Here is a 144,179-nt window from a genome sequence, read left to right as displayed (position 1 = left end):
TCCCGTGTGTTGGATCACACATCTCAAGGTCTTGGAATAGAAGAGATCTTTTAAAGAGCCACGGAGGAGATCTTGGTTCTCAGATCTAAATGAATATATGTGGGAGTTATTTAAGTGGAGTTGTAATCTTTCAGTGTGTAATTTTGGAGTAAAGGAAAGTGAGAGCAGTAGAGAAGTGTATGCAGATGAATCAGTTACCAATCCATGTGAAGAGCAGGATTCTCTTTCATCCCGAAGAAGTTTCCTAGGTAATGGAATATTATAATAAAGAATAACCATCTTTCTTATTTTGTTCCCAGTATCAAAGGAGTAGAAAGATGGCAAAGGAAAGAAGACACATATGAATGAAGAGATCACAATTAGAAATGTCTGTTGAGTTCTGAATGTAACTGAATTATATTTGCTTTTTAAAAAGCTGGATAGGAAAAATTATTGTAGAGTTAAAAGCAGTCTTGTGTTAATACAGATTGTGTGTGTGTGTGCACGTGTTTAAAAATCTATTTAATTTTTTTTTAAGTTTTTATGTTAATTCCAGTTAGTTAACATACAGTGTTATATTAGTTTCAGGTGCACAATGTAGTCATTCAACATTTCCATACATCACCCGTACAGATTATACTTTGTAGCATCAGTTTAATGCTGTCTTCAAAATTAAAAAAAAAAATCAATGATTTCATTTAATTGAACAATCAACAAGAATTAGAGACTTGGAAATGACAAACAAACGAAGGAAGGAAAACATCCAGAAAACGAGATGAATTTAACGGACATGATTCACTGCAAGAGACATGACCTCATTTCTTATTAGAGGGATTTCCACTAAACCAGATTTGATGTTAAATAAATTTATTTTACAGACTTTCCTCAAAATTATACTAATTTAATATGAGGGTTTTGTGTGAGTCTGTGTGTGTGTGTGTGTGTGTGTGTGTGTGTGTGGTCATTGTTGTTTTGTGGTAGGAAAAAAAGAGATATAGTGAAAAATTTAAAACATTGTTGCAGCTTTCTCAGTGGCAACTGTTCCAGGTCCTCAACCTCACCCATCACAAAATAGGAATAAAAAAGCAGAAATCATCAGCAAAAACATTCTAGCTGTCACCAGAAATGAAACACAAATAGTTGTGTGGATGTCTGTGAGTGATACAAATTGACCTTTGATTATTTAAACTTCTAGCATTTAAATTGTTCATTTCTAGGGGCACCTGGGTGGCTTAGTCGCTTAAGTGTCCCACTTGCAAGCAGGCCATGATCTCGCAGTTTGTGAGTTCGAGCCCGGCGTCGGGCTCTGTGCTGACAGCTCAGAGTCTGGAGCCTGCTTCGGATTCTGTGTCTCCCTCTCTCGCTGCCCCTCCCCTGCTCATGCTCTGTCTCTCTGTGTCTCAAAAATAAATAAACATTTAAAAAAATAAAAAATAAATTGTTGATCTCTATAATTAAATTGATTTACTTAAAAATTATTGAATAAATGATTAACATTTAGAGATTAAGCTGAGTGAAATAAGCTGTTTATAATAAACACAAGCTGCAGGTTATATAATATAGTCTATAAGGTATGAAATGACTAGGCAACTAAGTTTGAGACTTTTCCAGCAAGTCTTTTCCTTAGGACTTTTGCTTTGGTATTCTATATATAACTATAGACCAACCTATAGAGAGTCATAATATTTACAGAACACTTGGTATGTGCCAAACACTGTTTTCACTATCTTCTTAGATGCTCATGAAAACCCTAGGGGGCGGCGACATTATTATCCCCATTTTACAGATGCAGAAGGTTAGGTAGCTTGCCCAAAGTCCGACAGTTGGGGTGCAGTGCTGGGAATCGGGCCTACAATCCTGTCTGACTCTGCTCAGAGCCGTGTGGCTATGTGTTCTCAATCGCTCACTAAGCGGACTTAGTCATTTCTGAGGATATGATTATTAACCCATTTTTGATCAGATTCTTTTCAACAGTCATGCATTTAACTATGTTAGCCCTTTCATCCATTTATATTTTAGGTAACCCTGTGGATACAAGACTGCCATCTGTGTGTGGTTTCCTGCAGAAAAGTGAAGCATGCCTAGCATCTTGAAGAGAGGCACCCCCTCCAATCTGCACCTCTGTTCTCTTTCAAACAGACACGGACACGGGCAGTAGCACATGGGAAAGTCTCTCACCCTCTGCTTTTCCGTGTTTTCTCTTTCTCTTCTTTCTTTGTCTTCTTTCAGGCGCACGGCTTCGTGGCACCCCTAAAATCCCCACTGGCCGTGCTTGCTGCGTCTAATTGGTGTCGGTCCCGGAAGAGGTGCTGGGGTTCTCAATCATCCAGTTATTGGCTGAATGCTGACAAGTCGGTTCTTCAGAAGACGGACGAGAGCGGAGGAACCAAGGATGCATGGCAGGAATTTGGGGATTCGGTAGCATAAAACCGAGAGAAAGGGCCATATCTTCAAGACTCCCCCCGCCTTTCTTCTTCAGTCTGTGCCTTTGGCTGAGAAGTGGTACATCCTTAATGAGAGTCGAGGGTAAAGGGTCTCTGCCCCTCCCGTTTTCCTTGGCCTCTTTAGGCCTGGTTCTACAGGTAGTAGCCAGTGCTGGGCCCATCTGTGGCTCTGCCAAAGACAGGGGAAAAGGGACAGTCAGCCTCAAATCAGTCCCTGTCACTGCTTGTTCACGGTGCCCGTATCAGGAGGGTTAAGAAATCAGAAATAAAATTATTCAGAAGGGGATCGTTTTCGACTCATTAATCCGTGTGATTTCTGATGCTCATTATCACTGAAAATTGAGTTGGCTAAGTCTGTTTAACTTCTGTGATTAAGGATCAGCGTTAGGATTTGAGGTTCCGGGGACTGAGAGGGATAAAAGGATTGTGTTCAGCCGTCCTCCGCCCCCACCCACCCCACAGCCAGCACCCAGCGCTCTTTGTCCTTGGCCAACAAGTGCCTCTCCATCTCCAGTAAAACACTGACAGGGAGGCTGGCAGAGCAGCCTGGGGGACGGGACAGCATCGGGCCAGCCCTATCCACTATGTCCCACTGCCATCAGTGGACATGACAGGTGCACCTGCAATCAGAGTGTTAATACCTAAGGGGCCAGTCGGGGCAGGGAAGATGGCTCCATAGACCTGACTGAAGACTGGCCTCATTAGCCAGTGGTTGTCTTTTTATTATTCTGTTTTTACAATGTCCCATAACTAAGCTCTTGCCATCTGATATTTGCCAAGGCTAAATATTTAACCATCTTACAAAAGTGTGACACTATTTTAAATCTAACAGGAAGCACCTACTCATTTGTCTTCCTAGTTCTTCTTCGCACTCGACAGGTGGCCACCCTCTCTTCCTGGGTTCCAGCACACGACCCGTTCCGGCGTGTGCCATCTTTCTTTAACCCCTCAGGCTGGGGGGGGGGGGTGATGGCTTCCCACGGCGGCTGTCCCCGGAAGCCTTACCTCGCTGATTCTTTTCACTCTGCCCACACTTCTTAAGAGTCTTTTCCAAAGTCCCAGTGAATGTGCCTTGCCTTTCCTCCTTTGATGGTGCCTGCCCCAGACAGCCATCATGGTCTGGCTCCTACCCACACCTCCAGATTCATCTGTGGCCTTTCCCTTCTGCATGTTTTTACTCTCACACAACCAACTATCCCCCCCACCCCACCCCTCCCCACACACACTTTGCCCCCGGAGTATGCTGTTCTTTCTGTCAGAAATACTCTCTCAAGACTCCCTCAGTTCCTTCCACGTGGGCTGCCTCTGTTATTGCATTTCCAAGGGCTTTGCCCTAAAACTGGAAGTTCCTTGAGGTCGGAGAGCATGTCTTATGCATCCGCACACATAGGTGTTTAGCACAGTGCCGAACACACGGGAGAACGTGATGAAAGAATGGTCAATACAAACTGAAAACGTTTCATTTCCTCCGTTGACTCTTTTTCCAGATCAGCTGTCTAGCTTTTCAAAATTTCATCAATTCAAAATTGAAGCTTCATTCATTTCAATCTTGTCAATATTTATGTAGATAAAATTATACCCTTTCATTAACATTTCCATGATAGCATGCTTTTACTACACTGTATAAACAGATATGCCCTCAAAACTTGAGTAAATTAATATTTCTAATTCAGCTGTTTACAATTTAAGGTAAGTTGATTTCTTTGTTGGTGCTGAAGGTTTTCGTGTTGTATAACAGTCATTTTTTAGGTTATGTATTTTGGAAATTCTACTTTTCTTACATCAGATTTGCCTTAAGAAAAGTAGTCCTATGTTGTCCTCTACTGCATAAGTAGATTCAACTGAGAAGTATCACTTTACTGTTTTTTGCCTGTAAACACAAAAACAACGACGATGATGTCACAGTCATATTCTTTTCAAGGCAACTGCATCGTCTGTGTGTTTTCGGGAGTTAGAGGAGGGGAAGGACCAGGTTCTCCTCTGTCCTTTCCCCGTGTTTCTCTCTAGCTGTAGCAGAGACGTTTTCTATAATTGGTTTTCCACGTTTGCCAAGAGTCTGTTTCCTCTTAACATTCAACATGTTTAACAGAAGTCTTGTAATAGTTCCAAAAATAATAAAGTTGGTCCCAGGCATAAAAATGATCCATACACAACACGTTTTGTTGTTTTCTTTCTTTCTTTTTTTTTTTTTTTTTTTGGTCATGGCTTTGGTTTGTTAAGTTCTTTTTAATAATTTTTAGTGTCAAATCACGTGGCAGTAATAAAAAGGTTTTCTTCGCAGTAATAAAGCCCACTGAAGAAATACAATCATTGGCTTGTGCAGCGGGCAAGAGTGACCTGCACAAGGAGCCACCCCCCGGAGGGCGTGGCCACGTCAATGTCGCGCACTTCTGGTTTTGATGGAAGGGGGAGGTTCCGGTGAAATTTAACTCTGTGTCCTCAGAAGGAACGGAAGCTTAATTCGAGGTACATGCCTCTGATATATTGGTAAGGCTCTTCTCAGTCTGATGAAATGTATTTCTCACATTGTCAAATGCTAACGTAAAATACGCTTTATCCCTTTTCCCGTCACTCCTAGAAGGTGGCTACGGTGTCCCAAAATAACTTTCTCTGCTTTAATAGATATTCGACAAGTGAAAAGATGTAGTTTTCCTCTAAAAGTGGTAATTTATAATTATAATAATAATAATTATTATTATAGCATCTTTTAATTTTTTTAATTTTCAATTTTATTTATTTATTTATTTATTTATTTATTTATTTTTACTTCTTTATTTTGAAAGAGACGGGGACAGTGTGAGGAGGGGAGGGGCAGAGAGAGGCGGAGGGAGAGAATCCCAAGCAGGCTCTGCACTCTCAGCACAGAGCCCGATGCCGAGCTCAAGCTCATGAAACTGCGTCATTATGACCTAAGGCGAAACTGAGAGTCAGTTGCTGAACCGACTGAGACACCCAGGCGCCCCAATTATAGCCTCTTTCAATGTTTAGGGCATCTGGACTTGGAAAGAGCTTTAAAATCCCCGAGAGAAATCAGAGGCGCTGGCAAACAGGCGGCTGTGGAGCTGGCAACAAAATCTCTTACGATTTCGTGCAAGGCCTTTTGACCGTTTCTTCATCTCAGGATGAATTCGAGTCCAAAAGATAAGACCAGGGAAATCAAAATAAATAACCCTGAGAAGGGATATCGCCCCCTGCATCACTGTTTGAGAGCGTGTCCCAGAGCCGGCAGTATTTTCCCCTGATTCACACCCGGGTCTGGGAAACCCGTTTCGTGCTTGTCCCGGGTCCCCTTCTCTCTTCTGAAGGAGCCCAGTCTTTCCCACGGGACCTGGACGGGCCGTGAGCTCAGGGTGTTCAGGGGACCAAGGGCAACCCCGATGTGAGACACCTGACTTAGAGCACCCCCAAATGAAGATAAACCGAGAGTGCCACACCTGGTGAAGTGGGAACCCCTTACGTATTCTATATTTTACCCCCTTGTGTATTAATTTTGGGATAGATTTCCAGGAAACAGAAAGATTTGGGGGGAGGTGTGCAGCTAGAAAAGTACTTCCCTCCAGGGCTGGATCAAGACGCCTAGTTCAAATTATGTTATCACCTTCGTGGTAGAAACAGGACAAAACAACAGTGTGGGGGGTGCAATAGTCATCCAGTGGGGAAGTAGCGCATTTAGAATCTGTACTCGCTTCCTAGGGCTGCCGCAAGCAAGTACCTACCACAGACTGGCCGGCTTAAAGGAGAGGACGTCCCCTGGTTCTGGAGGCCGGAAGTCTGAAACTCAGGTATGGGCAGGGCCACGCTCCCTCTGAGCCTCTGGGGACAGCCCTTCCTTGCCTCTTCCTAGCTTCTGTGGCCCCTGCTTGGCTTGAAGCTGCCCGGCCCAGTCTCCGCCTTGGGGGCCACAATGCGCTCTCCCGGGGGCCCGTCTCCTCCATGGATTAAGCTCCCTCTCCTCCAACTCCAGTACGACCTCACCTGCAACGATGTCATTTCCAGATAAGGTCACATTCCGCCAGACCTGGGGATCCTGAGATGAGGAAGAGGTGGCCTTTGGAGGAGGTCCAAGTCAGGGGGAGAGGGCAGAGGAGCAGGAGGGGGTAACAGGGTGTCTTCCAACCAGATACCCGGCTACCCCCAACTCCGATTTTGAGCGCATGGCCCTGGAACCTGGGTTTGGAACCAATCCCAGACATTCCGACACGGGCAGCCTCACCTGTAATCCACTGCCATAGGGGGCAAGACCCCAGGAGGGCTCCACCCCTCCCAGCCTGACCAGAGCAGCCCCCCCCATGTGGGCTGCGTGTGTGTGTGTGTGTGTGTGTGTGTGTGTGTGTAAGAACCTACTTGTGGGGCGCCTGGGTGGCTCAGTCGGTTGGGCGTCCAGCTTCGGCTCAGGTCATGATCTCCTGGTTCAGGGGTTCGAGGCTTGCGTCGGGCTCTGTGCTGACAGCTAGGAGCCTGGAGCCTGCTTGGGATTCTGGTGTCTCCCTCTCTCTGCCCCTCCCCTCTTCATGCTCTCTCTCTCTCTGTCTCAAAAATAAATAAACACTAAAAAAAAAATTTTTTTTTAGAGAACCTAGCTGTGGAGAAAGCAATCAGGAAGTTGTTGTTAGAGTACAGTGACAGGTGACAAAAGCCTTTAACGGTGTCATGACAGCCATTTTTACTGTTGTGAAGTCTATACACTGACCTCAAGCATTTCAGACCAGAGCTGTTCATTCATTCACCAAATATTTCAGTGCCAAGTCGTACTCCATGCTTTGGGATCTGGGGGGTTTGCTCTTAATTTGAAAGTGCCAAATTCAATAAATTTAGGAAATCAACAGAAGATTACAATTAAATTTTTTTTATTTTGCCAATTACAGACATTTTAAAAATTGCCATCCTAACGGCAAGGACTTCAATTATTTTTTTGGGGGGGGGGGACTTCAATTATTTTATTTTAAATTTGTCTTTATTTATTTCTGAATTGGTAATCCCAAAAGGTACAAAGGATGACAGGGCAAAGTAAATGTCTTTCCTACAAAGGCGACTGCTGTTACTTGAGAGAAGCCATTTTAACACCAAAAAAGTAAGAAGGACGGAATCTTGGAGGAACAGAGAGCCTTTTCCAAAAGAGAACAGGTAAGGGAAAAATACGAGTCTATATTTTTCCTTTTTTTATTCCTCCATTAATTTTTTCCAAGTATCTTCAACACTTTTTTGTTGTTTAATGAATGAAGCATCGTTCCAGGTGCGAGGCATACATCAGAGAACGAAACACTGAACAAACCGTCCCCTGCCCTCTTGAACTTAGGGGAACTGCGGGCACTGAGTCTGAAATTGGGACACAGAAGTCCAGGCAAATGAACAGGGAGAAGCCAACAGAAGCGGAAGTCCTCTGGGCACCAGGGGGGACCAAGGTGGACGTGCCTTTAGTCCCAGCCGCCTGGCCATGCCCAGGACTGGTCAGAGGCCAGGCCAGCCGGCCCGGCAGAAGGACTTCCCGTCCGGGTGTCATCGGGACTCCAGAGGCAGAGTCTGACAGTCAAATTCGGTCCAGACGTGAGCAAAAGTGCGAGAGGTGTGGGGAGGCGAAGGGGGTCTTGAGGAACAGAGAGGAGCGTGATTTTAATTTTTTGACGGGGTTTCTGTTCATGCAAAGAAACCAGCTAAATCTGTTTGCCATTTATTTGCAGGCTTCCTTCTTCATTCTTCCAGCATCCGAACACGCCTCCGAACCGAGGGGGCGCCTGAGCCGTGGTAAATGACTGGGGCTCTGCCTCTGGCTCTCCTATCAGGACATCCGGTGGGAAGCATAAACTGCAATCTGTACACTTTTTTTTTTTTTTTAAATTAATAGACTTTTCAAAGTAGTTTGAGGTGTAGATAAAAGTTTTGGTATGTGCTCTCATGCGTCCCGATTTCCCGTTACTAACATTTTTCATTGGTTGATGATTTGTTATAATCGATGAATCCATATTGATGCGTGATTATTAACTAAAGTCAACAGCTTACATAAGGCCTCGCTCTTTGTGGTGCACCTTCTGTGGGTTTTGACAAATGTATCATGACACGTATCCACACAGAAAAATCACACAGAAAAATTTCGCTGCCCTAAAAATCCCCTGTGCTCTGCCGGTTCAGTCCTCCCTCCCGCTTAACCTCCAGCGACCGCTGACCTTTTTTTTTTTTTTTTTTGTATGTGTATTTTATTTTTGAGAAAGAGAGAGAGCACGAGTGGGGTAGGGGAAGAGAGAAAGGGAGGCAGAGGATCTGAAAAAGTAGAGAGTCCAATGCAGGGCTCAAAGCCACAGTGAGATCATGACCTGAGTGGAAGTCAGATGCCCAACCGACCGAGCCACCCGGGCACCCTGACTATTGATCTCACTGTCTCCATAGTTTTTGCCTTTTCCAGAATGTCATATAGTTGGGACCATACAATATGTGGCCTTCCCGGATTGTCTTCTTTAACTCAGTGTTGCACATTTAAGGCTTCTACATGTCTTTTTGTGCTTAATAGCTCATTTCTCTCTAGGGCTATCTATTTTCCATTCTCTGGATGGACCACATTTGTGGTTCGATCCATCCATTAAAGGGCATCTTGGTTGCTTCTAAGTTTTGGTAATCGTGAACAAGGCTGCTATAGATTTTTGTGCGTAGGTTTTTATGTAAACAAATTTTCACCATTAGTGGTTTCATGGGAAACCACTAATGAGAGTTGCTATAGGATCGTATGATAAGAGTATGTTTAACGCTTATACTTTTCTCTTAAGAAACTCTTACCTTTATGTAAAATTTTGAATGCAGGAAAAAAAATGCCGCGTAACATTTTGTCTTACAATATTATGTCGCATGCAACTTATTTCTTGACAGGAGTCCGTCAGTTTGGGAATCTGTAATTCACATCACAACACAAAGCTACGACAACTTTTTAACACAACTTCTTGGGCATTTGACTTTGAAACACATAATTTGTTTTGTTTTGTTTTTCAACGTTTTTTATTTATTTTTGGGACAGAGAGAGACAGAGCATGAACGGGGGAGGGGCAGAGAGAGAGGGAGACACAGAATCGGAAACAGGCTCCAGGCTCCGAGCCATCAGGCCAGAGCCCGACGCGGGGCTCGAACTCACGGACCGCGAGATCGTGACCTGGCTGAAGTCGGACGCTTAACCGACTGCGCCACCCAGGCGCCCCCAGACTTTGTTTTTTAGAGCACTTTTAAGTTCGCAACAAATTTGACGGTCCCATACCCCTCCTCCACATTTGTTTTTTAATGCTGTCGTTTATAAAAATGTAGCTGCACGTATATTTGTTAATTAAAATGGTGATTTAAAAAAAAAAAAAACACCTACAACTTTTAAAATTCAGGAGCAACAGGAGCTCACAGAAACCGGGATAAGCCATGCACACTTGTGTAATGGAAACATCATTTCTCCTGCCTCCCACCCTCTGCCTTGGTCATCACTCAGTTCACGTGTAAACTTGGTGACATCATTTTTTCCAGGCTTTGCCAAGCGTATTTACACTGAAGTAGGATTTTCTGCTTTTGTCATTATTTTCACAAAAGATGGGATCTTACCATAAATATTGTTCTGTAGCCTAAATTTTTTTTCTTTATATTATGGATTTTTCAGCTTAGTGCATAAAAACTTTTTTTTGAAGTTTCTTTTTTTTTTAACTTTTTTTAAAATTTATTTTGAGAGAGAGAGAGCGCGCATGCACAAGCTGGGGACAGGCAGAGAGAGAGGAAGAAAGAGAGAGAATCTCAAGCAGGCTCTGCATTGTCAGCACAGAGCCCCATGTGGGGCTCGAACTCATGAACTATGAGATCATGACCTCAACTGAAATCAAGAGTCAGTCACTTAACTGACTGAGCCACTCAGATGCCCTGTATTTCTTTTTTGTTTTTTAAGTTTTTATTTATTTTTGAGAGAGAGAGAGAGAGAGAACGAGATCAAGTGTGCATATGCGGGGGAGGGGCAGAGAGAGAGAGAGAAACAGAATCCCAAGCAGGCTCCATGCTGTCAGCTCAGAGCTGGACTCAGGAGTTGATCTCACGACCCTACGAGATCATGACCTGAGCCAAAATCAAGAATTGGACACTTAACCCACAGAGCCACCCAGGTGCCCCCTTTGTGGGTTTTGTTTTTTTTTTTTAAGATTTTCTTTTTAAGTAATCTCTACGCCCAACATGAAGCTCCAATTCGCAACCCCTAGATTGAGAGTTACATGTTGTACTGACTGAGCCAGCCAGGCACCCCAAAACCTTATTTTTTAAATGGCCTGTAATGTATTCCCTAATTTATCCCTTCTCCTAGTGTGGAAATGCAAGCAATTTTGCTTTAAAAATCACGTTTAATATTCTACATATTCACCTTTATATATTTATGCTATAATTTTTGTAGGATAGAATCAGAAGAATAAAATTGTTATCATCTGGTCATTTTACACACACACACTCATATATACGATTTCCCCTTTTTAAATTCCTTCAACATTTTATGAACAAGTAGATCCTTAATCCTGGATGTTATGAAGCATTTTTATTTTTTGCCCATTGGACGGACAAAAGTGGTATCTCTTTGTTTCAACTTATATTTGACTGATCTTGACCATCTTTTCATATGCTTGGAAACTATCTGTATTTCTTCTTTTGTGAATTGTCTGTTCATACTGCTTGCCAATTTTTTCTATTAATATAATTTTCATTAATACAAATACTATATTAATGTAATATTATTATTTAAAAATTCAACCAGTATAGAAGTGTATAGAATTAAAGATAAAAATTCTCCTTCCAGAAACTAGTTATCATAGTCCAAAGTTGGGAGGTATTTCTCTACATAATTTCGTATTTCTCTACATAATTTCCTCTGTGTGTGGGATACATACATTTATAATGTGCATATGTGTGTATATATGCATATGATTGTAATATGTATATTATTCTGCATCACACTTTTTAGTTAACAATATGTTTTGCATAGAGTTATATATTAGTTTTACTAAATAATATATTATATACATATACATATATCTGATTTATATTGCCATTGTTTAGCATCCCACAATTTTTTTTCCTTTTTTTCCTTCTTATTAACTGAACAAGCATATACTGCTAACTGTCCATGAAGCACTCTTCTGGTGTTTCATAAAAATCAGGCCATTTCATCAATGATCTCATGGAGTATTACTGGTATCCCCATTTTTATCAAGGAAACTAGGTTACAGAAAGGTTAAGTACTTGCTCAAGATCGCACTGCTAGTCAGTCGCAGAATAGATTAAAATTTTACTTGAAAATTCCCACATCGATAGGCTTGAGGTGTTCCCAATTGTTTGCTCTTTCACATTGTGCTACAAGAAGCAGCCCAGGGACCCAGCAGGAAGCTTGAGGAAGGGAAGGGCGGGCAGTCAGGCCCAGGGGGCTGAGAAGCTTGGAAGGAGGCGCCAAAACGGGCCGGAGAAAGAAGGGCTAGGGCACTGCGCAGGCGGCCTGCAGAAAGAACGCGTCTGTACAGCTTTTCTGACGAAGGAGTAGACCATGGAGCCAATCTAGTGCAATTTGTCTTGAGGACAAGGTTCAAAGAAACCAACAAGAGCCAGCCCGCTGGGAAGAATACTATGTGGAAAACGTGATTATTAAGCCACAAGCAAGGACTCCAGTAGTCATTATTTTTCAATAATTTGGACGCTCCATATGAAAGAATATCACATTGTGTTATCAAGTAGCATATTAATATGATGTTACTATATTTACTTGGCAAATACCCAGTAGTTGCTGAAGGTTCACTCATATTGAATTGGATCAAATGCATACAGAGGGAATATTGGCTGTTTATTTTTGGATGACATTTTAGAGCTAAAAGAAGAGAAAGGCTATTTTTTAGGGCAAAGAATTAAGCGATGTGTAGAAGAGAAAATAAGCGGTTGAAAAGTAAAAGTAGACGAGAAATGATAAAAAATTAGTAGAAATTGCGCAATGCCTTAGATTGGTCAAATAGCAAAATGGGCAGAAATTTCCTCCCTAAATTGCGCTGAATTTGAAAATGCAGGAGTGAGATTAATTTTAGGTTTTGAAAACGAATTGAGCTCCTCAAAATTCTATTTCTAGAATGAATATCATTACCTTAAAAGTCCTTGTTAGGGGGCGCCTGGGTGGCTCAGTCGGTTAAGTGTCCAACTTCGGCTCAGGTTGTGATCTCATGGTTCATGAGTTCGAGCCCCACATGAGGCTCTCTGCTGTCAGTGAGGAGCTTACCTCCAATCCTCTCTCTGCCCCTCCCCTGCTCGTGCTCTCTGTCTCAAAAATAAATAAACATTAAAAAAAAAGTCCTTGTTGCACAGATAGACATATATTTTTCCTGGATGGGAACATTAAATATCACAACAATGTCAACTTTCCCCCAAATTAAACTATACATTAAACCCAAGTTTTAAAAATTCCAATAGAATTTTGGGTGTTCTGAGGGGTGGTGGCAACAGAAATGTAGAAATCTGTGACACAATAAAAATATCAGAAACAGGCCCGAAAATGCACAAATTTTGCCATCTGAAATTAAAGCATTTCAATGCAATGAGGGGGAAAAGGGCTTACTAAGTGACACTGAAACACAAGATTTGAGAACGGCCCATCAAGTTGCAAAAAAAAATTTTTTTAATAAAAATTTTCATTGCTGGTAATCCAGGACAGAAAACCGAACGCGATCAAGGTTTAAGTGGAATATAAAATGGTGCATTTCTGGAGGAAATTACATACATAGAATCTTTAAAAATGCCTATCCTTTATGAACAAGTACTTCTAAGAATATATTCTAAAGAGATCATTGTTTATGTGTCCAAAGATTTAGCTGTAAGAATGTTAACTGAGCCTCTCGTGTGTGTGCGTGTGTGTGTGTGTGTGTGTGTGTGAGAGAGAGAGAGAGAGAGGGAGGGAGAGAGCACGCGCGCGCGCGCGCGCGCACACACACACATATGCATGAGTGGGGGAGGGGCAGAGGGAGAGAGAGAGAGAGACAGAGACAGAGACAGAGACAGAGAGACAGAAGGGGAGAGAGAATCCCAAGCAGGCTCCGTGCCCAGCTCGGCCCGACCCAGGGCTTGATCTCACAACTGTGAGATCATGACCTGAGCTGAAATCAAGACTCGGTGGCTTAACCAACTGAGCCACCCAGGCGCCCCTTAACTGAGTTTGGGTTATTGTGCCGCAATTATTTACAGAGCTAGTCATCAGAAGGAGATGAGTAGATACATTTTAGCACATCCACACAATGAAGTACTACACGGGATTCAAAAATTAGGTAGGAAATCAGTGAGGTAACATTTAATTCACCTTGTGCCGAGTAAATGCCTAAGAACTTCACTCATGGTGTATTTCACCCCCCCACGCCACCCTACGAGGCGGGGCGATTATTACTTCCATTTTATAGATGCGGAACCCGGATGAGGGGCTCCAATCCCTGCTGGTAAGTGGCAGAGCCAACGTGTGAACTGGACAGCGAGGCCCCTGGGCTACACTCCCGATCAGGACGACTAAGGAGATTATGTGACAACGCCGGACCATTTATTGGAAAACAAGCGATGGGCACAGTGTGACTTACTTTTCATAAAAGAGCACGCATGTGTGCAAAGAAAGAAGCTGGACAGCAATACAGCAAGATGCTAAGTCGTTTTCTCTGGGTGCTAAGATTCTAGGTCATTTGAGCAGATGCTTCTGGTGCCCTGGTCCCCACCCCCAGATCATCACCTGGAGTCTTTGATCCCAGGCCACAGGTCTCCGCGCGACTCTGCCTCATGGCCTGTCTGGTGGTGTCCAGGGAAGGCTGCATTGCCAGGGAGCTGATGTCCCCAGAGCAACTCCCACCAGTGACAGAAGTCACCTTTTGCTGGGGTGCATCCTTGTCAGTTTTCGGGGGGGGGGCCTCCGTGGGAATGAGCCCCGGGGTACCCAGAGCAGTAAGACTCCCAGCACACCTTCGTTAGCTTCCTCTCCTCCTCTCCCCGTCTCATTTCTTCATGCCCTCTCTGTGCTCCTGGGAGCATTGGCCCCCGAAATTACTTGCACCCAAATCTTGTCTCAGAGTTGGCTTCATGGGGAACCACACTTGGAGAGTACTTTTAATTCTTCACCTTTTCTTTGTTTTCTTTATGTTTTCTGCAGCAAACCCTGCATTTTAACAAGCTATAAAGGAAGACTTTTTTTTTTTTTTTTTTTTTTTTTTTGTAGAAAACAAATGTGAATGGAGAGGGGCAGAGGGAGGGAGAAAGTGGGGGGGGGGGCGGGAGAGAGAGACAGAGAAAGAGAGAGAGAATCTTAAGCAGACTCCATGCACTGACAGCACGGAGCCCAACACAGGGCTCGATCCCACGACCCAGGATCATGACCTGAGCCGAAATTAAGAGTCGGACGCACAACTGAGTCACCCAGGTGCTCTGACAATTTTTTTTTAAAGGAACTTATTGGACTTCTGGGTAAACGAGGTGGATTGAACACATGCCTTTATCTCCTTCCCCCAAATCTCGATAAATACCATTAAAGGAATAAAATTTACAAACACACAAGGGAAACAAGGCAAAGGGATTGGCAGTAAGAAGTGCCAATACCACGTGGACTTGGCAGAGTGCGATGTCCATGACCGGTGAGCTGAGGTCACCACAGAAGGTGGGCTGCAGCTGTGGGGCCGGCCTCCGCATCGCCTCTCAACACTGCCCAGCCGGGGGTCCAGCCTCCACGCCTCCTCCCACGGGAGCTGGAGGTTGACCGTGGATGCGGGCACAAACGAGGCGTGAAGGCAGGACTGAGAACTCTGGGGAGTAGCTTGTGAGGTGGGGAAAGGCAGGACGAAGGGATAGTTGCTTTTATTATGAGCCTGCCATACTATTCGACTTTTTGGAAACTATGTGCATATACAATTTTAGTCATTTTTTGAATGCTCATTTATTTTTGAGAGACAGTGAGAGCACAGGGGAGGTGCAGAGAGAGAGAGAGAGAGAGAGGGAGACAGAGGATCCGAAGCAGGCTCCACACTGACAGCAGAGAGCCTGATCTGGGGCTCGAACTCACGAACCATGAGATCATGACCTGAACCGAAGTCAGGTGCTTAACTGACTGAGCCACCCAGGTGCCTTTGGGTAATTTTTAAATAAAACACTGAAAGGATGTTTTTGTTATTTAAATGTGGGAAAATCAGAGCTAGGCTGTGGACACGTACTCTTGGATAGCGAGTCTGATACACGTACACGTACATACTTATTCGTGGCGGCAGCGGCCCTGATTGTCGAAAGGTGGAAACAGGTCAAATGTCCATCAGTGACAGAAGGGGCAAGCAAAGCGTGGTAGTCCCATGCAGTGGAGTGTTAAGCCAGGAAAAAGAATGAAGTGTCGATATCCACTACGACGTGTAGGGACCTGGAAAACATGCTGAAATAAAAAAAAAAAACAGCCACAGAAGGCCACCTGTCGTATGAGGACATTTATATGCGACGTCCAGAACAGGGAGATCCATAGAGAGAGAACACAGATTCATGGTCAGCAGGGGCCGGGTGGAGGGGCTAATGGGAAGTTAACTGTGGAATAGGTCTAGGGTCTCCTTTGGGGTTTTGAAACTAGAGAGACGGGGTGGTTGTATAGACTGTGAATGTACTAAATACTACTGAAATATTCACCTTAAGATGGCTCATTTTATGTATTGTGAATGTCACTTCAGTTTAAAAGAAAGAAAGAGGGGCACCTACCTAGGAGGCTCCGTAGGTTTAAAAAAAAAAAATCGCTTTTAAGTTTATTTATTTATTTGAGAGACAGCATGAGCAGGGGAGGGGCAGGGAGAGCGGGGGAGAGAGAGAATCCCAAGCAGGCTCCGCACTGCCAGCGCAGAACCCGATGTGCGGCTCGAACTCACGAAACCAGGAGCTCACGACCTGAGCCGAAAACGAGAGTCGGACGCTTAGCCAACACTGGACGCGGTGGTCAGGCTCCCTGAAGGGAAAGAAGGAGGGACAGCTGGGAGGCTCAGTCGGTAAAGCGTGTGACTCTCGATTTCAGCTCAGGTCATGACCTCGCGGCTCATGAAATCAAGCCCCACAACCGGCTCTGCGCGGACAGCACAGAGCCTGCTTGAGATTCTCTCCCTCCCTGCCTCTGCTCCTTCCCCACTTGTGCTTGCTCTCTTTTCAAAATAAATACGTCAACTTTTTTAAAAACGCAAGCAAGCGAGCCAAAAGTATTCAGGCTGAGAAAGAAGTGGGAAGGCAAGGAGAACTAGGGAGCACAGCAGCACGGCACATGCTAATTTCCTAATTTCGTCAGGCAGACGGGCGACGTTGCCTGACAGGATGATCCCAGGCCCTCAGACCAGCCAACCCCACGGAGACATACACGTGCCGCCAAGTCATGGAGCCTCAGGTGGCGAAGGGCCCGGGTTCCAATGGGTCTTTTTTTTTTTAAGTTTATTCATTTATTTTGAGAGACTAAGAGACAGCATGTGGGGGGGGGGGCGGGGAGGGGGAGAGAGAGAATTCCAAGCAGACGCCATATCGTCAGTTCGAGGAGCCCGACACGGGCTCGAACTCGTGAACCTGAGGTCATGACCTGAGCCAAAATCAAGAGTCCGATGCCCAACCCACTGAGCCACTCAGGCGCCCCGCAGTGGGTCTCGATTAGTAAGATATTCAGAATTAGAAAGAGGATTACAGTTTTTCTCTAGATTTAGTAGACCCAGAGGAACATAAGGAACATTAAGGGACCATTCTTTAACATCTCTTTTCACCTAGCTTGTTCATGTCCTGTGGGGCATTCCCCAAATCCCAGCTTCGTCATAAACACATACTGGGCTGCTTAAAGAGCTGAGTGCTTTCTTACTCTCTAAATCCATAATCCACAGCCGCATTTGTTATGCTCTGAATTGTGTCCCCTCCTCACCTCCCAAATTCGTATGTTGAAATCCTAAACGCCAGGACAGCAAACTGTGACCTTTTCTGGAGATAGAATCTTTACAGAGGAAATCCAGTTAAATTGAGGTCATAGGGGTGGGCCCTAATCCAGTATGACTGGTGTCCTTATAAGAAGGGGAAATCTGGATACAAAGACACACATAAAGGGAAGATGATGTGAAGAGACACGGGGACAGATGGCCGTCTCCAAGCCAAGGAGGGAGGCTCAGAGCAGACTCTCCCTCACAGCCCTCAGAAGGGACCAACCCGGCTGACACCTTGGTTTCAGATTTCTAACCATCAGAACGGTGAGACAATACATTTGTTGTTTGAACCACACAGTTTTGTTTTGTTTTTTTAAGTAATCTCATCCAATGTGGGGCTCGAACTCACAACCCCAAGGTCAAGAGTCACACGCTCCACTGACAGAACCAGCCAGGGGCCCCTAAACCACCGTTTTTCATACTTTGTTATGACAACCCTAGCAAACTAACACACCATTGTATAATAGTCCTCGCTTTTCATCCCGAATATGCCCAGTCTGCATAAATACTTTCCCCGTCGTGCAGTGGCTGGTCGCATGTAAGAAACTCCCTTTTAGATTGTAAGTTTTTAATAGGACAAGTCCTAGGAAGAGAGAACTCTGTGGCCACAGCCCCCGACAGAACCGTCTATGACGACAGTCCTCAATAAGTACTTTAATAGTACTAATTGCAAAGAGGATGTTGGGATATCAGCGCTTTATCAGAATTGCCCCCTGCTTGAGGGAAAGGAACAAAATGGAGTCTGGGGCACCTTCATGGCTCAGTTGGTTGAGCGTCCAACTTCGGTTCACGATTCATGTGTTCGAGCCCCACGTCGGGCTCTGTGCCGACAGCTCAGAGCCTGGAGTCTGCTTCGGATTCTGTGTCTCCCTCTCTCTCTCTCTCTCTCTGAAAAATAAACCTTAAAAAAAATTAAAAATAAGCAAATAAAAAAGACGCACTGAAGTCTGGCTAACTTGTATGCCAGCCGCTCCCAAGTCATGCCCGGGCACATGTGACAAGACGTCGCAGGGGGCGGACTTTGTGGCCATCTCCCAAGTTCCTGTACACGTGAATTCTCCTGAGGACCGGAAAGCAGCCATTTTAGCGCAAAACTGTCGAATGTTAAGACTGCAGCGCCCTGCTCTCTGGTGACTGGCTCTCCCTCCGGCTAGGGGCCTTCACTCTGTCCTCAATGCTCGCTAGCAGCGCTCAGGTTCTCTTAAACGATTTCGGGAGCCCAACCCCCAAACGCAGCCCTCTTGGTCAGCTGCCAGCCACTGTCGTTTCTAGAACTTGGGCACTGTCCCCGCTTGGATCTCATTGTCCCACTCCTCAAATCACACCTCTACACCTTGGACACCCACTTCAATTTTAAGCTGAAGTCTGGGGTAAGTAATGATGAAAATTCTATCTTTAATGTCATATCGAGAAAGACCTATGTGTTGTATCTATGATCTTTCATGAAATCTCCATGGACGAATATCTCACATTCTGAATGGCGCCTGGATGTGTCCTGTAACAAAGGGCCACAAGCTGGGTGGCTTAAAAAAGAAACTCAGCTCTCTCACAGCTCTGGAGGCTAGACCAGCTCCAAGTCAAGATGTCAGCAGGGCTGTGCTCCCTCTGAAACCTGGACAAGAATCCTTCTTTGCCTCATCCTGGCTTCCGGTGGTTTGGTGGCAGTCTTAGGCATTCGAGGCTGAGGTTTGTGGCTGCGTGACTCCCACCTCCGCCCTCATCGTCACGCGGTCTTCTCCTCGTGTGTCTCTGTCTTCGAATGGCTACGGTCTTCTTCTAAGGACACCGGTCATACCGACTTCATCTTAACTGATTAGACCGGAAACAGTCCTATTTCCAGATAAAGACAAATTCTGAGGTGCGGAGACTTCAGCATATGCTCTGGGGGTGGGCACAATTCAACCCAGTTGAAGGGGACCAGGTAAACATCACACATTTAAGTCTTAAGGGCAGCTCATAAAGCAGCATTTTTGTTTCATGAGACAAAATCTTATTTGCAAGAAGTACAGAAAACACAGAAGCATAGTTTCAAAACTGTCAGGCAAAGTTCCACGTAACCCCCGTTCAGGTTATGAAACAGAATCGTGCTAGTAGCAGAGAACCCCTCTGTGCACCCCTCCTCCGTCAGAACCCTCCAGGCTCCACCCAGCCTCCGACACTGAATTCAGTGGTCATGTTTCCTGGTCTCCTTCAATCTGTGACCGTTTCTCATTCTTTTATCTTTCGTGACTTTGATATTTTGGAAGAGTTACTGGTCACTAATTTTGTAGAACATTCCTCAATTTGGATTTGTCTGAGGTTTCCTAACGATTGGGTTGAGGTTATGCATTTTTGGCAAGAATCTCGCAGAACTGTGCCCTTCTCAGTGCCTCCCATCAGTTGGTACACGATGTCCTCACATCTTATTGACCATTTGATGAAGGTGGCGTCAAGTTGGCCAGCCATCAAGTTAGTATTTTTCCTTTTGTGAGAAGATCTTGTGGGGATACACTGAGCCTGTGAACATAACATATCCTGTTTCTCGTCATGCTTTTGCCCACTACATTTAGCATTAAGGATTCCTATCTTTAACAGTTACTCTGTTTTAGAGGATTTTCTGTTCACATCATGCCTTCTAGCTCTAATTGGTATTCTACCATAAAGAAAAGATACCTCTTCCCCTCATTATTGATGTCTATTCCGTGGTTTATAATCCATTACTAGCACGAGTTGTTTCTTCAAATCGTTCCAGATTTGGCCATCGGAAGAATTAAATTGGCTCTGGAGTCCTTTTTCATGTTCCCCTTTCCATCCCCGTGATTTTATGAGCACTCTCTTACTTTTTTGGCATCACAGATGTTCCGAGTTTGTTTTAGAATTTCCCTCCTCCAGTCCTGGAATCAACTATTTCCCCTAGGAGAACCAGTTCCCTTTATAGGATAATGGTATTTAGAAACCAGTATCTCAATACTTGGTGTGCTCACTGCTGCGGGGTGGGGTGGGGGTGGGGGTTCTTTACTTTTAGACCCTCCTCTCAATAGACAAAACTAGGAAAGGTGTGTATCTATTCTATCTCTATTTCTCTATGCACCTGTACATATACAAACCATGAGTTCCTAACATCTCCAACTTCAATTCAACACCACAGGGTTCAGTCTAGTCTTTCCCAACTTTCATTTATATAGAGTCAAATCCTGTTTTCCAAAGTTGCTAGTTTTCTAGTTGCTAGTATGCTAGTTTTCTCTCCTATTCACAGTGTGGTACTGTCACTCATCTGTAATATAGGCAGGTTCATCCATTACTTTGTATTTCGAGTTCCCTGAACATGGTTGATCTTAATTTAATTACTTTTGGAGTATTAGAAACATTACTATGGCTCTGAGTCAAGAGCTAAACAAAAACGTTTACTGAAAGAGGCGTCACTTGTCCTGAATACCTCATTCCCAATCCTTACTTTCCACACTAAACCCACCAGTAACCAGTCTCATTAGTTTCTAGCTTATTCTCCCTCCCCCCCACCCCCCACACTTAAGTTCATTTATTTTGAGAGAGAGTGCACATGTGACCGGGCCAGGGGTAGAGAGGGAGAGAGAATCCCAGGCAGGCTCCACACTAGGAGTGCAGAGGCTGACACAGGGCTTGAACCCATGAACTGTGAGATCATGACCTGAGCCAAAATCAAGAGTTGGACGCTTAACCAACTGAGCCACCCGGGCCCCCCATGTGTATTTTCTTATATTGCCTTCTTTATTACATGACCGTAACCTGTAGACACTCTTGCACTTTGTGTTTCTCGCCTCGTAGGTCCTGGAAATGACATCAATTCATAGAGCTCTTCTCATACTTTTTTACATCTGTAGGACTCCCTTTGCATGGAAGTGTCATGGTTTATTCAATCACTGTGTTTAGACATTAAGGTCACCTCCAAGTATTTTGCAGTTACAACCAACGTTGCAGTGAGCAACTCTGTGCATATGTGCTTTTGCATTGTTGGAAGGTATCATCAGGGTATTTTCCTAGAAGTGACACTGCTGGGTCAACAAGTGCCTGCGTTTTTGGTTTTATTAGTTTATGGCCAAGTTCCTCTCCAGAAAGGCAGGACGAGTTTGCACTTCACCAGCAACATCTGAGTTTCACCAATGGAATGTGTTGTCAAATTTTTCTTAACTTCTGCCAGTCTCCAACCTCATAGGTGAGAAATGGTATCTGTTTTAATTTGAATTTCTCTACGTTTGAATTTTTTAATTATATTTTAGGGACATTTAAAAATATTTTTAAAACTTTTTTTTTTTTTTGCATTTTCTAGGATTTTAAGTTTATTTATTTTGAGAGAGACAGAGAGACAGAGAGAGACAGAGAGAGAATGCAGGGGAAGGGAAGAGAGTGACGGAGAGAGAGAATACTGTATATATGCACGGGCCCTTTGAAGTTTCCCATCGTGACTTCAACCAAGTACTATTATCTAGTAAATACCAATACAATAGGAGATGCTCTACTATGGGACTAGGTTCTATTTTCATTTGAACACCAAAGCACATGTAAATTCTTATTCCCAAGAAACACAGGTTAGGTATATCCGTTTGACTCTTTGTACAGTCAATGGTTATTTATTATAAAGCAGGGTTTTCTTTCTTTGCATTATTGTCATTTATTTATTATGTTTCATTATTTTATTATTGACTATAATCAAACCCTATGCTGTCAACCTTAGTACTGAGCTTCGATACGGTTTAACTAGCTGTGAGAGAATGAATATTTAATATGTTCCAAAGCCAGACGTAATTCATTGTTTGAATGATTAGACACATTTTGGGATCATTTACCTTCCTACCCTCTTGACTGTTAGAAGATAAATAGGGACTATTTTCCTGCTAACAGGCTATTTTAAAATTAAAAACAACCTGTGTATGAAGATCGAGTTCAGCTCCCATGCTGTTTGAATTATATTATCAAATTACATGCTACTTTTTCAAAAAGCTGCTCCCGATTCAGTTGTCTTTGATTTGGAAGACAGATAGTAACACTGCCTTTATGAAGATGAAGTCCAAAGGTAACTCTGGAATGTTACCTGTTAAGACATTGAAAGTTGTTATTTATTTTGTTAGTGACTGATTTTCTAGCTCTTAATGTATCCGTAGATGCTGCAAAAGTTGATCAAAGATCAATTAAAGACTCAATGATGGTATTAAACATTCCATGACAGGGGCCAACATCACATGCTCATGACAGGGATAAGAAAATGAGCAAAGAGTAGAAACCAGACACCGACACTGCTCTTGTCAACTGACGCGGAGGGATTCGTCGCATGTATTTCTGAAGGGCAGATGAGATTCGCAGAGAAAGTAGTAACGAATTATAGAAGTCTACTACTCACCCCTGCTGCCCAAGACTAAAGCCGACTAAGGTTGCTGCGGTAGGGGCCGTAGGAGGGCTCCGTGTTTCCTTAGGGTATGAAAACACATGTGCTCATCTGCTGTTGTTTTTACCAGGAGTTTCCCCTCTTACGCTTAGGGGACACAGCGTGGAAAAGAAACACGTTAAGCTTTTGGAAAAGTTAACAACGGCTTAAAAACAGCAGTTTCCAAAGACGCATCCCCTTCCTGGCGTAGAGCATAACAAGCCCATGTTGCCCCGACTTCTTCTACTCATCACTGAGGAGCGTGAATTGTTAAGAGCAGTACATTTGAGTTGTGCACGTTAAGGAAAGACAAGTTGATAATAACAATACTCGGGAAACTTGATTTTCTCTCACCTGTCCCTCTGGCCTCCAGGAGCTAGTGAAATCAAACCAAGATAACATTAGGTGATTTCCCGCAAGAGTGATGTCAGACCTTTGACAGACTATTGCTGAATCTTCAGGGAACACCTGCAGAGAGTTGCTGAAGTGAGGGCATTCAAAGTAGGTTCATACTTAGAACTTCTTTATTAACCCTTCTTATAGTTTGTATGCACCTTTGTGCTCACCGAGAAGTAGGAAATACTTCCTTCCATCGTCAGCAACCAAAAGAATTTCAGTATTGAAGAGGGTGATCACGTTTAAGCAAAATTTTCACAAAGGGTGTTAAACATGCTGACCCTTTAAAAGATCTGCTTTTTAAATAAGCGTAAAAGCGTGGACTACAAAAAGACATTAAAAAAGGATGTGGTCATAATAAAAAAGAACACTTTTATACATAGGATTTTATTTTGCACTGCTGTAACAATTTCATTATAGACCAAGGGAGAGAGAGAAAAAAAAAAAAAAGGATAAAAACCACCACACTGAGTAAATTACTAAAGCTTTTCTACTTTCAACAGGATTTTCCATCTGGTAGATTTATTGTCGTATCCCCTTCAAAACAGACAAGATGCTTACCATATTTTAAAGATTATAGGTTGCCACTGAAAGAAAAATTTTACACAGTCACTGTACATCAAGGTTGAAAAACTGTCCTGCATGAAAAATATACTTAGAAATCATGGGAATAAAAGCAAAAGAAAACATTATTGTGTTGAAGGAAAGATTAAAGTCCTCACAATGCGCCATCTAAATGTGGACATTCATTCTTCTTGGAGTCGCTCAGGTGTAGGGAGTTCGTGCTTCTGCCCAGTTCACTCATTATACTGTGTTTTTACCCGACAGTATTCATTAAGGCAAACAAATCCTTTTCCGAAGAGATCTTAAAGAAACTGTGGACATACAGCAAACTTTTGGCATTAAAACAGGTTAACGCACACATAGCCTTTAGTAAATGTACATTAAGCATATTTTCTTGGACTAGTGACAAGAAAGGATGAACATGCTTGTTAACAATGTCAAAAAGTTTAAAATTCAGTGTCCGAGCAATTCCTAACAATGCTTCTGTAGCTTTAAGCTCTAAACAGTATAGAATTTATGCAAATGCATTAAAGAATTCAAGCTTGGCAAATTACACCCAAGCAGGTTAAACTGTATATACAGAAAGTAAATGATAAATACAGAATTAAAGGAGTCCTGGTTTTCCTTATAGCCTTGAAAACTGACAAACTTCTTGAGGACAGTTCTGTAATATTAAACATTAGGTCACCACGGGTGTTGGGAAACCTAACCACACAAACTGATTTAAAATGCTCAAGATGACTCTGTAGTGTTTAATACAGTTCAGTTCATAGGTAAGGGCACAAGACAACATTTAACAAAAATAATCACATCAATTGACCTAGAAATCAAATGCAAATAGATATGAATACAATCTCCAAAATCTGTCTTTTTAAGTGAACATTAACCATTTATTCAAAGTTATACAAGAACTTGAAGGATTAAAGTCTCCTGTGACATAAAGCCATTTCAAACAGTTTCATGTCGCAGCTGAGCAGGAGGACAGAGTGAAAGAGGAAGTGAGTGGCCGCATTGGGGCAGCGAGACAGTAAACACGGACTCAACAGCAGCCGCCCCCGGCCTGCTGTCCTCCCTGATTGCCCGCGTGTGTGGCATTGGTAGCAGCGTGCTGAGGGCCAATTTTAATGCCGTTTGCCTGAAATAAAAGGGGAAAGGGATGAAAAAAAAAAGAAAAAAGTTAACGGGATCCAACCAGATAATATGGTTTAACTACATTTAAAGAACCCCGTGGAATTCCCAAGGACATGATTTTACCCAACAACTCAGAAAAACAATACGGATGAAGCAGATTTTCGCAACACCGGAAGGAGTGTCTCCCAGGGGCTGGGATGTTCCTTCCTTTTAAGAATAATCCTGTGGAAATGTTTCTGAAAAGAATTCCTCATCGCACCAGGTACTTAGGAGTAAACGGGAACCAGGCAGCGCTGCCCTTCAGGGCATTCTCACGACGGAGAAACTGTCTGAGAGCGGGTCTGCCGGTAATCTTTGAGAGAGAAACGCAGGCAGAGTCTGCGCGGCTCCACGATACAACGTAAGGCCTTTTCTCTGGACGGCATTTCTGTTCCGTGTTGAGTCAGCTGTACGGGCTAAGGGCATATGAGTGTTCTGTGTCATCAATAATTTCTATGATCCCCAAAGACATGGCAGCTTGCCAAGAAGCCACACACAGAGTAGTTCTTTCATTCATCAAACTCACACTTCTGTCTTAACCCGCACTCCCTCAAGTGGGTTTTACCTAAAAATACAACACTTTGAGCAAAGTAATACGGTAGCTTCAGAAATTAAGCTCTTAAGGAAACTTGACGTCACAGTAAATCTCAGATTTATAGTGCTTGGCAGTTGTTCTGCAACGGTAGTGGCCTTGGGGTTTCTGGCACTAGCTCAGTATTGACAGCAGCTGATGTGGTTTCTTTTCGCTCTTTTGACTCCTCTTTAATAAAAAGCATGCCCTATGGCTCATTGGTTTTGCCCCCTCTGGGCTGGTAGCAGCTTCTTGAGGAATCAAGGAGTCAGACTTGGCACCGGGCCAAATAAATCGCACAGCCTGTTGGCTCCTGACAGCACATTACAATCAAAGCTGCGGCAGGCACAGCAAAGCAGTCAGCTACTATATGAAACCAGGCAGAAACAGTGAGCGTGCCCTTTGAAACAGAGGCCCAGTGGCTGTTCAGTTTCTACGGCATTAGTCTCCGCACGGTGTCGTCTTTAAATTAACTCAAAATCTTCTGCCGCGTAAGCTCAGAAGATAGGATTGAGAAAACATACTCCTCCGAATTAAAAGAAATGAGAAAATCGAGTACTTTCTGGAAACCTCAGGCAAACGGTCGTCTGTTTTAGCAAAGAATATGGAGGCAAATAATGAAGAACCTCGCTCATGTACAGGCCCAGAGCCACACGTGCAGTAAAGGATTTCTAACACAAAGCTTTCCTAATTCCAACTGTAGGAGGACTAAGGGTTTTTCTCTTGGAAGCATGAAGTCTCACCACGGGAATGGCAAAGATATTTATGTAAGACTAAATAATATACTACATATTCAATAAACATTCTGAAATAAATAAGAATAAATGCATAGTGGGGATTTAGGTCAGAACGATGCCCTTCGGTAAACACTCTGGATTGTATGCTTCGAGGCTTTATATTTTATCCTAATCATATTCATCAAAACTGGCTCAAAATAATTCTACAAAAAGGACAAAAACAAAACCAAAAACAACGCTAATTGCCAATTACATATATTAGTCTCATGAAAACATACGATGCTATACAGGGAGTAATTTCCAAACTAGATATGTCCCTCTTTCATACTAGACAACAGAGAGAGCATCTTGCATTAGTAACGTAGTATGGGCATTTACACACTAGAAAAGGATTCCCCAAAGCAGATGACACCAGATGGACGTGTGGATGAAAGTAGAATTTCTCCTCTCTTTGGAGGATTTATCTTATTTTGCATTGCTTGCAATAAATGGATAGGGTTACTTATTTTAATCCATTTTCAGAAAGTGATGCTCTATTAGAACATAAACATTTACCCATTAGAAACATAACAAATTTTTGGTTAGATGATCATAGTGTGTTAACTGACGTCATAAATTCATTTTAGGAATTAAAAAGAACAGAAAATCATGAATCTATGTAACTAAAATTCAATTCTAAATTAATATTAGCCAATAACACACACACACACACACATACCTCATTATTAATGTCAAAGACTCCTTCTTGGATTTTTTCATAAATTTCTTTCGCTGTATTAATAAATGCCTGAAATATAAAGTAGAGAAACTGATTCAAATTATATAAAACCACAACAGTAAAACATTATATAAAAACTCTGTAGAATATCATGATGTTCCATACAAGAAAATCAACCAATGTAATACACCATATTAACCAACAGAATAAAAGAGAAAACCCGTATGATCACTTCAAAAGAGGCAGAAGCCGCATTTAACAAAATCTAACAACCTTTCATGATAAAAACACTCAACAGAATAGGACCACAAGGGGATTTCCTCAACCTGATAAATAGCATCTATGAAAAATTCACAGCTAACATCACAGCAAGTGGTGAAGACTGAACATTTTCCTAAAGATCAAGATCAACAACAAGGCAAGGATGTATATGAATGTTCATTATTTGTAACAACAGCCGAAAAGTGGAAACAACACAGATGTTAGTCCACTGATGAATGAAAACCAAAATGTGGTATAACCTTATAATACAGTATTACTCGGCCTTCAAAAAAAAATGAAGTACTGATTCATACTATAATGTGGATGAACCTTGAAGACATCATGCTAAGTAAAAGCAGCTACATATAAAAGACCACGCATGGTAGGATTCCATTTACTGAAATGTCCAGAACAGGTCAACCCATGGAGAGAAAAAGTAGATTCTTGGGATTAGGAGAAATGGAGAGTGACTGCTAATGCGTATGGGGTTTCTTTTGGGGTGATAAAAATGTTCTGGAATCAGACAGTAATGATGGTTATGCCACTCTGTGAATACACTAAAACCCACTGAATCGTACCCTGAAAAAGGGCATATTTTATGGTGTATGAACTATATCCCAAAAGAAAAATTCATCCCTGGGGGACGGGGAGGGGATGTGCCGCAGAAATACCATAACATGAGAAGAGCACACATGAGGAAAAGACGTCAGTGAGGATGAACTCCAAAGGCTTCCATGTTGAAACGAGTTTACTTTCAGAGGCCACTGTTCCACACAGGATCGTTTTTGTCAGGACAATGTATTACTTAACACACAGTTTATGAGGGAAAGAATCAACGGAAACTTACGATAAAGAGATAAAAAGCTGTTCAACTTTTATGCCACACTGAATAAAGTTTCACCCTTTTTCCACATAGCAACTACTAAGTTGACAAAAAAAATCAGTGTTAAAATACTAAACCAGATTAAGCCTCTAAATACCAAAACTAACCCACAAGCATTCTATACTTATATAAAATATGAAGCAGTCGGTAGAGCATGTGACTGACCCTTGATCTCGGGTTTGTGAGTTTTAGCCCCATGCTGGGGATAGAGATTACTTAAAAAAATAACTAACTATGGGGTGCCTGGGTGGCTCAGTGGGTTGAGCGTCCGACTTCGGCTCAGGTCATGATCTCACGGCTCGTGAGTTCGAGCCCCACGTCGGGCTCTGTGCTGACAGCTCAGAGCCTGGAGTCTGCTTCGGATTCTGTGTCTCCCTCTCTCTCTCTGCCCCTCCCCCATTCACGCTCTGTCTCTTTTTCTCTCTCAAAAATAAACATTAAAAAAAATAACTAAAATAAAAAATAAATATTAAGGCATTTTACATAAATATTGCCAATGCTACAGAAGGGGTTTATAAACTCACTTTCCAACCAATCCGATCTGAGAGCTCCCAGATCATAGTATTAATATTATAAACCAGGTCCTCTTCAGTGGGCAGTCTATGAAAATCCACAAAACCAGGCTATTCTCCACTAGCACTGATACAGATTTAATTCCAAATTTAAAAAGTAAACAGGTTCCTGGAGAGGAACCAATCATACCTTTCGTCTTTTCTACACTGGAAACATCTGACTGCTGAACTTGCCACCGGAGCTTTTGTTTCCTAATTAACAGGACTGATATGTTTTCACCTTTAAAGGCCTTACAGCTCCCCAGAGTAATCAATCTACTGCGGCTCAATTACTGCACCAAGAACACACCAGTCAGCGAAGGAGACGTGAGCGACTGCGGCAGGAGCGCAGAGATATGAATATGCATAAACTCTAAGTGGCTGATCGAATCATCAGAGAGGGTCATGAGAATTTGCAGCAAAATAATGAGAAGAATTAATCACTGCAGATTCACAAGGCACTCAGGAAGCGAGTGCGCTTTTCGTGTGTGTGCTGAGTTACAGCGACGTGAAGGAGACACTGGCTTCCGGCCAGCTATGAATTGATTCACGTTCTTCAAAACTGAAGTTAACCCTTATAAATAAAGGAAAACTTAACTTTATTTCCAATAACATGTCAATTATGGCGATGACCTTAGAAACCAGGCTAACTAAATATTGAAGTCAACAGATTCATAAATTCACAGGGCTGGAAATCCTTGAAGGGACACCCGCATGTGTACATCTCCCTAGAACATCAGACAGAACTGCAGGATCCCATAAACGAGTTCATACAAACAGGCATTTGTACCATGAAAGTCATTACCTGTGCCAATTTATGTAATAAATGGACTTTTTTCCTAATCTGTTGATGAATTATTTTAAAAACTGGCTCCAGAGAGATACGCTATATGAAATTTCCTAAGTCACTTCTAATTTTATTACATGAATAGTACTTAATACTTGATTAAGTAGCTTTAAGAACAATTGTACCCAATGAACTTAAGATGTCTTTTGGATCTGAAAAAACGTAGTTAATTTCATCACAATTGAAATATAACAAATGGTTATATTTTCTTTCATGATTCCCACCATCTCAATGAAATCGTCTTCAGACAATGCTACATTTACTTGCCATCCAACTCATGATTATATATTGCAAACACTGAAATATCTTCCACCCCCTCCAGGCATATATAACATATATGGTGTTATAAACATATATAAGAACACACACACGTATATATGGGTTGTTTTATCTACATGGCAGCAAAATTAATAATACTTAATATGTATTATTAAATGATTAATTAATGATTAATTTTAAAGAGTCCTCAGTTTAAAACCCAATATAATATAGACATCAGTGCACGTGTTTTAAAAGTCTACGGCTATAGACAAATTGTTGAATCCCCAAATATAATGAAATTAACCAAACACTGTTAAGGCTTATTCGCCACGAAATGAAACTTCTAAGATACGAGCCTTGGGTGTTACAGACAATAGCTGTCCCCTAAAGCTGCAAGCACGTTAAGAAGTCGGAAAGACAAGACATACCTCTTACAATAATTGGCTAGTATTTTAATTGCTCATTTTGTTCTAGTCACTAAAAAGCAGTCCCCATATGTATTTTTCAAGGCAGAGATGTAACAATGTGAAATGCCTCTAGAACACAGACAAAAATGAGGCAATGAGCAATGATTTAACTAGATACTACTACAAACCTTTACATTAAAACTCATCGTGCTTTCACAGGACAGTCTTAAACTTGAAATTCCTTCCAATTTTAACCAGTTTCACTTTTTCGATTTCCCAAGCTATACAAACAAATTCTGAGGTGGGGGCAGGGGGAAGAAAAGGGGAGCCTGTGTGAAGGCGTGTCTGGGAGTGGGAGGCGGGGATGAGCATGTGCAGTATCAGAGGCAGAGGCAATGGGGGAGCCTGCATAGGGCGGCAGCTGTGGGGGCAGCAGACTTGTGGAATCTCACAGCTCCCGATGGTGGATGGAGTATGGCGCTGTTGATGATGGCTCGTCTTTAAGGAGAGGCTGTAACCTAGGGAATCAATCTGCAATACCTATTTATTATCAGAAAAATGAAGCAAGCTGATGGCACACCTACAGAAAAGTTTTAACATTAGTGCAATACTTTCAAGGCAAGATCACCGCGGGCTTTGTGACCCATCAGTCGGAACGGTAAGCAGGAACATCAGAACGACAGTCAAATCTGAGTATTAACAAAGAGGTTGCGGAAGAAGAAGAAAACATTGGCTGAGAAACCCAGGTCAAAGGATTTTGTTATCGGCACTGTGAAACAAACACTATCTAGGCAGGTCCACAATTATGAAGCAGAAACAGATTTCCAGGTAGCCAAGTGCATTTGGTGAGCCTCTTGCTTTCCTGCCCGGGACTCACGCCAGTATCAGAGGCCCCACTCTCTCTTCATTTCACCATTAGCTCTCCCTCTCTGCCCTACTTTGATTAATTGCCACGGTCAGTCCTTCACCTTCGTTAGCCATCAATTGCCTTCCACCTCTGACACTAATCTTTCAACCGTTGGCAGCAGTTATCTAATGGTCCTAATACCCAAATTTAAGTAAATTTTCAGTGACTTCCATAGCAAACATTAAAATAAACATAACCATAAAGAACTACATATGCATTACATTCAAATAAATATTCAACACACAAGCTGATGCATAGCCTATCATTTGTCATTTCACCCTTGGGTGAAAGGGCACCTATTAAATTGTTACCTTAGACTCAGCACTTCCCTAGGTACTATGGAAGATACAGGGGAGAGGTGGATACAATTCCTACTGCTGCCAAACTAAAACAATTTAGTTGGGAGAATCTGAGCACAGGGGCTTAAATCTCTATTGAAGATGCAGGAAAAATACACCTTCCACGCTGACAGAGGGAGAACGTGTGCAGGGCGGGACTAAGGCAGGCCCAGATGCAGGCCAAGGACAACGTGCTAAGAGAGCCTTTCTTCACAGCCGACGAGACAGAATAGAGGCAAAGGGGAAAATAGAGTAATAATATGTCATTTTTCTTATGGTTTAACAGTTTTTAAAGCAAAATAGTGAAAATAAATTGTCTGCAACAGAGTAGAAGATTTTAAATTATTTCCTTATGTAACATGCTGCCATCTGGTGGCAACAAAAAAATGTCTAACATCTGCGAGGTAAGAATTCCAAATAAATCAAAGTATCTTAGTTTCGTTTAAACATCTTGAACAGGTGCACTCGGCTGGCTCAGTTGGTGGAGCACGCGACTCTTGATCTCGGGGTTGTGAGTTCAAGCCCTATGTTGGATGTAGAGATTACTTAAGAACAAAATCTTTAAAAAAAAATAAACATCTTGAATAGATGCTAGACAGTAAAGTATCCTGTGAAATCAGTGAGTCTACTTTCTTTTTGGGAACTGGGAAACACGAAGTAACTAAAATGCTGTTTAATTTTCCTCTCATTTCCTAATCAATGCCATGAACATTACAGGTGTCCATCTGACACCTGAATCTAGTGACAACCGGTATTTACTAAGTACTCACTATGGGCCAGTCAACCCGCTAAGTCGTTTGCACAAGTTTGCATTATTTCTGGAAGAAATTTACAGTATGTATAAAAATACGGAAATGCATGTATTTTCTTTCATTTGTTTCTAAGAAACTCTGTGGGATGAAGCAGTTATGCCAGGAAGGCTAGCGGAATGGCCACAAGTGGGGCTCTAGAACCAGACCGTCCAGGTTCAAGCTCCAGTGCCACCTCTTACTGGAGGTGTTGCTCTGGACCCACTGCTTCACCTCTTGTTAACATGAGGATAATAATGGTGCCTATGTCATAGAGTCTTTGGGAGGATGAACGCAGACCACTGAGAACAGTGCTTGGCGCATAGTTAAGAACTCACTTCTTGCTAGCTTTCGCCATCAGGAAGGTGTGCGGGCAATGGTGTGTGGGGACAACAGAAGAGGGTACACGTGCTGTATGTGAATGTGCCTTGACACATTGCAGACTCAAGGAAAGAAATAGTGATTGATACTCTTCAGTGAATTAAAATAAAAAGCAAACATTTAAAAAGTAAGCGAGAGGGGTGCATGAGTGGCTCAGTCGGTTAAGCGTCCCAACACTTGATTTTGGCTCAGGTCATGATCTCATGGTTTTATGGGTTTGAGCCTTGCATCAGGCTCTGTAATGACAGTGCAGAGCCTGCTTGGGACTCTCTCTCCCTTTCTCTCTGCCCCTCCTCCACTTGCTCTTGCTGTCTCTCAAAATAAACTTAGAAAATAAAGTGAGCAACATAAAATGTGTATAGTGAGTACTGAAGAATCAAATATATTGAGAGCAGACTTAAATATGCAAAGACAGGGAAGTCTTGTGAAAAGAACATTAGACTAGAATTCAAGATTAGGCAGTTTAAACACAAAACTCCTTCAAATTCTGTGACTTTAAAATGTTCTGATTCTAGAGGTGCCTGGGTGGCTCAGTTGGTTAAGCATCCGACTCTGGATTTCGGCTCAGATCATGATCTCACCGTGAGACTGAGCCTCGTGTCAGGTACTGTGCTGACAGCATGGAGTCTGCTTGGGATTCTCTCTCTCTCTCTCTCTCTCTCTCTCTCTCTGCGCCCCTCCCCCTGCTCTTTCTCTCGCTCAAAATAAATAAATGAACTTAAAAAGAATGTTCTGATTCTATTTTAGTTTCACTGAGAGAGAACTCATACATACATTATCCAATACAATGGCTTTCAAATTATATTTCATGCAGGGGCCACCTCTTGGGGTGAAGAAGGAAGTAGGGAGAGCCCTATGAACCTGCTCTTTCCTCCTCATTTTTCATGGCATATCCTCCTCTGTCTTTATTTTTTTAAGTTTATTTTGAGAGAGAGGGTATGTGTGTGTGGGCAGGGGAGGGGTAGCAGGAGAGAATCCTAAGCAGGCTCTGCACAGCTGCACAGAGCCTGATGTGGGGCTCAAACTCACTAACTGTGAGATCATGACCTGAGCCAAAATCAAGAGTCAGTCGCTTAACCGACCGAGCCACCAGGCGCCCCTCTGCTTTTTTCTTTCACGGTTTTCTGTGTTTCATTAGAAGCAAGAGGGCCACTGCTAAACCCACTGATCTACAGAAGCTCTCATTTTATAGAGGGAGGACTCTGTAAGAGTGGGCTGCAGAAGGAGAAATGACTCGCCCAAGACCACCCACAACTGCAGCAGTAGCAAGATTAGCAGGATTAACGTCCTGTCCATATTTATCTTCCTTTTATCAGGATCACTTCTTAGCTTTAACACAACTCAAGGGAATTTTCATTTATATTATGTTTCATTTTATTTTATTATTTTACTTTGAAGAAAGGCTGGCTGACAACAAGGAGACCAGTACAGTCTAAACCAATAATCCGGGTAAGAAATGAAGGCCTGCCAAATTAACAGTGGTGACAAGAATGGAAAGTAAAGATCAAACTTAATATCTACTTTGGAGAAATTAACAGGACTTGGTAAAGAACAGGGCAAGAATGGTAAGGTGTTGAAGGATGATTCCAGTTTTAGCTGAAGTGACTGACATGGACGGGTATGCTGTGAACTGAGGTAAGTAAAAAAGGAAAAAAAAAATCACATTTCAAGGAGAGAATGAAGAGTTTGTTTTAGACACATGGAATTCTAATGCTTATGTCACATACAAGTGGGAAATTCTTGGCAGTTGATCTACATAACTGTGTGCCTATGTATGAATGTGCACAATGAATGTGTGAGTGTGTAAGTGTGTGATATGCACTTATCAGCATGACTTTCTCCAGTAATGTTTAGCTACCTTGGCTTAGGAGAAAAAATGGTTATAACTTTCAAAATCAGCTTGGCTTAGATGATCCTTCAAGTTCCCTAAGGGTGATGGCCAAACAAGGGGGCGAGGAACTGCTGCTAGTCAGCAAAATCTTCTAACCAGGCGAGGAGAGTAACAAACATTTATTAAATTAAACACTCCTCAAAGGATGCTGGAAGCCTCGTAAGGTCAAGTCAAATTTCCCGTGGAAAGCTGTGTGGTAGCCTTGGCACTGAGAACAGGGTGAAGGGGAAAACTAAGCCTTCAGTTCACACCACATTCCAGCTCTACGGCAACGCCTGTTCCACCACTTAGAAGGCAGCCCAAGGCGAGTAAGATGTCCTCTCGATGCAAATTGAGTCTGTTGGTTTTCAAGTACTGGGGCAGGACACAAATACTAGCGAAGGGCTTTGAAACTGTTCATCTTTCTAGTTACACAAGTCATGTGTTTTCCCTAGACATAGAAATCCACCTATCCTATCTGTGTGGATGGCTTGGCAAGTTGCCGTAATCTGTCTGAGCGTCGTTAGCTGACTGTGCTTTCAGCTATTATCTTGGCTCTATCTTTTAGGACGTTAGCAGCTAAGCCAGGAATTTCCAGTCTTGATTTTCCAATGTTCCATTTTTTTAAAGATTTGATTTTTTACAGTTTATTTACTTAACTCATCTCTACCCCAACATGGGGCTCGAACTCATGACCCCTAGATGAAGAGTCATATGCTCTTCTGAGAAGCCAGGCAACCCTAAAGATTTTATTTTATTATTTTATTTTTTTTAATGTTTATTTGTTTTTGAGACAATGTGAGAGACAGAGTGCAAGCAGCGGAGGGGCAGACAGAGGGAGACAGAGAAGCTGAAGTGGGCTCCAGGCTCTGTGCTGACAGCGTAGAGCCTGACGCAGGGCTCGAACTCATGAACCATGAGATCATGACCTGAGCCGAAGTCGGACACTTAATCGACTGAGCCACTTAGGCGCCCCTAAAGATTTTATTTTTAAGTCATCTCTACATCCAAAGTGGGCTCAAACTTACAACCCCAAGATGAAGAGTCACAGGCTCTACTGACTGGGCCAGCTAGGCACCCTAATAGTTTAAGATATTTTAAATTACTAGACTTTTGCCTCAAAAAATTTTGATGTTTATGTACTTTTCTGATTTCCCATAAACTTTCAATTCTAAGTAAAATTGATGAGTATAGGGAAAAATAACCCATAAAATGGCTAAGAGAGTGAGAATATCTGATAAAGAGACACTGTTTAGAAAATGGAAAGTCTAACCACTATTCACACCACAATCACCAGTAGGTCTCACAGGAAATAGAATACTGTGAGTTTGGGTAATGTACAACTCTGAGAAAATTAAATTTTACTTTATTGCAAAAATACACAGAGAAAACCAGGGAAGGAATTACAGGAAAAATATATATTTATATATATATTTATATTTATATATAACTTCATATATATTTATATATAAAATTTACAAAACAATTTATACAGTTATATATAATTATATATATACACATACACAATTATATATATAATTACATATATATAATTATAATACATCACTTCTGGGGTATTGTGAAATCATCAGAAAGTTAGCATGAGTCTTTTCGGAAGGGGTATTTTTCCTAGCCTGCCATAATCTTTGCTACATTTATCCCTGGGTCTAAAAAAAATCTTTTCGAACTACAAAGACCCTAGGCAGCTACTGAAGGAAGCTCCTGATCACAGGAGGAGCCAATCTGATCATTTGGGTTTTCAAAAATCACACAGCTTTTAGAATGCTTAGGGCAAAGTAAATTTAGGACAGAATTCCACCTACATGTTAACCAGTGGGACCAAAGCATAACCTGATTAAAGACTGAAGTAAGAGAGACAAGGCTGAAGTAATGAAATAAATAGTGAATCATGCAAACATCTGTTGTCTCCCGTGCAGGGGAGACCCTGTGCTAGGCGCTGGGGATGCAGAGATGAAAAGACAGCCTGGGTTTTCAAGGAACGTGGCCAAGTGTCATGATAGAGACCTAAAGATAAATTCATGCTCAGGAGGAGACTGGAATGAGCACAGAGAAGAGAGTATACAATTTTTAAGTGTGTGTGCACGTACGTGATGGCTGGTGGGGAAGGGGGGGGGGGGGCAGGGAGGGTGTGTCATGGCATTCCAAGAGGAGGTATGAGGCTTCATTATATCCCTGAAAGAAACGGTAGGAAGAAAGGGCATTCCAAGGGCAGAGAGCACTTTCTGCGGAGGTGGGTTTAAAGAGCACCACCCAGCTGATGAGCTCGTAGTTTAATATAGAAAGCACATCGCGTGGTGTTAGCAAATAAAGGGACTTGTCTTCCAAGCTAAGGAGTTTGATTCTGAAGAGGTGGAAAACCCACCACACGCTTTTAATAAAATTGGGGAGCGACACTCAATTTTCATGTGTTGAAAGATCTCAGAGGAACCAGTGTAGAGGACTGAAAAATGTACAACCTGGAGAGAGATTTAACAGTAGAAATAACAAGACACAAGTAGAAAGCAATATACATTAACTGAATACATGACTATGAAGGGGTAGGAAAAAGGACATAGGCTACTGAAGATTCAAATATCCCTAAGGGACTGTTTAAGGTAAGAACAGAAAAGCATTTGTTAGGATAGGCAATTAGGAGGTGCAGGGTGACCTTGGCCAAGGTAGAGGAGTCGACCTGTGAACTGAGGTGTCAAAAAGAATGAGGAAACAGAGATGGAACTTACTAGAGGATGGAAGAGACCATCCAAGAACTGGGAATGACAGGTTTTGCTTTTCAAATGGTTGAAATTTGATTATGCAATTACGTGCTGAGAGCCAAGAATCACTAGAGAAAAAGGATGAAAACGTTTGAAGGAATGTCTCTGAGGAAGAGGAAAGGACACCAGTGGGCCAGGTTCTTCTGTTAGGTAACAGAGCTGAATGAACTTCATGGTCTCTACACTCCCCAAAGCCTGCCTAGGAGCAGCAGCGTGATGACGCTGGACCACCGCTTCCAAATGCAGGCTTTCAGGCCATACCCTGACCTATCAAATCGGAATCTGCATTTCAACAGGATTCCTAGGTGATCTGAGAAGCACAGCTCTAAACACAACTGATTTGGGGGGAAAAAAAAAAAAAATCCTTTCCTTTTAATTAAAACTTTTTTTTTTTTTTTTGGTAAATGTTTAGTTTTGAGAGAGAGAGAGAGAGAGAGAGTGAGAGAAGCGAGTGGGGGAGGGGCAGAGAGAGAGGGAGACAGGATCTGAAGCAGGCTCTGTGCTGACAGCAGACAGCCTGTTGCAGGGCTCGAACTCATGAACCGTGAGATCATGACCGGAACTGAAACCAAGAGTTGGATGCTTAACCACCCAGGCGCCCCTAGAATAGCTGTCTCATTCTTTTAACTCCTCATATGATCCACTTTCCCAGAAATGGGCCTTCCAAGGTTAGGCAGTAAGCTGAGAAGAAATTCCTGTCTGAGCCCAGAGCATGAGGTTCAACCCACTGTGTTAAACTGCCTCTCTCCTGGAGGATGGCATGATTAGGCGAATCCAAGTCCTTAGAAAGCAAGAAACAGAAGACACTGTACTCAGAGCAAACGTCCCTGAAATTAATTTCCTATGTGCTCCAATGCCGAGTCTGAGCCACTAAGAATCTATGGACCCCGTAAAACTAGCATATTTAGCTCTTATGTTTCATCGTGATTCCTCTTTCGCCCTAATTCTAGCTGGCTAATTCTTGCTCACATCTTGGAGACAGTATACTGCAATTTTATGAGCTGTGTCCTTTCCCACTGAGGTGTTGGCTTTCCTGCCACAGGCACTGGCACTGAGCACATATCACAAGGCAGATGCCGGAGAAATGCTTAGCTCTCCTCCTTCCCTCTTCTCAGGGCAGACACAACACCTGTTAGTCTTTTCTGACCTCGGAGAAACTAAGTACTTGTTTTCCAACATTAATTGCTGAATGAAATAAAAAGCATGCCATTCATACTTGATATCAGATATTATCAAGGAATTACTGCTATGTTTGTTAGGTATAATAATGGTATCGCGTTGTAGGTTTTTAAATCACTGCCAATGAAATATTTATAGGTAAAATATTTCTGGAATTTCTTAAAAAACAGAGGACATAATAAAACAAGATCATCAAAATGTCCAAATGGTGATAACTTCTAAAGCCTGATGACAGATATATGGGTTTACTTTTTTAAATGGTGACAACTGTTTAAATTGATTTAAAGTAGCAGTGCCATGAATCTTATTGTGAGCTGACCAAAACGCTTTAATACAGCTGATGTAGAAAAATAAACTAATGCATAAACATATACCGTCATAAAAATACTCTTTAATGATATACCTAATTGGGTTTTAAAGTGTGACACACACAAAGGTCATGAATGAACTGAGTTTGCTTTAAATATTAATATAATTCCCTCTTTGATTACTTCTGAGCAATCTTACTAAGAAAGCCTATGTATGCATAATAAAATCCCAACAGTAACTTTATTATTTGTTAGGCATAAGCTAAAACTCATAATGTTTAACATGGAAGAACCTGGTTGTTTGTATAAAAATCTGCTCTGTGCAGAAATGTGACAGAGACTCATCAAAGAGCCATATTTAACAAAAAATTAATAACTTAATAATTTGAAAAAGAAATGTGTTCTTTGTAAATTCAAAAAATATGACTTAAGCTTTTATAACTGTGTTCCATATTCTCAAATTAGTATTTTTTAATAGAACTGTGAGGCTTCTTAATCTTTAATTTTTTTTTTGTTTTAATTGCCACTATGATCTTTAAGAATAGGTTAAAGCTGTTTGTATGTGGTTATTGTGTATGTGTATTTGTATGTGTATTTTGATCAAACTTTTTGAGATAATTAGAGATTCACATGCAGATTTAAGAGATAATACAAAGAGATCTTGTGTAACCTTTCCCTGGTTTCCCCCAACGGCAGCATCTTGGAAATGTATAGTACGTTGTCATAATCGAAATGTTGCAAAGGGATACAGAACATTTCTGTTATAAGGATCCCTCATGTTGTCTTTTTACAACAATACACACTTCCCTTCCACCCTCCTTAAACTTGGCAGTGACTAATCTGCTCCCATTTCTCCAATTTTGTCATTTCAAAATCAAAATCATATAAATAGAACCATACAATATGCAACCTTTTGGGACTGACTTTATTCACTAAGCACAGTTTTCTGGAGACTCATCCAAGTGGTTGCATGTATCAATTGTCCCTCCCTTTTTACTTGTAGAGTAGTATTCCATGGTATGGATGGACGTACTGTATCGCTTTGTCTAACCATTGGTCTGTTGAAAGACATCTAGGTTGTTTCCAGTGTTTGGCTATTGTGAATAAAGATGCTATGAACATCTACGTACCAGTTTTTGGGTTAAACAGAAATCTTCATTTCTCTGGGATAAGTGCTCAGAGATACAACTGGTAGGTAGTTGAATGTTTAGGTTTATTTTAAATTTTTAAGTAATCTCTACACCCAACGTGGGCTTGAACCCACAACCCGGAGATCAAGAATCGCATGCTCCACTGACTGAGACAGCCAGGCACCCCTAGTTTTTTTTTTTAAACATTTATTTATTTTTTATTAAGTAAACTCTACCCCCCAAAATGGGGCTCAAACTCAGGACTCCTGAGATCAAGAGTTGCTTGCTCTGCTGACTGGGCCAGCCAGGCATCCCTAAATTGTTTGCAGAGTGGCCATATCATTTTACATTCCCATCAGCAATGTATGAGTGATCTAGTTTCTCCATATCCTTGTCAGCATTTGATATTGTTGCTTTTTTATTTTGGCTATTCTAATGGGTGTGTAGTGTGCTATCATGGATGTTTTAAGTTGCATTTTCCTAACAGCTAGTGATGTTGAATACCTTTTTAAGTGCTTATTTTCCATTTACATGTCCTTTGTGATGAATCTCTGGTCCCAACTTTTGCCCATTTTCTAACTGGACTTTCTTTTTTTTTTTTAACTATTGCGTTTTGAGAGTTTTTTATTCTAGATACTAGTCTTTTGTTGGATATTTGGCTTATAAGTATTTTCTCCCCGTCGGTAGACTGCCTTTTTGTTCTCTTACCACAATCATTCACAGAGCAAAAATTTTAAAGAACTTACCAATTGTTCCTTTTATGGATTATGCTTTTAGTGACAAGCATGCCTACATGCCTAGATGAAGATTTTCTCCTTGTTCCCCATAAAAGTAAGTACCTGAATGTTTTACATTTAAAAGTATGATCTCTTTTGAGTTAGTTTTTGTGTAAGATGCATTTTTTTTTTCTGTCTATGGATGTCCAATTGTTCCTAGAACACCATTTCTTGAAATGGCTATCTTCCTCTGTGAGTTGTTTCTGCACCTTTGTTAAATCAGCTGGGCATATCTGTATGGGGTCTATTTATGGATCCTCTATTCTGTCCCACTGCCGTATGTATCTGTTCCTTTACTGGTATCACATAGTGTACATTAGGGCTTGAAATCAAAGAGTGATTCCCTTATTCTTTTTCAAAATTGTTTTAGCTACTCTAGGTCATTTGCCTTTCTACCTGTATTTTAAAATGTTGTCAAATATCTACAGAAAAATCTTACTGGAATTTTGATACGAACTGGGTTAAACCTCTATGTCAATTTGTGAAGGACTGACATCTTTATTAGGTAGGATACTCCAAACAATGAACATAGTATGTCTCTCCATTTATTCAGATCTTCTTTAATTTCTTTCATCCGCATTTTGCAGTTTTGAGCACACATGTCCTGTCCTGTACATGTTATTTTTAGATTTATACTAGGTATTTCATTTTCTTTTTGTGGGATTATAGATGGTATTGTATTTTAAATTTTGGTGTTCATTGCTATACACAGAAATACAATAGATCTTTTAAAGTAAACTCTATGAGCAACATAGGGCTCAAACTTATGACCCTGAGGTCAAGAGTCACATGTTCTACTGATGAGCCAGCCAGGTACCCCAGAAATACACTATGTTTTTATATATTTGTCTCGTATCTTGTAATTTTGCTGAACTCACTTACTAACTAGCTTTTGTGTGTGTATGTAAATTCCTTGGAATTTCCTAGAGACAATCCTGTCAGCCACAAATAAAAAGTTTTACTTCTTCCTCTCTGCCTTTATTTCCCTTTCCTGCTTTATTGCACTAGCTACGATTTCCACCAATATCTTGAATAATGATGAGCACAGACATCCTTGCCTTGTTCCTGATCTACGGAGTAAAACATTCAGCCTAATGTTAGCTGTGGGTTTTTGTAGATGCTTTTTAGTAAGCTGAGAAGTCTTCAATTCCTATTTGAGTACGCATAGTATGTTGTAGTTCATTTTCATTCAAAGTTCAATGTATTTTTAAATTTCCTTTAAGACATCCCCTTGGCCCAGATTATTCAGAAGTGTGTGTTGTTCAGTTTCCAAATTTCTGGAGATTTTCTTTCCAGTTATCACTTATTGATAACCAGAGCTAACAGAATTGAAAGGAGAAATAGGCAAATCCATAATCATAATTGGAGGCTGCTATCGATTTCTAGTTTAATTCCACTGTCTAGTTTATTTCCAGTTGCTTTATTGGTTTTTGCTTCACATTATCTTGCAGCTGTATTCTTTGGTACATACACATTTAGGATTGCTAGGTCTTCCTGGCAGACTCTTCTTTTATTATTATATAACGTCCTACTCTGTCTCTGGCAATTTTCTTTGTTAAGTCTAAAGAGAGCCACACGTGCCTTCCTCTGATTAATGCTTGTGTGATCTATTTTTTCCAATCATTTTATTTTCAACTTGCCTGAATCATTATATTTGAAGTGAGTTTCTTGTAGACATCCAGATCGTTGTTCTTTAATCCTCTTTGCCAATTTCTTTTGATTTGTGTATTTAGATCATGTACATTTCATATAATTATTGCTATGTGAGGGCTTAAGTCTGTCATTTTGATTTTTTTGTTGCTGTTTTTGGTTTTCTTTTTTCTGCCTCTCTGAGGGTTAATTGAACCTTTTTTAATTTTTTTTTTTTTTCAACATTTTTTTAATTTATTTTTGGGACAGAGAGAGACAGAGCATGAACGGGGGAGGGGCAGAGAGAGAGGGAGACACAGAATCGGAAACAGGCTCCAGGCTCCGAGCCATCAGCCCAGAGCCTGACGCGGGGCTCGAACTCACGGACCGCGAGATCGTGACCTGGCTGAAGTTGGACGCTCAACCGACTGCGCCACCCAGGCGCCCCAATTGAACCTTTTTTAAAATTCCATACTGATTTATCTAGTTTTTAGTGTATCTCTTTGGAAATTTTTTAGCAGGTACTCCAGGAATTGCACTTATATGTATAAACTTTATATAGACTTTACAGATCTACACATATATATCTACACTTTATATATCTACACATATAACTTATCACAGTCTACTAGTGTCATTTGAGTGTCATAGGAACCTTACCTCCCCTGATGTCCCCTTTCTCTGCCATGGTTTATGATATTTCCTATATATATACCATTATCCATACTTTTGGTTACTGGTATTCCTTCAAAGATTCTTTTATCATTTCAGTTGTTAGATAACTTCCACTAGTCACTGTTTTTGTAGCAGATCTTGTATTAGTAAATTCTTACTTTTCTTTCATCTGATGTTTTCATTTTTCTTCATTCTTCAAAGGTATTGTTGCTAGTTCTAGAATCCTGAACACTGTTCTCTTTTAGCTCTTGAAATTGCTGTATATTTCTGACTTCCATGGTTTCTAATGAGAAATCTGCTGGCATTGAATTGGTAAGGTGTTTCTCACTGCTCTCATAATTTTTGTCTTTAGCTTTCAGAGATTTGACTATGGAAGAAGTTTGGCTTGGTGTGAATTTGTTTGGGTTTATCCTGTTTGGAGTTGGCTCGGCCTCTTGAATCTGTAGGTTTGTATCTTCTGCCACATTTGAAAAGTTTTCAGTTGTTATTTCTTTGAGTACTTTTTCAGGACCATCTTTCTTCTCTCCTTCTAGGAATCTGGTAACACAATGTTAGAATTTGGGTTATGGCTCCACAGGTCCCTGAATCACTGCTCATTTTTGTTTTCCAGTCCATTTTCTCTCTGTAGTTTAGACTGAGTGGTTTCTATTAGTCTATCATCCAATTCACTATTTCTTTCCTTTGTCCCCTTCATTCTGCTGTTGATCTCATCCACTGAACCTTTCTTTGTCAATTATTATATTTTTCAGTTCTAAAATTTCTATCTGGTCCTTTTTTTTTTACCTATATTTCTTTTTTTTAATGTTTATTATTATTATTATATTATTATTATTTGACAGGGGGAGAGAGAGAGAGAGAGAGAGAGAGAGAGAGAGAGAGAGAGAAGGAAAGGGAGGCACAGAGAGAGAGGGAGACAGAAAATTCCAAGTAGGCTTCATGCTGTCAGTGCAGAGCCCTATGCAGGGCTCAAGCTCACAACTGTGAGATCAAGACCTGAGCCGAAATCAAGAGTCAGACGCTTAACTGACTGAGCCCCCCAGGTACCCCTTACTTCTATTTCTATTGCCGAGACTATTTTTCACTTGTTTCAGGCATGCTCCTGTTTGTTAAGGCATTTTTATGATGGCTGCCTAAAAAATCTTTGTCAGATAGTTCCAACGTCTCTGTCATCTTACTATTAGTATCTATTGATTTTTTTCCCTCATTCAGTTTGAGATCTTCCTGGTTCTGAAGAGTTATTTTCTAATGAAATATGGACATTTGGGGTTCTACATTATGAGACTCTGGATCTTATTTAAACCTATACTTTTGGGGTACGTGGGTGGCTCAGTTGGTTGCGCGTCTGACTTCGGCTCAGGTCATGATCTCGCAGTTAGTGAGTCTGAGCCCTGTGTCGGGCTCTGTGCTGACAGCTCAGAGCCTGGAACCTGCTCTGGATTCTGTATCTCCCTTTCTCTCTCTACCCGCTCATGCTCTGTCACTCTCTGTCTCAAAAATAAACATTAAAAAATTTTTTTTTTAAACCTATACTTTTGCTGGCTTCCTCTGACCCCAATCCCACAGGACAATGGTGAGTGTGGGAGAACCTTATTACAGCAAGCTGATGGTGGAAGCAGCACCATTATTTTCTGTCATGTCTGGCTGTAGTAGAATGGTTATTTTCTTGCTAACAGGCTTTCCTGGACCTTTGACTAGAAGGTAGGCTTCTCTTTTTCCCCCTGCACCTGCTGGTCTTTTTGGATTGCCAGTTTTTCTAGCACCTGATCTGAAGAAAACCAAGGGAAATCACTGCTGTGTCACTTTCCTCAGATCCCAAGGTCTCTAGATGGTGTTTTCTCCACCTTCAGGTCTTCTTATAATTGTTTTACATATAATGTTCAGAGTTTTAGCTTTAGTTGGCAGGTGGAAGAGGTGAGGAAGTCCACTCCCATTTTTTCTAGATGCAGAAGCCCTTTGGTTATTGCTTTCATGGTCAATAAGTTCCTAAGTCATGTAGAGATTCAGGTTTGATTTTGCTCTTTGTGGATCACAGAATGGTCCTCCACCTTCTCAAAATACTTTATCATGAAATATTTTTAGCTATTAGGTAAAATCGCATGGATGATTGTATTATGTAATGCTTGTCTATGATCTTTTAAAATGGGATTTAAAAAGATTATTTCTTAATATCCTTGGCTTCTCAGAGACAAATTAATTTACATAATTAAAGTTCTCTCATGAGTATGGGAAATTCCTGCCCAGATTCATTCATTCATTCATTCATTTATTTATGTTTTTTATGTTTATTTTTTTGAGAGACAGAGCACAAGTGGGGGAGGGGCAGAGACAGAGGGAGACACAGAATCTGAAACAGATTAATTTACATAATTAAAGTTCTCTCATGAGTATGGGAAATTCCCGCCCAGATTGATTGATTGATTGATTGATTATTGTTCTTAATGTTTTGGTTTTTTTTTTTGAGAGAGACAGAGCACCAGTGGGGGAGGGGCAGAGACAGAGAGGGAGACACAGAATCTGAAACAGGTTCCAAGCTCTGAGCTGTCAGCACAGAGCCTGATGCAAGGCTCTAACCCACAGACCGTGAGATCATGACCTGAGCCAAAGCTGGGACGCCTAACCGACTGAGCCACGCAGGGGCCAGCGCCCCAAGATAAAATGTATGTAATTATTATTAACCACATATACAGGATTTTTGTAATAAGTGCTGCCAAACAAAACATTAATGGAATTTATTTAAGTGGTCAGCCGAATGTCAATAGTAATTTGCCTGGTTACGAATAAGAAAAATGAACAAAATCATCAGAAACAAAGCCAGAAATCTGGGAGTACTTTATAGTAGTAGATGCTCTGTCATCCCGACTTCAGAGTAGTTTTATTAACTTAAGTATCTCTACACCCCATGAGGGACTCAAACTCACAACCCCGAGATCAAGAGCTGTATGCTCTTCTCACTGAGCCAGCCAGATGCCTCATAGTATGTTAGTTTGTTTGTTTTTTTAACTAAATGTAGACAGTTCTGGCTTTAGGGCTCTCAAAATAAATAAGAAAATCAATAACAATCAATAAGGATATGTTTCAGAGGTCTTGCAATCTCCACAACACATCGGCCCTTATGGTTTCAAATAGAACACCTCTAGTAAAGGAGTACCTCTCTGAAACAGGTGCCTTTACATGTCTATTCTAAGTTGAACAAAGAGGCAGAACAAATTTCTGGATTTGCTGTGCAAAATGCAATATTACTTTTGTACGTTATCAAACTGTAATTACTGGCAACTGGTAAAGCATTAATTGGTGGTTGTAGGAAATGTAGGAAATGCATTGAGGACAGTCATAGAGCACCTCTTCAAGTAGAGATAAATAAAATCTTACCTAAGAAATAATTTTCCAGCAAAAATATCAATGCTGTTGAATAACTGTAGTCTATTTCTGGGTTCAAAAGTTAATTCAAAGAGCTCCAAGTACGTTCTTAATAAATATTTACTCACTGTTTACTACATGAAAGGCATTGTGTTAGCTCCTGTCTAGGACCTCATCTCTGCTATCCTTAGAAAAAGGAGATTTTTAAATCATTTAGTTTCTAGAGTCCCTTTTTGCAGCTGCTGCTAAGATTCTTACCCAGAAGGTGGCATTACTCTAGGCAAATTACTTATTTTCTTAGCCTCTTCCCTGCTTTTTTTTTTTTTAAAGATATTGTTTTTAAGAAATCTCTACACCAAACGTGGGGCTCAACCTCACAACCCCAAGATCAAGAGTCACATGCTCCACTGACTGAGCTTGCCAGGTGCCCCAGCCTCTTTCCTGCCTGTTATAAAACAGAATGTGGCAATACTTTTACCTTAGAGAGAATTAACTGCCTACTCATCTATGTATAGTATATAAATACCATACCAAATACAAAAAGCATGAAAGAACATGATGTGTTTAGAAAACTTGTAGCAGTTCAGGCTGATCAATGAAAATAACGGAGACACTTTAAATTTTACTAAAGATGGCAGAATTCCCATGCTTTGCATGCTACACAGTAAGAATACTTTCCCTATTTAAGAAAAAGTAGATACAAATAGCTACGAATGTTTAGTGTCTTGATACCTTTCTAAATTTCATTAGTGTTATTTTTTCCCTCTCAGGATAAATATATACAAAGATGTGTTAAAGCATTTTGGCTTAGAGAGAAGGTTCAGAATACAATTTAGGAGTCTGATTTAAGACGAATGCTGTAAGACAAGGCATTTCAAACAGAAGGAATCTTCCTACTCTATAATAAAGACTAAAAAGGTTTAGAAGAGACATCAAAAAGTGAATATGAAAGCATACAATACATTCCAATTAAGTAAAAAAGATGATGAACATTTAAATGGGCCATTTATTTACCTCTTCTACATTGGAAGCAGTTTTAGCAGAAGTTTCCATGAAGATAAGTCCATGTTCTCGTGCAAAAGCTTCACCTTCTTCTTTTTTTACTTCTCTTCTAGATTCTAAATCACTAAATATAAGGAAATAAAAGGCCACATTATTAACCAACACAGTATAAACAGAGGCAGCTGTGGAAAGTGTACCATGAGATTCAAAGTTGTGCTATTTTTTCAATTAATTTTTACCACATAACCATCAACTGCATCATTCTAGATCTTATGAAGGTCAAAACAGTTACAGCACAGTGCTCACTTTCAAAGAACAAACAATCCAACAGGAGAAAGATTCTGAGTCGGACTTCTAGAACGTTAAAAGCAAGGGAAACCTACTTGGAGCGTCTACCCAACACTCTGCTTTTGAGTATAGTGGGTTCCCAAAGAAGGCAACAGTTTTATTCAAAATAAAAATCTGAATTACACTAGTCTCATCTTTCAGTCAGACTGAGTTTCTATGAATGTGATTAAAAAACAAATCGCACAGTTTTCAGAAGCTCTAGGAAACTGCTCAATAAAATCCAAAGCACTAAGGAAACACTAACTAGATTATTAATCTCACTTGGTTTCACTCCTAATAAAATCGTTAACAGAGATATAGAGAAAGAAACGAAAGTCTAGGCCAGGAGTTTTGGGGGAAAGCACGGGATTCACTTTTATCCTACAGGAACCGTTCTGGTAAGGTGGGGGGAGAGTAGCAGTCTTTCGAGTGTGTTTTACTGTAAAAAGTTCTAAGCTTTAGTATAAAATGTTTTCTTATTACAAAAGATTTTAAGCACACAGAAAAGGACGAAGAACAGACTCCTCAGACTTCCACCTAGCCCTGACATATTAGTTTGACATTTGTATTAAATTTCTTTCCTGATGAGAAATAAAATCGAGTTACAGTTGGTTCACCTCCTGTGTGCCTGTCTGTTCCTGGTCTCATTCTTTTCCCTCTTACGTCTAAGGTAACCACTTGTCTGTATTTGGTGCTTTCACTCTCATGCGGGTCTTTTATATGCATGTTTACAGCCATACAATAAAGAGGGTTTTTTGCACATTAAAAAAAATTCAGATATAGCTATCATTCTACAACTTGTTAATTGTGGTCAACATGGTGTTTTTCAACTATCAACACAATATATGTAGATCTAGTTTCTTAATGTTTTACTGCTGTATCATAGTCCATTGAATGAATGCAACATTATTTACTTTTTAAATACTTGTGTGTGTGTGTGTGTGTGTGTGTGTGTGTGTGTGAGTGAGACAGAGAGAGAGAGAGAGAGAGAGAGAGGGAGGGAGAGAGAGAGAGAGGCAGGGGAGGGGCAGAGAGGCAGACACAGAATACAAAGCAGGCTCCAGGCTCTGAGCTGTCAGCACAGAGCCCGACGTGGGGCTCGAACTCACAAACCGTGAGATCGTGACCTGAGCCGAAGTCGGACGCCGAACCAATTGAGCCACCCAGGCGCCCCAACACAATTTGTTTTTTAATTTTCCATTTGACAAAGTAATTTCTAATTTTTCATTATTATAAACAATGCTGCGATAAAAAATTTTCACACACTTTGGTGTACATGTGCCACAACTTTTCAAAGGTAGTGTTTTTCAAACTGGGCCATGACTCAGTGAAATAGTAAGGAATAAAAGAAAATATCAGAGTGCATCACCCACTGTCTCATGGAATTTGTTTTTATGTAAGTACACACATAGTAGGGCATGATATAAAATGCATTTAAGTCAAATCAAAAAGCTCAAAAGCCATTGTACTTGAATATATACTTAGTATAAAGTTGCTTCCCAAAACAGTTGTGTAATTTATACTCTCAGCAGCAGTGTTTGAAAGTTCCCATTGTATCACAATCCTCATCAACACGTGATAAATTCACACCCCTTTAGATCTGGCCCTCCGAAGAATGTGACCGGCATCGCACATCTATGTTAATTTTCCTTTAGTTCAGCATTAGTTTTGTAAATGCCTAGTATCATCGTTATTAAATTAGAAATACAGAAATATCCAAAAAAAGGAAATCATTTCATCTGACAAATATTTATTGAATGTCTTTTATAAGCCGGGAATTTTACTAAGCGTGCTTGGGATGTACTAATGAACAAGTCAGACAAAAAAGGGCGCATTCTGGGTAGAGGACGGACTAGACTACTGAATAAAGAATATAGTGTGACCGAGTGGTCAGTGCAGAAGAGCAGAGTAAGCAGAGTGAGGAGAGCCAGGGAGAGGCGGAAGGTTACTCTAGAAAGTAGGGCAGGCATCCCCAAATCGACTTACTTCTAATTTCTTTCTTCTTAGTCCTGGTTTTCTACTCCACAGTGACCTCTGTCACACATACGCAAAGCCATGCTCCAGCTGCAACTTCGCGCCCTACTTTCCTTCACCTGTCCCTGCTGCCTGTGTCACGACCTCTTTTCCATAAACACAATTTTTAGTGACGAATTAATAATATCCATCACAATTCACTTAACCATTTTTACTCATGGATGAGGAGAGTGACACGGAATGAACTTGGTACTGTGTGAAGTGTTTTACATGGATTATCTCATTTAATTCACTTGACAGATGAGGAAACAGAGGAACAAAGAGGTGGAATAAAGCATCCAAGTTCACATTCTAGGAAGAGCTGGTAGAGTGATTCCATCCAGACTACTATTATATAAGGATTACTATTCCTGATAAAAACTGACTGGAGAACTTTTTGTCAAATATGGAAAAATACAAAGAAAAAAATTACCCATAATTTCACTTTCCACAGGTAATGAACATCTTGGTGAACATAATTCTAGATTACTCCTTTATATTATTGTCTATTTCTTCCCATTGGAATATGCTCATACCCACTGTTTTATTTTTCCTTTTTCTTCATTTCCTGTATATTGTGGATCACTTTCCCATATAATTTTGCAGTCTTTCACAGTACTATTTTTACTGAGTGCACAGTAAAGAACGTTAGTATTTTATGCAAATTTACATTACACAAACTAGAGACGAAACAAAGATGTTTCCTCTATCTAATGTTAAAGTAATTATCACTGTTTCACCTTTACAAAATTCACCAGGAACTGGATACCCTTCAAGCTGGCTGACCGGAATAAGCTGTCAATTATGTTTACAAAGTTGTTACTCAGGACATCAGTCACCACTGTTTATGTAATTGAACCTTCTGAGTGATTCTGTAACTATCACAGTTGTTACACGTTTAAAGTAATTTACAATTCATAAAATGCCATCTAAGCATTCAGTGGTGCAAGTCTCAAAAAAATACTCTTGAAAATCTGAAATGTTAGAAAGTTTGATATAGAATATTACAAAGGGAACCACAAGGATATGTCATACTACTGTTCATTTAGATGCCATGCTATGAGATATCAGTGGTAAGATGAGAACAAAAAAGGAAGGCAAACTAAGTTTACAAATATTATAGCACAGGCAACTATCCAACTATAATCTGAGGGCTTTCTGTGTGCCAAGCCCTTTCCTACATTTGGGGACAGACCACTCAGCAAAATAGACAAAAATCTAAAAACCCCTGGCCTCATGGAGCTTACATTCTAGTAGGAATAAAAAATGGGGGGAAAACACTAGCAACAGTGATGTGGAAACATGTTCCTGGAAATCAGCCTCCTCTTCTATCGTTCTTAAGGGAATATTAGCTTTGAATTACACGAAATCTTCAAGAAAATACCTTGCCCCTCAAGTACCTTTATCCCATTTTAAGCATAAGCCATATTTAAATAATACCTTATTTTGGGATAAAATTACGGTTTTCCACTCCCGCTATCTCTGATTATGTCTGCATTTGCAAATGTTACCTTAGCAAAGAGGATTAAAGACACGTACGTTTGAGAGATTGTTAAAAATAAATAAATAAATAAATAAATAAATAAATAAGTAAGTGGCAATTTGGGATGCATGATCTTTTGGGGCACCTGGCTGTATGAGTCAGTAGAGCATCTGACTCTTGATCTCAGGGTCATGCTTTCGAGCCCCACGTTGGGCATGAAGCCTGCTTAAAAAAAAAGAAAAGGAAACATAAAAGAAGGCACGACCTTTCTTTTATCACACCCTTCTTTACTTGTTTCCTCAGTTTTCCAGGCATAAAAATCCTATTGCTGTCTTTGACTTTCATTCCCAATAATCCCATTTAAATGGTTTCCATTAGTTAACTATCCTTCCTTCCTAAGGCATTCATAACCCATACCCCCTTCTTGTTGACGGCTTGTATTATAAACTTTGACTACCAAGAATTTTTCATCTTTGTAGGCTCTGCTTCCTATTTCTTGTGTAACCAGTTTAAAATGCCATAGTAGGGGCGCCTGGGTGGCTCAGTCGGTTAAGCGGCCGACTTCGGCTCAGGTCATGATCTCACGGTCCGTGAGTTCGAGCCCCGCATCAGGCTCTGTGCTGACAGCTCAGAGCCTGGAGCCTGTTTCAGATTCTGTGTCTCCCTCTCTCTGACCCTCCCCCGTTCATGCTCTGTCTCTGTCTCAAAAATAAATAAACATTAAAAAAAAAAAATTAAAATGCCATAGTAAGAAAAATCTGTGTCATCCGTCACTCTGACTAGGCCACTGCCCTTCTCAAATCCCTTCACTGGCTCCCTACTGCTTAATTCATCTAATTCAAAAATTGCCTACTCCCTGTTCCCATGTCTACCCCAATTCACCTCATCTAATGATAATTACCTCATTTATCTCTGTTCATTCCTATTCACTCTTTGCATGTCATACATTCTTCGTTCCTTTCTCCTAGTTCCTTCCTTAAAATGTCTTTCCACGGCTACTATGCTTAAATTATAAGGGCCACCCATCTCTACTCATTAGAAACACCTCTTGTATATAATATGCTTTTCCTTTTCACTTAGACTATAAGCTCCTCATGGGCAGGAACAAAATTTAAGCCATCAGTAAGTGGCCACCCACCATGTTTGAGACACAAGGAAAACACTGGTAAGATTACAAGTATGAAAATTCTCTTTATTCTCCAAAATTCTTCTCTTATTATTTCACACCTCACCACTGAATGGTAGTAAGAATAGTTCCATACTACAAATACTAAAGTTTCCCTACAAAAGCCTTAATCTTAAAAGGTTTAGTGAGATAATTTAAATGAAGAATAACCACGAAAGGCTTTGAGCAAAGGCCAAGATGATAGACACTTCTGGTCACAAAGAAGTAACGATTGGCCTTTTATAATTGAAATATCACTTAAGTAAATATTTTCTCTTGACAGCAAACCTTGATTTCTATTAAAATAACTTTTTCTAAAATGAAATCTATACAATACAATGCTATTTGCTATCTTACTGGTTTGTTTCTACAACTTTATTGTAGTATAACTGACACAGAAGAAACCACACATTTAGTATAAAATGGCGAGTTTGACAGGTTGACATGTTTACCGTGAAGCCATTCACGTCTCCTACTTTTCCTCACACCCCACTATAATCCATCCTTTCCTTCCACTTTACCCTGGGCAACTCATGATCTGTTTTCTGCATTTTCTAGTATTTTATATATGTCTTCACTACTATAATTTATATAATTACACATCTTCATTTTTGTCTGGGTTTTTTCACTCAGCATAATTATTATTATTTTTTAATGTTTATTTATTTTTGAGAGAGAGACAGAGAGAGAGAGAGAGAGAGAGGGAAACAGAGTGCGAGCAGGGGAGGGACACAGAGAAAGAGGGAGACACAGAATTTGAAGCAGCCTCCAGGCTCTGAGCTGTCAGCACAGAGCCCAACACAGGGCTCGGACTCAGGAACCGCAAGATCATGACCTGAGCCGAAGCTGGATGCTTAACCAACTGACCCCCCAGGCACCCCTCAGCATAATTATTTTGAAATTCATCCACTTTGCTGCATATATCAATGGCTCATTCTTCTTTATTGTTGAGTGGTATTCCATTGTAGGACTATATCACAATTTATCCATTCACTTATTATTGGAAATGTGGGTTGTTTCCACTTATGAGCTATCATAAACCAACCTGCTAGAGTATTTGTGTGTAATTCTTTGTGCGGCCCTATGAAAACATGTTTACATTGGGTAAATACCTAGGAACGGAATGCCTAGGTGTTTTATCGGATGCATGTTTAATTTCTAGAGAAACTACCAAACTGTTTTGCAACTGGCTGTATCATTTTACATTCCCATTTGCAATATGAGAGTTTCAGTTCCTCTACATCCTTGCCAATACTTGCTATGTTAATCTTGTTAATTTTAGCCATTGTAATGAGCGTGAAATGATTGAGGTTTTCTTTAATGTTTATTTATTTTTGAGAAAGAGCGAGAGACAGAGTGCGAGCAGGGGAGGGGAAGAGAGAGGGAGACACAGAATCTAAAGCAGGCCAAGGCTGTGAACTGTCAGCACAGGGCCCGATGTGGGGCTCAAACTCACAAACTGTGAGATCGTGACCTGAGCCGAAGTTGGACGCTTAACCGACTGAGCCACCCAGGCATCCCGTCTCCCAGATTTTTAAAAAATGCGTACTTATTTTGCGCGCAAGAGAGAACGCACATGCGTGAGCACCAGGAGGGGAGGGGCACAGAGAGGGAGAGAGAATCCCAAGTAGGATCTGCACTAACAGTGCAGAGCCCAGCATGGGGCTTGATCCCACCAACTGTGAGATCATGACCGGAGTCAAAATCAAGAGTCAGACTCAGCCACCCAGTTGCCCCCCACCTCCAGTTAATTTTTGTATATGGTGTGAGGTAAGCGTCAAGGTCCCCCCACCCCCCCGCGGCTATCCAATTACTTCAGCACCATTTGATGCTTTCCCCCACTGAACTGTCTTGGCACTTTTGTCAAAAAATTAATTGACCATGTATGTATGAATCTACTTCTGGATTTCTCACTCTCTTCCACTGGTCTATGTCAATACCAGACTAAACTGATTGTAGTACTTTTATAATAAATCTTGAAATCAGTACAGTGCAACCAGTGAACCCCCCAACTTTGGCTATTCTATGATCTTTGCATTTTCATACAAATTTTAAAATCAGCTTGCTAATTTCCACCTTCTTAAAAAGCCTAAAGAATTTTGGTTGTGGGGGGTGGGGAGCACCTGGGTGGCTCGGTCGGGTAAGTGTCCGACTTCAGCTCAGGTCATGATCTCACAGTTTGTGAGTTCGAACCCCATGTCAGGCTCTGCACTGACATCTCAGAGACTGGAGCCTACTTCGGATTCTGTATCTACCTCTCTCTCTGCTCTTCCCCTGCTCACATGCCGTCTCTCTCTCAAAGATAAATAAAGATGAAGAATTTTGACTGGGAACACAATGAATCTTTAGATCAATTTGGGAAGACCTGCCATCTTAAAAAATGAGTTTTCCTATCAATAAGTACAGTGTATCTCTCCATTTATTTAGGTTTTGGTTTTTTTGTTTGTTTTTGTGTTTGTTTTGATTAAAGGACTCTACATATAAGAAAGAAGTCATCTAATATTGGAAATTTAGGAAGACCATGGTAACTAGCTTAGAGTTGGGGGGATCAAGTAGATGTGACAAAAATACTTTCTTAAGAATTGTTTAGGGATTATTTTTTATTGAGATATAATTGATACATAATACTGTGTAAGTTTAACCTGTACGATGTGCTAGTTTGATACATTTATATGACATAGTATGATTACCACCAAGGTGTTAGCCAACACCTCCGTAATCTTAATTACCATCCCATTTTGTAGTGAGAACACCTTTGTACATATTATGCTTTTCCTCTGCATACCGGGACTATAAGGTCCTCAGAGTTGGCAACAACCAAATTTAAGCCATCAGTAAGTTGCCACCCACCAGGTTTCAGACACAAGGAAAAACACTGATAAGATAAAAGTATGAAAATTTAGAATACTAGTTTTATTTGTTGCCACTGTAATTTTCTACTAAAATTAGTGAAGCCTTTCCCACACTCTGTAAGTTTAGAGAAACTATGGCCAAAAAAGTTTTCCCGTGTACTATTATTTTAAATGTAGAACACAAAGACGTTCGCTGCAAATAATGCTGCCTCGAGATATAAAATGAAATGAGATTAAAAAAACAACATTAGGATAACATGAATGTAAAGCCTTAGAGGTAAGTTTAAAAGTACTAATGTGATATCTACTAAAGAGTATTAGAAGTGTCTCAGGGCTTTCATGAAAATACACCTGAATAATATATGTATTATATGAACTTTTAATGCACATTAAGTCATTAAAAAAAAGAAAAATATTTTTTCTTAACTCTGCACACATTGTTACTTCTACTGTGAAGTATTTAAAATAATTTGGATAACATTTAACAGTGATCTACAGTGTTTTATTTCAATTATGAATCAGATGAACTTCCTTCAGATTATTCTTTAAAGTTTACCTTCCAACCAAAACTATTTCTAATAATAATAATGACAATGATGATGATGTCCAACAAATCGTATCATCTGTATTTTAAAACTGAAAGAATCACCTTAGGATTTTCAAAATTTTGCAATTTAAGACACCAATAACTTACATTTGGACAAACGTAGAAGATAAGCACTCTAACAGTTATCACACAAACTGCTATCCACAGTCTTCATCGTTAATGCAAAAAAGCTTTAGATAAACTTTTTACCTTTTATTTCCAATAAGCATAATGACCATGTTGGAATTGGAATGCTGGCGGGCATCTTCTAACCAGGTTGTTAAGTGGTTGAATGTATCTCTCCTAAAAATAAGAGAAAATTTGACTATTTTCCAAGTGTTCTCCCTAGTAGTGTGCAATGAACAGCACACATTCCATTAAAGGTAACTACTTTTAGCCATATCCACTTACGTAATGAGAAACAAATCTCAAGTACGGTTACCTGGAAACGAAATGTAACCCCACTTTAGAAAATCCCAATGTGTAAGTAATATTACCAAATTGATTAACTTAGGTGTTTATTTACATAAGAAAATAATTTAGTTGCAGATTTCTGTAGTAAATTTAAATTCAAGACACCTCAGTTTTAAGGTCAAAGGCAAAGCCATACTCTGATAACTGGCAAGTGTATTTACTTAGAGGAAGTCTCTGCACTGACCAAATGGATGGACACATCCCACGTTCTCACCTTGTAATATCATACACTAGCAAAGCGCCTGCCGCACCTCTGTAATATGACCGTGTGATGGAACGAAAGGACTCCTGCCCTGCCTGTGAGGAAAGAGAAGGTTGAGAGTTTTCTTTAATAAACTGTCCTCTACGTTTTCTTTTCATTCATATATAGAATATGGGCTGGTAGGGAATGAGCGTGCAAAGGGAAAGAAAGTATAACTTCACCAGTCTTAGGAAAAAGTCACAAAATACTACCACTACTGCTCGAGTCAACCAGACGCACATGCCCCCCCCACCCCCCCACCCCCCCACAGCCGCCCCCAACAAGACCTCTAAACCTTTTTTGGCAATCCCTGACAACCCAATTTACTGAATGGCTTCACAATACATGAATCATTATTAGAACACAGAATGGACTCCTAGCAACTAAGCTCTGAAGACAAATTTGAAAGGAAGCAAATAACCCAGAGCCTCACATTTGAATTCAATAACCCACTCCCTGGGGCAGCTGTTGACACTAGAATAAATAAAGTCCATTGTAAATAAATGATGAATGACATCTTTACGCCCACCATCTGCTGGTGTAAAGGTTGTTGGAAGGCCAAGGATGCAGATTTTATCAGTTATATCATAAACTGCAGTGAGCTTTCAACAGTCATCAGATGGAATTCTTTGAGCAATCATTTTATTATGAAAAACAGAAAATGGTTCTGAATTTAATTTATATAATTTTTTTCTCCACACTTAATCAATTTCCTCTGTATTTGATATATAATGCTTGTCAAAAAGCAACAGGATGTAAAAGTCTTCTTTTATCCACTTGTGAAAACAGACTTCAGAGATTATGCGAAATTAGCTAATTTCTCTCTTTTCCGGGTGGCACTAAGGCTGGTGAGGGATATACGGATTGCCTCAGGGTTTAAAAGTGAGACAGGTCTTATCAAAAATACTCACACAGTTTTAATCACTTTTCTACCTTTAAGAAAGGATACGTATGTAAAGTAAGTAAACACAAAGCCAGTTTTCACAATGTTTTATATTCAAAATCTACTAACCTGAAAAATATTCATGTTTGTATTCTGAGTTCTTACCTTCCAATCTAACTACTAAATCCTTCCAACCCTCAGAATTCACACAGCTCAAGTTCTGCCTTGTTCTAACACTCAACACCGTCATTCCTTGTCTTCTTGGCCCTCCCACTATACTCGTCCCCTCCGGTGCTCCCCCGGAGACGGTGCACCCAGCGTCTAGAACCGGGTCTGGCACACAGGCATGCAGAGAAAGCCTCTCAAATGAAAGAATGAATCCTAATGTCTTAATCAAGTACACAAAATGGTCATTACTCCATTCCACCTAAATAAGAGGACACTGGTAAATCCTAACATGCTAACATTCAGTAAAAATAACTTTCCCTATGTGAAAACTAAAAATGAGACCCTCCCTTGGTAACTTGCAAACAATTCTGGCACTTTTAGAATGATGTCTTATGCTAAACTGAATACGGAGAACATAAAAGAACTGTACAAATAGCCAACTCAGTTCATATAGTTTGAGGTTAAAACATTAGATGATACTAGCTGGAAGCATGAAATTCATTAAAATTGTTTTCATGTAATTTATTGAGATGTATCTTTCCAAAGAAGTCCTTTCAAATCCAAGTTCAAAATGTAAGCACTGTGGGAATTTTTTTCAACTGCTTATTAGGGTGGGAAAACTAAGGACTACATTTTTAAGAGAGTCATTCACTATGAATTATATATACCAACACAGGAGTCTTGGTAAATAATACAAAAAAAAAAGATTTTTAGTAAAAGGGAAAACAGATTTTTAAAAAGAAGAAAAACAAATCTATACACCGTTTCCATTCTTCCCGTATTGTTTTACCAAAAACAAATGTTCCAGTATGGAATTTTGTACACGATGCATCATTTTACACTGAATCCATTCGATCTGGTTTTGCCTACCATTACAAATTAAACAGAAACTCGAGCAAATAAAAAGCCAAACATCCCCAGTGAGGACTATGAACATAACTATACATCTTAAAATCTAGATTACTTTATAATAAGCAAAGATCAGTATCAGAATAGTTCTGAATTCTTGAGACCTGACTGGTAAGAAAGACATCCTACACACTGGTCTAGTGTGTTAATGGCATTGATGGCCTTGAAATAAATCTTGCCCAGTAAAGTTTTTTTTTACTATGGCGTCCTTAACTATTCACAAAATGTTTTAACATTTAACAACTACCTGCATAAAGCTAGCCCAATGGTTAATTACCTTGAACATATTAAGGCAAAGTAATCTAGTTTTTAAAAAATACATTAAGAGGGGCACCTGGGTGGCTCAGCTGGGTAAGCATCTGACTCTTGATTTTGGCTCGGGTCATGATGTCATGGTTCGTGGGTTTGAGCCCCATATCGGGTCCTGCACCGACAGCGTGGAGCCTGCTTGGGATTTTCTCACTCCCTCTCTCTCTGCCCCTCCCCTGCTCACGTGTTCTCTCTCTCTCTCAGTAAATAAGTTAACATTAAAAAAATAAAAATAAATAATTAATATAACCTGACCAAATGATGATCAACCTATAATGTTTCACACAAAAATGAATGTCAACTTAGGAAATATAGATGTTATTTTGATCCTCTTCAATATAAGATGTTGGCCTCAAGAAATTTTAGAAGCTTGAAACTGAATAGCATTTAGCATTATTTGTAGAGGGACTCCTAATAGTAGCTGAAGGTTTTAAAAAAACAAAAAGCATTTAATGAAACTGGAAATTGGACGATTGGCTAAGTGAACAGCACCAAAAAAACCTGGTTAGAGCGGCCATAAGTTTATCAGCTCCCAATATAGCTGTTTGAGTTCTGTAAAAAATCAGCAAGATGCCCAGATATGCAAAAAAGAACCGAGCAAGCCAGCCTTGCCAGATAATGGGAGGTGCTCATTTTCGGTGATGCTTAGTACGAAACAGTCATAGGGCGTCTGTGAAAAAGAATCTTTACAGACCTTTGTTTTCCATGTGAGGATTGCTAAATCAAATAAACTTGATTCTTTAGCCCATTCATTCATTCACGTGTTAATTTTAAGTGCAGTCTCCCCGCAGTGTGGGGCGCAAACTCATGACCCCAAGATCAAGAGTTGCATGTTCTACCAACTGAACCAGCCAGGTGCCCACAGCCCATACCTTTAAAACTGACTTCGGTTGGCAGATAAATATCCCCCAAATTGGCTTCTCCATGTGCCTGTCTGTCGCTAACAATTTTTGTGGTAACCAGGCCGGGAACTTAACTCCTCCTCCTCTCTTGTTACCTCTAGAACATACAACTTTACACACATTAAGCTACCGCTCAAAAATTCCTAACCGCCCTGAATTTAAGTCTTGATCTCTTGGGAATCTGATCTGTCTCTCTAGAACTGTATCTTCTTATTCGATAAAAGTCTTGTTCATACAGCCAACTTTTCTTCCTACTGATACTCTGCCTATCTCCTGAACATTCCTGCCTTTGTGCCTGTGTAACTCTGCCTGAAGAACTGCTTTCCTCCACCTCCCCAATTTCCATTTCCTCTGAGGACCCGTTCAAGCCCCCTGATTCTCTCACAAAGCTAGGAAGCTAGTCTACCACAGCCCGTAGTTATCTAGTTCTCCTCACACACCCAAGAGCACGTCCGTGTGATCATTTGGTTCTAGTATTATTGATTATATAAAAGGTACACACTGTTCAAATGCTGGTCTTGTTTCCTCTTTAGTTCTCCTTGAGGGATAGCCTAACTCAGAACACTGAAGTATATATGGCAGGCTCTCAAATTATGTTATCTTGATTGATCCCAAAGGGCTGATAAAGTCAGAAAAATAAGATTTGTGACAATCAGTATTATAGTAATACCTCTGTTCCCTGTTAGTCATTTGTCTAACAATCCCAGCTATATAGAACCCAGCCAAGCACCAAAAAAGAAGAAAAAAAGGATTTCTAAGTAACCAAGTTAAGTTGTCCAGGCCCAGGAATGAAATCTCAGGTACTTGGCTAACAGACTCAACCTAAAAATCTAGACCTGTGATCAAGGAACTGCTCTCATTAAGGAAAAAGATTTTGAAATCTACATGCATGACCAGACTTCTGTTTTGGATGACAGTAATATTAGGAAAAATCAAAGTGATTTTTAGGCTGCCTCAGTCGCCACAGCAAGGACACAGAAAAAGTCAACCTGCACTATTTAAAGCTTTTTAAGGGAGTTTCCTACAGAAACCAAAGTAGATCATCTTGAGAAGAGAAACATGGTTGTGAATATCTATGTTACATTCTTTTAAAAAATTAAGAATATTTACTTAAAAAAAGAGAGAGGATTTCAGACTCTTTTAACACCGCCACTTAAGAGAAACTGGAGACCGCAGATGGGAGGTAAATAGGAGAGGAGAATGAACGTCTAAGGTATCTTCCTGTCCCTGTAGTTGTTCAAGAGAAGGTTGATGACAACTGCTGAAGGGGGCAAAAGCCTCCCCACTCCCGGGGTGGGTGGGATGGGAGCAGAGAGGAGGGGCAGAGGCAGGACTGTGTCCCAGTGCTTGGTTCCAGGCCCTTTGCCTGGTCCCAATGAATTCTGGTCATCCATCCTTACCGCCGCACCGAGCTATAAAAAACACCCATTGTTTTTGGTAAGAAGTTGAGTTATAAATGGACACATTTTTACAAAGGACCAAAAAATGCCTGTGAGGTGCTAAAAAGGTACTTTTTAGCATGTAGGCACATGACTTCGCACATTTACCAATAATACTAGTTCCAATGTATTGTTTGATGTACACAATATCTGTAAACTTAAAGTATTTTGAGGGACGCCGAGAAGAAACCTAGACTTAAAACATTTACGCTACAAATTTGGGGGGAGAGAATTAAATTTTTTTGGATATACCGGAAAAGGTAAATGAATAAAGAAGATGTGGGATACATATACAATGGAATACTACTTAGTGATCAAAAAGAATGAAATCTTGCCATCTGCAAGATTTAGATTCCATCCAACATGGACAGAACTAGAGTGTATTATGCTAAGTGAAATAAGTCAGAGAAAAACAGATACCATGTAATTGCACTCACATGTGGAATTTAAAAAACAAAACAGATGACCATACGAGAAGGGAAGGAAAAATAAGATAAAAACAGAGGAGGAGGCAAACCATAAGAGACTCTTAAATACAAAGAACAAACTGAGGGTTGCTGGAGGGGAGGTGGGGAGGGAGATGGGTTAAACGGGTGATGGGCATTGAGGGCACTTGTTGGGATGAGCACTGGGGGTTATATGGAAGTGATGAATCATTAAATTTTACTCCTGAACCAATACTACACTGCAGGTTAATTAACTTGAATTTAAGATAAATAAATTTAATTAAAAAAAACACTACTTTGATACATTTTCCACCTATCAGACTGCAAAAAAGGACACCCAATATTCTGGCGGCTCACTGTTGACAAGGCTGTGGGAAAACAGCACTTGCGTTGTCAGTGGACGCGCAAAGTGGAAGAATCATGGGTTAATCTCCAGCGAGACCGCCTATGCATTTATTTTGTGCCTAAACAATCCCAATTATAGGAACCTACCCCAAAGACATACTGGGTGAAATGCAAGTTAGAGGAAACAAAACAACTTCAGAAGGTCAATGGGGCTGGGGTGGGGACTGTTTTAGATTAAAAGAGTCACGATAATCAAATGCAAGGGAGATCTTGATTGAACCATGGAATTTTTTTAAGTGAAAGTACATTTTTTTTTTAAATGTTTATTCATGTTTGAGAGACAGAGAGAGACAGAGCATGAGCGAGGAAGGGGCAGAGAGAGAGGGAGACGCAGAATCCAAAGCAGACTCCAGGCTCCGAGCTGTCAGCACGGAGCCCGACGCGGGGCTCGAACTCACGAACTGCGAGATCATGACCTGAGCCGAAGTCGGGTGCTGAACCGACTGAGCCACCCAGGCGCCCCTAAGTGAAAGTACATTTTGAGAACAACAGGAAATTTGAACACTGGGAATAGGACACTTGTATAGAAGGCAATTTTAGTGTCTTCGTTAAATATCTGTGACGGGATAATGGTATCGCGTTTAGGGGGGAGCACATCCTTAGAGGATGTGTGCCGAGGTATGAAGGACGACGTCTGCAACTCTGAAATAGTTCAGAAGAGAACACGGTAAAAGGGACAAGGATGGAGGCTAGACTGCTATGAATGCATACAGTTTCACGTTTTGCACTGTGGAAACTTCTGACGTTTCGTAATATAAAAAAATAAGAAATGAGAAATCCCTAAAACTTGAAAACAAACAAACAAATGAACCTAACTATATCAAGTTGGTGGCACAACTGACTCAGATGAGAATTGTTCCAGGTTAGGTTAAAACAGTACTTTCATTTGATGCCTCCAGGGGTACATGTATGATAAGGGAAAAAGATGCAATAAAATCTTAAACTACGAAAAGAAAAGAAAAGAAAAGAAAAGAAAAGAAAAGAAAAGAAAAAGAAAGAGAAAGAAAGAAAGAAAGGAAGGAAAATGTGACAAAAAGCATAAAGAAGAGTAAGAACACAAAACAAAGTGGGTAAAAGCTGGATGAGGGCGTGAGAGCGAGAGTGGACTTCTTAACGTCCTCCTTCCATCAGTCACGGACTAAGAACTGGGTACAATTTGTTTTCTTCTTTGATTTACCCTGACAGAGACTAAGAATATCACACAGTCGACTTCTGATAAAAGAAAAAAAAAATTTGCACAGGGTCCAAGGAAAGTGCTTTAAGGGAGGGACTGTTACACTGTTACCACTGCTTCCAGCAAGCCCTCCAGGGACTATCTGCTGGCAGCTATACTTACTATTTTCAAAAAGGCAAAAAAAAAAAAAAAAAAAAAAAAAGCGAAGACGGTGGATGTGGAAATTCTGGGAGAAAACTTATTTTGTGTGAATGGAAATGGATATACAGTGGATGACAAACATCCTAAGATACTGAGTCACTGGGGAAAAAAAAAAATCACTTCTTTAAGGCTGATGAAACAAATAATAACATTTGGCATATTTTCCCCTGAAGGCTCTAGGATGGTTTTGTAAATGTTCTGAGCCAGGAATAGACACGATCCTTGCTACTAAAAATGTAGTTTCCTATCCAAATGTATAAGCACGCTGCAAAACATTAACGATAAGGAAACCATGTTCCATTCAGATATAAAACTAAGCGTGGAAAGAACCATAATGTGTGTAACAGAGCATCTATTAAAACAGTTTTGGAAGTTAGGTACGAAAGTAAGATGAAAACCTCTAAGGCAGAGATTCAAGAGGCAACTTTCAAAAGTAGTAAGTTAACAAGAACTACCTTATGACCAAGCAATTGTACTACTAGGTATTTATCCAAAGGATACAAAAATGCTGTTTCGAAGGGGCATGTGCTCCCCAATGTTTATAGCAGCACTATCGACAATAGCCAAAGCATGGAAAGAGCCCCAATGTCCATCGATGAATGGGTAAAGAAGATGTGTTTATGGGTAAAGAAGATGTGGTGTGTACACACACACACACACACACACACACACACAATGGAATGTTATTCACTGATCAAAAAGAATGAAATCTTGCCATTTGCAAAAATGTGGATGGAACTAGAGTGTATTATGCTAAGCGAAAAAGTCAGAGAAAGACAAGCATCATATGACTTCACTCCTATGTGGAATTTAAGAAACAAAACATGAACATGAGGGAAGGGAAGCAAAAATAATACAAAAATAGAGGAGACAAACCATAAATACTCTTAAATACAGTGAACAAACTGAAGGTTGCTGGCAGGGTGTTGGGTGGGGGGATGGGGTAAATAGGTAATGGGCATTAAGGAGGGCACTTGTAGGGATGAGCATTGGGTGTTACGTAAGTGATGAATCATTAAATTCTGTTCCTGAAATCATTATTACACTATATGTTAACTAACTTGGATTTAAATATATACATAAAAAAAGTAGTAAGTTTTGTGAACACTCTTTAAAATCTGAGACAGGCTACTGGTGTCTAGCACCTGCCATGCGGGAGCCCTGGAATTCTTTTCTGGGAGTCATGATGTCTTCAATGGTACCAGTCTCTCCGTTTTAGATAGAGGAAAGAAGACTATCTCTCTGCCTTTCTAGAGGAAGTATGAACAAGGTGTTGTTGTTTTTCTAATTCTCTTTCATGCTGTCCAAAATAAGCAATTATGACAGCAATTATTAACTAACCACAAGAACCTGGAGCTCAATACATAACACAACAGATTTCTTCTGACAGATCACTGAAATGTAAAATAATCAACTCATAAGCAAGGGGGGAAAAGACAGGACTAGTTAACCTACAACAGAAACAACTGGGGAATGAATGACTTGTTCAAGGTTCAAAAACTGGAGGGCAGGGAATTATTTAAGAGAATACCTCAAGGACAGAAGGACAACCGGATAAATGAGAATAAACCACAACAAGGTGCTTTGTGTCTATGTCACATAATTTTCACTATGAAATTAACCTTCCCTATGGAGCTATGTACTTTAGTAATAACGTCTCTTGAATGCATCCAATGATCCTACAGACTGTTTAGAATGAGATTCTTTACTTACTCATTCAATAAAATTTACCAAACATCAGCCAGTACACTATGAATGCAAGATACAAAGTTGAGTAGGATACAGAGGGTCCTTTCCCTCATGATTATTATGAGGCTGGTGAACAAACAACTACGATAACAACAGGAGCAGAAATATACATAAATTATGGGGAGAATCAGCTATCTCATGGGTGTCACAGAGGCTCCAGAATTCACATCTGAGCTGGTCTTAAATGGAAAACGGGGGGAACGTACTTCAAGCACAGCAAGTATTCATGCAAAGTGCAAGGTATGAAAGGCATATTTATTACAGAAGAGCAAGTAGTTTGGTTCACACAACCCTACACGGCAGGATGTGTCCTGCACGAGTTTATTAGCTAAGAAAGCAAGCTAGCTTACATAAAACCACCCACTTCTGAAAAAGAAGAATAAACTCTTTTAACACAGGAGAGAATACTTCCTTTCGGCTGGAGAGCATTAATTTTAAATCTCTAGGAGGGAAGGGCCTTTGCATATTTCATTTTTCTCTTTCCCAAGCAGTTCTGAAATCATGTCACCCAAGAGAATATAAATCAAAAAAGTTATGAGACACTACAGGCTCGGGGTGGGGGAGGGGAATGCTAAGAAACAGTAAAAGCATAAATCTTCACTTAAAAAGAAGAGATAAGAAACCACAAGAACCTGGAGTTCAATATATAACTCTGGAACAGAGCAAGATAGAGATTTAGGGGTTTCCATCTCAGGGATTTACTATGTGATGCGTAGGAAGTATCAGGAAACCTAGGTGTCACAACAGCCTGCAGCAACTGGCTGGGTCTTCTTGTGAGATATTCTCCCATCTGTGAGACCGAGTATCCTCCAAGGTTCCTTTCTTCAATAACTATTATAGTGACAGCTAAGAAACTAAGACTGAGCGACAAGAGAAAAAACGGACAGGGGAATATGATGATAAAATTCCCCATCTTTTAAATTTCATTTACTAGTTTAGAGAATTTGCTTTGTCATAACAGGTGACCTTTTGGGTTTTCTCAATTAGGGTTCTGTAAAGAATGAAGTACTAATTGCCCTACGGCAGTGGATCCCAGGACTCCCGGGAGTCCCTAACCCTTTAAGGGTCCATGAGGTTCTCCATTTCCCAACTACTTATTTGTGTGAGGTTGCATTTTCTTTTCTTTTTTTTGTCTATTTATTTCTGAGAGAGAGCGCATGCTGGGGGAGGGGGTTGGGGGGGGGGGGCGGGGACAGAGCATCCTAGTCAGGCTCTGCACTGACCGCTCTACGTGGAGTTCTAGCTCATGGACCATGACATCATACCTGAGCCGAAGTTGGACGCTTAACCGACTAACCCACCCAGGCACCCCGAGGTTATATTTTCTTCATATACTCCAACTAAACAATGCACATTAGACCTTATGCAGAAGCAGGTATGAGAATTCAAGCTGTTTTCTATTAAGCAGACAGTGAAGAGGTTTTTCAAAACGTAACAAAATGACACTCTTCTCACTAGAAAAAGAAAGTTTTTGTTTTGGAAAACCAGTCAATTCTCATAAAAATTGCTTTGTTGATCCTAACACATAAGAAGTTTATTATACTTATCTTCAAGTGAATTACTAATTGGGTATTTATAAGTTTCTCAGTTTTGTAATGTAAATATTGATAGCTATAAGGCACATAAGCAAAGGCTCTTTGGGGTCCTCATTAATTTTTAAAAGTATAAAGAAAGGGATTCTGAGACCAAAAAGTTTGAGAACCGTTACCTTAAGGTATCCATTGTATGTAACAAAGTAACTTCTCTATTATACACTTAAGTCGGGAGGAAAGAGAAAACAGTATCCTGTTGTGCGGTTTAGATCACAAACTGGTACTAAAAACTCTATGGCACAGCATGGAACAGACACTCGGTGAACATAAATGGGAGGGAGAATTAGGGCTGGGAGCAAGGCTGCTTCAAGTGGTTGGGACTAAATCAAACTTCTGTTTTTTATGTTTTAAACCAAACTTTTAAAATTAATAAGCGGTCAGATCAAGTGACTCTATCGTGTTTACATTCATATTTTATTTCGTAGGTGTACTTTAGATATGCTGCTTTATTTCCTTAAAAACAGTTTCTGGAGCATTTCCATTTAGACCACACGGCATGAGCATGTGTTCAGACACGTTCACCTACACCCAAGGCCTGTGATACACCTGTTGAAAACACTGCATAAGAAAACCTAATCTTTTCTGGCACCACATTTCATCTCATGGCTATGTGGATGCTGGTGCCTAACAAATCATAATAGGCATAAAACGACATTAAAACAAAACAAAACAGACACTGTACTTTCATAGGACAACTTTACTGAGGGCATACAATGTATTTGCTATACTTACCGTATCCCATATCTGAAGTTTTATCTGTTTTCCATCAATAGTTATCATTCGAGCACCAAACTCTACACCTGAACAGACAAAAAAATGATTTGTTACACAAACTAGTGGGACTATATTTCACATTTAAGGATTTTTTAAAAAAAGGATGTTTATTTCCAGGACATACTATCCCAGATGATACATAGATGAACTTTACCAAATATGGCCCCTACCCTGAGAAAACAAATAAACTAAGGCAGAGGTGCTAAAAGGCGTAAGTTAAAGACACAATTAAAATACTAAGATATTCAAGTCTAGTAGAGTTAGAAAACAAACTGTCGTCCTCATGTTTTCATAGGTTCCATAATATAAAAAAACTAGAAATGAGATTCAAGAACCGTAATTATTAGTAACAATATTAAAATTCCTTGAAAACTATTAATATGGTATAAAAATCATTAAAGGGATAGAGGCCCTTCAACATCATAGCTTTGGTTCCCAGCATGGGTTATCAACTAGTAAAGAACTCTCCTAATCCCACTACAGATAATCACTGTTTAAACACACTTCGAGATGTTGCTCTAAGTGAAGATACACACAGAAGTGTATGTACACTCTATACAGATGGGGGCACATAAATGCCGCTCTGCAATTTGCTTCTCAGACAATAACAAACATTACTCCGTATCACAAATCTCATTACAGATCAATCAGTCAATAAACTATGCCATTACTTTTGGTGACTGCGTGTGTGTGTGTGTGTGTGTGTGTGTGTGTGTGTGTGTACACACACTTTACTAAGTTGGTAAGCTGGTTACAAATACAGGTCATTGCCGAATTTTCACTAAGTAGCTAAAACTGAAATGAACTTTCTACATACATCTTTCAACTAAGGATTATGACTAAAGGCAGATCATATGAAATAGAATTGCAGGTCAAAGGGAGTACAACCTTTTTTTTTTTAAACATTTTTTTTAACGTTTATTTTTGAGAGACAGAGACAGAGCATGGGCAGGGGAGGGGCAGAGAGAGAGGGAGACACAGAATCTGAAGCAGGCTCCAGGCTCCGAGCTCCGAGCTGTCAGCACAGAACCCGATGTGGGGCTCGAACTCACGAACCATGAACTCTCAACCTGAGCTGAAGTCGGCCGCTTAACCGACCGTGCCACTCAGGTGATCCTAGGAGTACAAACTTTCTTAACACAAGTTAACTACTCTGGCTTTTCTCCTTCATTTATCTTTTTTTTTTTCCTCCTCCCCCCTTATCATCTTTTTTTGAAAGTACTCAGTCTGGGTGGCTCAGTTGGTTAAGCAGCCAACTCTTGATTTCGGCTAATGTCATGAATTCACGGTTTGTGGGATCAAGCCCCACGCTGTCAGTGCTTGGGATCCTCTCTCTCCCTCTCTCTCTGCCCCTCCGCCACTCACATTCTCTCTCACTCAAAATAAATTAAAAAAAAATTTTTTTTAAACATAGGAGGAAAAAAAAGGGATAATTTCAGAGCAGCAAACAGCTGTGAAGGAGACTCTGAAAGAAGTCTATCACTTCTATTACACTGAGTCGTTACTGCTTGGAGTGCGCTCCATCAGTATTTAGATCAGAGTCAGGGTGAAGGGAAGACACACATGGTCCTCAGAAACCAGATGTCAACTTGGCAGAAGAACAGCTTCTAGTTGCCCAGGGGAGGGCATAATGCCCAGTGTCAGAATTCCATTTCAGCAGCTCCTGTAACTCCCCCGACCATGACCAGGAAGATGGGACAGACGACAGGTAATTTGTTCTTTCGTGATTCGTAACTCGGTGAAGTTTTTACTCTACATCTTAACAATGATTCCATCCTGGGGGCAGAGTCAATACCAGGCAATTAATGGTACATTTCTCAGACTCAGAAATAAAGAAGAGTTAGAGAGACTCAGGAGTCATGATGCACTAGAATGAAAAATGCAAAACTGCAAAATTCTGCCACACAACCATTTTTTATACCTGCCAATCTACATATTAATTACCAGTATATACATATATAAATCTAAAAATATTCACACGTACTCTGTGCCACAGGGTGGGAGACACACAAAACAACCGCCCACCAGCTTACCATTAACATGAAAATGGGAGTAGCTGAAGGGAGAAACCAGCGGCTAAATATTATACAAGTGCTCTTTGAAGTATCCGGTATTTAAAAGGAATGTACTAATGTACAATATTCTATGTAGCTAGATATTTAACAAAGTGGAAGCTTTTTCATGAATCTATTGTTTCGTTTCTAGCCACAAACTAGAGAGAGAATGCCTACTTTTCCTTCCATCATCACAGATGGGCTTTTCACCTCAATCGAAAAATGCTGCATCACTCACTGGGATTAAAGATTTCTTCAATCTAATGCATAATGTCAAACTGGACAAAAAACAACTACAAACTAGAAACAGACCCTTGACTCGTGTTGGATGGGCAAGGCCCAGGGACTGACATCTTGGGCAGAGGGACACAGATCTGAAGAATGACTGGCATCCACTGTGTCCTGGCAGATGAGAGGCTAAGGACACCTGTGCTGCGGGACTGCTGCTATGGTTCCCGCTTCCTGACTCCGAAGATGCTTCATTCCTGCCCATTCCCAAGTGTGAGTCTTTACTCTCCTGAGGGTTCCACGTAAAATTCCAGGAATTCTAACATATCCCCTTTTGCTTTACCTGGCCACACTTGGGTTTTGGTACATTTATCTCTTTAGTCAAAGTAAGCAAAGAAGGGTTGTTGAAGCTTGAAGTCTTTTAAACAAAGATTTTGCCTGTAAAAATATATCCAATTTTATTATTTATTTATTTATTTATTTATTAAGTTTTATTTATTTTTGAGGGAGAGACAGACACACACACACACACACACACACACACACACACACAGCGTGAGTCAGGGAGGGGCAGAGAGAAAGGGATACACAGAATCCGAAGCAGGTTCCAGACTCTGAGCTGTCAGCACAGAGCCCTATGTGGGGCTTGAACTCACAGACCAAGAAGAGATCATGACCTGAGCCGAAGTTGGATGCTTAACCGACTGAGCCACTCAGGCACCCCAAAATATATCCAATTTTAAAGATGTTAAATGAAAATCGTATCATATGAAAATCAGGATTTGTTTCTAAAGCAGGGAAATGTCATAATAAAATTGATGTTTTAATACTATTTATCAATAGGGTCAGGATACAGAATTTAAAAACAAGAGGTAAAGAACTAACTAGTTCTTAACAAGACTACTGTATTATCCAGGAATGAGATAAAGAATGACGGCAGGAAGAAAAATACATCTTTTTTAAAATTTTATTTTAGAGACAGAGTGAGTGTGCAAGTGAGGGAGAGGGGAAGAGGGAAAGAGAGAACCTTAAGCAGGCTCCATGCTCAGTGCAAAATCTGATGAGGGGCTCGATCCCATGACCCTGGGATCATGACCTGAGCTGAAATCAAGAGTCGGATGCTCAACTGACTGAGCCACCCTGGAGCCCCTTTTTTATTTTTTTTATTTTCTGAAAAATACACATCTTAAAGGAAAAACTGACAAGCACTGATTACTGAAAAACTGTGATTTGTTTTCCTATCAAATGAAACAAAAACAGAATCTGATTTCAGTTTCAGAACTGTAACTCCTTCTCATTTACCTACTTGTAACTGGGCTCAATGTAGTCTGTGTGGCAAAAGAAAATACTGAAACTTAAGTGCACTATAAGACTCAGTAACAAAAACTGAAAACCTTATTTCTCTTCTGGGTTATTAAAAATTTTCAATCTTTTTTCGTAAGTGTATATGGGTGTGTGTGTGTGTGTGTGTGTGTATTTATATATATGCTTAAGAACTCAATTTAGACACACTTTCCTATCTTTTTTTCAAGGGATAAACCATCATCCCCTATGCCCTTGAGGTTCTCTTCTCAGATGCATTTTCAATTAACAGCCAATCTGGCTGCCAGAGAGATGGTCTGTGGAGCCAAATGCAAGAAGGCCTCATTTACCTGATGTTGTTAGGGAGCGATGCTTATTTTTTCAGTTATGTTATTCACTTGCAACCTTCCAAAACAAAATAGTCTGAATGTAAATAGATACTTTTTAACTGCCTCTAGATCATTATCATCCTTGCGTAGTAAGAAATGTGAAGCCTTGCAAAAAGAAAAGAAAAGAAAAGGAAAGAAAAGAAAAGAAGAGAAAAGAAAAAAAGAAAAGAATGTGAAGCCTTGCAGGGTAACCATTTATTGAGCATTCAAAGATCGATGTCTACTAATTGTGGGACTGTGTGCAAAATGTTAAATCTCTTCTGCGTCAGTTTCCTTATCTGTAAAATGATATTAATAAAACCCATCTCATAAGATTTTTTTCAAGATTAAAGGGTTACTACACACAAAACAAGAGCCGGGCTTGGCATACAGTAAGTACTCAGTATGTGTGAGCTATAATTATTATTCCCTACTCTACACCAAAATTTCTATACCACCACTCACATAACTAATGATGCCAAGCCGTTTGAGAAAGGGCGACTTGTCAGAGCCAAGTGACCATGGGGCTGTCACAGCAGAGAGCAGAGCCACAACAGTAGAACACAGGGACCTGTGCTGGGACCTAGACATTGTGGAGGTTCAAAACAGAGACTTGTGGGAAGAAAGCTTTATGTCCCTAGTTCTAGAAACAAGGGAAAAACTAGATTATTGAAGAGTAACTTCCTTAACTTTCCATGAAAAAATGAATAGCACCTTTAAGGTAAACCACTAGAAGTTTCCAATTGCAGAGAAAAAGATCATCATGCCCTCAACTTGTAAGTCATTTCAGAGATTTTGGTCATAAATTACACAAACAAAACAAAAAGGTGCAAATATTAGACAAGGAAAAATTTATGACTTACAGATAGGCCAGTCTGGGCCAGTCTACCCAGAGCATGCAAAATAATTAATTTCACAAAAGTAATGGTGAAAAAAAACACAAACCTATCCACAATAGTAACAAAATAAACTTAAAAAAAAAGCACAAGGCCTATAAGAAGAAAATTATAAAACTTTACTGAAGAGCATTTAAAAAGTTGGGGGGAAACGGGGCACCTGGGTGGCTTGGCTCAGTCAGTTAAGTGTCTGACTCTTGGTTTTGGTTCAGGTAACAAAACCCACGGTTTCATGGGTTCGAACCCTGAGAGTCAGGCTCTGCGCGCTCTGCGCACTGGTCATGAGGAGCCTGCTTGGGAGTCTCTCTCTCCCGCTCCCTCTGCCCTTTCCCCTCTTGTGCTCTGTTTCTTTCAAAATAAATAAACTTAAAAAAAAAATAAAAACAATGATCAAGAAAACTTCAAAAAGGAAAAATGTCAATCACATATTAATTATACTACAAAGTTACTATAAATATCAGTAGTATATTTTCTCATGAAATAGAGAAAAACAGAAACAAAACAAAAACCCAAAACATAAATGGAATAGATTTGAGAGTCCTCAAACAGACTTGCTTACCTATGGAGACTTAGCATATGACAAAGGTGATGGTTCAAGCAGGAAAGAAAGATGGATTATTTAATTAATGGGTGTGGGGCTACACGTTATATATGGATTAAAGAAAATCACATACGTGGCCATACACCAGACAGGGTATGAATTTACAGTAGTAGAAAAGTACTTAAGGCAACAGGAAGTAATTTTTGTACTGGGCAGCCTTCCTTAGTGAGGCCTGGAAGCCAAAAAGAAAAAACCATCAACAGATTTGACAAAAAAAAAAAACCACAACAACAAACCAGTAATAGAAGGGGCAAAGATAAAAACAGGTAATTCAAAGAGAAAAGACACAGAAGTGGATCTTAAACCTATGAAAAACGCTCAGCCTCACTAAAAATTAGAGAGCAGGAAAGTAAAATAATCACTATTCTCTGCCCATTTCACGAAGAGCAAAAACACGACTAAGCCACAGCGGAGGGAAGGCCCAGGAGAAACGGGCACTTCAGTAGCCACCGGTGGAGGGAATGCACATCAGAACAGCTTTGTGTGTGTTTGTGAATACATTTAAAACCCTAAAAGGCTACAAACACATCAGTGGTTGCTGGAGGGCCAAAGGAAAATTATATAGGGAATTTAACTTTCTCTGGAGTTTTCTACAATGTTTTCTTAATAAGCGCACCCTGTCAAGGAAATACATTTTACTATTCCAGTAACATAGACTCTGAGATCTAAACTCGATGTTCACAGAGTGCTTTTAAGCTATCTCCCTAGTTCTTGGCAATGTTATCTCAGAAAAGTGAACCCCAATTAAATGAGGGGTATTTGTAACTGATCTGTGGGAAGCCTGACACAAGAAATGATGCTTCAATTCTACAACCTTTACCCCCAAAGGACACTTTCACTCCTCAGTCATTTCTTATAGGACAGCTGCTTTAAGGATGTGGGGGAGTTAGGCAGGAAGGTGGCACAACATATGCCTAGCCTCTACATCACTGTTTGTTGAACTGTCCATTAATAGATAGTGAAATAAATGTAGTGGGCATCAGTGGGCTATAACTAGAATTATTTCTACACAATATAATTGAACAGCATTAATCAAATGTATGCATCAAGCACTGTAATGTGAAATGTTTTTGAAACTTTCTCCCCAGAGAGATAGTATATTAATTTAGAAAACATTTACAGAGTCTTTTTATGTACCAGGCACTGGAGATACAGCAATGAACAAAACTGATAACAGTGCTGTCACGAACTTTACTTTTATCCTGGTGGGAGACAACATTCACTTATAATCACCTGTATAAAAAGTTAAGGAGAAAAATAAATCTAGGCAAGAGGATGGGTATGCGGGGGGGGGGGGGGGGGGGGGGGGCCTATGTGTGTCCACGTGCACTTGTAAAGGCCTAGGAGGGAAAAAATCAGGAGCTATTTGGAACACATTAAGTCTGAGATGCCTAACAGACATCTAAGAAAGGAGATGTTGAGTAAGCAGCTGGATATGTGCACGTGGGGAGAAGAGAGCCTCGTTGGAGTGAGTTCCAAAAAGAAGGAGGGGAAGAGAAAAACCAGAGACAGAAATTACGAACAGTCCTATCTGAGGACTTTTGCCAAAAGGAAACAGAAGGATTGAAAGCTGGAAGAGATAACAGTCATGAAAAATGACAATCAAATGGGGAAAAATGAGTGACATTCGGGAAAAAAAGAACTGCTGAAGCAGTGTTCTTGAGCGGGCCTTGGCTAGCAACTTGGAGTTCATCCACAATAGCGAGGAGAGGGCTGAGTTCATGGGCACAGCGCAGGTAGGTGGGTCTGTGTGGTGATGGAAACCTGTGAAAATGCTCCTGTTTGCCTCTGAAATTTTCTGAAATAGAGACCAAGGCTATCACATGAGAATGAAGACAGGAAAGGTGGTGCCTGATTACAGAGCAAGAAGGTGTAACACAGTTGTATAGCGAAGTGGAGAATGAATGGATTGGAAGCAAAGTGTAACTGTCAAGTGGTTAGAAGTTAGTGTCCAAGAAACTAATAAGACTAGTTAGCCAGGATCTGTGTTTTTCAACCAGCAGGATGGAGTAGATAGTTAGAGTTGACCTATGGGTTAGCCACAAAAGTGTGACGAAGCAAGAGAGGGGGCAGGAGTTGAGTGCGCACGCCGGGGTGATGAAAACGACAATTATAATGGTTAGAATTAAAGCTGGGCAAGGAGGAAAGCAGGACCACAAGAGGGGTGAGAGTACAAAGACAGCAGGACCAACGGATTATAGAACTGATGGGACAAATAAATCATTAGTGTTAGCAACTAGAGGGCGTGAGTTGGAAGGATGGGAGGACAACCAACCAGATGCATGACACTGAGATTCTGGAAGTGGTTCCAGGTACCGGTAATGACCAGGTCCTGGGTGTGACTATGGGAGTGAGTAGCTGAAGTAGAGAGGAAGCAAGGACGGAGAGGCCAGGATGTGTGTGGGGGTGCACTCGCCATGTACGGACAGGTCAACTGGTTTACAAAACTGGTAAAAACCACTGCTCCAATGCTTCTCAAGCTTTTCACATGAGTCACTGGGAGATCCTGTTCAAATGCAGAATTTGACTCAGTAGACTCTTTAACAAGCTCCCAGAGAATAAAGATGCTGCTGGTCCAGTATAACAGCACTTAAATACACCCAACGTTCTACTCTGGACCTTCAGTGTAATTATATCCGCGAAGCTATCTGTAAATTGCCTCTTTGATTACTATTGTTAACAATTCTCACTGAGATAGTCAAAGGGTAATGAGGAGTATTTTACGGACTCATCCTTGTCTTTTATTTCCTCTGTTCCATCATTTAATACTTGGTCATGACCTGACCTTAGCGTTCTCACCTTCTTCTATTCATCAGGCAAAGTATGCAGCAGAATCAAGATACTGTCTTACTCACATCTATTGCAGCAAACATTCCAATGTTCCTTGAAAACAAATACATGCTAATGACCAGAAAAATAAACTGTCCGGATGGGTGTGGTAAGGTAGAGCAGTCAGAGTGGAACCAGAAAAACAGAAACCATATTTAAATATTTAAAACAGAGGCAATTTAATGTAGGGAGTTAGTTACAGGAAAGAAAAAGCTGAGAAGCTCAAAGAAGGGATGGTGAAGAAGCGGAGAGACTGGCACCAGCCAGAAAGTGCTGCCATCTCTAGGCTGGGGGGACACAGAGAGAAACCAGGGTTAGCAGAGCTCAGGAGACAGACCATCAGCGGGCGTGTCACCACCAGGGGTGGGGCTGGAGTCTTACGAGGACGAGACAGAAAAGGAGTCCCTTGGCTTCCCTTGTGCTTTTAGCTTCCTACCTCCTGGAGGGAAGCCACTGGTACAGCTGCCTGAGTTGCAGTTTTCCAAACAGCTCCCTTTGGTCCAACCCCTTCTCTCTCCACAAGTATAGCCCATGCCGCTTTCTGAAAGTAGGCTCAGGCCCAGCCTCTCCATCAGATGTGCCATAACACCTTAGAAATTTCTATGAAAGCTTCAATGAGGAAAGGAAGACACTTTTGTTTAATTTCCTACGCTAAAAACCACTGTGTGGTTAGTTGTGTCAGGACTGAATCAGGCTTAAGACACCGCTACCGAGGTTCAGACTTACTGGGCAAAGAGAAGATCGTACACAAAACTGAGCTCACCGAAGTTAACCACGAAATGGGGACCAGCATGAAACAACAGTACCTGTCTCACCCTTCATTACTGTATATACTTAAAATGGAATTAAATGAAATCAATTAAAATGGAATCGGAGTATTCTGACAGGATAGCCACCTGGGAAAAGATTTCAAGGTATCTACAAAATACATGTGGCTTGATTGAAAACTATTAATTTATCTAATAATTTGATTAACAAACTCTGTTTGATTTGGTATTTTAAAAATACACAGGACATGAGACTCAACTTGCTTAATGGTGATCTAATGATACCTGTGAAAAATAAGCAGTCACTGGCTGAGAAGATACACCAACCTATTAGTTGTAAAATCTAAGTAGATTTCAGTCTAACAGTTACCGGTAACAGTCTCATTTACTCTTTGCAACTTAGGACACTAAAACTGCCTCCTGGCAGTTTTTCTCGATTAATAATTACTATATAAGTAAACCGAGAGCATGTATCATGCTGCCAGGCACTGTTCCAATGTTTCACATTTATTAACTCATTTACTGCCCACAGTAACTTTGTAAGATTGGTACCACTCTTATTCTCATTTTACAGATAAAAGAATCTGCGGCATGGAGTGGTAAGGTGGATTACCCAGCTAGTTAGTGGCACAGCCTTGATTTGAACTCTGGCAAGCTGGTCCAGTCTCTGCTCTTACCCCTGTGCTCTCTTGTTTTGCAATCATTTGCTTCATCATTAAATACAATCAAAATCTTAAATACGTCTTCTTGCTGTTTTCTGACCATTTTTATAAAGTTGGATGATATTACTTTCACTATACTTGTATTTTTTTTGAGTGATGAAACTAACCTCTGTACAGCAACAAATCTAGTGTCACTGATTCTTTCTGACTCGTCACTAATAGAATGGATCCTCTCTAGCACATTCCATTTCCACTACCCAAAAATTTTTAATGTTTCTCATTTCTTGTAGAACACTTACCGATAGTAAGGTCATGCACTGGCTGAAACCTCTTGTCTGTAAACTGTAGCAATAAGCATGATTTACCAACACCTGAAAGTTAAAAAAAAAAAAAAATCATGAGACAAAACTCACAGAAATTAAGAAACGCTTTACAAAAGCACACAGAAAAGAGGCAGCCAGGGTTTCTGGTGCTCTGTGAACAATCTATCAGAATTTCTCGGTGTTATAATTTCTTGGGAAATTACGGGATTGATGATTTATTTGAGAGAGAGAGAGAGCGAGAGAGAGAGAAATATCTTAAGCAGGCTCCATGCAGTGTGGAGCCACGTCAGGCTTGATTCCAGAACCCTGGGATCATGAGTTGAGAAGCTTAACCACCCAGGCCACCCAGGCGCCCAGGGATTGATGATTTAGGTGGAAGGTGTTAATCAATCCCAAACACCTTCTCATCCTTTGTTATTCATTTGATATTCTAATCTGAAAGGTAAGTGGCAGGAACTCCTTCCTACAAGACACCTAGCTGGTCCCCCTAGTAGCCTCTTTCTACCACAGTACTCGAGCCATTAAGGGTTCCTGCACTTTGTTTTTCCTGTCGCAGTGAAAATATGTAAAAACAAGGTAATCTCTTTTCGTAGTTTATCTTACTTACCTACGAACAAACTAGCAGTTAAGTGCTGGGATCTACTTCGGTCTATTTTCTGGCTAATTCATTTCAGGATCGACTAATCTGAATTGTGTCCCTTCAGGGGCACCTGGGTGGCTCAGTCGGTTGAGCGTCCGACTTTGGCTCAGGTCATGATCTCACAGCTCATGGGTTCGAGCCCCGCGTCAGGCTCTGTGCTGACCGCTTGCTCAGAGCCTGGAGCCTGCTTCGGATTCTGTGTCTCCTTCTCTCTCTGCCCCTCCCCGGCTCACGCTTTGTCTCACTGTTTCTCGAAAATAAATAAATGTAAAAAAAAAAAATTGAATTGGTCCCTTCCCTCTACTACCAAATTTCACTTCACTAAGGTCATCAATAACTTCCTCAGCCCTAAATTAAAGACAAATTATCTGTATTCATCCTACCTGTCCTACGAGAACTGGTTTACTGAACACCACACCATTTTCCTACTCATTTTCAGGCCCTTTTCTTCATATATGCCTCCGACTGCTTCCTTGAGAGCACCCTGCACTTGGTTCACCCTTTCACTCAAAAGGCTCTACTGGATGCTAACTGTGCTCTGCACTTGGGACTTGAAGACACAATCCTGCGGAATGCTTCCTTCGAGTACGGGTAGAGAAAATAAACAGAATGAATGCCAAATGATCTATATGCACTGCAATTTACAATTATAAATATTGCCTTTTGAAAGAAGAGAGTACTGTGAGGAAGAGTAAGAAGATACTTAATCTAGACTGAAGGGCTGGAGAAGGTCTTTCTGGAGAAGTGACACTTGAACCAAGATGTTCAATGTCTTCTAGATCATAAACTCAACGCAAGAAGGATGATGAATATCTTGCTGTCTTATGCCAGAGATAAGGCCATTAAACGATTCTGGTGAACAACTGGCCCTAGCGTCACATGTCACAAAGATTGTCAAAATGCCCAATAAACAAATCAAAGAAATTTGTGTGTGTGTGTATGGTTATGTTTTGGGAAATACTTTATTTGTTCAATGTTTTTGGAATGTTTTAACCACAAATAAACTGGAATTTCAAAACATCTGACCTGAGTTTTCTTCTCTTTTCTTTGATCTATGATTTCTTTTTTTACATTACAAAAGGTGTAAAGCCAAACTCATTTTAGCAGATTTCTAGCTTCTTTGAAAAGCCTTTCAGGTCTGCGACAGAAAGGAAAATTATTATTTTTTAGGTGTCAAAGTACAAAATAAGTGAACATTCGCGATATGAATCTTCAGGGTTATTATTATTTTTTAAGATTCAGAAAAAAAAAATTAAGTACAATCTATACCCCAACATGGGACTCGAACTCATGACCTCAAGATAGTCACATGCTCTACTGACTGGGCCAGCCAGGCACCCTGAGGGGACTTCTTTGTTTTTTAAAAATATTTTTCAGGGCAGTTCTTTCGTTTCACAGCAAAACTGAGCAGAAAGGACAGCCAGTTCCCGTATATTCCCTGCCCCACAGGAGCACAGCCTCTTCCACCATCACCATCTGCACCAGAACTGGAACTCTGACTACAATCCATGAACCCGCAATGACACGTCGTCATCGCTCAAAGTCCATGGTTTACGTTAGGGTTCGCTGTGGCGTTTGCCTATTCTATGGGTTTTGACCAACGTATAATGTGTTCCCCGTCATGGTATCATACGGAAGAGTGTCACTGACCTAAAAATTCCCTATGCTCTCAGTCCCTCTCTCACCCCTAACCCCTGGCAAGTGCTGATCTTTTTACTGTCTCCACAATTTTGCCTTTTTCAGAATGCCATATAGCTAGAATCAGCCTTTTCAGACTGGCTTCTCTCACTCGGTAATATGCATTTAAGATTCTTGTGTCTTTTCTTCATTTCTGTTTTTTAATAGCCCACATTTTCCCATACAGAAAAAATACGTAATTAATTAAACATCACAGATTTTATTACTGGGAGACCTCAAGAATCACCTAACAGTCTGGTAAGCATGTAAGTGTTACAAGAGCCTGAAAACCGTTTCTTACCGCACAACGGGAGGTACTGTTTTAGTACCACTAACACCACTTACTCTGACCAGGTGCAACTTACGGGTAGAATAAGGCTTGCTCTTTGGTTCTTCATTTAAAGACTCTGTACTTTCTTCAGGTAACCACAGTACTTTTCAAGTTAAGAGGGTTTTGGTAATTTGCATACTCTGCAGGACATCCTTTATTTAATATTTGTCCTCTTTATGATATAAAATTGGCAAAAAGCTCCAGCGTTTCTTTCACCAATTTTCCAGTCTCTCTTAATCCTTGATATTCAGAAAGTTCTTTAAAACCATCCTCCCTATCCTTTCAGCTGTCTGTCAGTCTAAATGTCAGATCCCCATTCATCAATGGCAAAAACGTGCTCCGACATTTTTACATACTTGATGAAATTCTATATATTTTGTGCAATCTGTAACTGATTGATCTTTCATTTTCATGGAAAATAATAGTCAAATATGTTGATTTTCCTGGAGGGATACACTTACAAAAAATAACTGAGGAATAGTTTAAGTGGCCAATGAATATTTTCATGTTATTATAACTGTATTATCAAGAACTTTGAAATATTTAAAAATTATGATTCCCAACAACAGATAAACTTGTACAGAGCCTCCCTCATGCCAGATATTGTTCTAAGCAATTTCCATATGTCAGCTCATTTAATGCTAACAGCATAGCATAGGGGTTAGATTTCTGACTCCAAAGCCACACCACACTCCTTGGGTTCCAATCCCAGCCTCGCTAATCACTATCAACAGAACCTCAAGTGAGTTACCTTCTCAGTGCCTCACTTTCCTAATGTGTAAAAAGGAGGAGAATAATAGTACCTATCTCATATGTTTATCAGAAGTATTAAATGAGTTCATGCATTAAGTGCTTACCACAGTGTCAGACACATAGTAAAATTCAAAAAAGAACTCAACAAATGTTTGTTACCATTACTACTACCACTATCATTTATTACTCTCTGTATACTTTAAGCTCCCTAAAAGCATGAGGCACCTTTTATTCATTTTCAGTTTGACCACATGTACTTCCAACGATTTTCCAAAATTCAACCTTGCTAGAAATACTTGGATACGTACTATGTTCTGAGGTTAAGCAACTGGAATGTATCAGTCAACACTAAGATAAAGGCCCTGACCTTCTGGAGAAGAGATCATGAACAAACTTTTTTATTCTTTTAAGTGTGTGTGTGCACATTTGCGCGTATGTGTGTATAGTAGGGGAAGAGGGGAGTGTGACGGACGGACAGACGGATGGATGAAGACGTGGTAATGCAGAGTGTTACTTGGTATGGTACAGAGAAAAAGCAGAGCAGGGGCGGCTGGGCGGCTCAGTCGGTTAAGCCTCCGACTTCAGCTCAGGTCATGATCTCGCGGTTTGTGAGTTCGAGCCCTGCGTCGGGCTCTGTGCTCACAGCCCGGAGCCTAGAGCCTGCTTCGGATTCTGTGTCTCCTGTCTCTCCATCTCTCGATAATAAATAAACGTTTAAAAAAAAAAAGGGGGGGGGGGAAAGCAAAGATACGCAATGCTGGGGGGAAGGAAAAAGAGTGTGGTGTTTAAATGAGGTGGCTGCTCACTGAGAAGGTGAGGTTTAAGTAACAACTTGAGGAGAGGAGGAAGCAGGCAGGTGGATTACTGAGAGAAGAACACTTTAGGCTAAGGAAACGGCTAGAGGAAACGCTGTCCGTGGGATGTGTGGGAGAAACTGCGATGAGGCCAAATATGGCTGCAGCTCAGAAGGCAGGGGAGAGTCCTGTCCCTAAGAGCAGAGGTTGCAGGCATCATAGGGGCCTGGTCACACAGACCCCACAGGACTTTTAACATTTACTCGTGATAAAATGGCCGACTCACTGGAGGGTCTTGAGCAAAGGAGTGACGGAATTGGAAGTAAATTCTAAAATAATCGTTCTGGCCGCTGCAGTGAGAATAACCTGCGAGCACAAGCAGACGAGAGCAGAAGCAGAGAGACTGGTTAAGGCGGCTTTCCTCAGTCAGGCAAGGAATGGTGTCTTGGACCAGGGCAGCAGCAATGAGGGGTCTGAAGTGACTGAATTCTATCCTCGGTTTGAAGTAGAGCCAGGATAATCTGTTGGTCGTGTGGATGTGGGTTTTGAGAGAAGGAGAAAAGCAGGAAGCACAGCTCCAATGTTTCTGCCTGATCAATGGGAGAATCCGTGAGATGGGGAAAATTCTCAGGAGAGCAGGAAAGATCATCAATTCCAGTCCAGTTATCTCGAGTTGGGGTGAACAGGCAATAGAATATAGGAGTTTGGCATGTAAGTTTAGACTACAGGGAAGATGTTGAGGTCGGAGATATAAATTAGAACTGTCAGCATAAGATGGTATTTATTTTTTTTATTATTTATTTATTTTTTTAAATGTTTATTTATTATTGAGAGACAGAGAGGCACAGAGTGTGAGCAGGGGAGGGGACAGAGAGAGGGAGAAACACAGAATCCAAAGCAGGCTCCAGGCTCTGAGCTATAAGCACAGAACCTGACGCGGGGCTCGAACTCACAAACCGTGAGATCATGACCTGAGCCGAAGTCGGTCGCCCAACCAACTGAACCACCCAGGCGCCCCTTTAAGATGGTATTTAAAGCCACAGAAAGAGAGGGACCAGCAAAAAGACACGCTGTTTTATAAAAGCATGTTTGTTTTGTAACAGAATTAAACAGAAACCAAGCAAACGTAAAAGCGGCCCCTCCAAATCCAACTACTACTGGTTTTCATTCTATACCTGGAACCTGAGAGGCCTTCCTGCGTCCTCTTCTCTGCCTCTCCATGCAGACAGACTCCCACGGCTGGTTTCTTGCCACCACAGATGCCTTCTCTGGCCATTCTAGGTGAAGTAGCTTCCATTCCCAATCGCTCTCTATCCATTAGAGGTTTTTGATCTTTACCAAAAAATCCCCAAATCCATATTGGGCCCCACCCCCAGAGGTTCGGACTGAGCTGTCAGCATCATGCAGTGGTTACAAGCACTACGTGGGTGGCCTTGGATGAACCTCTAACCTCTGTGGTGTTTTTGCCATGTAGAAGCTTTGTAGTTTCAGTGTCCTGCTTGTTTACTTTTGCTTTTGCTGCCTTTGCTTTTGGTGTCAGATCCAAAAGTCATCTCCAAGACCAGTGCCAAGGAGCTTATGGCGTATGTTTTCTTCTAGAAGTGTTATGGTTTCAGGACATTCAAGTCCTTAATCCGCTTGAGTTAATTTTTGTGTGTGATGTGAGACAGTGGTCCAGTTTCATGCTTTTGTATGTCGCTGTCCAGTTTTCCTAACATCTTTTATTAAAGCGACTGCCCTTTCCCCACTGTATATTCTTGGCTCTTTTGTCATAAATGAGTTGACCATACATGTGTGGTTTATTTCTGGGCTCTCTATTCTGTTCTATGGACCCTCGTGTCTGTTTTTATGCCAAGACTCCACTGTTTTGATTACTACGGCTTTGTAATATAGTTTGAAATCAGACAGCATGATGCCTCCAGCCTTGTTCTTTCTGAAGACTGCTTTCGCTACTCACTCTTTGATTAATACAAATTAGTGTACTTAATGCCACTGTCAGAGTTCCTACCATGAAGTCACCTTAACTTTTTCTTTTACTTTGGGTCCAAGTCACCATCATCAGTAGGACAGTATTGTGGTGAGGACTGAGTACCTAAGTCCCACATGAATGCCAAATAAATACAAGCAATACACATTAAACTGCATTCCTAAAGCCTCACCCTAGAGATTCTGATTCAGGAATTCTTTGGATGGACCCCAAAGTCAAGTTAATAAGCCCCCTAGCGAGTTTTAGGTCATGTGTCCTCCACAAGAAACAATGGCCCTAGTGCCAGGTGTTCTACTGAGATTTATTTTCTTAGTCGTCAATTGACCTCACCAATTTCAAGATAATTTTAAAAAATTGATAATGGCTCTGTTTTTAAAATCATACGGCACACAGTTTATTTTAAAATAAAAATTAAAAAATTTAAGGGGCGCCTGGGTGGCTCAGTCAGTTGAGTGTCTGACTTCGACTCAGGTCATGATCTCAGAGTTTGTGAGTTCGAGCCCCACATCAGGCTCACTGCTGTCAGTGAGAATTCAGATCCTCTGTCCCCTTCTCTCTTTGCTCCTCCCCTGCTGGTGCACTCTCTCTCTCTCTCTCTCTCAAAAATAAACATTTAAATTTTTTTTTAACTTAAAATTAAAAAAAGTAAAACTTGAAAAGTACCAGAACCAATTCCTAACCACTTTTGTCCAACTATCATTCTGAAATCATGGTTGCCTATTTATATCTATTACACTTGTAGATGTAACAAAATTTAACAAAAGTTCCATGAATGAAGGACCTATCTCATGACTAAAAGTAACTCACTGAAGAACTATGTATTTTATTTTTCTGATTTTGAGTCTGCTCTTTTTTTCTTTTTGAGGAGTCTGGCTAAAGGTTTATCAATTTTGTTGATGTTCTTAAAATTTATTCATTTATTTTGAGAGACAGAGAGACAGAGAGAGAGAGAGAGAGAGAGAGAGAGAGAGAAAGAAAGAATGCGAGTGGGGAAGGGCAGAGAGAGAGGGACAGAGAATCCCAAGCCAGGCTTCGAGCTGACAGCAAGGAGCCTGAAGCAGGGCTCAAACCCATGAACCATGAGATCATGACCTGAACTGAAATCAAGTGTTTGAACGCTTAATTGACTGAGCCCCACAGGCGAACCCCAATTTTGTTGACCTTTTCAAACAACCAGCTTCTACTTTCACTGATCTTTTTTTTTCTTTTAGAGAACTGTACGTTTTAAAGTCATACCAAAAAACTGACAGACCTCTGACACAGATCATTCAGAGATGTGGTGAACCGGCTGAAATATTCGTAGCTTCTTTTGCAAACAGAAAACTGTATTCTTCTCTGCACAACATTCCAAATTGAGAAACATGAAAAAACAATAAAGTCTGCTCTTTTTAAACAGAAAACTAATAAACTCAGCATGGTATATTAGAAAGAACACAAGCTCTACAGTTGAAACACCAGTGTTCAAATCGTCTGTATCATTTTATAACCTGTGACCTTGGACAAATTAGATAGAGAAACTGAGCTCCATTTCCACATCTGTAAAATGGGAAAAAGAAAATAAAAATATAGTATTCCTACTTCAAAAGCATACCATAAAGCTTAAATGTGGAAACTTCAAATTTTGCAAATTCACAAGTTAATAAAAATGTTAAGCTGAGAATTCTTTCAGATGAATACGGCTGAGGAGCAAATCTCCAACCAAATCTACCTGATCTCGAGTTCAAAATTTTAAAAACATATTTTCTACAATGAAGTGAAGAAAACATCCATAACCTCTAACTTTCTTTCAAGTAAAATGAATTCAGAGTCACTCTTATGCTACCGGTTTTCCACACACTGTCCCCGCCTCACAACTAAGACAGCAATCCTCTCGACCACTTCCATTAGGTACTGATCCGGCCCCTTATTGTAACAGGCTGAAGAGTGGCCCCCAAAGAGAGATGTCCAAGGGCCAACCCCTAGAACCTGTGAATGTGACCTTGTTTAGGAAAAGGATCTCTGCGGATGTAATCGGGGATTCTGAGATCATGTCAGCCTGGATTTGGGCTGGGGCCTGAACCCAATGACAAGTGTGCTTACAAGAGAAAGGCAGGGGGAGGCAAACATACACACACAGGTGACAGGCTATGTGAAGACGGAGACAGGGACCGGAGCTGCGCTGTCACAAGCCAAAGGACACCCGGAGCCACCGGGAGCTACAGGAGACACGGGCGAAGTTTCCCTGGAGCCTTCAGAGGCACAGCGGCCCTGAAGATACCTGGACTCTGCACTTCCGGCCCCCAGAACTGTAAGCGAGTTTTGTTGTTTGAGGTCCGAAGGCAAGTTCGGGGGCATTAGGTACGGCAGCCCTAGGAAAGCAACCCGCTTCTCCGGAGTCATCGTTCTTTCCTCTCCTCCTCCTGGGACTTTTGTGTTGTTAGTCTTCCAGGTGTGTTGACTCCACCTGTAATAATGTCTACCGTAATCAGTGAAGTGCCTCAAACACCAGAAATCGTAAGAGCAGTTAAGGGAAGGGGAAAAAAGGGCCTACAGAGCACTTAGGTCACAAATCTATCAGTGAAGGCTAGGAGGAAAGGTGAGAGATGGCCACTCAAAAAATATTTACGGAGTACTTATATTCCAGGCACTGGTAAAAATAAATGAATACAAACAGAGAAATTAGACAAAGTTTCCAAGAGGATGTAGCTTTCAAAACACAGGGTATCTTTCCCCTGAAAATGGGAGGTACAGAAACAAGTAGGCTGACGACAAGGCTGAAAGAGTTGCTGAAGAATCAATCAAGTGAAAAGGAAATAGGAAGTTGTGGGGATACAGCCCTCTTTCCCCTGGAGCAAATCATCTGCCACTACTTCTGTACCTCTGGTTTACAATATTAGAGTACTTCGAGTACTTTAAACACTTCTGGGATGCGACCAAAACCATGAATATGAGTAGAGCAGATCATGTCAGTATTTCTCACACATCCGGCCATCTGCACATATTTATTTAGCATACTTTAAGTGTTCTTTCCCCAAATACTCAGTGATTTTTTTCCATTTAGCTAATGGTTACTTATCTTTACAACTTAACTCAAGTGCCTTAACCCCTAGGGAGCTTCCGTAATACTTAATAACTTCCCTTCACAAAGTGAGTTAGGTATTCTTCGGATTTTAAAGTATGGAGACTTTCTGGCCGTGTGTATAAAATAATCAATGTAATTGTCTGGTTTCAGAAGAAAAAACTAGATGCTCTGTTGTAAATGCTGGAAAAGAAGAACACTAATGGCCTTCTGTGATGATCTCACTCACCTTGGGCATGGCATGGACTCTAGGAAACCACATCTGGACCTGAGCTCAAGACCAAGAGGTGAAGAAGTCAGGCCTCACGGAGGGCAAAACTCATTTTAAAAAACAGGCTTAGGAAGAGCACCAACCCTACTCCTTACTCAGCTACTCTTTGCTGAGGACCAACGACGGACACCTAACAGTGAGTAGAGAAGCCTTAACTTGATAGCTTACCCCTTACTCTGCATTCTTTATGAAACCTCTTTGCTTTTGACCTCTCCCATTGTATCGATTTTTTTCTCCCCCTTAGTTTTCACCTAATGTCCTTTTCTGACTCAGGATCTCATCAAGGACACCATGTTAACATTTGGCGATGATGTTTCCTTAGGCTCTTCTTGGCTATGACGGTTTCTCACACTTTCCTGTTTTTTGACCCTGACAATTTTTAGCAGGACTGGTTAGGGTGCCGTAGAATGTCCCTCAACTGGAATCTGTCTGACTTTTCCCCCCATGACTGACTCAAGTTACTGATGTTTGGGAGGAAGACCACAGAGATAAGAGTAGTTTCTCACCTCTACAAAGGTACCTACTATCATAACAAGGGTACATACCATCAACATGACTGATTATTCCTGATCACCTGCCTGAGGTAGTCTGACAGGTTTCTCCACTGTGAAGTAACTCTGTTTCCTTCTCTTTCCATTCTATACTCTTTGGAAGGACATCACTACGCTTAGACCACCCCTTGGGGAGTGGATCTTACCAAAACTGTAACTACTGATCTGTTTCTCTTTGTATGTTGTCATCTTTCACCACCACGTCTCACTGCTCCTAGCCAATCTTCTGCCCTTTCATGATGCTTTAACATTACCATTGTATTTATTACTTTTACATTCAAAAAATAAATTAAAAAAGAGCCTGTATCTGACATACTCTTCTGAAATAGAAAAGTACCTGAAAATTACCTTCATCTTTAATTTTTGCTTCTTTTTTTAAGTTTATTTATTTTTGAGAGAGACAGTATGAGTGGGGGAGGGGCAGAGAAAGAGGGAGAGATAATCCCAAGCAGGCTCTGCACTGCTAATGCAGAGCCCGATGTGGGGCTTGAGCTCACAAAACCGTGAGACCTGAGCCAAAACCAAGAAACAGACAGACGCTTAACCAACTGAGCCAACCAGGCACCCCTTTAATTTTTCACTCCATGCAACATTCTTTCCTAAATCCTGTTAATTACAACTCTCATCAGTAACTACTTCATTTTCACTATCACTGCCTTAGATAAGGCCTTCATTACCCCCTACCTGGACCACCATAATAATCATCTAACTATACTCCAGCTTCCTAATCTGTCCTATGTATGACTGCACCAGGGATGAATGAGAAAAGAAGGAAGGAAGGGATTACATTTAACATCCAGTATGTCTCTGCCACTGTACTACAATATGAATATATACACGTGTGTGTATTTAGTATCTTTCTTTAACTAAATTTTTTTATTGTTTATTTACTTTTGAGAGAGAGACAGAGACAGAGACAGAGTGTGGGTGGGGGAGGGCAGAGAGAGAGGGAAACACAGAATTTGAAGCAGGCTCCAGGCTCTGAACTGTCAACACAGAGCCCGATGTGTGGCTCAAACTCACAGACCATGAGATCATTACCTGAGCCAAAGTGGGACACCTAACCGACTGAGCCGGCCAGGCTCCCCTTTAGTTTCTAATGTAATCATAATTCTAGTCTGGTATTCTTTTCTTTTAAAAACTTCCACCTATTCTACTGTCTACAGAATAAAGTTCAAATTCAACCATACTCTATCACGATTTAGGTCCAACATGTGTAATGAATTTATCTTTCCGAAAATCTTATTTCCAGTAACTATCTGACATGGGACTATACTACAGTTAAAATGGATGGTTTAGGGGCAGCTGGGTAGCTCAATCGGTTAAGCATCTGACTTTGGCTCAGGTCATGATCTCATGGTTCAAGAGTTCAAGCCCCTCCCACATGGGGCTCTGTGCTGTCAGCTTGGAGCCTGCTTCAGACCCTGTATCTCCCTCTCTCTCTGCCCCTCCCCTGATCGCACTATGTCTCTCTCTCAAAAATAAATACACATTAAAAAATAAAAAATAATAAACCGGATGGTTTATACTGAAGAACATATAAGGCGTGGCACTTAACAGATGTACAATAAAGGACCACTAACTTGGTTTTTTCCTATTTGTACATTCTGATTATTTACCATTTCTACTTGTCTAAATAAACCCTACCCACTTTTCAAGAACCAGCTTGAACACTATCCTTTTTTTTTCTTTTCTTTCAATGCTCAATTTTTTTTTCCTGAAATGCCATCTTACTCTGAGGTTTCCAAGAAGAACCGGCATTCTGGATTCTGGAACTTCTTTATGAAAATTCCAAGCTTTTCCCAGTACTCCGTCAGAGCCCTTGTCACATTCTATCATCACTGCTAGACTATAGACTCCTTAAGGGCCAGGACATACCTAATTCACTTTTAAATCCTTCACAGTAGAATCTGGTCCCGTGCTTTACATTTGGAAACTTTTACTATAATAATAGCCTTTTGCATTTCAAAGTACACCACCAGTTTAAGAGAGAACAAATGTACCGGACTAGATCTGGATCCTGTGCAGGACCCTGGGAGGAAAAGCTGTTTCAGGTCTCCAGGCCCTGTTTGCTCGTCTGTATAATGGCAACCATACCACTTACCTTATCCGTCAGGTTATTTTGAGGAATGGAAGAGAGAGCACACAGATCACAAGTCTGTGCTTCTTTTCCCTTCCCCAGCACTGAAAGGCAGGTTGACACTTTATCCCATGCTGAGGCATAGTACTCTACATAATGCTTTAGTAAGCACTTATCCCCTTACACTTTTATTATTAATTTACACATCTACTTTCCTCCCTCAGGAAGAAATTCACCGCTTTGTGTTTTGAAAACCACCTTGCACTGTGGCCCGGCCTAGAAGACAGACGCTTGCTTAGTGCATGTGGCATTCATGTACTGCCTGCTCACTGAAAAGGTCACACGGTGAGACTAGCCTTTTCTATGTAATGACAAACTCTAGTAGTCTACATTAAAACAACAACAACAACGATTTCTCAGAAAATAATTTACTAATAATAAATAAAAGCTTTTTACTCGACACTGGATTTTTCAGGGAAGAGATGCTAGAGAATGAAAACCTTACTGTGCCGAATTAGAATCCCCTCTCTGATTATCATCTGCCAACCTCAGTGTAATTTTCTTTTGAAAAGTTCAGCTTTTTAGTGTGTACACAAGTTATCAATCAAGCGCCTCCTAACTCCAAACCTTCACTGCCTGCTGGAGAGACCAGAACATCTCTCCCTTGCCAGCTGGCGTGACAGCAAGTGTCGTCGGCAGAAGGCAGCACTCCGTAGCTCTCCTAGGCCAACCTTCCCTAGTGTTCCTTCAGGCTGCTTTCCCTGACGGTCCCAGCACAGCTCCTCCCCATGGAATGCTTCCCAACAGCACACGGACTGATGGCACCTTTCTAATCCATCATGGCCCGTGGGTGAAATTCTCTGCCACCCAGTGGGCCTCGGCCATGCCCCTCCAAAGAGGTCTGGACTCCAGATTGGCTCCTTCCTTCCACGCTCGGAGGATGTGCCTCTGTCTGCTGCGACTGTATTCATCGGAGATCTCTTTACCTCGTAGCCAACTCCCTGTTACTCTAATCCCACGGTATAGTTAATGATTCTTTACATCAGACTTTCCCTGCTCAAATTCCTATGCGGTCTCAGTCTCCTAGTTGGAGTATGACTGATCCAACCAGTATGGTTAACAGAACCTTCATTAAGACAAACCAAATTTAATCCGGTGAAGTTGAGGGTTTCTGAATATAAACCAAGTTTAGATTTTCTTAGGAAAGGCCTAGTTTGTCTTTTTTAGGGAGAATGCAAAAAAAAAAAAAATACAAAACCAGATGCAATTTAAATTTTAAAAAACTGTAAAACAAATTGGAGCATCTGCTAATTTCCATGGGGAACAAATAAAACATTAAATCTAATAGCAAGTAAGACAGCATAATGTGGTAAAAATGGCATACCTTTCTTTTCTTCCAACTCATGGGACCGTCCCCCACTCATTTTAATGGTGGAAAATGGCTAGAGTGTTTGAGAAGAATCAGAATGAAGAAAACTGAAGTATAACTACCTCTCAGAATCTTAAGAGTGTCACAATTTGCCAGAATCCTAGAGGTCCTCTGTGCTCTGTTTTGTAAACAGCAGGCTATAGCCAGTTAGGTCATGAAATCAATTTAGTGGATCACAACGAGCATAAAAAAAAGAACTAGAAAAGAGCAAATATTAGACCGTATGTACTGTACAAGGGTAAGTACTGTTTGGAAACATCTGTTTTAAAGGGATGTATGCATTGGGGTATCTGGGTGGCTCAGTCAGTTAAGCATCCGACTCTTGACATCAGCTTGGGTCATGATTGTGAGATTGAGCCCGTGTTGGCTCCCACTGGGTGTAGAGCCTGCTTTAGGATTCTCTCTCTCCCTCTCCCTCTGCCCCTCCCGTGCACACACACACACACGTGTGCTCTTATTCTTTTTTTTTTTTTTTTTTTTAAGAGAGACAGATGCACTTACACGTACATCTGAACCCTGGGTTGCAATCAAATATGTACCTATTACTGTGACTTACAAAAACAAACACCTATGCAAATAAATAAATACAATTTAGGTCTCACGAGTCATCTACCAGGTGATGATTCTATTACAGAAACCTCTTTGTAAAAAGATTTTTCCATTAAATGAAATTAGGATGACCCCATCCCTGCTTTGCCAGGGGAAGGCTCAGTTGTTTTCCTGACAAATTCTGAATCCATTTGGATGATAAATTATACGGTTTCTCTAAAGCAGGGATTCTCAACGTATGGTCCTCAGACCAGAAGCTTCAGCTATTACTCGGAAACTTGTTGGAATGCAAACGATCAGCCCCACCCCAGCCTTCCAGAATCAGAACCTGTGAGGCAGAGCCCCGCAATCTATGTCTTACCAAACTGTCCCAGTGATGCTGATGTGCACTGAAGTCTGAGAACCGCTGCCCTAGATATAACCAACTAAAATACTGCTTTCAGTGTCTAATTGTCTTCAGTTTAGTTTTCCAGCGATAACTAATCTGCAGCCCCTACGTGGTCGGTTTAACTGAAAATGCTGGAGATGTTTCCCCACGGTACAGGTAAAGTTCAAAACATGGTTAGCCTGCTTTCCACTTAGCAGCTTTGGTAATTACCCAGCTTAGAACAACTGGGCTCCCGCTACCTGTCAAATACCCAACGGACCCACTTCAATGCAGACACCCTTCCTTCTGATTTTAATGCATCTATGGGCTTCTGTACTCAAGATATGCTCATATGCTTCTGCCTTGTTTAAAATATCTGCATGGTTTTTGACAGTCTGAAAGTGAAAACAGGCTCCCTCCTCACACACAATCTTATTTGATCATAACAGTAAGCCTATGAAGTCAGTCAGGGAAGAAATGATAACCTCATTTTGAAGATGAAGAAACTGAGGTTTAAGTGATATGCCTCAAGTAAGAGGCAGAATTGAAACTCCAAATCGGGTTTTCTGATTCGAAATCGTATTTTTCCACTATGCCATCCAACCTCCTCATTTTGTTCTTCTCAGATACCTCACAACCGATACCCTTCCTAACTAAAAATAATGTTATCTCACTTTCCGGGTATTATTAGTAGTAATACTAAGTGGAAGAAGACAATATTCTATAACTAAGTGACTCTGACAGGGCAGAAATTTAGTGAAGAAGGTTTTAAAAAAATGAATACTATCTCCTTGACACTGACTTGACCCCAACAATGTTTCCGTTAATATATCAGGTATATTACACTTTAATCTGACTATTTTCCTAATCCTTTCATGAGCAAAGATTCCAAATAAGAACTGCAGCATCTCAAGAACACATTTCAATGAAGCAGCTTGCAGAGAACATTTTTCCATGATGTTACGGAAGAAGATGTTTAGGGATATAAATATACACTATAATTATTACTCAATAAATTTACTGTCTGTGGTCTCTAAATAGCACGCTCTGATACAAATGAGATCAAAGTTCAAGGCTCTAAGCAAAAAAACAAACAAAACAAAACCTATTTCATGCGGTTTCTACATTATATTGGCAAGAGCCCACGAAGTACATGGTAACAGTAACTAAATCAAACTGCTACATTCCTAAACATAGACTAGGCACCAGTCAACACAGACAATGCTGAGATTAGCCTGCTGAATTTAAGTATACAAAATATTTATCAAGCTCAAAATTAGATATTCTAAGTCCGTATTTTTAGTGAAAAGTGATTTGGCAGTATCTATCAAAATACAAATATAAATCCTAGTCAGCCACAAATTTTACTTCTTACAAAAACCCACAATTGTGTTATGCTGTGTATTAACAATATTCAGCAACAGGTGTAAGTGAACATTTATTTCTGGCAACCCAGCATCAGAGTACCTTTCTTTGAACTCCCCAGTAGCCAGGGCACAGACATGTGACCCAGACTCAGCCGGTCAGATGCTCTTGTCCAGAATCTGGACTCGAAGGCGGGCTCCAATAGCAGACACTATAAAGAGAGAATCTGTGGTGCCTACAGTGGAGAGGAGATATACGCTGACACATATCCAGCATCTTCTTTAGCAACCTATACTGGAAGCAGGAATTTGGCTATGTTTTGCCTTCCTTGGTTTTGCCATTTTCAAGCTTCATTCTATTGCTCTCCTATCAATTCTATGAACATTCAATCTTTCTAATAAAATCTTCTGCTTAAATCAACCATGGTAGGTTTCTGCTGTTTGCAGGAAAAACAGAATGAGGAACTGAGTAAATCATGGTTCAGCTATGCAAGTGTTTAGAAAGAATGAGACAGATTTACATGTGATGATATGTTAAGACACCTAAGACGTATCAACAAGAAAAAAAAAATAAAGGTGTAGAACAGTACTAATTGTACAATCCTATTGGTAAAATAGGGACACATATACACACGCAAGCTTACAGATGTACAGAAAATTTCTGCACAGATACACAAAACCATTGTTTACCATTGTTTACCATACTTACATAAGGCAGTATTTAATTTTCATTTTTCATCATGAACATTTATCACTTCCACCATTAAAATACATGCATAAGTGTTTCAAAGGATCTACTTTAGCATCAAACACTATATAAGCAATACTTTTACCAGCCTCATTTAAGATCTCCATACTGATGCGGCTTTTAAATAACTAGCAAAACTTCTTGCGTAACCAAAAATAGTTACATTAAATGTTGGTCTGTGGAGAAAATTACAGGAGAGCCTGTGAGTAAAATAATGTGCTGTGAAAAAGATTTAATTTCCTTTTTTAACTCCTAAAAGCCACAAAAGAATACTAACCAGTAGTACTTTTTAATCAGACTTACTTATAGCTAAGCCTGAAAATTCACATACTCCTGCTCAAATCCAACATGGTCTTTCCCCCTTTTTTTTTCTTTAATTTTAGAGAGAGAGAGACAGAGAGAGAGAGAGAGCGAGCACATGTGCTCAGGGGGCAGAGGGAGAGAGAATCTTAAGCAGGCTCCTTGCTCAGCGTGGAGTCTGACATGGGGCTCAATTCCATGACCCTGGGATCGTGACCTGAGTCAAAAATCCAAGAACCAGATGCTCAACTAACTGAGCCACCCAGGTGCCCCAGTTTTTTCACTTCTTTCTTTTTTAGTATTTATTTATTTTCGGAAGAGTGCAAGTGGGGGAGGGGCAGAGAGGGGAACAGAGGATCCAAAGCAGGCTCTGTGCTGACAAGCTGACAGCAGCAGTGAGCCCTATGTGGGGCTTGATCTCAAGAACCGTGAGTAGGAAGCTCAACTGACTGAGCCACCCGGCTGTCCCAGTGTTTTCACTTCTAAGGTAAATTCTCCAAGAAAGGAAATTTGAAGCCAGAAAGAATGGAGGAAAAAAGGCCAAGAAAGAAAAGAAGATTAGAAGTTGGAAAGGGATCACTAATTACTGTCAGAAATCTGAGTTAAGGGTAAAAATTTATCCCATATACTTGCCGCTGTCAGCGCAGAGCCGGCTTCAGATCATCTGTCCCGCTCTCTCTCTCTGCCTGTCCCCCCACTCACATTCTCTCAAAAATAAACATTAAAAAAAAGTCTCATCCCACTTAGAGATGGGGAAGGAGGGTTCTTTGAAGCTATCCAGAGGATAAACTAGCTCTTTATTAAAGTCTGCCACACAATGCTCTTCACAGTATGGCCCCAGATTCCTTTAGTTTTAAGCCCCCACAAAATCCCGACAAAACCCCTATCCTGCCACACTCTGTACAACCTTCCTGGCAAAGTAAAAGCCTGAGGAGCTCAGCTCAATTCTCTGTTTTCCACATAAACAAATATGAAGTAGGGGCAAAGGCACAGATTCTACAGGACTGTTAGGTGGGGGGGATTACTGAAATAAATGAGATCATGTCTGCTGGTATCATACCTGATATATCATTTGTAAAACAAAGTCAACAGGAACCTAGGATTACTGTGAGTACATGGAAAGCCATTACACAGCACTCGGCATACAGCTGGTGCTCAATAAATGTTTGCTGGAAGTCTGAGTCTGTTACGAGCCATTCATTCCAGTTAGAATGAATCCTCTCCATGTTCCGTCAGTACTCTGTACCTATTGCTATGCCACTGTCTTGTAATTATTATGGCAAACTGGTTCCCCTGTAGGGTGGAATAGTTTTGTTCATTCTTCTAATTCCAGCACAAGAACTGCCTAAACAGTATCTTAAATTTCTTTAACAACAAAAACAAATCGAATTCTCTACTCTGCATAAATTCCATCTTCCAAGCCTTAATACGTGTTAATCAAACCTCTGTTTGAACAACTCCAGTAACAAACCGACTCACGACTTAACAAACTCTTTCCATTTCTTGTTTTGTTTTGTTTTATTTTATTTTAAAAAATGTTTTAGTAATCCCTACACCTAATGTGGGGCATGAATTCATGACCCCGAGATCAAGAGTCACATGTCCTTCCAGCTGAGCCAGCCAAGCATCCCACTCTTTTCCATTTCATAGGGAGTCCAAATCTATCTCTTTTACTAATGGTCCTCGGGGCACATGGGTGGCTCAGTCAAACATTCGACTGTTGATTTTGGCTCAGGTCATGATCTCACAGTTCATGAGTTCCAGCCCCACACTGGGCTCTGCGCTGACAGTGCAGAGCCTGCTTGGGATTCTCTGTCTCTCCCTTGCTGCCTGCCTCTCCCCTACTCACGTGCACACTCTTTCTCTCAAAATAAGTAAATACTTAAACAAAAAAAACTAACTGTCCTGGTTCTGCCCATGAAAAGCCAAAAAGGATAGGTTTAAGTCGCTCTTATTTGACAGTCACTCAAGTATTTAAAAGTCATTATTATATTCTCCTTTAAGTCTTCTCTTTTTTTTGGTTAAAATGTTTCTGTTATTTCGGTGGGCAGGGGGATAAAAGAAATGTTTCTGTTATTTCAGTTGTTCCTACAACGTCATGGTTGATACAGCCATCATACTACCCTGATTAGCCTCCCGAGCATACACTTCAGTGTGTAGACATCCCCCTGAAACAAGTTTCCATAACTGAATTGTAGTTGAGTTCTGACAGAATTATTACCTGCCTTGTCTGTATATTATACCTAGCATCACATTTATTCCTTTGTTGGCTTTATTACTCACCTGAGTCATACTGAACCAAGTCATATAAAACATGAAGTGTTTAGACATGTGCTATTTACCAGCTGACTTCCATCTTGTATTTGCATGGTTGTTTTTAAAATAAATATAAGGCTTTACCTTCATTAATTTCCGTTTTGCTAAATTTAGCCAATCATTTGGCCTGTCAAGGTCATTTTGGATTCTGTCTGGTATAATCCACACATTAGCTCTTTCAACCAAATTGGATCTTATCCAAGTTGTTACTAATGTGAAATGTAAAAACAAAAGCCAGGACTGAATGCGGCAGCGTGCTCCCTGCAAGGGCAGCCCTTTATGGATACAGTTATTCAACCAGTTAAAAACCCACATAGCTGTGGAACCGGTAGAATTTCTTCACCTTATACCAAAGGTTATATTGAACAAGCATAACAAATACCTTTACTTAAAGAACAGGTGAATCAATTCACCATGTATACAGTTATTATTGCTTTAACTTATAATAACTCATTTCCCTACTTATTAATTTTTATATCAAGTTACGTAAAGCTTTGCGCATAAGTGATTTTGGAAATGTGTACTTTTCCTTTGACCTTCGAAATGGTTAAAACTGAACTAATGATACTTTGCCCAAGAAGATAAAAAGATATTCTTTGATCGACAGATTCACTTATAGCGAAGACTTCTGAAGATCTAAAAAAAACTGCCCGAAGGGGTTCAAAATCAAGATAACCCATTCAAGAGGTATCTCAGGTACCAAGAGTGAGTGTAAAAGAAATTGGGGTGGAAGATAACCATAGACCTTAATATCTCTTTCCTGAACCGAGGTGAAAAAGAGCACCTCCTACCTGATATTGTTTCAATCTCAAGTGGCCTGTGAGGCTACCGGACACGGGAAAGGACTTTCCTTTATGGAATCCAAAGAAAATTTCAGGATCAAAGAACTGCCATTTTGCAGATTAACATGTGATCCTGTTTCCCTCAACTCAAGTAATTACAGTTTGAAATAACCACAACGAATAGCTTTTTCTATAGCCAAGACCTCCTCCACTAATTTAATTTTACGACGCTCAACAGATTCGAAAAATTACCTCTAGGGGTGCCTGGCTGGCTCATTTGGAGGAGTGCACGACCCTTGATCTCGGGGTTGGGGTGTAGAGATTACTTAAATAAATAAAACTTAAAAAAAAAAAAGGAAGAAGAAAAATTATTTGTAAGGATTACTATTAATAAAGTACTTTGCAGCTTACAAGATACCTGCAGACATTTCTTACTTCAAACACAAAAATCCTGTGGGATAGATATTAGCCAGGCATCCCTACTGTCTTTTTCTAGATGAGAAAACTGAAGTGGAAGAGGTCTGAACTTCACCAAGGTAACAAGTAAGCAGAGGAGCCCCCGCACTACTCAAGATATCGTAATTACAAATACTAGGCTCTTGGAAAGTTTTCAAGAGTGCTGCCTAAGCTAAAATAACCAGAGAGGACTTAGAATAACAGTACAATTAACTCTTGAACATGGGTTTGAATTGTGCGAGTCCACTCATACGTGGATGTTTTTCAATAAATACAGTATAGCACTGTAAATGTATTCTCTTTATAGTTTTCTTACTAACATTTTTACTTTAGCTTCCTTTATCATAAGAATATAGTGTATAATACATGTAACATACAAAAACGTGTTAACTGGCTGTTTACATTATTGGTGAGGCTTCTGGTCAACAGTACGCTATTTGTAGTTAAGTTTCTGGGGAATCAAAAGTTACCTGTGGATTTGACAGTGGGGGTTGGGGGGTGCCCCTAATCTTTATGTCACTCAAGGGTCAACTGTACTGGCCTCCTAGATGCATAGTAATTATTGCTAAAGGTCGACGAATGCTGAAGGAGGAGCTATTCATCAACATTAATAACACTGGGGGGCCTGGGGGCAGCAGAACAAGCGCGAATCCGCCACTTACACTGACATATAAACTAAATAAATGAAAGGAAACAAACTACTGCCACGTGAATTTCAAAGACAGCTATAAAGTTTGAAAAAAACAAAAACCAAAACCTACAGCATTGGTGAACAAGCCTATAGGGTGCGCTCGGCAGGTACTATTCTCATTTTACAAACAGGAAACTCAGGAATTTTAATTAATTGTTCATTTGCACAAATAGGAGTTAGTGGTAGGTATGCTCTTTCCATTAGACTCTTTCTACGTTGTCGTATAAGGAATAGGTGACACTATACATGCTTGGAAAATGTGACCACAGTATTGCTTCCTATGTGGGACACCCTGGGACATGGCAGGACACAGTGCCGGCCTTATCCAAAAGCCCGTGGCAAATGGGCATGCCTGTGATCTACGCCTTGATCCCTGCCCATGTGACTGAACAACGGTGAGGCCTCATAGTATAAATTAATTCAAATTCCATCAATGATTAAATTCTCCTAGTAAAAGCTTCTCAGAATTTTTTAAAATAATATAGCAATGGGTTTTATAAAAAACACAGGCCTTAAAAAAAAAGACAACTTAGTAGGGCTGAAAGAACAAAAATGAGAGTTAACTATCCTGGAGAATGATTTAGATTTGCAGGTAAATCAGAAGATGTGCACGCCTTGCACCCACAATTCCACCATAAGGTAAATCTCCAGAACGTCAGCATATGTGTTCAAGGAGGCAGGCACAAAAATAATCCACACAGTGTACTGTCTTTTATAACACCACAAACAAGCCGGCCTAAAATTTCCTTAAGGGAAAAGAATGAGAAAATTGTGGTATAGTCAAACAACAGAATATATTTAAAATTAAATCAATAGAATATAATTAAAATTAAACTAATCTAACAATTAATACTAACAAAACAGAGCAAAATACGTTAATACAGACAAGTCTCAAAATAATGCTGAACAAAAACATTTGAGAGCAAGTACACTAAAATTCCATTAACATAAAGTTGAAAAAATACATAAACTATTGTGCACTGTTTACAAATGCATATACACATATGTAATAATCATTTGGAAACCTTTTTAGAAATCATACACACTAAATTCAAGAGAGTGGTTATATCTAGGTACAAAGGGAGGTGCAGGATATACAAGGGGCTTCAACTGTATCTGTAATATTTATTTCCTAAACAAAATAAAATAACAACAAAATAACCCTGATTCCAAAGAAAAAAGGAAAAATGATGAAAAAGTACATACTAGGCAAATATGAATGAAAAAATATTCAAAATATCAAACACTTGCGTACCGAAAATTACACTACCAAATAAACAGTATGTAAACAAAACAAAACAAAACAAACACCCCACAGCACGTAAAAAAGTAGAGGGTAACTTAATGACCAAGAATAACTAACTCTTCAGCGAGATGTAAAGACCTGAGCCATATACACCTTACAAATTAGCGGTGAAATTTGCTGGGGGGGGGGGGGGGGAGGGAATCAATCTAACAGAACATTAAAAAAAAAAAAAAATCCATTCTCATACTAGATGTTAACATCTACCTCAAGACTCAAGAAACTATTAAGAATATACAAACAGCAAGTCTGATCTAATGAACACGTATGGAACCCTGAACCCACAACATACACAATACACTTTTCAAGCACACACAGAATATGCATACACACTGACCAAGTACCTGGCTACAAAATTGGCCTCAAAAACTGAAAAATCAACGCACATAGTCTACACGCTGTTACCTATATGAAATAAAGTCAGAAATTGATAATAAAAAGATTGTCGGGGTGCCTGGGTGGCTCAGTCGGCTAAGCGTCTGACTCTTGATTTCAGCTCAGGTCACGGTCCTACAAATCATAAGATCGGATCCAGTTGGGCTCTGCGCCGACAGCATGGACGGAGCCTGCTTGGGATTCTCTCTCTGCCCCTCCCCTGCTCATGTACACTCACTCTCCCTCTCAAAATAAATAAACTTAAAAAAAATAATAATCTATTTTTAAAAAGCCAAAAACCAAAAAACACACATCCCTAATTATCTCAAGGATTGAAAGAGAAGCCATGAGAGGAAAACATTTCTGAGTGACCTGTTCTCTAAGACTTGTTTACAGTTTTTCTTAGATTCCTATGGGCACTCCTTAAATTATTATCAAAACTTCTTTTCTGGAGCTAGTTGGAGAAGGTCTCTGTTCCTTATAATCAAACAGGTCCTCCCAGAACAAAACTCTATAGAGTCTTTCTAAGTCATTACTGGACTTGAATGGTCATGTAGACTAGACTAAGCAAAGCTGCTAAAAACACAGGTATCTGGAATAAAATAGATCTGGATAAACAATTTTGGATCTTGTTAAAACAATGCTGACAAAGTAAGGAACTTTCCGTAAGAAAATGTCTGTACACATGCAAACAAATATACTAAGCGCAAGAAAACACCAACACAAGTTAGGAAAGAAACAATTCAAGTCAACTCCTCGAAGTTATCAGCTGGCCACGAACTAGCAAGCTAAGCCGGGATCTGGGGGAGAAAAAGACCAACATATTAGGGCACACGGAAGACAAAACAATTGTTTTTGCTATGCCAGCATTACTCAAACGCTACACAGCACTGCCAAGTTTGTGATACTTTTTCAATGCACATGGGGAAATTATGGTAACATTCAGAGAGCAGAATAAAAAGATGAGATAGTAACTATTTCTTATTCAAGTCAGTATTATATATATTATTTATTCATTCCATTTTCTAGATGAGGACACCAAGGTAGATTAAGGATGTAGCCCAAGCTCATACAGCTGGTAAGGAGCACAGACGGGATTTTATTCTTGTTTTATATAGGATTTTATGGTTGTTTTACCTTTTCTCCCTGTTTTGTATGAGCGGAGGTGGCATCTGGTTTAGTAAAGGGGACCGAGGGACTATGTCCTCCCACAGCAACTCAATAAACCCAGAAGTTGGTAAGCCAACAAAAGAAGTCTGATAGAGGTCATTTGTGGGAATCAAGAAATACACATGATATGAAAGAGCACAGACTCTGGAGTCAGGAAGACCTGGGTTCAAATTCCAAATTCCAGCTTAGTCAGTTACTAGCTGTGTGATATGACAATTAGTTTCCCTTTCCTCACCTGTAAAATGGAGCGTTCATCATGGATATTACTGCTCAGATTCAATGAGTTATGTTAGAAAAAGTCTCATATGTGTAAATATACTGATTGTATATTTACATTCTTCCCATCACACTGTGGTCTTTTAAAGAGGAATCAGAGGAACAATGCCTTTCAAGACCCGCTATCAGAAATAAATCAACATGTGTATATCTACTTTTATAAAAAGTAATGCATACTATCATTAACATAAATGAGAAGGGTTCTCTCTGCACTGCTTAGTACGTGCCCACTTCAAAAGGTGTATACAAAGTCAAGTATTAATGTTGCTTTTGACTTCAATTTAATTTTCTCCTTAGCCCTCTATGGTAGGCAGAATAAGGCCACTCCCCACACATAAAGAAATGTACACCCTAATCCCTAGAAACTGAGAGTGAATATGTTACTCTAGTGGCAAAGGGCACTTTGCAGATGTGATTAAAATTACAGACTTTGAGATGAGATTATCCTGGATTATCCAGACGGATCCAATCTAACCACACAAGATTTTACAGGCAGAGAACCTTCACGGGCTTCGGTCAGAGCAGAGAGATGGGATGACCCAGGAAGAGTCAGAAAGATGCAACCCTGGAAGGAGGAGGCCTGCTGTTGCTGGGCTTGAAGACGGAGGAGGGGGGTGGGGGGAGGGGCCCAGGAATGTGGGTAGGTGGTGGGCTCTAGAAGCTGGGAGCGGCCGTCAGACAGCCAGCAAGAGTATGGAGATCTCAGGCCCACAGCTGCAAGAAAGGATACTCCACCAACAACCCGAAGGAGCAAGACCCTCAAGAAGGGAACCCAGCCCTGCTGAAACCTTGATGTCAACCTGGCGAGAAACATGTCAAGACTTCCGACCTATGCTGACACGCACGTGAACTTCTGCAGAACTTTAGAAGTGGAAGATAAATTTGTGTTCTCTGAGCTGCTTTAATGTGTGGTGGTTTGTTATGGTAGCAACACAAAACTAATGTCCCTTCTCTCTCCCATTTGAATAAAACCACCCCAAATTTTAATATAAATGCCCTTAAATCCTTTTTGAAACCAAAATAAATGGTCCAAGGCATGTAGCCAACCCAGTAGAGGCTACCTAGCACACATTCATGACGTTCTGTGCCAGGCACTGTCTTGTGCCTGCAGCATGCATCCATCAATATTCATTTTCTTCCTTACTTCCTCAGATTTGACTGGAAACACAGTAACTGTCAGCTATACCTGAAAACAGGAACGCTTGGGAGAGCAAACTGGGAGGAACTTAAAGAGCTACACCGCAATTACGAAGACTAAAAACTTCTAAGAGGTGGAGGCATGGGAAGAAATACATAAATAACTTGCCCCAAACGATGCAGCTCAGTTTTTTTCATTTACAAAATGGTAACCTCCTGTATTCCTGACAGAATAGAAAATGAAAAGCTTTTGATATCATATACAAACTATAAAGAGTGTGAAGAATTGCTCATGAGAATCTACTTCATAGTGCGGTGAAGAATTCCATATAAATTCAGCCTGGATATACCTTAGGGATTAACTTAAAATTCCAGAAAGCAAAAAATCTGATAATAAAAAAAGAGAATAAATTCTACAAAAACAGACACAAAAGGCTCATGACAGACTTGCAGAGAAATGTCACAGTACTACCACTAAAAAATAGCCCTTTTAAAAAATATAGACGTATAGATGTCTGCGAATGCCAGCTGGTGCAGCCACTCTGGAAAACAGTATGGAGGTTCCTCAAAAAACTAAAACTAGAACTACCCTACGACCCAGCAACTGCACTACTATGTATTTATCCAAGGGATCCAAGTGTGCTGTTTCGAAGGGACACATGCACCCCCATGTTTATAGCAGCACTATCAACAATAGCCAAAGTAAGGAAACAGCCCAGATGCCCATCGATGGATGAATGGATAAAGAAGATGTGGTGTGTATACACACACACACACACACACACACACACACACACAATGGAGTATTACTTGGCAATCAAAAATGAAATCTTGCCATTTGCAACTACGTGGATGGAACTGGAGGGTATTATGCTAAGTGAAATTAGAGAAAGACAAATATGACTTCACTCCTATGAGGACTTTAAGAGACAAAACAGATTAACATAAGGGAAGGGAAACAAAAATAATATAAAAACAGGGAGGGGGACAAAACAGAAGAGACTCATAAATATGGAGACCAAACAGAGGTTTAAGGGAGGGGTTGTGGGAGGGAGGATGGGATAAATGGGTATGGGGCACTAAGGAATCTAATTCCTGAAATCATTGTTGCACTATATGCTAACTAATTTGGATGTAAATTAAAAAAAATAAAAAATAAAATGAAAATAAATAAATAAAAAAACATGTAGATATCCAGGGGCACCTGGGTGGCTCAGTCGGTTGCATGTCCATCCAACTCTTGATTTCAGGTCAGGTCGTGGGATCCAGGGTCGTGGAATCGAGCCACACGTTGGGCTCTACGCTGATCTCTCTCCCTCTGCCCCCCCCACTCGTGCTCTCTAACAAATAAATGTATGTATGTATGTATGTCTGGGACTCACTGCAGATCTTCTAAAACGGCATGTCCAAGGATAAGACCCAAGTTGTTTGAGTTGAGAAATACTGCAGGAATTAAAACGGGAGTGACCACATGTGGATGATAGCAGAGGGAATCCAGCATCTTTCTGTCAGGTGTCTTTTATTTCCAAGTGAAGAGTAGCTGGCATGTATTGTAAAACGTGCAAATAAACAAAGCTGATGAAATCAAATGGGAAAGTTTCATGGAGAAAGTTAGAAAGGGGGACAAGAGAGGTCAGTCTGTGGCTGCATCTTTTGTAGCAAAGGACACAGCCTCACGGACCAGGATGAGCAGAGAATAACGAAATGGAGCAAGCACAGCTGGGCCAGAGTGAGAAAAACAGCTGAGCTGGCAAAGTAAGGATCTGCTCAAAAAACCAGCAAAATTACTGGCTACTGCAAGAGGCAGCGAACCGGCAAGATGAAACGAGGGAGAGGGAGCCGTGGGGCAGATAAAGGAGAAAATTAATTTCATGTTGGAGCCAGGGGCAGGAACAGAATCAGAACGAAGGGGACAAGAGCACTGAGGAAGAAGAGAGGGGCATTATTTGAGATGAGGCGGTGACAGGTTCACCAGGCGAGGACACCAGGACTATGGCCTTTATGGTTCAATAAAAAGTCTCAGGAGCAACATAAAAGTTAGGGGAAGCAAGCAGCAAACAAACCAATTAGGAGAGAAAAGGAAAGGGCTCGTCAAAAATCTTGAAAGACCACAAATAACATGTATAAAACAACAATTTAAGTAGACCAGAATACACTGTCTAATTTCTCGATGATGTTGAAAGGTATGTTTCAGACATGTTTCAGCTTTCTCATTTAATAAAACTAACACAGCTAAAAACAGGCAAAACTAAACAATACAGAGATCCACAAGCTACACAACTATGAAGAAAGGCAAGGAAGGTAATGAAAGCCTGGGAATAGAAACAGTGGGTGATGACGATCTGTATTTCTTTAGCATGGGTGTATAATTTATTACTGTTCCTTAAAGCTATTAAACTGTGAGGGTGCCGGGCGTCGGTTAAGCATCCAACTCTTGACTGCGGCTCAGGTCATGACCTCACGGTTGTGAGATTGAGCCCCGCGTCGGGCTCCACGCTGGGTGTGGAGCCTGCTTAAGATTCTCTCTCTCTTTACCTCTGTCCCTCTCCGGCTCATGCACACTCTCTCTCTCTCATAATACCTACTGCGGTGATCACTGTGCGATATACACATAAGCAAAATCATTATGTTCTACACCTAAAACTAATACAATGTTGTAGGTCAATTGTATCTCAATTTAAAAAATACATTCAGATGACATTGATAATGTGCAACCAGGCTGCTCTTATTTACTTTCTTATATAGCACCTGTCCTTAAAAAGATTTTAAGGAAAAACAAAAAAAGCACATGGGAGTGGGGAGCAGGGGGAACAAACGATGAAGGAAGAGTGCAGGGGAAGAGTATGACGCAACAGGGAGCAATGGGGTTTGTTAACAATCTTAGAAGAACGGATGAGTAAGAAGGGGTCAGGTGGAAAAGCTGTGACCTTTCTTTTCATCTTTTTGGGGGTACGGGGAGGTATTTGAGATAGAACACAACTGGGTTTGTGCTTTGTGTGCCTAGTTGAGTGGCACGGAAGAGGTGGGTTAGTGATGAGGTTAAAAAGGTAGGCAGCTGCCAGCATTTTAGGAGCAACAATCAAAGCTTTATTATAATTTTTTTCTTTTTCCACATTTGGTAATTATCTGATTATGCTATCAGGCCAGGCTTGTTAAAACCCAATTTCCACCTTATACCTAGATTTAAATGACACATTTTCCTAAATGACTTTTCAGGAACAAGAAGACACTGCCAATGAAAAATTTTAAAGCTCTATTTTAACTGCGTTTGGCCACAGAGTAAGAAAACAATTTCAACAGTATCATCATGACGTAAAAAGTTTTAAGAAAATCTCTTCTATGAAAAGGGACTTCTGAAAGACAAAATGTGCATGGTACTTTCACATTCGTCCTCATTTTATCTCATTACCGAGAGAAGGAAAGGCTAAAAATGACCATTTATCACAAACTAGGGAAAGTGAAAAACAGGAAAAGTAGCGATTTCCTTCATTCTAAGATATGTATTTTTCAGACTACAACTTATATAAAAATCAGGATAAATATCACACTACTGATTTAACATCATCTTTTTTGTGGGAAGGGCCACATTAAATGTATTTTATAACTATGCATATAGTTTGAATTAAGGAAACATAGTAAAGGATTTCGGCCAAAGTCAATTAAAAAGGGGGCAAAGTCGGGCAAAAAAAAAAAAACACCCTGCAGTCAAGTTACTAATGTGTATTAACATGAACCTAGCGGCCTGTCTGGCTATTCTTTCCCTAATTTAACGAAATGTACAGGGCCTTCCTTCCACTAGGCTCTTCCTGAAATGCAAAGCTATACTTAAACATCTTCTCTGCCCTCTAGAAGTACATAATCAAATACAGATGACTACAGAAGCATCTATGAAACAGTCTGGCATTAATATCAGAAAAATATGAAGTGTGACACATCCAGATAAGGAGCAGAAGTCATTGCCAGCCAGGATACCAGAAAAAACCTGAGACATCAAAAGAGCTTAATATATGTGAAAGCATTATGGGAGACCTGGGTTAGACTTTGAAGGACTGATAGAATTTCCACAGAGAAGGCACTCCAAGCAGAGGGAGCAGTAGGAACCAGGAAAGAGCACAGAAATCATCCGCCGGGCCTCACTGGCAGAAGGTAAGAATAGTGGGAAAGAAGGCTAGCAAAGTAAAGGGAGGCTAAAATGTGGAGTTCCTGGAAGGTCAACTAAAGAATGTGAGCAGACAACAGTCTCCCCTAACAGCCAGGTTTCAGGAATATTAACCTGACAGTAAACTGCGGAGACTGGAGTGGGGAGAAAGTACTGCTGCATAGTCCAGAGTCAAGTATTCGGGGCCTGAAGTCGGTGAGGACGATAGCCAAAGTCAAGAAAGGAATGTCTTCCCTTTAAACCGCCTGCGGTTGTTTTTGAATGAGGGCAATTCCAAGAGCACAGAGCACCAGCTTGCTAATCTGCGCAGCTCCACGACTCCCGGCACAACACCCCACGCACAGTAGATGCTCAATAAACAAGCTGAAGGAAGGCAACCTGCAAAGGCTAATTTGCTAACATGCTAAATGTCCATAATCACTCTTCTTTCTACTTTTCGCATTCATATAGTTACTTCCTCTCCAACTTGGGTTTACAGCCTAAATAAAAATATTCCAATAGGTGTTGGACCCAATTACTTCTCCTTCAAAATACGCGACAGCTTTTTAAAAGTATGTAAACTCGCTACTGAGCATTTGCAAAACACTGCTCTACCCAGGACTTTACACAGAAAACCATCCAGACTCCATAAAGACACATATCAAAAGATCTTGCTAAAAAGGAGTATTTATAGCAGCAAGTTTTTTCTTTTAGGCCACAATCAACATGCTTCTTGTCTAAGTGAATTTGCTACATCACTAGTGCAACCACAAACTGCTGCTTACATTTCCAAAGTTGTGCAAAGGGCCCAAAGTTGTGCAAGAGTCCTCACTGAAATCAGACTCTGGTATATAAATAGTTATAACACCTGAACAAGCCTTGGTTTTATTATTAGATTCAAAGTAACGCCAAAATCACAAGTATTAAAAAATATGTTACGAGTTTGTCTGTGAAATATACTCGGAGGTTATTTCAAGTGAAAATAGCTGAATTTCTTTCTGCTTCAAATGTACATCAGGTCATCTGAAAATTGGCAGTCGTGACCCTGCCCCTGATATACCCAAGAAATCAGTGTCCCTGACACACACAGGCACACGCACGCAAGCACACACCCAGAGCACTGAACGGCCTTGCATCACTATCAGATAACCCCAGTTTACACGTGGCAAAAGTCGACAGAACTTTCACGCTTTAATGACCTCGAAAGGGATTCCCCAGCCGCCCAGGTAATGGAACGTGACTTACTCTGACTTGGGATTTGAGAGTGTTAAAAAAAAACCAAATTTAAAAAAAATGTTCTGTTCTCTCTTTCTCAGCTGGCTGTCCCACAGCACGAGCAGTTTGCCCAGCCCCTGACAGATGTATGTAGGCTGAAGAAGGTGGGACCGATCAGGAAACCCAAGACCCTCCTCCCATCACCTCCTCTGCCTCCCTTTTTCTCTCCCGAGGGCGGCGAAGAGGCCCAAGGTGAGGGGCGGCCAAAGAGTGCAATCATCTAAGTCAGGCCCTGGCGGCCCTCGGCTGGACCGTTCCCAGATCTTGAGTCGCAAACGGCTGCCGAGGCCCCCGGCTGCAGGGCAGCCCGGGGCGGGGGCCGCGGCCCGGGCCTGGCCAGGCCGCGGCCGCTCGCAGTGCCCACGTCACCAGCTCCAGCACTGCGGAAATGGAGCGGCGCGGCCGGGAGGGAGGCGCCGGGCGGCGTTGGCGCCCGCGCCGCTGCCAGACGCCGTTTACCCCTGAGCCCGGGCCCGGAGGCCGCCGACACCCGCCCGGCCGCGCCCCAGGCCCTCACCTGTGTCGCCGATGATGATGTACTTGAAGAGATAGGCGTACGCCATGGCCGCGGCCGCTCGGTGCCAGGGCACACGGCTCCTCCTCCTGCTACTGCTCCTCCTCCTCCTCCGCGCCCCTCACCCCGGCGCCGCTCGGCCTCGAAACGCCAGGCCCCGCCCGCCGCAGCCGTCACCGTCAGCCGCCGGGAGTGAGGGGCCGAGAGGAAGCCGGACAAACTGACACTCGCAGAGCCGATTGAGACAGCACCCGACCGAGCTCCCTCGAACAATAACAGCCGCCGCGGCGCCTCCGCCCCGCCTCCGCGTCGACCCGGAAGTGCTGCGGCCGCCGGCGCCGCCGGAGGAAAGAGGAGGAGCCCCGCACGCCGGGCGCGCCCCGCCGGCCGGAGCCCCGCCCAGCCAGAGCCCCGCCCCGCCCCGCCGGAGCCCCGCCCAGCGCCGAGCCGGCCGCGCCCGTCCTCCCGTTCCGCCCCGAGCCGGGGGAGGCCGGGCGCCGGTCGTTCAGGCACGTTTGAGCGGGCGACCCCGGCGGCCGGGAGACCCAGGGGGAGGGGAGGGAAGTGGAAGGTTCGGTTCCGTCGCCGCGACGCGCATGGGCGCCGCGTCCTTCCGCCCTGCGGTGGGGGCGCGGGGCACGTTGTGGGAAGGCGGAGGTCGCGTTCCGTGCCGGGCCCGGCTTTGGGCCTGTGGAAAGGTGTTTTGAGAACGCGGGAGCCGCCGGGGTGGGTGCAAGGGCGACGGTATTTCCGTCTGGGGGTCGGGGGCCTGACGGTGAAAGTGGAATTTTTTGTAAATTAGAGAATGTGAAGAAAATTATGGTATGCCCCTATGGTGGAATATTACAGCTCTTAGAACAAAGCCTGACAAGCAAAAACACGGCACAGAAATCGGTGTATACATGTATGTTTATATTCTGCGTAGTATTTATATAGAAGATAGTCAGTGTAACGATTATATGCTAAATATGTCCGTATATTTATAAATTGTATTTTATTGTTTTATAGATGACGCGTATATTTCTACCATTGTGTGAAAGAAAATAAAAAGGCAAGAAAACACTGAAATACCCGTATGTGGGTAGTCACACCGGGAGGAAACACAACTGGTTCCAAGGGGAGGACGGATGGGAATGGAGGAAAGAGTTACTTTTCTCTGCATTTTTCATGTGCAGTGTGAACTTTCTTGCAGTGTTCTGAATTACCTATTGAAAAAATAGGTTTTTTAAGAAGTGTATTTTGAGAGAGAGCGTGCACGAATGGGAGAGGGACAGAGAGAGAATCCCCAGCGGATTCCACACTTGTCAGCGCAGAGCCAGATGCTGGGCTTGAGATCATGACCTGAGCTGAAATCAAGAGTGGGACACTTAGCTGTCTGAGCCGCCCTGCCACCCCGAAAAAATACATTTAAAGGAAAAAGCGAAGGAGCTTTTTTGCTCGTTCCACTAACCTTTATTGAGTCCGTGTTCTGTTTCTGTATTGCTAGGCATCGTAACTGAAGGCAGACCCTGTTCTAAAGGAGCACAGTTTTGGAAGAAGAGGAAGAGTCAGGGTAGGTTGCCTAGAGAACTTGACGTTTGAATCGGGAACATGAATAATGAGTAAGAGCTTGCCAAAAGGACAAAAGTTTGGGAATGGGAACTGAAGGCACAAAGGAGCACAGCGTGCAAAGTTCGTGGCTCTGTTGAAAGAATTTAAAGTTGTGCCCGGAAGCTCGTTCACTAACCCATATCCTCTGATGTTGGCAGTGGAAGGACAGTCGTCGCGGGGGGAAAGTCCCTGGGATTTAGTGGTCCTGGTTCTCCCTTTGGGGATCTCTCACTATGTAATTCTACTAACCCCTTCATGCTGAGCCGGCTGTGGCTGGTTGCTTACAAATACCTGGTTTTGGGGCGCCTGGGTGGCGCAGTCGGTTAAGCGTCCGACTTCAGCTCAGGTCACGATCTCGCGGTCCGTGAGTTCGAGCCCCGCGTCGGGCTCTGGGCTGATGGCTCGGAGCCTGGAGCCTGTTTCCGATTCTGTGTCTCCCTCTCTCTCTGCCCCTCCCCCGTTCATGCTCTGTCTCTCTCTGTCTGTCCCAAAAATAAATAAAAAACGTTGAAAAAAAAAATTAAAAAAAAAAAACAAATACCTGGTTTGAATGGCCTCATCAAGTATGAACTCCCAGATTGTTTTTGGAGTATTTGGAGGGGATTTAACTGAAGTTTCAGGGACAGCACCCAAGAATTTGACACGATGCACACCTGGGTGGCTCGGCAGGTTGAGCATCCAACTTTGGCTCGAGTCAGGATTGATCTCACATTCGTGAGTGTGAATCCCACATCGTGCTCTGATGTCAATGCAGAGCCCACTTCAGATCCTCTGTCCCCTTCTGTCTCTGCCCCTGCCCTGTTCACACTCTCTCAGAAATGAATAGACATTAGAAAAAAATTTTGACATGAAAAGTTACCCGGCATTGCATAAACTGGTTCACACTCATTTTTACTTTAGGAAAGGGGAGGTCCCTGCCCGAGGCCTCCAGGTTCCAGAGGCCGTTTTGTCCTTCCCATCTGAGTGCCTTCACTCAGGTCTTTCATGGGTGGTGGACATCTAGAATGTCTCCTCCTTCCGGGAGAGACTCAGTTGCTTTCTACTCTCGGAGGCGTGGCCTTTAGAAACAGCCTCAACAGGAAAGCTCTGTCAGGGTGACACAAAAGCTGAGCATCCTTACGAGTCCGAAGCATTCCCATACTGTTAGAGGAGGGGAGTTGCTGGAGAAGTCACTGGGGCCAGGTCACGCAGGGTCTCGTAGCCATGTGAGTATGCATGTGGTGCTTTACCAGATGGACACAGGGGAAACAGGAGAAAGAAGATCAGAGTTGAGTGTGTAAAGAAATCAGAGAAGTGAAGGTACAGCTATAGAGGCGGTGCAGTGTAAAACAAAACACAAACTTAGGAAGCCTGGCCTGTGACGCTGCCATAACTTGTGAAAAATCATTTGGCCTCTTAGAGCTCCCTTCCCCACTTGTGCTCTGTCTCTGTCACTCTCAAAGATAAATAAACATTTGAGGGGCGCCTGGGTGGCTCAGTCGGTTAAGCGGCCGACTTCGGCTCAGGTCACGATCTCGCGGTCCGTGAGTTCGAGCCCCGCGTCGGGCTCTGTGCTGACAGCTCGGAGCCTGGAGCCTGCTTCCGATTCTGTGTCTCCCTCTCTCTCTGACCCTCCCCCGTTCATGCTCTGTCTCTCCCTGTCTCAAAAATAAATAAAACGTTAAAAAAAATGTTTTTTTAGAATAAAAAAAAGATAAACATTTGAAAAAATTATAAATAAATACATACATACATAAAAAGTGAAGGAGTTAAGTGTTAAAGGGCTATTCCAAAGTCTGAAGTCCAATTTTATGTCTATCCAACCTCCAGGTCTGAAGCTACCTGTAAAGCCTCAGTAATCCTTCTCTCATGACAACGTCAGGGCCACATGAATCAATGCATATTGTTCTTGCACAGGACTGACGTGCATTACTCCACTGCTAAGATGCACAGAAGTAATGATCACTTGCTACCTAGCAGTATGATCTAATGCAAAGAGCAAAGACTCGATTTTCAAGTCTTTCTTTGGGCCTCATTTTCCTTATCTGGAATATGTAGATAATAGTTGCCTCACAAAGTCAATTTAGGATCGAATAAGATGTTCTATGTGAACATATTTTATAAATTATGAAAAATATATACTTAACACATAACTCTTAGTATTGCATAAGTATTTAAAATTACTGTGAGGGACTAAAGGCGTAGTCAATTTATAACTTCATATTTTAAAAGTCACTTCCATTCCATGCTCTATTTTATGTCTCTACCTTTATTTTTTTCCCCACATGTAATTCATCATGTTTTGTTGTATTTTCTCATATGCCTATATGCTATCTTAAATCCTCTTTGAAACGATACAGAGTATAAGTAAAAATAATAGAAACTTCATATGAAACATTTTATTTAGCCTCCAAAATCCGAAAACATTTTTCAAGAAAATTCCTCAGGCAGAATGATATAAATAAACCTCTTTCTCCCTAAGTAGTGGTATACTTCCTGGGATTTTCCATTCAGTTTGATTATCAGCTATTTCGCTCCTTTGAGAATGAATTCTGATAACATCATCTCTCAGTCGTGCATCATATATGGTCTGAAGATCAAAACCATGAAATTTAAAGATTGTTAAACCACATTTTCTAAGGTCTCCTCATTGAAGTTCTCCATGACGTTTTTTTTTTTATAACAGTTTTTTTTAACGTTTATTTTTTGAGAGACAGAGCATGAGCAGGGGGAGGGGAAGAGAGAGAGAGAGGGAGTCACAGAATCTGAAGCAGGCTCCAGGCCCTGAGCTGTCAGCACACGGCCCGAGGCGGGGCTCGAACTCACGAACTCTGAGATCATGACCTGAGCCGAAGTCGGACGCTTAACCGACTGAGCCATCCGGGCACCCCAACATGACATTTTAAAATACAGTGTTAAATCGGAATTTCGCATTTACCATTCCCAACCACACTTTTCTTGTGTTTAAATTTTCTCTGGTTTTGATTGCTCTCAGACTGTGGAAGGGGGGGGAGCTGTGAAGTAGTTTGGATGGGAGAGGGGTGGTTAGAAATACTGTAATCCACAGGTTCTTTAGTTTCCATGGCCCCTTAGCTAGTCCTTGATTGCACTCAGAGGCTCTGTGATCCTCAACAAATTGTATGCAAAATGTTGTATGTATTTGCATATGTGTAATTTCATGAGAGAGATTCTTGCACAGGTCCATGACCCAGAAATAATTAAGAACTACTGTGAAATATTTTCTTTCAGCCATTTTTAAATGCCATGATGGAACTAATTTTCCAGCAAATGCTTAATATTTATTAAGTATTACTGAGCTTAATAAGCTCAGTGGCAGTGTTGGAAAAAGAAAGAAGTAGGTTCAAATCCTGATTTTACTATTTATCAGTTGATAAATTGATAGATAAATTACTAACCGCTCTAAGCCTTAGCTGAGATGACACAAAGTGTCTAGCACAATGTCACGTTCATAGTAGACATTAAATAAGCACATTATTTCCCCTTTCCTTTCATCCTCTCCCAGTCTCTCACCTCTAACCTCTCACTAAGGATGGTTAGGAGTTACATGAGCCCAAAGTAGATTAGTCCCCTTGCGCGAAGCCATGGATAGCTTTGCCCTACAAAGCCTACAGGAGAGGTAATGTATCATTTTAGAGGACAGAATTTTGTTCTGGGAAATGAGAGTACGTTTTTACAGAGGGAGAGCCATTTAAGTTGGGCCTTAAAGGGCATCATCATCTTTCATAGTGATTGCTGTACCTGAGTCATTTCAGATACTCCAACAGCCCTCTCCTTTGTACTTTGCTCCCTTTATCCACCTCATCTGCCATTTATATCCTAGTTGGGGGCGGACTTAATATTCCCTGTTTCATTTTCTATTTGTGGCCTCTTCGTGACCACTTGTCAAAGCCAGAAATGACTATTTTCTCTCTTCCACTCCATTCTGCTCATCTTTCAAAAGCTTAATTGAAGAGTACACATTTAATGATCACAAATTAATATCCCCAGTCAATGCGTGTGTAGGTGTTTGAAGAAACTTTCTTTTATGTGTAGGCTATTCTTTTTTCCAGTGGACTGATCATTTGTAATAGGAAGGACGTAATAAGTGCACAGACAAGAGGAACAGTGAATATTGGAATAATAATAAGCTTATGTTATAAAATAGTAGCTTAAAAAGTATAACTACATAGAATAATTTAATAATTAATCTTTAAAAAACTTTAAACTGAGTTAAAACCCAGGGTAGTGTTCTTAATTAACTACTTTTCTAAGTCCTTTACATCTGCCTCATGCTTTCAGCAGAGAAAGTGGTGTAGAGACAGCCCAATGTTGAATTCCAGGAGGCCTCTGTCTTCTCTGCCACTAACTGGCTGATTTTGAGAAAATTCTCTTCAAACTTTTTGTCATCTGTTCAACAGAGATAATAATTCTGGTCGCTTACATAATGAACTTGCAGAGAGGTAGATGCAAGAACACTCTGAAAAGCATGTCATTACCAGGAGTAAGTATATATGCCAAATTGCAGGTGAATGATTTTTTGCAAATGTATATAAGCATAATAAAACACCACCTCCTACAGAGCCATATACCATCAGCAGTGTGTTATTACCTGCAATGTTAGTTTTTTGGTCAGCAGAGACTAGAGCATGAAATTGCTTCAAACCCTTCTCTCCATTTGTCTCTAATGTGTTCCAGGTCCCGGGTTAATTGGTAGGTGTTCCTTGTTTTGGAAAAGTTGGGTTTGGAATGGGAACAGGGACGCATGAAGAGTTTGGCTCACATTGGCTGAAGACAGAACCGCTCCCTGTCCCGTGAGTGCTTCCATTTCTTTTCATCTTGCTCCCTAAAGGTCTTCAAATTTTGAAAAAGAGAAATCCATTTTCTCTCCATTGTTGAAGAAATGATAAGCTAGCTGTGTCCCAGTGGGAGATGTGGACACAGAAAACCTTCTGTCACTGATGTCTTTTGAGTGAGAAGGGATCTTAAAAATTAAGTGGTGCAGGGAATTATGAGATCACATTTCAACCCTCTGCTGTCTCCCCCTCCCACCTGTGTAATTTTTATCTCTGCTTCTCACAATCTCACTATTAGAAATTTCAACATATGGACAGAGGAAAATGATCACCACAGAATCATATTTCACTTGTAATCTAGAGAAAACAGAAGTGTATTTCCCCAAAGTAATTTTTAAAAACAAAAGGGGGCACCTGGGTAACTCGCTTGGTTAAGTGTCCAACTTCAGCTCAGGTCATGATCTCGCAGTTCGTGGGTTTGAGCCCCGGGTCAGTCTCTGTGCTGACAGCTCAGAGCCTGGAACCTGCTTCAGATTCTGTGTCTCCCTCTCTTTCTGCCCCTCCCCTGTGCACACTCTGTCTCTCTCTCTCAAAATAGATTAAAAAAAAAAAAAAAAACATTAAAAAAGAGAAAAAAATAAAAAAGTTATTATGGGTCACCTGGCTGGCTCAGTTGGAAGAGTGTGTGACTCTTCATCTCGGGGTCATGAGTTTGAGCCCCACATTGGTCTAGAGATGACTTAAATAAATAAAATTTAAAAAATAAAATAAAAGTTATTAAAAGAATAAATATGTTCTTCAAAATTTAGATTATACCTAAAGGCTCATATTAAAAAACTTGCAAGGCTATGGGGCGCTTGAGTGGCTGAGGCAGGTAAGTGGCTGACTCTTAGTTTCAGCTCACATCATCATCTCACAAATGGAATCGAGCCCCACATCAGGCTCTGCGCTAATAATGCGGAACCTGCTGGACTTCTGTCTCTCTCCCTCTCTCCTGGCCCCTCCCCCCATCTTTCTCAAATCAATCAGTCAATCGATAAACTTAAAAATCTGCAAGGCTAATAATTTAGGTTTGTGCCAAGAATTACTGCTGCACTTCTGCTCTTTTAAATTCTCAACTTGGGGAATCTAGGGATCGATTCTCAAGAACGTCTTCAAATAAACATAATGAGAAAGTACAGTACAACCTTAAAACAGCAATAAACATTTATTGTCGTACAATTTTTGTGCATTAGAAGTCTAGGAGCAGCTTAGCTGGGTGGTTCTGGCCTGGGCTCTCACATGGGGTTGCAGTTCATCTTTCAGTCAAGGCTGCGGTCCTCCGAAGGCTTGGCGGGCTGGAGCTCCACTTCCAAGATGGCTCCAGCACTGTTGGCTGTTGGCAGAAGCCCTAGTTCTACACCACATGGACCTTTCCACAGGACTGCTCGAGTATCCTCCACATGGCGGCTGATCACAAGCCCAGAACCCTAATGTCTCCCATGACCCAGCCTCAGAAGTTGTATACCATCAACTTTCACTTCTGGTATATTTTTTTGGTCCCGTGGACGCACTGTGATAAAATGTAGGAAAGGACTACCCAGGGCGTTCACACCAGAGGCAGGGGTCACTGAGGGTTATCTTAGAAGTCATCCTAGAAGCATCACAACCTGAAGAAATCAAGAAGTGAAAACAGGAATCTAATAAATGTCTCACTATCTGAAATCAGATACTTTGGGGTCAAATTAGGTCCATTTAACCTATCTGCAATAAAATTTTACTCTGAATGGATGCGTCGATGAAGTTTATTCTGGTTTTGGCACTTCTAAAAACATGTTATATATTTGCTTATTTATTTATTTATTTATTTATTTATTTATTTATTTATTTATTTTAAGTAGGCTTCGTGCCCTGGGTGGAGCCCAATGCGGGGCTTGAACTCATGACCCTGAGACCAAGACCTGAGCTGAGATCAAGAGTCAGACACCCAACTGACTGACCCACCCGGGCGCCCCCTAAAAATATTTTATTTATTTATTTGTTTATGTATTTATTTTTTAATGTCTATTTTTGAGAGCGGGAGAGCACTTGTGCAAGCATGCACGGGGGAGGGGCAGAGAGAGAGGGGAACAGAGGATCCGAATCAGGCTTCTTGTGGACAGCAGAGAGCCCAATGCAGGACTCAAACTCGCGAACCAAACCATGAGATCACCCCCTGAGCCAAAGTCAAATGCTTAACACACCCCTAAAAATATTTTAGATAAAGGACCTGAAAAATAATAATTTTACAATTCGAAAAGGTAGAGAAAACATATTTTTCAGTTTTTAAAAATTATATTTCAAAGCAACTGTTTTGAGGACAGAATACAATGACAAAGTAGCTCCCAAGTAGGGTTTTATTTTTAAAGTTGCTGTTGCTTCTATCCCAAGTCCTTAAGGATTCATGCGTTTCAACAGAATAAGCAAATTATCTCCATCTTCTCATTAACTTCTTTGAATAATTTTATGGGAACTCAGTAATTTTTCTACCTACAAGAAGTCTTGTATCCAAATATTACAGCAGTTGATTATGCATTTTAAGTTTCAGGTTGGAAAAAATCTAGAGTAAGCATGTGTAGAGGAAACCTTTAGTTAAACAAGTTTAAGGTACAAATAGAACTTGACTATCATCTTATTCCCTAAAAGTAGGCTTTTCTGATACCAGAGGTTAGTAATCTTCATTAGAAGAACTGCATCAGTCTGGCATCTTATCTTGAAGTCTTCATTACTAGACAGCAGAGAACATTTTTTTTTTTACCCTTAGTAAATGGGTAGTATTTAAATTTTCTTGATACAAATTACACAAAAGTGTCTGCTAGAAAGGCAGATTACTTGGCACTGATACACTGTGCTTTGTGTTACTTTTTCCTTTTGAAAAACCGATTACAGACAGAGAACTCTCTTTGGAACTAGAGGGCTCCTCTCTTTGAAACAACTGAATGCAGTTCTGTAAGGTCACGCTTTCATTTCACCCCAGAAGACATTCAATCCAAACACGAAATATGAGATTTCTCATCTGAACTCAGAGATAAGCCATTTTGCTTCTTTATAGAAATACAGACTAATTACTAACTGAACCTCCCAAACTGAATTACTTACCTTTTCTTTCTTGGAACCAAGCAGACATGAAGAAGTAAATGTATATAACATATTCTATTAGGAGTGACCCAGGATACAGGAAATAGAAACTGGACTCAGTGTACAGACAACCCTCAGTTAACATTTATTCACTTAAAATTTTGAAGTCACCAAGTCGCTAAAGTAAACAACTAATGATTAATTTTAATACAAGAAAGAATTATTTGAGACCTGCCATTTACATGCCAGGAACTAAGGATACAGAAAGAGGAAGAGATTTATTTTGACCCTAATAAAGCTTAAGTTCAGGGTCCCTCGCTTGCATGAAACCCTTCCAAGGTGAATATGTTCACGTGGATAAGTTTCTCTTTGGGAGGTAAAATTTGCGAAAGTAAGACATTTAAATTTTTTTTACGTTTATTTATTTTTGAGACAGAAAGAGAGCATGAACAGGGGAGGGTCAGAGAGAGGGAGACACAGAATCTGAAACAGGCTCCAGGGTCTGAGCTGTCAGCACAGAGCCTGACGCGGGGCTTGAACTCACGGACCGCGAGATCATGACCTGAGCCGAAGTCGGCCGCTTAACCGACTGAGCCACCCAGGCGCCCCTTAAATTTTTTTTAATGTTTATTTACTTTTGAGGGAGAGAGAGACAGAGTGTGAGCAGCAGAGGGGCAGAGAGAGAAACACAGAATCAGAAGCAGGCTCCAGGCTCCGAGCTGTCAGCACAGAGCCCGACGCCGGCTCAAACTCACAAGCTGTGAGATCATGACCCAAGCTGAAGTCAGATGTTCAACCGACTGAGCCACCCAGGCGCCCCAAGACATTTACACCTTAATCAGTAAATTTTGTTTTCGTACTCATTTCAGACCTCCTATTTATCACATTTGCCCTTGTGTTGGGAGATACTACAGTATCCACAATTATTATTTTTGGGGTACTGATGAAGGGAGAGTTGAATTGAGACACATTTGGCCTCAGAGGGTACATTTATTCAATCACTTGTGTGTATAGTTGAATTACTGCAAGTTGTCCATTGTAGAAACGGCTTCCAGGAATACTGTAATCCCTAGTGTGCTGATTCATACCACATCACATGGTGTAGAGGCCATGTCTTAATATAAGCAAGTCCTACTGGATTAGTGTTCTATTATGGAGTAACAAATAACACATAGTAGCAATTCTGCCCCGCAGAACTGTAACCCATCTGCATGGTGGTGATGTGTTCTCCACTCAAGGTCTCAAAAGGCTAAAACCAAGATGTCAGCTTAGTTGCATTCTCTTGTGGGGTCCTTTTCCAAGCTTACATGATATGGCAGAATTAAGTTTCTTGCTGTTGTATGATTGACATCCCTATTTCCTTGCTGGCTGTTATCCAGGCACTGCTCTCAGCAACTAGAGGCTGCCTGTATCCATGGCTGACTCCATCTTAAAAGCCAACAATCAACAATCTGTTTTTCATTTTTAATATCTCATGCTTTGAATCTCTTTGTCAGGAAGGCAAAGTCCTTTTAAGGACTCAACTGGTTAGGTCTTGCCCACCCAGGATATTGTCCTCTCTTGAAGTCAACTTACTTGGGACATTAATTACATCTGTAAAATCCTTTCACTGCAGCATCTAATTTACTTTATTTTCCTTATATTTTAATTTTTTAAAAAATTTACATCCAAATTAGTTAACATATAGCGCAACAATGATTTCAGGAGTAGATTCCTTAATGCCCCTTACCCATTTAGCCCATCCCCCCCTCCCACAACACCACCAGTAACCCTCAGTTTGTTCTCCATATTTATGAGTCTCTTTTGTTTTGTCCCCCTCCCTTTTTTTATATTATTTTTGCTTCCCTTCCCTTATGTTCATCTGTTTTGTTTCTTAAAGTTCTCATATGAGTGAAGTCATATGATATTTGTCTTTCTCTGACTAATTTCACTTAGCATAATACCCTCCAGTTCCATCCACGTAGTTGCAAATGGCAAGATTTCATTTGTTTTGATTGCTGAGTAATAAATACTCCATTGTGTATGTGTGTGTGTGTGTGTGTGTGTGTGTGTGTGTATATATATATATATATATATATATATATATATATATATATCACTTCTTCTTTATCCATTCATCCATCGATGGACATTTGGGCTCTTTCCATACTTTGGCTATTGTTGATAGTGCTGCTCTAAACATGGGGGTGCATGTGTCCCTTCGAAACAGCACACCTGAATCCCATGGATAAATGCCCAGTAGTGCAATTGCTGGGTCGTAAGGTAGTTCTATTTTTAGTTTTTTGAGGAACCTCCATACTGTTTTCCAGAGTGGCTGCACCAGCTTGCATTCCCACCAACAATGCAAAAGAGATCCTCTTTCTCCTCATCCTCGCCAACATCTGTTGTTGCCCGAGTTGTTAATATTAGCCATCCTGACAGGTGTAAGGTGGTATCTCATTGTGGTTTTGCTTTGTATTTCCCTGCTGATGAGTGAAGTTGAGCATTTTTTCATGTGTTTGTTGGCCATCTGGATGTCTTCTTTGGAGAAGTGTCTATTCATGTCTTTTGCCCATTTCTTCACTGGATTATTTGTTTTGATTGGACAACTGGAAGAAAGTTTGTGTATAGAAGGGAGTGGAAGGATTGGGGGACATCTTGGATTTCTGCCTACCACACTTACTATGCCCAGCACTGGACATATGAGGGTTAGTGGAAGGTGTGCCTCCTATAAAGTTTTTCAAAACAGAAAATATATCTTCAAAGACTTGGAAGAAAAATTCAAGCCTAAATAAAATGAAAATTTATTCAAAAAGCTTATGCAGCTCTAATATCTCATTTTAACTGCATTTTTTTTATTAAAACAAAAACAGAATTACAGACTCCTAATTTATTCATTAGAAACCTAAAGGTTTTTATTTATTAAAAACAAAGCATTCATAAAAAATTAAGACCATGCAATAAAAATAATAAAAAGAACCGATAACGTTAATAAAAATTATCATATCACGGAGAATTAAATTGTAACAAAAGATTTTACAGAACACATAAGTTGTTCATTACAAGGAAGAAACAAATTTGGGGGCACCTGGGTGACTCAGTCGGTCAAACATCCAACTTCGGCTCAGGTCATGATCTTGCATTTTGTGAGTTCAAGCCCTGTGTTGGGCTCTGTGCTGACCCCTCAGAGCCTAGAACCTGCTTAGGATTCTATGTCTCCCTCTTTCTCTGCCCCTCCCCTGCTCATGCTCTGTCTGTCTGTCTATCTGTCTCTTTCTCTCTCAAAAAATAAACGTAAAAAAAAAGAAAGAAATTTTGAGAAGAGGCAATAAGTAGGTTAAGTGCCTGTTTTGGGCTCAGAGGAGAGGGACCCTGGTCTGATCCCTCTACTTGAGAACACCTTGCACATTACAAATACTGAAGAGATCGTGAGTTTTCTTTCTGACGTCATGGGAGAGGTTGGTAACCGGCAGAGGATCAGAGGTTATGAGAGGAGGAAGTGAAAGGAGTGCTGCCCCTGAGGCTGGAGGAGACAGACTGAGAGCAGAAGAGTGTTTGGGTGAGGAGGAGAGCTGCAACCCGGCCCATGGAAGCCAGGGAATGGGGAGCTGATTCAAGCTGGCCACCCGAAGTCACCCAGGTAGGTGTCTAGGCAGATAAGGATCCCTAGACACTTGTTCTTTTTTCCCTCTCTTCTGCTCAGCTGGGGGAGCTTTGAGAGGTGAACTTCCAGAAGGGAATGGATTTTTGTGAGGTAAGAGAGAAGGCAGGCGCCCACCCTGGCTCCATGAGGAACTTGACCAGGTCACTCCTCTTCTGGTTTCCTGGTGGGTCCGGGGACCACCCGAGGGTCCAGGTCTCGCCAACCCCAGCTTGCTGACTGTGTGTCCAGAAGGACCTGGAAAGAGAGAAATTAAGCACCCTTCCTAGGTATTCTGCTTGATGAACAGGGTAATGCAATTAATTGATGTAGAAGACCAGTGTGGGAAAGAGGGAGAGAATCAGGGTTCTGTTCTGGGCATACTGAAATGCCAACAGACATTTAAGTGCAGATGTCAAATGAGCACTTTGAGTCTGGAGCTTGTGGGGAGTGGTCTTAGCCAGAGACAGAAATACCCTGTAGCTGGTACTATTGTTGGAGACAAATGTTTTTTCAAGTGCTTGATAGACAGTTGTACTTCCTCCACTACAGATTATGTACTTGTAACGTCTACGTATTCATCTATTAAGTCTCTGACAATTATTGTTAAAAATTCCCTATTTGGCTTTACACAACTGAAAATGTGTGCCAGACCATGCCAAATCATCTAATCTTCACGACAAATCTGATGGTTTATTTCAAATCTTTATTTTATAGAGAAAGAGATGAAGGCTTAAAGAGATTAAATAATTTCTCATGGCATGACAGCTATTAAGTGGCCGTGCTGGCAGCTGGATATACGGGTCTAATGAGAGTTCTGACCTCCACACACAAATTTAGAAGTCATCAGCACATAACACCTAAGAAAAACGTATTTGTCCTCCACAAGGAGGTGATGGATGTGTTCTGTTCACCAAGAAGGGATATACTGGGTCTCCCAAGAGAACTCACAGGATGGTGTATATAGTAAATCAGGATTAGAAGCCTGATTTCTCTGCACATCAAGAGAGAATCCATCTTTCAGGAATGGACTCCCATTAACCTCATTGATGAGTCTGGTTTTTAAATGCAAAATGTCAAATTGCAATGAAAAATCACTGTCCCAGAACGACAGGAATATGTAGAGTCCGTGCAACTAGTTTGCTCTTATTCTGGACAAAGGAGAAAGCATATGGCCACATCCAATGACTTTAAGCTAAGAGAACGAGACGTCCCTCTCACTTTGGGGATAGTCTTTCCAGGGAAGAACATGTGGCTGATCAGCTCATTCGCTCTCTCATTTTATCATCCGGTTGTCTCCTTCTGACCTGCATGACGTATCCATTTGGCCTCTGACGGCATTTATAACCCTGGCCCAATGTCCTTAACCAAGTACCAAACACTTTGATGCATTGAGAACTCCCCCGAGGCGTAGTTCAATAGAGAATGCCAACTTTTATCTCGGCGATCTTCCTTCTTCCAGCCTCTAAGGCTGACCAACCTTCCTTCTGATAGATAGTCACTTCAGATACTTGAACAAATTCAATCAAATTACCATCAAGCCATGGCCCTGGGATCCAATCTGGATCTTTAGGTCATTTCCATAACTTTATTTTGCAGTATATTAAGCCCTCAGCCTCATTAATTACCAGCCATGTGATGTGGCCAAGGCTTTTAGTCCATCTGCACCTTAGTTTCTTAGTCTATGAAGCGGGGAAACAATATCAAAGTCATAGGGTTACTGTGCAGTTCCCGGGATGTGGGAAGCTCTCAGTGGGTTTTCTGCTATTATCATCATTATACGTTGAATTTTAACATTAACTCTCTCCAGCACAGAGCCAAATACAGGGCTTGAACTCGTGACCCTGAGGTCAAGAACTGAGCTGAGACTGAGGGCTGGACACTTAACCGACCGAGGCACCCAGGCACCCCGAACATTAGCTCTCAAGGTACAAATTTATTTCCAAGTTCTTAGGTGAAACCTTGACTATGATGGCAGTCACAGGTGATTTCAAGGATAAAAAAATGAGGCAGTGGCTTGGTAACATGAGCTTTAACATTAAATGGAAAAACAAATATTCAGAGAAATTTTTAAAAATTAGGCTGGAAACATTATGCCATGTTTTATTTCTTTTTTTAAAATTCTTATTGTAATATCCCCCTTTTAGTAGTTTGGTAAAGCTCATGGATGCCTTCTCGAAATGATTTTAAAGATATGAAATAAAATATAGCACGTTACAAGAAATTAAATTATATTAGAATTATTACCCAAATATTCCCCAAATTTGTGTTAGAGTAATATATGATCTTCCTTATTAACACATTAAATAAAAAGTTCTAACAAGAGGTCTAATAATGACCATAATTAGCAGTTGGGATAAGTGTATATAATATGACAAGAATCTGTACCAATTATATTGTATAGTGAAAACATCTATATTTCTATCGGTGACAAAGCCATAACTGCTGCTCATACTGTGTTTTGTTGACAACAATCATAATGGAAGAAAGTATTAAATTTCAGCTGGAGCTAATATAAAAATAAAGATGCAATTTCTCCATATTTATATGGTTCATGGACCTCAGTTTAGGAAACTATGTGTCAGAGGATGGAAGTACAGACACCAAAAGAAGAGAGAATTTTTGAGGGAGGAACTGATTCATGCAGTCAGCGGAAAGATTAGAAATTATGAAGATGAAAATGCTGATTGGGTTTATCATTTAGGAGATCATTGGTGAACAGTGAAGTTTCATTAGAGCAGTTGGGGGTATAAATCAGATAACAGTAGTTTAAGGATGAGTGGGGGAAGGGAGTAGAAACACGAGGAACTGGAGAAATAAACACAGACATCACTTTGAAGGGGCTTAGCTGGGAAGGGCTTGAGAGGGAAGTACCATAAGTATAAAGTGTATGAGCCCAAGGGAGGGTTTGTTTAGTAGGAGAGAGGTCTGCGAGCGTGCTTTGCGCAAAGAGCCATAGAAAGGGGGAGGCTGGACAGTCAAGACAGAATGAAAGTGCATGATGGAGAGAGACGTCTGATGAGGCAGGAGGCGTGGGGACCAAGAGAGCAAGCAAAGGAATCCACTCTGGACTGAAAGAGGAACACTGCTTCTGCAGAGAGGACGGAACCACGTGGAAGCCAACGCAGAGAAGAAGCTGGAGTAGCGACTAGAAAGGAAAATTTTGAAATCAAAATCTGTGCCTTTGTCCTACCCTTTGCTGCCATTAGCCCATTTGGGGTAATGTTCTCTACTCTAAGCAGAGGCAGTAGGATCTAAAAGCTTATGTAGCAGGTGGGATGCTTACTTCTATAAACAACAGAAAGCCCAGCATTTGGGATTTATTGTTTAACTTTGTTGGCCTGAGGAATAAAGGTGATTTAGTGGTTAACTCAACTGAGAAAGTCCAGAGATAAGTGAGCGGTCAGCTGTAGCATAGCTGCCTTTTTAAGAGCCTTTCAGCTCTGCTTGCCTCTAGGATTTGGCTTCAGGTTGGCAGCTGCGTGGCTGAGGAGGTCCAGGGTGCACCACCATACAGGGAAAGTTCCAGGGCAAACAAGTTGTTTCCTCCAGGTGTGTTCTTTTCAGAGAACTCACTAGCAGGCCTCCCCCTACAGCCCATTGGCCCAAATTGCGTTCCCATTCCTGGACCATTCCCTGTGACAGAGAAATTTCATTCCGCCGTTGGCTTACCAACCACTGGGTAAGTTCCTGAACCATTACCAGCCCAAGGCACCGCACTCCCTAAGATGCCGCCATTCTCAAGCAGAGCATTGACACAGGCAAGTGTATGTCGGATATTATGAGTTGTCAGAATGCTTTCCAGCAGAAGCCAGAGATGTAAAACATGCTAAGATAGATGGCGTAGTCCTGCAGAGTGAACAGCTGGCCAGCCTGAAATGGTAATTGTGCCCTGCTGCTAAGAAATCCTTCTGTAGACAAAGAGACCCACCCTTGAATTTCACTGGCTTCATAGGGAGGTGTGGTACAATAAAACATATATTTGGTCCTTGTCCCTGATTCCTGGCACAGAGCTCCTAAAACACTCGGAATTTTGTGAGCAACAGGAGTATCTTTTGTTTTTCATAAGGAGCTCCTTTTATTACACTTGATAATGCTAATTGATGTGAAATTTTGTGGTCCTGGAGCAAATGTTCAATAAAGAATTCTTGAGATGCCTTCTGTGCAAAAAAGGGTGGTGGGCAGGACCCGTGGGCAGAAAGAGGTGCACTGAGGCTGTGAGGAGTGACTGATTTAAAAAAAAAATTACGATTATTTGCTTACTTATTTTGAGAGATAGAATGTGAGTCAGTGGGGAAGGCAGAGAGAGAGAGAGAGAGAGAGAGAGAGAGAGAGAATCCCAAGCAGGCCCCAAGCTGTCACCATGGAGCACAACACAGGGCTTGAATTCATGAACCATGAGATCGTGACCTGAGCTGAGATCATGACGTGAACCCAAATCAAGAGCAGGATGCTTAATCCACTGAGTCACCCAGGGGCCCGGGAGTGACTGATTATATACTTCCAACTTGGGAGGGGGTTAGGGGTAGAGTAAGTGTCTAAGGGATTAAGAAGCAAGGTTTCTAAGACCTTGGGGGGTCATTTACTACTGTCTAGTAAAATCTTCACCATGAGACCCTTCAGATGTATGTCAGTGGGCCATATGCTTGGAGGATGATTGCTAATCTCTATCTTGGGGTGTAGAGAGACAAAGGAAATTTCCAAGGAGATTTTTATATGTTAATGAAGACTTCCAGGATCCTGGAGGTCCAGCTAATGTCAAGCTAAGGTTGCCTTTTGACCCTAGCAAAAGTATTAACATTGAGGCAGTTGAGTTCGTGGAGGAAGGTCACTTAGCCTGTCTCAAGGACTTGTCAATGTGCTGTGAGTTGAATAAGGAGAAATCTGAGGGGCTGCTGGGTTGGTGAACACATGGAGGTGCTGGGAGGCTGGTACTTCCTGAAAGTGCTTCTCTTTCAATTGGCTGTTCCCAAGTAGTATCCTTTTATAATAAAAGGGCAAATGCCAGTGAATGTTTCCCTGGGCTTTGTGAGGACTTCTAGCAAATTATCAGACCTGAAGAGGGGGTCCTGGGCAGTCAGCAATAGAGGTGGCTCCTGGGACTTGCAGTTGGTGTCTAAAGTGGGGGCAGTGTCATGGGTCTGAAGCCTCAAACTGTGAGATCTGATGGTATCTCCAAGTAATGGTAGAATTGAGTTAAAATTTTAGGGTACCCAGTTGATGTCTGCTGAGAATTGGAGAATTACTTGGTGGGGTTGGAAAACACCCTAGGAGGATATGGATATCTGAACAAGAATCTGGAAGGAGGGGGGTGAGCAGGTACAGGGGAGGCAACCAACAACAGCTACTATAAGTATCACAGACCTCAGAAGCCAAGAGCCGGGGGTTCAAATCCTGGCTCTACCTCTTTGCAGCTGTGTGATCTTGGACAACTTAATGAACCTTTAAAAGCCTTATTTTCTTTAATGAGAAAAAATAGAATAGCTTCCTCACAGATTAGTCAGTGGATTAATGAGAGAATGCATACAAAGAGTCTTAAATATCCTGGCCCGCAGAAGGGACTCGGTGCATGTTTCCTTCCTTCCTGTTTTTCAGTGCATTAGTTTACGGTTTAGCCACCTGATAATATCTGAAGGGATCAGCACTTTGCTGTTTCCAACAAATGTTTTTTGAGGCGCTAATATCTTCTAATGAGAGCCTGAGCCATCATTGAAACCATTAGATCAGGAACATTACAGATGGTCCCTGTACAATGTGTTCATGTCACAGATGGTTCACAATAGCAAATCTGTATTAATAAGCATGAATAGACATATCAGTTTTAGCTTTGGGCTTTCATTTCCTCCTTAAGTATACTATTGTTATATAAAATAAATAAAATATGCACACATATTTTCATATGTTTCATCATTAGGTGAAGATGTATAATTGATGTGGAGAACAAAGACAGAAGAAATACAGAAAAAAGGGTTCCTAGGTGGCTCAGTCGGTAAAGCATTCAACTTTTGATTTCAGCTCAGGTCTTGATCTCAGAGTCGTGTGTGAGTTCAAGCCCTGCATTGGGCTCCATGCTGGGCATAGAGCCTACTTAAAAAAAAAAAAAAAAAAAAAAAAAAAATATATATATATATATATATATATACACACACATATGTACATATATACACACATATATATGTATATATATACATATGTGTGTGTGTATATATATATACACACATATGTGTGTGTATGTGTATATATCTACACATATATATGTGTATATATCCTATATATAAGGAATTAATGACAATTAATGACAACTAATTAATTAAAAGTTAAACTTCCTTATAACTTACAGCCCGTTGGCACGCACTTGAGACAGGCTGAGTGACCTTCCTCCAGGAACTCAACTGCCTCAATGTTACTACTTTGCTAGGGTCAAAAGGCAACCTTAACTTGGCATTATCCAGACCTACAGGATCCTGTAAATCTTCTTTAACATATAAAAATCCCTTTGGAAACTTCCTTTATCTCTACACCCCCTAGATGTTAGCAATCATCCTGTAAGCGTATGGCCCCCTGATTTACATTTGAAGGGTCTCATGGATAAGGTTTGCTAGATAGTAGTAAATGACCCTTCAAGGTCCTGGAAACCTTACTTCCAGATTCCTAACAGACTTATGCTAAGCCCTTCCCAACCTGAAAGTATATAATCAGTCACTCCTCACCACCCCAGTGCAGCTCTTTCTGCCCAAGGTCCTGTCCCGGTGCTTTGATAAAATCACCTTTTTTGCACCAAAGACATCTCAAGAATTCTTCCTTGAACATTTGCTCTGGGGCCCCAAAATTTCACATCATAATGACCCTCATTCTACTGCATCTTCTTGCCTTCAAACACAGGCTTTTGTGCATTCTGTTCTCCCTGTTTGGAAGGTAACCCTTACTTTTCTTTTGGAGTCCATGTAAATCATCAGTTTTTCTGGAAAGCCTCTCAATTTTCCAGACTAGATAGGGCCTTTTGTTATTGTTTTCATAGCTTTGTGTTTTTGTTATCTATTGCCATGTCACTAACCAACCCCCCCCCCACCACCCTGAAATTCAATGGTTTAAATACTAATGGTATTATTTACCATGATTCGTTTGATCAGGTGGTTCTTCTGCTTCCCATGGTCTTTACTGAGGTGCTAAGGTAGCTGGAAGGTCACAAGCCTGGCATATCATGCTGGCCACCTGCTGGGAGTTTAGCTGGAGTTGTTATGTTTGTAATATCCCAATAGTTACATGGCCAAACCAATGTCAACATGGAAGGGGATGGTACACAGGGAAGAATACCAGGAGGGATGATTCCTTGAGGGCCACCCAAATCTAACCCATCCAGTGAACCTTTCCTTCTTAGTACTCATCATTGTTTACAATTATATATTTGGACATGTTTTTTAAATTCTTTTAATGTTTATTTTTGAGAGAGAGAGTGAGAGAGAGAGGCAGAGCAGGAGTGGGGGAAGGGTAGAAAGAGAGAGGGAGACACAGAATCTGAAGCAGGCTCCAGGCTCTGAGCTGTAAGCACAGAGCATGATGTGGGGCTCGAACCCACAAACCGCCAGAAGATGACCTGAGCCGAAGTCCAACGCTTAACTGACTGAGCCACCCTGGCGCCCCTACAATTATATATTTGGATGTGTTATTGTAATCTCTCTCTCAACAAACTCCAAGACCCACGAAAACAGGGATATTTTGGGGTTTTACTAACCACTGTGGAACACGCCGTTAAATGCACTTTATTTTTAATTTTTAAATTTAATTTTACTTTATTTTTGGCACTTTAAAGGTTTTGAAGAGACTCAAGTGACTGAGAACTTAACCACAGGTGCCACCATGCAGGGCTTGCAAAAGAGATTGGTCCACGGGTGACCTGACCATTGCTAGTTGATTACCCGCCTCCATACCATTCTGGAGACAGTTGCAGGTGTTCTGTGCTCCCTCCCCTTCTTGGCTGAGGGGTCAGGGGTGCTTCTCTCTCACCTCCAGTCCAGTGAGAGGGATTTCAAGAACTATTTGGAGAACTTAACATGTGACCCCTAGATTCTGATGCACCATCCCTGCTAACCTCTCATTGCTTGCAGGCCCCAGTGTTGTTCATGGGCATCAGATCCTGCAAGGAACCTTCAGGAACCTCTTGCCGGGCACTCACTCTGAATGGAGGAATCTCTACGTGTCCGGAGCAGACACCCAATAGTGTCTTCTGTGAAACAACATGAGCTCTATTTACTGAGTTCCATCCATGTACCACAGACATCACATATATTATTTCTAATTCCTATGACAACCCTGCAAGGTGGGTAGGTTTCATTCACCTTTCACAGATGAGAAAACTAAGGTTGGAGTACTTATCCAAGATCACACAGCTAATAAGTAGCAGAGTGGGCTTTGAACCTAGGTCGATCTGTCATCAAAATCCATGTCCTTTGACTAGTGCCCCGCTGTCACAGGTCAGGCAGACGTGGAGAAAAGGTCTTTGGGAGAAGACACAGAGACCCAGTTTGAGGGGTAAGATATTTACTAGGGATCAACACTCATGAAAGAAAGTGGGGAAAGCCGTACTAGCAGGTGGAGAGGCTATGCTGCATTGCAGGCCTCAGCTACCCTGCGGGAGCTCTGGAACAAATTTGTCCCCCTTCAGGCGGAAGGCTGGGCCTTATGCCTCTGCCTCACCAGGCCCAGGAAGCAGGCTGCCCTGACTTGATGGTTAGTTTTTGTGTTAACTTGACTGGGATATGGGGTGTCCCGGTATTTGACTAAATGTTATTTCTGGCTGCGTCTGTGGGAGTGTTTCTGGATGAGATTAGTATTTGAATTGGTAGAGTGAGTGAAGCAGACTGTCCTCCTCCGTGTGAGTGGCTGAGTGCCATCATCTCGTCAGCTGATGGCCTGAATAGAATGAAAAAAAGAGGGATATATATACATATACATATATATATATGTGTATATATATATATACATATATGTATATATATATACATATATATATACATATATATATATACATATATGTGTATATATATATATATATATATATGTATGAATTCTACTGATTGTGTTTCCCTTGAGAATAATATACCCAGGGAGTGCATGTCCTCGGGCAGGATGGCTCTCGGCAGCTGAGACCAGCTCCGAAGTGACTGACAGCTGGAGGCCATCTGATGACTGCACAACCCGCAGCTGGGCAGCTCATCCATCCCTGAAGGGCTCTTGGCAATATACATCCCCACATATATATGTGTGTGTATATATATATATGTGTATATATATATATATATGTGTGTGTGTGTGTGTGTGTGTGTATATATATGTATATGTATATATATATATGTGTGTGTGTATATATATATATGTATATATATATATATATGTATATATGTATATGTATATATCCCATGAACCGCTGAGCTGTTCATTCTAAGTTTTCTGTCAGTATTTTCATTAAAAAAAAATCACACTATGTTATTATTCGTTTTAATAATATTATCTTGAGGGGTCCCGGGGCGGCTCAGTCAGCCGAGCATCCAATCTTGATTTCAGCTCAGGTCATGATCTCACGGTTCCTGAGTTCGAGCCCCACATCAGGCTCTGCGCTGATACTGTGGAGCCTGCTTGGGATGCTCTCTTTCCCTCTCTCTCTGCCCCTCCCCTGCTAGTATGCACGTGCTCTCTCTCACTCTCTCCCTTAAAATAAATACACATTTAAAATTGTTTTCAAAATATAATAATAGTATCTTGAGATTCATTTAATAGCTTATCAGATTTGAGTATGTGACATCTATGTTTAAAATCTGACACCTGGTTAAAAATGGGAAATTTTATGTTATGTGTATTTTATGTTATGTGTATTTTATGTTTATGTGTATTTGATCGCAGTAAAAAAAAAATCGAGAACAGCTACGTATTACCTATATGCGGGTCTAAATCCCTTGTGGTCCACTAAACCTATCAGAATCAGGTCGTAAACTGCATTTACAAACTTTTGTTGAGAGCTCCTCCCTCATTCCCAGTTTTCCATCACTGGCTCCCTCACTTCTAGACAATGCTTCAGCAATATTGAACTTCTCACTGATTCTAGAATATTCCATCTTCTGTAACTATTTAGCATTATTGCACTTCCCAGATTATCTCCATCATGCTTCTCTGACTTCTCTATCTGAAGAAATCCTACTGATCCTTCAAGATAAAATGTAAATATTACTTGACTCCCCTAGCAATTTTTGTTGTATGCCTGTATTTTCCCACTATGTAGCTCCTAAAGTATTCTTGGCTTTTATATACATGCATGTGTATGGTATATATGCATGTGCATATATATGTACATGTTTATCATTGCATTGTATTAGGACGGTTTGGGCTGCAGGTAACAAAAAAATAGGTCTTGCCTCTCACTGGCTCCGTCCCGTCAGCCTATAATTCTGCTTAATGTAGACACCACAAAATCCAGTGGATATGTTTCCGTTCTTAATTTACTTGACTTCTGTTCTAGTTATTTATTGCTGTGTGTGGTATAATAACAAATTTGGTTTTTGTCTCAGGTTCCCAGCATGGAGCTTCACAAATCCTTGGAATTTCCTGTGTGATAGGGCTGTCTTTGTTCTGCTAATGAAATGAGTCATGGTCAGACCATAGAGAACTTCTGGATGGGGGCTTGTCACCAGAAAGAGCAACCACATGATTAGAGGGCTAGGGCATTCAGCAGCCTCTAGGGAGGGGAGCTGGAGATTGAATTCAGACACGTGGTCAGTGATTTAATCAATCTTGCTGTGTAATGAAACCCCAATAAAACCTCTGGACACAGAGTTTGGAGGAGTTTACTGGTTGGTGGACATATTAAGATGCCAGGAGGGTGATGTGCCCTCATTCCACGGAGACAGGACATAGAAGCTTGCATTTGGAACCCTCCCACACCTTGTACTATGTGTATCCATTATAATAAAACTGTAATAATAAATATAGCACTTTCCGGAGTGCTGTGAGTCACTCTAGTGAATTACTGAACCTGAGGGGGTCGTGAGAACCTTTGAATTTGTATTCAGTTATTCAGCAGTGAGTGTGGCCTGGGGACCTCTTGAGACTTGTAGCTAGCATCTGAAGTGAGGGCTGTCTTGTGGAGGACTTTGCCCTTAACCTTTGGGGTCCATGCTGTCTCTGGATGGATAGTGTCAGTATACCAGTTGGAATTGAAATGAAACACTGTATAATAAACCATTCAAACACAAATTTATTTAAAAATTTTTTTTAATGTCTATTCATTTTTTGAGAGACAGAGAGAGACAGAGTACGAGTGGGAGAGGGGCAGAGAGAAAGGGAGACACAGAATCCGAAGCAGTCTCCAGGCTCTGAGCTGTCAGCACAGAGCCTGACTTGGGGCCCGAACTCACGAACTGTGAGATCGTGACCGGAGCCAAAGTCGCAGTCGCAAACCGACTGAGCCACCCAGGCGCCCCAATACAAACACAAATTTAAAAATCACGATTTTTCACAGCTCTGTAGGTTGACTGAGCTCAGCTGAGCGGTCCTCACCTGAGGTCTCTGGTGCAGGTGCAGGGAGAATGGCAGCTGTGGCTGGGCAGATGGAGCCTGGGCTAGGATGGGTAGAGCAGCCAAAGCTGGCTGGACATTTCTCTTTTTGGCTAACTTGGGCTTTCTCACGGTGTGGTGATCTCAGGGAAGTCAGACTACTTGCACAGTGGTTGGCTTTTCCCTGAAGGAGCATTGCAAGAGACAGGAATTGGAAGCTGCTCGTCTCTTAAAATCGAGGCCAGAAAATGGGCATAGCACCACTTCCATTGTATTCATTTGGGGAAATAGTCACAAAACCCACCCAGATTGAAGGCGGGGGGTACACAGAACCCTACTTCTGAGTAGAAGGAGCATCATAAATAATTTGTGGCCCTTTTCAACCTGCCTCATCTTCTCTTTGGCATTTGGTACTGTTCACCACAAATGATATGACACGTCCCCTGGTTTTTCTTTGATTTCTGACTCGTTTTCTTTAGCCTTTTTCATTGCTATCTTCTTTCCCCTACTACCACTTGAACATCCTGCCCCCTTCTCCCTCTTTCTACTCACTTACCCTTGATGATCATATCTACTTTTATGACTTCAATCACCACCAAATGGCTGATTGATCAGGCTGATGATTCCCCAAATCTCCAAAGAAGGTTACTCTAATCTTCTAATTCATATAGCTAAGAAACATGTACAGCACCTGAGGTAGGTGTCTCAACAGGCTCTGTGCCTTTATTAGGGCTCCCACCCAACCATGGTTTTTATCCTAGAGCTGGCTGAGTCTTCCTTGTTTTCCTTCCTGGAGAGTCTCCTGCTTCCATCCAACTGTAACACATTCATGGCAACCTCTACATTTCCAGAATGACCCAGGTAGTAGGCAGTGGAACCCCCAAATGCCCAACAGATATGGGAAGGCTGACTAGCTGTATGAATAAGAATGATTTACGTGAACCTTTAAAATATTTCACCGTAGAATGTGCATTTAGTGATTTCCAGGTCATTCAGCTATAAGAAGCATAGATATAGTTTGCATGTTTCTATTAATTGCATTTTATCATAATTACACTTTTATAGTTAAGAAATGAACAACTCAATTGGCCAATTCATGATCCATAGCACCTATTCTTAAAAAAACCATGTCCAGCTAGACCCTTTCTCACAGAGCACGTAGATAGGACATTCAATCATAAAAATAAGCTGTTAGTTGTCCCTGAAAATGTACTTAAAAACCGATTCAGATCTGAAAGATCCATTTGCTTAAAAAAAAGAAAAAAAATTGACTATGTATAGTTTCAATGAATCCTAATTTTGTTTTACTTATACAACAAGTTTTGTTAACTTTGCTATATTTATACTTGAGTTTTGTGTTAGAAGCCCATTTCTGTGTCATATCACTTACTAGGTTCAAGGTGCAAGGACTTATGTGCTGATATGGGCCATCGATGTGGCTTCTTCCTTATAACCGGTCCAAATCTGGGACAGATCATAGTAATCAGTCCACTGTACAAGTATTTCCAATTTATGGATGTTCCAAAATTTGGCACCTTCAATCTGGTGCCATCTTCAACAACACTTAGCAAACATTTATAAAGCACTGTGTCCCATGTTATAGATCCTAAGGAGTTAAGATCAATGAGGGAGAGAGGAGTCACAGACAACTGACAAGACAGTATACCTAGATGAGAGTGTCAATGAAGAACAGGCTTATTTTATTTCAGCGTGCAGGGAATTAACTGTTGTTTCCCAGTGGAGGCAAGAGAGGGATAAGCATTCTAGACAGAAGGGACAGAGCAGAGGCATGGATCAGGGAAGTTCAGGCTGTGGCTGGGAATAGTGAGTAAACCCTTTGCTAGGGCATGGAGTATGTGAAAGTGGGTACCAGGGAAAAAGATTGAATGAAAAATTGGGGTAGCATCATGGAAAGCTTCATTCAGAAAGAGGAGAGTCATTGAGGCTTTTGAGCATAAAATTGGGATTTGCTCCTAACACTGCTCCATGACTGTGTCTCTCAAGGAGTGTCATGTCAGTGCTTGACTGCACAGGTGTCTTGTTCACACTCTTTCCTGACAGGAAAAGAATCAGCTTAAAAGAAGAAGCAAAACAAAACAAAAAAATCCTATCCTTGAACTCAGTTCCTTTCTGATAACTTTCTCCCTAAATAGCAAAGCCTATCAGAATAGTCTAGAATCTGTATCTGGATAACCCCCCCTCCGCCCCGATTCGGTTTTTAAAAACCTTTAACCCATCACCATCAACAAAAATCCTCTTTAAAAAAAAACCACATGAGATATATACTTATTGAAGAAAATTTAGAAAATGCACATAACCAAAAATATAAAATTAAAATTCACTCATTAATCAATGCCTCAAAAACAACTGTAGTTGAAATGTTGGTATATGTTCTTCTGTTCAATGTATTATGTATTATCTCTCTATGCACAAAATGCTTGATTTATAAAAACTAATACAGGGGGCGCCTGGCTGGCTCAGTCGGTTAAGCGTCCAACTTTGGCTCATGTTGTGATCTCGCGGTCCGTGAGTTCGAGCCCTGCGTCGGGCTCTGTGCTGACAGCTCAGAGCCTGGAAGCTGTTTCAGATTCTGTGTCTCCCTCTCTCTGACCCTCCCCTGTTCACGCTCTGTCTCTCTCTGTCTCAAAAATAAATAAACATTAAAAAAAAATTTAAAAACTAATACAGTTTATTTTATAATCCGCTTTCTTATTAATACTCAGTGACAACCATTCCTTGTCATTAAATATTTTTCTATAACTTCAATTTTTTAGGTCAGATTTATTGAGGTATAATTTACATGCAGTAAAACCCTTTTTAAGTGCTTAGTTTGATGATTTTGAAAACTATATACAGTCATGCAAGCCCCACAAAACCAAGATACAGAACATTTCTGTCATCCCCACGTTTCCTTTCTCAACCCCAGTCTGGCAACTACAGATCTGATTTCTATTCCTATAGCCTGCTTTTTTTCCAGAATGTCATATAAATGGAATCCTACAGAACATAGCCTTTTATTTCACTTAAAATAAGGCCTTTGAGATTCATTCATGCTGTTGAATGCATCACCAGTTTCTATTTATTGTTGAGTAGTATTCCATTGTGTGAGTATACGACGATTATTCATCCATTCACCTGTTGATAGACATCTGAGTTGTTTCTAGTTTTCGGTGATCTTTTATAAAGCTTCTGTAAACATTCTCGTGAAGGTCTTTGTGTGAACCCACATCTTCATTTATCTTAGATAAATTCTTAGGAGTGAGGTTGCTGAGTCATATGGCAGGTATACATTTCACTCTATAAGAAGCTGACGAACTGGTATACGAAGTCGTGCTACCATTTTGCATTCCCACCAGGAAGGTACAAGAGCTCTGTTTGCTCTGCATCCTCATAGCATTAAAAAAAATGTAGCCATTCTAGAAGGTGAGAAGTGGTATCTTACTGTGATTGTATTTTGCATTTCCTTGACCATCAGTATCTCTTTTTTAAACTTTTTTTTCCAATACGTTTTTCTCTCCTTTGTTTCTATTTTTTTCTTTTTTAATTTACATCCAAATTAGTTAGCATATAGTGCAACGATGATTTCAGGAGTAGATTCCTTAATGCCCCTCACCCATTTAGCCCATCCCCCCTCCCACAACCCCTCCCGTAACCTTCAGTTTGGTCTCCATATTTATGAGTCTCTTCTGTTTTGTCCCCCTCCCTGTTTTTATATTATTTTTCTTTCCCTTCCTTTATGTTCATCTGTTTTGTCTCTTAAAGTCGTCATATGAATGAAGTCATATGATTTTTGTCTTTCTCTGACTAATTTCACTTAGCATAATACCCTCCAGTTCCCTCCAGTAGTTGCAAATGGCCAGATTTCATTCTTTTTGATTGCCAAGTAAGACCCCATTGTATATATATACCACATCTTCTTTATCCATTCATCCATTGATGGACATTTGGGCTCTTTCCATACTTTGGCTATTGTCGATAGTGCTGCTATAAACATGGGGGTGCACGTGTCCCTTCAAAAAAGCACACCTGTATCCCGTGGATAAATGCCTAGTAGTGCAATTTCTGGGTCGTAGGGTAGTTCTAGTTTTAGTTTTTTGAGGAACTTCCATACTGTTTTCCAGAGTGGCTGCATCAGCTTGCATTCCCAAAACTTTTTTTTTTTAATGTTTATTTATTTTTGAGAGAGAGAATCACAGCTCGAGCAGGGGAAGGACAGAAAGGGAGGGAGACACAGAATTTGAAGCAGACTCCAGGCTCCAAGCTGTCAGCACAGAGCCCAGTGCAGGGCTCAAACTCATGGACTACGAGAACATGACCTGAGCTGAAGTTGGACGCTTAACAGACTGAGCCACCCAGGCACCCCACCCCCCTGCCCCATCATTGATATTTCTTTTATGATGAAATGCCCATTCAAATAATTTGCCCATCTGGGGGAAAATTGCAAGTTTATTTTTATAACTACATGAATACACCCAAAGGAGATCTGGGTTTGGAGGGGCCTACAGCATACAATTTAGAGAGCCCTATTTAAGGAAAAAACCATAAAATTATTCATCCAAAGCTATAAGGACCTTTCCCAGTGTTATAAAGGAGAAAATGAGGGGCCCAAAGCTTCACTTTCGTTACCTTCACTGTAAATCTGACCTAGATAGGACATAACTGCTTTCCTTAATACTGTATTATTATACATTTAAATTCTTTAAAGAATAAAAACATTGAAAACCACATTCGAATGAACATCTTACAGCTAAATCTTGGTATAGATATATTTTCAATTCCTTCGTGTAATTTTAAAGAAGTAGAATAGCTTGGTCAAATGGTATGATCCTACTGAAAATTTTTAATACAAGAATTGGTACTATTTATACTTCTTTTTTTTAATGTTTACTTATTTTTGAGAGAGAGAGAGAGAGAGAGAGACAGTGTGAGTGGGGAAGGGACAGAGAGAGAGAGAGAGGGAGACACAGAATCTGAAGCAGGCTCCAGACTCTGAGCTGTCAGCACAGAGCCCAATGCGAGGCTCGAACTCACAAACCGTGAGATCATGACTTGAGCCGAAGTCGGACACTTAATCGACTGAGCCACCCAGGTGCCCCACCAGTTCTCATTTTAGTGACTGATACCTACATCCATCCACTCACTCAAAGGAGAAAGCTGGGAACCTTCCCGAACTTGAACTCGTTTCTCCTGCTTCTCCACCTTCTTACTACCTTCACATCTTCTCTACCTGTCCACCCCACTGCCAGCTCCATGATCTGAACCACCCCACCCTCTGGAATAGTTGCAATTAACTCCACCTCTTGTCTTTTGCCCTCTACTCTCCCAATCCAACTCCCACTGCTTTGCCAGATCCATTTTCTAAAATGCCAATCTGATTATTCTTAATCCCTTTAATTGCTCCTCCTTCTCACGGGACAGAGTCTTAATTCACAGGATGATACAGAAACGCTCTGTGCCTAGCCCGGCTCTACGTCAACACACTACCTCCCTTCCCAGATAGGCTCTGGCTATACCCAGGTATCTGTAGCTACTTAGGCCCATCAGGCTATTTTTTGCGTATTTAGTATACTGTTAAACTAATCTATCCCCCAGAATGTGTTCTCTGCCATCCTCACCCAGAATATCCAGCCAGTGATCACTCAAGGTCACTCAAGAATCATCTCTGCTGCTAAGCCCTTTGCAATTTTCCCAGGTAAAATACATTTTCCCCAGTCTTGCTCTTGCTTTGATCATGGCACCTGGAATATTTTTTGCATTTATTTATTTACATGTGCAGCATGTAAATAAATGGCAAATAATTTTCTATTAGATTGGGAATTAATTTTTCACTTTTATACTTTGGGTATCTAGCATGGAACCCAGCATATAGTATAGATATATGCTTGTGCCTGTTGAATAAATGAATGCATTAATCATGGTGGAAAGAGCATTGTTCTAAATAGGGTCTGAAGATCTGTTGTATAACATAGTGACTACAGTTGATAGCACTGTATTGTATAATTGAAATTTGCTAAGGGGCGCCTGGGTGGCTCAGTCAGTTGGGCGTCCGACTTCAGCTCAGGTCATGATCTCACGGTCCATGAGTTTGAGCCCCGCGTTGGGCTCTGTGCTGACAGCTCAGAGCCTGGAGCCTGTTTCAGATTCTGTGTCTCCCTCTCTCTCTGAACTCCCCCCATTCATGCTCTGTCTCTCTCTGTCTCAAAAATGAATAAACGTTAAAAAAAATTTTTTTAAAAATTTGCTAAGAGACTAGGAATTAAATGTTCTCCCATACAAACATATATCTGTATATATATGTATTCATATAGACATGGTGATATGTTAATTAACTAGATGGGCAGAATCCTTTCACAATGGATACTGTATCAAATCATCATGATGGTATACTTTAAATATCTTACAATTTTGGGGCGCCTGGGTGGCTCAGTCGGTTAAGCATCCGACTTCGGCTCAGGTCATGATCTCACGTTCCGTGAGTTCGAGCCCCGCGTGGGGCTCTGTGCTGACGGCTCAGAGCCTGGGGCCTGTTTCAGATTCTGTGTCTCCCTCTCTCTGACCCTCCCCCGTTCATGCTCTGTCTCTCTCTGTCTCAAAAATAAATAAACGTTAAAAAAAAAAAATCTTACAATTTTATTTGTCAATTATGCCTCAATAAAGCTGGAGGAAAAAAAAAAGAAAGAACACTGTTCTAGAAGTTCAGTTATGAGTCTCCTCCTGGCTCAACCACTCACTGTTAATTTACCTTGGACAAGTCACTAACCAGTGGTGACGAATATAGATTGCAAAAGAAGGATTAGGGAAACTGTGACTGCTTTTAAAGTTTATATTCCACCTAGTTCCAAAGCACATAATGATTGATTGATTATGGGGGGAAAAAAAGAAAGAAAGAAAGAAAGAAAGAAAGAAAGAAAGAAAGAAAGAAAGAAAGAAAGAAAGAAAGAAGAAAGAAAGAAAAAGAAAAAGAAAAAAAGTAAAATGGTGAAATAAAGCTAAGGGTGAAGTTGTCATTCAAAAATAGGCAGTGGAGGGGGGTGCCTGGGTGGTGGTTGGGTGTCCCACTTTGGCTCAGGTCATGATCTCATGGTTTGTGGGTTCAAGTGCCATGTTGGGCTTTGCGCTGGCAGTGCAGAGCCTGCTTGGATTCTCCGTCTTCCTCTCTCTCTGCCCCTCCCCTGCTCGTTCTCTCTCTTTCTCTCTCTGTCAAAAATAAACATTTTTAAACTACTAAAAAAAAAAAAGAAAAAAGCAGTGTAGGGGCACCTGGGTGGCTCAGTCAGTTAAACGTCTAATTCTTGATCTCATCTCAGGTCTTGATCTTAGGGTTGTGAGTTTAAGCCCCACGTCAGGCTCCAGGCTGGGTGTGGAGCCTAAATTTAAAAAATAGGCAGTGTAAAACAAAACAAAACAAAACAAAACAAAACAAAACAAAACAAAAATAGGTAATGCAGTACAGGTCCATAATAGAAATGGATAGAAAATTTGGTTCTGATTCATGGCAAACAAAATAAAGAGGAGAGCACTCTCAGGAGACTGATAGGGTTAATAAGATAAAAATGAAGAACTTACTTTGAAGGAACATAATTTTTCCTAGCATTGAAGCCTGAGAGAAAAATCTCACCCTCACCCCCAGCATACAGCATTACTATCTGATTTAATGGCTGTCTTAGCTTGGGTTCCTTGGAGGTGGAATCCAAGATGGCGTTTCCCGCACGAATCATTTAGGGAGGGAGAGTTCTCAGGAAAAAGCTGGAAGGAGGTGAGGGAAGCAGAGTGGAGCAGAGGAGGAATCCTGGCAAAGATGTGGTTTCAACTGAAGACAGCCTGGTCTCATAAGGGGCTCTGGAGCCTTAGAGGCATCACGGGTTGTCCACCTGGCTTTTGTAGCTTTACGTTAGTCAGTCATGGGCTATGGTCTGCCACTGGAGTGGAGCGTAGTCTGCCATCCCCCAGACAGTTCTAACCTGCTGGTTGAGAATGCTTTTCTGGAGAAGGGTTTTGACAAGCACTGCAGCTGGGGATGGAATGCATTGGCGGACGCACTAGCCTGGTGAAGGGCTCTGGGTGTGGTAGCAACAGTGTCTCTTGTAACATCCCTAGTAAACACATAGGGACAATCTGAATAACTTTCTTAAAGGGTCTCTTTTGGCAAGGTAGTGGCAGGGGACAAGCAGAATTCAGTAAAAGCGATTCTATTAAGTGCCAAGACCGTATGACAACATATACATCTCAGTGGGGACCGATTGTAGCTCAGAGACATATTTTGGACAATCTAAGAAATGGATGGACTACTTAGTTTTTTTTAATGTTTGTTTATTTTTGAGAGACAGAGAGAGACAGAGTGTGAGTGGGGGAGGACCAGAGAAAGAGGGAGACACAGAATCGGAAGCAGGCTCCAGGCTCCGAGCTGTCAGCACAGAGCACGACGTGAGGCTCGAACCCACGAGCCATGGGATCATGACCTGAACCGAAGTTGGATGCTTACTTAACCTACTGAGCCACCCAGGTGCCCCAGGACTGCTTAGTCTTTAGATAAGCTTCCTTGAACGTGAAATCTTAAATTTAAGCTCTTCATATGAAGTAAGCTTCAGAGAGTTCTGAAGAGTTCTCCAGAACTTCAATTACACATATTTAACAATGCAGACTAGAATCAATCCACAGGCTTTGAAAATAAAGACAAATATTTTATTTATTCATCACTTCTACACCATCTACTTTGTGCCAGGCACTAGTCTAAGTGCTGTACAAATATTAATTCATTCAATTATCGTAACAAGTCTGTGGTGGATTTTATTACTATTCCTATTTTATAAATGAGGAAATTGAGGCACAGAGTTTAATCGCTCAAAGCACACAGTTAATAAATGGTTTAGGCCATTTACTATGTAAGGTAAAATCTAATTATGACTGTTAAGATGCTTAATTAGGAGTAAAATCAATTAAACTTTGCATTTCCAGATCAATTTCAAACTGATCCATCATGACTATGTTGACGCACTCAGAGACCTCAAGGAATACGGAAGCCATAGTCTGCGACCAATGGAACCGTGTCACCTGGTTAACACGGTTTGTTCATCTTTGTGATTTTAACAATTTTTGCCTTTAAAGTTACAGCCAACTCTCAATTACGTGAGTAATGGGAGGTCATAGATAAACTCAAATTGTAATTAGAACAAATTTAGAGGAAATCTTTTTTAAGTCCCAGAGCCATGTGACAGTCTAATGAAAGTTCTAGATTTCCTCCCCGCCAAAATGCATATAAAGACATAAAATTTTTTTCCATGTAGTTTCAGGGAGTTCATAGGTTCCTTTACACCTCTGGGATTTTAGAAAGAATCTTTAAAAATTGAGCAATTAGCCATTTTGGTGATGTCAGAGCCCTCTGAGACAAGCCAGAACAGTGACATTCCCCTTCACAGTGGCCCCAGGAAACTTGCATGTATGTATGGTGGACTTGATATTTATTGAACTCATGGGACTCTCTGGGATCATATGACTCAGTTGGTCCTCTGAGTTTCATTCCCAGGGAGAACAGTTAATTATATATCTGCCTATACATCCTTACTATATTTTAAGTCTTTTGGTGGCAGGGACGAAGCTTGCTTATCTTTATAGAATCCAAAGGAGCTTATCAACACCTCACAGAGCAAGGGATTAGAATGAAAACATGACATTTCAATGCAGAAGTTTTGAAATGGGGGAACATCTGGATGCATCAAAATGTGAATATGACTTTTTTTTTCTTTTTTAACAAGTAGCATTTAGAGCAAATGTCACTGACTTTCACGCTCTCATCCCATTCCTGAGCCTTGTAACATCCTCCAGGGATTGGATACCTGTTACGCACAATTCTTGGCAAATAAAGACACTCTGAAAGTTAAATACTTGATATCTACCAAAACAACTGCATCAAGATTGACAGAAAAATGTGTATTCTTCTTTATACATTGAATTGACTTATTGACTTCAGGCATGATAGGGTTCTATTTATTTAGATGTTCCGGTTTCCATAATTGCCTACCTGAACTCAGGTAGACTTGGTATGAGGTACTAATTTGAGAATGTCCCACTAGAGACCTGGTAGAGACCACTCTAGCAGTCAAGAAATAGTTAAATAGCAATGCTCTGGCAGTTAGTTAAGTCCCCGTTGTAACTGGAGGAGATATTTATGAGTGCAAGGTAGTTTATTACTATCACTGTAAATGTGTATTGAAAATGTACTATGAGAGGCCTCTGGGTGGCTCAGTTGGTTAAGCATCGAACTCTTGATTTTGGCTCAGGTCATGATCTCATGGTTTGTGAGATTGAGCCCTGCATCGGGCTCTGCACTGACAGGGTGGAGTATGCTTGGGATTCTCTCTCTCCTTATGTCTCTCTGCCCCTTCCTCCCTTTCTCTCTCTCCAAATAAATATATAAACGTTAAAAAAAATGTACTCTGAACCAACTGTTTACATCTGACTTAGCTTTGCGAATAAGCCCCATGACATAGGATATTGGTTGATTTTATTAGAAACTTTCAATTTTCTGAAGTGGTCATACTATCTTATACTCCCAACCACAGTGCGTGAGAGTTCCAGTTCCTCCGCATCCTAGCTGACCCTTGATGTTATCAGTCGTTCTAATTTTAGCCTTTCTGCTAAGTGTATAACATTTAGAATCTCATGGGGACTTTCATTTGCATTTCCCTGCTAACTTATGTTGAGTGCCTTTCTTTATGTTTATTGGCCGTTCAGATATCTTTTTTTGACAATATCTATAGTAGACTTTTGTATGTGATCTTGCTGGTTGTTCGATTTCTTTTTATGGATTTTCAGGAGTTCTTTATGTACCATATCTTCAGGATATGAGTCTGTGTGTGTGTGTGTGTGTGTG

The 144,179-nt window shown here is 40.9% G+C and overlaps 1 protein-coding gene across 1 annotated transcript; it reads right to left on the bottom strand.

Moving 5' to 3' along the window:
- Positions 1 to 23,652: 23,652 nt before the first annotated feature.
- On the bottom strand, positions 23,653 to 108,968 carry RAB2A (RAB2A, member RAS oncogene family). The gene is made up of 8 exons (XM_019421268.2): positions 108,692 to 108,968; positions 77,333 to 77,404; positions 67,285 to 67,352; positions 56,349 to 56,431; positions 55,871 to 55,963; positions 47,247 to 47,358; positions 26,911 to 26,979; positions 23,653 to 24,849 (listed from the first exon to the last, which is right to left on the bottom strand). The coding sequence occupies exons 1-8, from the start codon at positions 108,735 to 108,737 to the stop codon at positions 24,754 to 24,756; spliced, it is 639 nt and encodes a 212-aa protein (XP_019276813.1). The 5' UTR covers positions 108,738 to 108,968; the 3' UTR covers positions 23,653 to 24,753.
- Between the last annotated feature and the right edge of the window lie 35,211 nt (positions 108,969 to 144,179).

Source organism: Panthera pardus, unplaced genomic scaffold, assembly GCF_024362965.1.
Source record: "Panthera pardus isolate Hobbes unplaced genomic scaffold, ASM2436296v1 HiC_scaffold_7, whole genome shotgun sequence".
Taxonomy (NCBI): Eukaryota; Metazoa; Chordata; class Mammalia; order Carnivora; family Felidae; genus Panthera; species Panthera pardus.
The sequence above is the reverse complement of the archived record's forward strand: the minus strand, read 5'-3'. Positions and strand labels throughout refer to the sequence as shown.

Excerpts from the sequence above, each read along its gene's own strand:
- RAB2A (XM_019421268.2), bottom strand. The coding sequence starts at position 108,737 with ATGGCGTACGCCTATCTCTTCAAGTACATCATCATCGGCGACACAG. Across the intron at positions 67,353-77,332 it reads AGTGCATGACCTTACTATCG|GTGTAGAGTTTGGTGCTCGA; the intron begins GTAAGTGTTCTA and ends TTGTCTGTTCAG. Across the intron at positions 55,964-56,348 it reads CTAGTGTATGATATTACAAG|GAGAGATACATTCAACCACT; the intron begins GTGAGAACGTGG and ends TCTTATTTTTAG.